At 42.6% G+C, this 140,832-nt stretch overlaps 12 protein-coding genes across 22 annotated transcripts in view; 5 read left to right on the forward strand and 7 right to left on the reverse strand.

Moving 5' to 3' along the window:
- The window catches only part of LOC306708090 (uncharacterized protein), a 38,730-nt gene extending 23,632 nt beyond the window's left edge, over positions 1 to 15,098 (reverse strand). For 6 of the 7 annotated variants that reach the window (XM_079175796.1, XM_079175793.1, XM_079175797.1 and 3 more), the window contains exon 1: positions 14,762 to 15,098. In XM_079175796.1, coding sequence (XP_079031922.1) covers positions 14,762 to 14,828 — 67 coding nt within the window. In that variant the 5' untranslated portion in view covers positions 14,829 to 15,098. The remainder of the gene's footprint in view (positions 1 to 14,761) is intronic. The other variant, XM_079175791.1, reaches the window with a different exon arrangement.
- Positions 15,099 to 20,874: 5,776 nt separating this feature from the next.
- Positions 20,875 to 24,023, reverse strand: stpg1 (sperm-tail PG-rich repeat containing 1; the record flags this gene model as incomplete). Its single annotated transcript, XM_079176227.1, has 8 exons — positions 20,875 to 20,948; positions 22,364 to 22,554; positions 22,648 to 22,816; positions 22,914 to 23,022; positions 23,108 to 23,287; positions 23,602 to 23,703; positions 23,785 to 23,909; positions 23,990 to 24,023. 8 exons carry the CDS (start codon positions 24,021 to 24,023, stop codon positions 20,875 to 20,877), a joined length of 984 nt encoding a protein of 327 aa, XP_079032353.1.
- Positions 24,024 to 24,434: 411 nt separating this feature from the next.
- Positions 24,435 to 31,174, forward strand: meaf6 (MYST/Esa1-associated factor 6). Of its 4 annotated transcripts, none has more exons than XM_079175983.1 (8): positions 24,435 to 24,528; positions 25,270 to 25,385; positions 26,523 to 26,610; positions 26,715 to 26,760; positions 26,872 to 27,064; positions 29,824 to 29,853; positions 30,333 to 30,366; positions 30,663 to 31,174. In XM_079175983.1, the coding sequence occupies exons 1-8, from the start codon at positions 24,439 to 24,441 to the stop codon at positions 30,666 to 30,668; spliced, it is 603 nt and encodes a 200-aa protein (XP_079032109.1). In that variant the 5' UTR covers positions 24,435 to 24,438; the 3' UTR covers positions 30,669 to 31,174. The 4 variants fall into 4 exon arrangements, with proteins under 4 accessions (XP_079032109.1, XP_079032108.1, XP_079032111.1 ...); XM_079175982.1 differs by having other exon boundaries at positions 30,730 to 31,174; XM_079175985.1 differs by lacking the exon at positions 29,824 to 29,853.
- A 5,697-nt stretch (positions 31,175 to 36,871) lies between these two features.
- fhl3b (four and a half LIM domains 3b) lies at positions 36,872 to 54,345 on the reverse strand. The gene is made up of 6 exons (XM_079175733.1): positions 54,209 to 54,345; positions 43,215 to 43,386; positions 40,655 to 40,829; positions 39,580 to 39,749; positions 38,504 to 38,690; positions 36,872 to 37,596 (listed from the first exon to the last, which is right to left on the reverse strand). The coding sequence occupies exons 2-6, from the start codon at positions 43,368 to 43,370 to the stop codon at positions 37,445 to 37,447; spliced, it is 840 nt and encodes a 279-aa protein (XP_079031859.1). The 5' UTR covers positions 43,371 to 43,386; positions 54,209 to 54,345; the 3' UTR covers positions 36,872 to 37,444.
- A 2,548-nt stretch (positions 54,346 to 56,893) lies between these two features.
- rragcb (Ras-related GTP binding Cb) lies at positions 56,894 to 61,420 on the reverse strand. Its single transcript, XM_079175817.1, has 7 exons — positions 60,886 to 61,420; positions 59,994 to 60,197; positions 59,692 to 59,891; positions 58,638 to 58,752; positions 58,396 to 58,538; positions 58,158 to 58,300; positions 56,894 to 57,924 (listed from the first exon to the last, which is right to left on the reverse strand). Exons 1-7 carry the CDS (start codon positions 61,063 to 61,065, stop codon positions 57,782 to 57,784), a joined length of 1,128 nt encoding a protein of 375 aa, XP_079031943.1. The 5' UTR covers positions 61,066 to 61,420; the 3' UTR covers positions 56,894 to 57,781.
- A 36-nt stretch (positions 61,421 to 61,456) lies between these two features.
- ppt1 (palmitoyl-protein thioesterase 1 (ceroid-lipofuscinosis, neuronal 1, infantile)) lies at positions 61,457 to 67,187 on the forward strand. The gene is made up of 10 exons (XM_079175818.1): positions 61,457 to 61,495; positions 62,354 to 62,474; positions 63,662 to 63,771; positions 64,547 to 64,674; positions 64,973 to 65,043; positions 65,550 to 65,652; positions 65,802 to 65,892; positions 66,203 to 66,301; positions 66,409 to 66,480; positions 66,723 to 67,187. The coding sequence occupies exons 2-10, from the start codon at positions 62,360 to 62,362 to the stop codon at positions 66,843 to 66,845; spliced, it is 912 nt and encodes a 303-aa protein (XP_079031944.1). The 5' UTR covers positions 61,457 to 61,495; positions 62,354 to 62,359; the 3' UTR covers positions 66,846 to 67,187.
- Positions 67,184 to 79,887, reverse strand: cap1 (CAP, adenylate cyclase-associated protein 1 (yeast)). The gene is made up of 13 exons (XM_079175816.1): positions 79,776 to 79,887; positions 75,152 to 75,256; positions 74,736 to 74,836; positions 73,822 to 73,899; positions 72,978 to 73,121; positions 72,445 to 72,530; positions 71,756 to 71,861; positions 70,595 to 70,775; positions 70,079 to 70,260; positions 69,782 to 69,905; positions 69,192 to 69,274; positions 68,709 to 68,852; positions 67,184 to 68,338 (listed from the first exon to the last, which is right to left on the reverse strand). Exons 2-13 carry the CDS (start codon positions 75,252 to 75,254, stop codon positions 68,255 to 68,257), a joined length of 1,416 nt encoding a protein of 471 aa, XP_079031942.1. The 5' UTR covers positions 75,255 to 75,256; positions 79,776 to 79,887; the 3' UTR covers positions 67,184 to 68,254.
- A 1,343-nt stretch (positions 79,888 to 81,230) lies between these two features.
- Positions 81,231 to 102,719, reverse strand: kiaa0319l (KIAA0319-like). The gene is made up of 25 exons (XM_079176756.1): positions 102,600 to 102,719; positions 100,801 to 101,436; positions 98,573 to 98,755; positions 97,728 to 97,834; positions 95,399 to 95,667; positions 95,192 to 95,281; positions 94,684 to 94,921; positions 93,252 to 93,344; positions 92,608 to 92,705; positions 92,346 to 92,433; positions 90,267 to 90,359; positions 89,789 to 89,921; positions 89,373 to 89,478; positions 89,057 to 89,179; positions 88,822 to 88,945; positions 87,199 to 87,331; positions 86,812 to 86,960; positions 86,371 to 86,522; positions 86,095 to 86,233; positions 85,479 to 85,638; positions 85,167 to 85,309; positions 84,797 to 84,919; positions 84,546 to 84,636; positions 83,934 to 84,025; positions 81,231 to 83,787 (listed from the first exon to the last, which is right to left on the reverse strand). The coding sequence occupies exons 4-25, from the start codon at positions 97,819 to 97,821 to the stop codon at positions 83,591 to 83,593; spliced, it is 2,928 nt and encodes a 975-aa protein (XP_079032882.1). The 5' UTR covers positions 97,822 to 97,834; positions 98,573 to 98,755; positions 100,801 to 101,436; positions 102,600 to 102,719; the 3' UTR covers positions 81,231 to 83,590.
- Positions 102,720 to 103,281: 562 nt separating this feature from the next.
- Positions 103,282 to 107,796, forward strand: ncdn (neurochondrin). Its single transcript, XM_079176731.1, has 8 exons — positions 103,282 to 103,322; positions 103,529 to 103,746; positions 103,993 to 105,058; positions 105,154 to 105,323; positions 105,825 to 106,063; positions 106,177 to 106,392; positions 106,517 to 106,659; positions 107,192 to 107,796. The coding sequence occupies exons 2-8, from the start codon at positions 103,543 to 103,545 to the stop codon at positions 107,608 to 107,610; spliced, it is 2,457 nt and encodes an 818-aa protein (XP_079032857.1). The 5' UTR covers positions 103,282 to 103,322; positions 103,529 to 103,542; the 3' UTR covers positions 107,611 to 107,796.
- Positions 107,797 to 109,128: 1,332 nt separating this feature from the next.
- Positions 109,129 to 120,782, forward strand: tfap2e (transcription factor AP-2 epsilon; the record flags this gene model as incomplete). 2 transcript variants are annotated; one of them, XM_079175798.1, is made up of 7 exons in its annotated part: positions 109,129 to 109,167; positions 111,439 to 111,879; positions 113,926 to 113,980; positions 116,851 to 117,082; positions 119,066 to 119,184; positions 119,668 to 119,806; positions 120,521 to 120,782. In XM_079175798.1, the coding sequence occupies 7 exons, from the start codon at positions 109,129 to 109,131 to the stop codon at positions 120,780 to 120,782; spliced, it is 1,287 nt and encodes a 428-aa protein (XP_079031924.1). The 2 variants fall into 2 exon arrangements, with proteins under 2 accessions (XP_079031924.1, XP_079031925.1); XM_079175799.1 differs by lacking the exon at positions 109,129 to 109,167 and adding an exon at positions 110,024 to 110,050.
- A 4,633-nt stretch (positions 120,783 to 125,415) lies between these two features.
- On the reverse strand, positions 125,416 to 135,459 carry psmb2 (proteasome 20S subunit beta 2). The gene is made up of 6 exons (XM_079175619.1): positions 135,269 to 135,459; positions 134,601 to 134,723; positions 134,391 to 134,461; positions 126,861 to 127,023; positions 126,334 to 126,383; positions 125,416 to 125,625 (listed from the first exon to the last, which is right to left on the reverse strand). Exons 1-6 carry the CDS (start codon positions 135,357 to 135,359, stop codon positions 125,512 to 125,514), a joined length of 612 nt encoding a protein of 203 aa, XP_079031745.1. The 5' UTR covers positions 135,360 to 135,459; the 3' UTR covers positions 125,416 to 125,511.
- Positions 135,460 to 135,558: 99 nt separating this feature from the next.
- On the forward strand, positions 135,559 to 137,197 carry cdca5 (cell division cycle associated 5). Its single transcript, XM_079175760.1, has one exon. It carries the CDS (start codon positions 135,627 to 135,629, stop codon positions 136,422 to 136,424), a length of 798 nt encoding a protein of 265 aa, XP_079031886.1. The 5' UTR covers positions 135,559 to 135,626; the 3' UTR covers positions 136,425 to 137,197.
- Positions 137,198 to 140,832: the final 3,635 nt, after the last annotated feature.

Below are 140,832 nucleotides of genomic sequence, written 5' to 3' on the forward strand. Positions count from 1 at the left end.
CAAACACATGGTGGTTTAAGCTTCTCAATTAATGATGTGTTGCTTTTCTCTGATAATTGGGGTGTTGGACTGTTGGTCGGACAAAACAAGCAATTTGAAGATGTTGACTTAGATTCTGGTACATTTTAATGAACATTTTATAATAATAGTGGTAAAAACGTGGCTGTGTGGTTCTCTGCATGACTTGAAAATTGACTTTGACATGTAAAGATGGTCGTGTCCCCCACCTACAGATTAATTGATAATGAAAATGGCCAGCACTTGCAGCTCTACTTTCAATACTATGTTTTATGTTTTATGTAACACAAAGGCCTCTGGGCCTCCTAACTATGAGCTCCATTGACGGCTCCACACAGATCCGGTCATGAGGCCAGACTTCCTGACCTCTGACCCTCACGGAGGGCGACAAAGAGGCAGCAAAAACAAAAAGCCACAAAACACATCCTGTCTTAATCCCGGCTGAGTTTGTTTTCACACTCCTGCCGGTACCGCCACTGAGATCGGCTGCTGCTTGCCGGACCCCCCCCCCCCCCCCCCCCCGCCCCCCCCATTGTCCCTCGCTGGCTGTCACACTGGAGAAGTTGGGGACAAACTGAGCAGAGCCGCTATGACGCATGGCGGAAGATGGGGTGTGGGGGGGTGGGGGGGGTGTAGCAGGAAGAAGAAGAAGGGACAATTTATGCACTTCTACAAGGACACACGGAGAGTGAGGAAAGAGATTCATAGAGAAAGGAGAGCTGGAGGACAATGAGAGAGTGGAAAAAATGGTGCGGCAGGCTGTTTTTATAACGACGGAGGAGGAAAAAGAAAGCACAGGATTTGAAAAGACAAAAAAGAGGAGGAGAGAGATAAAGACAGTAACAGCTAGGCCCAGAGCTGGGAAAATAATGAGACCGGAGCTCAGAGGTAGAAAGGTGAGAGGCTGCAGGCTCCAGGCCAGCTCTCCCCTCCAGTCAGCCAGCGACGGGCAGATGGTCCAAACGTTCACCGAACCACATAAATCACAGATTAACACTGGGCTCCAATCCAGCTACCCCCACTGTACTTCAGACACAGAGCTTAAATGCACAGGCTGCATTGTAGAATACTAATGGAGGAATGATAGGACGTGAAGTAGAGCCCCGCGTGTGTTTAGACAAGAGAGTGAGAAGGAAAAGATGCAGGATGGCACCGCTTCTACCTGATGCTGAAAAAAAAAGATTTGGCAAAAAAAGAGGATCGCAGTGCTCCTCCTCACTTGAGAAGATTACTTTTTGCATTTGAACAGTTTACCAGCCTTATATGGCTTTAGTCAAACTTGTTCAAAAAAGGATATAAGGCAACAAGTGGTGCTGATTATTCTGCCACCGTAACACTGTCAGCATGAAAAAACAGATATGTAGAATCAGAGATTTGAGCTGCTGTAAGTCAATCATAAAATTGTAAATTACTTAACTGTTATCTTAATTTCATTTTCACCCTAATTCGTTTTTGTGGGATGTTTTTCAGGACGTTGTTGTTTTTGTGTAGTTTTTATTGATGCTTTTTATTCTCTGGATTATTATTTCATGTTGTGTTAATCGGCTTCGAACCTTAGTTGTGTATGTACTAAACAAAAGCAGTGTGTGTGATTGCCAAATAAAAATGTAGGAAATAAACTTTATTTGACTGTGACTTGATTGCTGTGGATTATAAATACCTCTGATGATGATATGTATGTGTAAACCAGGTCTCACTGTGATGACATGCACAAAAAAAAACTACAAAGAAAGAGGGCGGGATCTCTCGTAAGACTCTAGTTTACGTTGCAGAGTTGACTTGAACTAGTTATTACCATAAGCACAGCATGGGTGTGGCTGTTGTGTGTTTTCTGACTGAAAAAGAGGAGTGATGGAGTGATGAGAGAAGAGTCATGTAAAAGCAAAACTACAGTATAAACCCATGAGCATAAAACACAGCTTTACAGTCTCACTTGGTCTGGTACGACCAGTAGCTCATGGTGGCGAGCTAATGTTGGACATCTTTCTTTATGAGTCACTTCTCTACTTGTGCTACTATTAAACTACACTATGTACATATTCGCATTTCGTAAAAGTGCCATTTTTGGCCACAGTGTCCGCGGTGGACAAAGGAGAACAGAAACAGGTTAACATTAGTGAACAACATTGAAAGAAAGATGACAGCAACTGACTGCGGCTGTTTCAAAGTTTCTGATAAAGGTTCATCAACGCAGCCAAAATGAAAATCCTTGGGATTCTTTTGACACATTTTCTGATTACATTTATTAATTCAGAGGTTTGCAGAGCTCATCGTGGCAGTTAGGGCACTTTAAAACACTTTTCCAGCAATTGGCATGAAAGAAATCTCACTCCTTCTCGGAGTAATAACTTGATCAAATGTGAACTCAAAGACATGCCACACATAACTATATTCAGCTTTACTTATGCTTTCCGTATATATATTACTGTCTTAGCCAATAAACATCCATAAATCCTCTCAGAAAACAAAGGCTTACAAATCCAGAACCTGCATGAGAATCATGGCGCTTTAAAGTTTGCTTCAGTATCAAAGCAATCCAATGATAGTTGTCTGTACATCCATGAGTGAATGAATAGCTAATTCTGCATACTTTTGGTGTCTTGGTAACTAAATACAGGATAAAAGAACGGGGCTCAAGATGTAGCAGCATGTAGCTTCCTAACACATGGCAACATCTTACTTCCTGTTTACATCCCCCCCAAAGAATTATGGGAAATGTACTTCCAAAAGTTATGAAATGAACCCCTAAAAAGAAGAAAGACCAAGAATAATAATGATAATAGTAACATAATCTATGAATATTAACTTTTCCCATGTTTGTCGGCACAGTTTTTTAAGAAAGCTCCTGGTCATTATCAGGGACATTAAATGGCAAAAATTCACAACTGCCTCCAATATAATAGTAGCTACTTCTTACTAGTGAAAACTAAAATTAAAATATGGGATAATACCGTAATATAAACATGCACCCATAATATTAAAACACATGGCTTCAGTGGTGTCCCTGTAACAACATGATAATACATACAGCCTTGCAGAAATACAGCCATTCATGTGACAAGCTCCATTTAACACAGAAACACAAATTCAGCATGATGTCGACCCGTCACTCCCCCTCCCTCCCTCAGAGCTCCTCGTCCCTCCACAGCCATCTCAGGTTTCTGTGCCACTGTGACAGACTCTGGGTTTATAAATAGCGATAAGCACCATACTGAGAATGTCGGCCATAAAAGGGGCTGGCTTCTGTCGAGGCACCTTGGGACGGCACGGCGACCACAAACTGCAGCATGTGGTGCACCAGATTTACCACACAGGCAGGTTCATTTTGTTTGTGTGCGGGCCACATTGGCTGGTAAAATCCTACTCCATCTGGCATTTAGAAAAAAACTGTTGTAACCAATAACAAAATAAAACAGAGGCAGACGTCCAAATGAAAGTTGGTAACCTGCCAGACTTGACTGAAATTTACCAGCAACCGTAAAAAACCTTTGACATTGTTTTCCCGGATGAGGGAGTGTGGATGCTTATAATTCTAGTTCTAGTGCACTGCATTTCCCAGAATTCCTTTTTGATGAAAGGCTTCTGAGAACATGTGAGACAGCTGTGGGTTGTATGTGCATGGGCTTTGAAAACAAACAGTACAATGGTTAAAAAACTTTAACACCCAGATAAGAGGTTGTGTTTTAAGAGAACTTACATTACAAGCAGATAAACGCGACGAGTTTGTAAGACGGGCATCCCTCACAATGAGCATGATGGAAATAAAGATGGGACATATAAGTGGGGCAGTAGGCCAGCCAATCACATATTCTCTCATTTTCTCTCTGCATTCAGTCTGTCTTTTATCGCTATAGCATGGACATTATTACAAGAGGAAACTTTGGGGGAAGTCATATTTTTGACTTGTTTGCACACAGTTTAAAAGTATTTCGGGTGGTCAAGATAAACCTCATTGATCCCCGTTTTTAGCGGCAACAGCTCTTCCAAAAAGGAAAAAAATGCACCGTAATTATCATTTCCTTTCAACACTCTACTGTCTACTTTTGAAAAAATGTCTCCAAAAAATACAGATAACATTAACAATGGCTCTGTTGTATTATAACAGCCACAATAAACGCCAAGTCATGGTTTGTCCATGACCTCGAAACCAAAGCAGCTAAATTCAATTCAGGGCCATCGATAAGTTTATGTGATGCATCAAATTGTCTTCTGGGAGAAAGGCTTATTATCACTCTTTTGGACTTGTGCTGTTCACATCAACACATGAGTTATTATTACCACCGGAAAAAAATGGGATCTTTCTGAAAGCTCCAATGCAGTTCGATAATTTTGTCCAACTCATTTATATCATTGAGGGTATAAGCTAAATTATATAATAACCTTTATAAACTGTTGTGGTTAGACTGCATTAGTTCAGTTTACTATACTATATTAAAGAGCTAGTATGAGTTTGTTCTGATTGTAGTGACAGTAAATATGAAAGATATTTAAAATGAAGCATCTCTTTAATCAGTCCTTTTTATAGGTGGAGGGGAGCTGAACCCATGTTGTGTGAAGCAGGTCAGACTCTATTGTTTGGAGTTATGTGCATGAGAGAGCCAGTATGTGAACACACGTGTTCGTGTGTGTGGGTCTTTGTGATGTGCGGTTCATGTTGGATCTGGGTCAGGCCAACCTCAGGAATCCGTGGCATCCACATTCCCCTTGCATGTGTTTCATGAAGCAAATGTGTGTCTTTCGTATGTGTCTGCATGTTCCAAAGACTCAACGGATTAAAATCATCCAAGAAAAGAGAAGAGATTAAATAGTGTATGTGTAATCAAAGCAACAGGACAATATCCGATTGATTTCTCTCCCACAAAATGCACAAACTCAGATTGAGTGACTCGAGGAATTTGTAATATTCCAACAAAAAACAGACATCTTGAGACATAAATTCTCATTTCACAACCTTCTGCAGGACATATCTGACCGCTTACACATTGTCAAAGAGCACATTTGGCCTTGATGCCTTGATGGATGCCTCCACAACCTCTTCCTCTGTGGATAGAAAAAAAAGAAGAAGACGGAAACGCTCTTGGGCAACAAGCATCCACGCCCCAGGGAAAAGCAGAGGAAGAACATTCCTGGGACATTGGTGGTGCTGAGAGCAACAACAGCCAAAACACACGCCTCCAGTTTGTATGTCTGTAGAGCTAAAACCATTGAGTGTGTGTGAAATGTTCATGTAATTAAATGACCAATAACATATTCAGGTATTACACCTTTTAAGCTAGAACAAATGTATCTATTGTCCATTGTAGTGAACTGAAAATCCCCCAGTTCCATCTCATGACAAACAAGCACCAAGTAAGCCAAAAGGTCACTGAGTCAAAACTCAAGCATCCATGATGTAAAAAAGCCCCCAAAACAACACCCAACTTCCTCTGAGGAGAAAAGAAAACTTCAGGAATCACAAAACAAATGCTGCACGAACCTTTGAAGCCCTCAGAGTCTCCCGTTGCGCTGTGAGAGGTCACCAGAACCAACAGCTGTGTTTGCAACGAGTTTCATGTCACAGCAATGAGCAACAACCACATGCACAGCTACTAATCACTGTCACAGAAGAAGAAATGTGGCTTTCTGTGCTGATGATAGAAGAGAAACCTTCATTTTTACGGCTAGGTTTAAATTACAGACCCCTGTGTGTCAGCTGTAATGCACAATGCTGTTTTCTCTTTGGAGTCTGGTTAGAAGTGAACATAGCTGACGGTTTCGCTAAGTCACGCCACCGTTCGCGACTGGGCTACGCCTGTCAAGTTTTCCCTTTTGTTCTTAAAAACTATGAGTCTTCAGATGAAGACAAAGTGAGGCTCCTCATTTCTACCCAACAAGGACTTAGTCACCTGAAATGATGACCGCTAGCTAGCATAAGCTAATGCTCAGGCTAAAACTCAGTGAGTTGGTCTCCAGCTGACTTTTTAACGTTTTCATTCAGCTTGTTTTAATACGGTCCTAAATAATTGCTCCATACATGATATGATGTCATAAGATTGCAGCTTACTGAGATAAACAGAAGTAAATCAGCTTGAGTAGACTTGTTAAGATGAAGCTTGAAAGCTAGTTTGTGTCTTACTGTGTTTTACAGTTGATTTATTTGGTTTCAGAGTAACATTTGTTGTTGCTCTAGCTTACAGGAGCTAACAGGCTAACTTTGGTAGCAGTTGTTGGCCTTGCGAGGCAGGAAGTGTGTGATTGGCTGACAGCTGACGGTCATGAAATGTCATGTTAAGAAATAAAACTTGACAGGAAATGTGTCATCAGGAAAAGCGTTGATGAATACAGTTCATAATAATGAGTTGAGTTTGAATAATTTCTTCAGTCATTTCACAAATTACAGTTGAATTTATGTATTATGTATGTATGTATGTAATGTTTATACATTTCATTCATGAGATTATTTAGAAGAAATTTCTTTTTTTATCAATATCAAACAGACATCTCAGAAACAAATATGTTAAAAACGTATGGAAATAAATCAAATATTATCTTAGATTTACATTAAAGGTAACTGTTTATTGTAATTTAACTGTCTCTTTAATACTGACCCATATGACTCTGCCTGACATTTGACATTTTCTGCCTCCAAACAACCAGAAATTGGACTAATCATGACAGAAGATGCTGGTGTATAATAGCAAACATCAGTGTGAAGGACCATTTTCTCGTTATCTCAACCCCTCCCCCGTCCCTGAATACGGTGCAAAAACATGACAACCTATTAAAAGTTAATAGTACTAAAAAAAGTACTACAGAGCCTATATTGGTCTGAACATGAGAGCTAAAATTGATTCAGTCAGAATGGCGAGGGGCAGGCGACAGGATGTTACTCCACTGCAAACACAAGGGATCTCCAGATGCTTTTAACCACAAAGAAGTGGGTTACCCAGTCACAAAGACGCACAACAGAGCCAGGCATGAATCATATATATAAAATCCATTATTCACTTCTTCTTCCTCCTTCTCTATTCACTAGCTCAGGGTTGATACTAAAACATAAGGTCAAAGGTGATGCAGCGAGAAAGGAAAGATTTCTAAACCATTTTAAATGGCGGTGTGCTGAGAAAAGCTTTTCTTCAGGACGTGGAGAAAATAGCTCAGGCGTGGTTTGTTGTAACTGAGGCTGTAGTCTAGGTTCCACTTCTTCAGCCATGACTTCATCATTCGGTCATCATCTTGAAGACATAGCAACAATAACCAAGACACATGATGTAAATAACCACATGGTTACCACATGGTCTTTATGGCACTTTAAAAGGCACAGGGAAGGACATTTTAACAATAAAGCAGCAACATATAGAGGTCGTAGGGTAACAAACAGACAGATGACAAAGAGGAAAGTATGTCAATATTTCATAAAAACTAAGTCTTGGTTGTTTTTTTTTGTGATGGAAACATCAGAATTGAGTGTATATAGCCCACAGCTGCCCCACCACACTCACCCACTTGTTTTGGACCCATATGGAGGGCATAACGTTATCTGGCTGACTAATGTTGACCTGGCAGCGTGGTGAGGTGCGATGACTGACTAAATTTAATCTCAGCTGAGGTCTGGTTTCAGTGCTGCGTCACGGCAGGTCGACAAACAACGCTGAGACAGCTGGAAAAAAAAGGTTTCTATCATGCTCTCTCTCCATTTGAGCTGAACCTTTGTAGTTTCACTGGGTAAAGTTTCTCAGGAAGAGGTTGATATTTTGTAAAATACTATACTTTTAATAGCAAGCTGAGAAGCTATTATGACGAACGGGGGGAAGGGAGAACAACAAAGATACATAGTGAATAGCTGGGAATCGTTTAAGGACATGTAAAATTGATTCAATCAATTAAAATTTTTGTTTCTGCAAGTGTAAAATATGTGTAAAAAAATTTGCTATTACAACATGCACAAAATAAAAGTGCATTTGAACTCTGTATGAATAATATACTGCTGTAAATATATTTCCCAAGCATGCATTTCTTTTGAATGTTATCATTCGATGCTATTGAATAAAAAAGTGTTTAATTTTTAAAGCACCTTTTGCTTCCAATATTGACAAGCAGACCCTTCCAATTCATGAGGCGACCGTAAAATATGAATCTTCTTTTATTACCTAAATGTCATGAGGACAAGGGTTCGATAACTAAATTCAACAGGACCAGGATGCTGCAGCATCAGCTCTGTAGTGTTTTGCTTCAAAGACGATGTTCAATTGTGTTGGAGAGAAAATTAACATGCCGGAGGACAAACGTGATCTGATGCAGCTCTGTCAATAGAAATCTGGCAACCAAGAAGGGTTTGTGATGGTCTGCTAGACTTGAGGAAAACCTCACCAGATGCAGCTAAAATGTGCCGGCATCTTGCTGCAGCCTGGTCTTCACCCGCCATCCTGGAGACGAGACTTTTCAAGGAGCATTTCAGGAGCATAAAAAGGGCACAGCGAGCTGCGTCACCGCGACTCAATTGACTGGCGCAGCATGGGCCACTGCATTTTTGAACTGGTTCGACGCTGCTCATCTGCTGTTCAAAAAATAGCTGTGCCGAGAGCAGAACAAACACATGGAGGCGGTTTGAAAAGGAGAGAAAACGTCTGACAACACCACGTGACGACGTATCCTTACACAACCAAAAGATTTCCTCGATGCAGCGCGTTTGGGCTCCATGCACCATTGTCACATCTGTCTCAAGTCAAGATGGCTGATCACATAGATATGTTCATTTGTTGGGTTATTATAAGGTTTGTTGTCCTGTCTTCTAGGTCATCAGCCATCATCAGCGCTGTAATATCAGAGCCTGTGGGTCCCGTGACTGTGAGATGGTGAGTGACATGTGTGTGTGTGTGTGTGGGTGAGTTTAAGTGGGCATAGACGTAGCTACATCAGGGCTGTTATCTACACACACACACACACACACACACTTAAGCACACATACACTTCAAAGCAGGAAGAAGGGTGGGGGGGGGGTACATCTGTTAGTGATTCCCCTGAGGTTTGAGTAAGACATCAACAAAAACATCCACTGCATACTGCATACTGCAAGGCATCATGGGTAACAGGAACCAAATGGATAGAGCCGCATTGCCGATACAAAAATCTTGCTATTAGAGGGTTGTTTTCTAAAAGAATCAACATGTTCATGTATCATCTCCTTCGAGGAAAGAAATTTGAGCTTACGAGGTCTCCTTTGCTGCTAGCACAGCAAAAACAAGCTCCTATTTAACACTATGAGATTAATTCAGCTGCATTAATATTGATCAATGACCCTTGAATTGAACAGCCCAACGCCAAGGGAAGTAAAATCTGAGTGTGCTGCAGAATTTTTTTAAAAAGGAGGGAGGGAGGGGAGTTCCTCCGGGTCACCTGGAAAGGCCCTGAGGACACAAGCAGTACTGTAGTACTATGTGTAATACATCATAGAGAATCGTCATCTTGAATATTCAAGCTACATTCAAGAGCAGAGTTGCTTGTAGCTTAAGAGTAGAGTGAAGCCTCTGACCGAAATGTGGCTGCAGCACCAGGTCAATCATTTTCAGTTTTTCTGCAAATTTTGGTTGATCACAATTTTTCCAGAATCCAATGTGACATCTTCAAATTACTAGTTCTATCAGACCAGCAGTCCAAAACCTAAACATATTCACATAATACATTTTTTATGTGTCTCAAAGCAAGGTATTGAAACAATTATCCCTGTTATTGGCGTTGAAAAATGTAAATAATATCCAGCTATCCAGCCCAATACCTGTAACCATAAATCAACAGATGTGCAAAAAATTAAAATAAACGATCACTCGAGGATAAGGCGTACAACGTTGTGTCATTTTAGAACACAAAGTTGTTTTTGAAAATTATGAAGGTAATGTATGCAAACATACAGTAGGTTGCGACAAAATATTTCGATGATTTTATTGTCTTTATTGAGTTTTGTTTTTTTATTTATCCCCTGGCTCTTTTTGTACCAAAACATGATTGTAAAGATGATAATCTGATAATCTGGTGATACAAAGTCATTGTTTTTGGACTGATAGCTGGAGAGCTGCCAGTTCACCTCCTGGGCACTGCCGAAGTGCCCTTGAGCAAAGCAACAAACCCCCCCAACTGCTAGGAGTGCCTGACCATTGCAGCCCCATTCCTCCGTCTCTCCACAACAATAATGCAAGTCTATAGGTCCTGTGTGTGTAATTTAATGAAGTGTACTGCTGTACTAAACACACATTTTTTTTATTGTCATTATTAAGTGCTTCAAGTCTTTTTTGATTTTGTCAAATCGAGTCTAAAGTCGAGTCAAAAGTCTAAAGTCATCCGACCGGTGACTCAAGTCCACGGTGACCTAAGTCTGAATCAGTCATAGAAGCTTTGACTGAGCAAAACTAAAACATCCTCTGGTGCACAATCAGGAAGTGATGCGTTTTGCTGACGCAGCAGCGGACCATGTGGAATAAACAGAGGAAGAAGCTCTAACAGCTACGAAGAGCACTAAAGTGGTATTTGGGAAGTGCACCGCAAAAACATTGAAAATTGGGTAATTTTGGCTTGACTGCGAAGCGTTTGGAGTACGTGTACATAGCGCTCTGATTTCTCTCATTACTGCCTCCACATTAGCTCTAAAATAGTCACAGGTGTGTAGGTGTTGCTACAATGACTCTAATCTATCAAATGTGATATGACAGTTCCTTTCATGACTAAGCTCTGCCTCACACCGTTCCCTAACAGGATTATGCAGCAAACAAGATCGACATCCTATTCATGAATTCAGATTTTTTTCCGAACATCCGATACAAAGGGAAACATGGGAAATATGTGCAGTGCTCAGGAGGCTGCGTCCTTCTCCCTCTTCATACTCGAATGGAGCACTTCCTCTCCTTTCCTGTGCGAGTGGTTGGCCTCACGGCTGTGATTTATAGCATCTGGTTACAGGGGCCGCTGACGTGGAGTGTACAGGGAGGGGGACGATCTGGTCTCTTCATCCTCCTCCCTTCTTCCTCGAGGATCAACTCAAACCTCGACTCCCCGTCCAGCTTCGCAGAGTCATTCTAGCCGATCCCCCCCCCCCCCATGTACAAGCATTCAATCCCCCTGGACTCAGACAACACACGGTTGGCAGAGCTGTGAGAACTTGAGCTCCATCGCACTGCAGGAGCTGACAGGAGCTTTAGCTTTAGTTCAAGTTTGGGCCCTCTGATGCTAAACAGAGACTGTATCAAAAAAACTGTGTTGATACAGGAATCTGGATTTAACAATCTAAAGTGTAACAATTAGTCACGTAGACGACCAAGAAACAGACTAATCTGCAACTATTTTGACGATTAGTCGATTGGCCGCTCACCCGTCTTTAGTTTTTCTCTTTTCATTCTAAGCTAGACACGCTAATGTTTGACTGTTTAATCCTTTCTTTACATTTTTGTTGTTGTATTTTGGGGTTTTAGAAATGCTATAACAGACACCAACCTCCAAACCATTTCTTTTTTTCACTCTGTTTCCAATCAGTTTTGGTTGTTAAACTATGAGTGAACGAACCCCCTCCTGCTGTTAGCTTGTTAGCTAACGGTCAAGTGAACATCTATCGAAGCACAAATGACAAACATCCTCTGGTTCTAGCTTCTCAAATGTGAAGGCTCGCTGCTTATATAGGTTTCTTAATTCAATATCTTTAAGGTTTTGGACTGTTGGTCAGACAAAAATAAGCAATTATAAGACAATTGTGAAAATAATTCTTAGCTGTAGCTCTACATGTCCGTAACTCAACTGTATTTACTCCCCGAGGTTACTTCTTCCCAGAGTTCAACTGTGGAGGACGACTGATGATAGCGGCAAATTAAAAGGCGGCGGAAGGAAGGTTTCTAGGCCAGAATCCACATTTCCAGCCTGGCTGTGTGTTGAGCGTGTGCCAAGAACATAACGTCAGCACGACTGGGAAGCTCGCGGAGCCAAAGGGAGGCCACGTCTCATGATCACTTCCACAGAGGAGCATTCAACTCCACACTGAGACTCTGACTGCAAGGCTGCTGGAAGAGCGGGCACGGTGACGAATGCAGAGAAATTAACAACTGTACAATTCAAACTCCTTTACAGACGAGTTGCAGGGTATTTTCTGTGTCACCAAAAGCCGGTGCCACTCCTATTGTGGGTCGTAAACAAAGACTCTTTGAACGTGTCGTGTCTTGGAGAGTCTTGGTTTGGCTCCAGCGCTCGCAGAGCTAGTAAGAAAGGCCGCGGCAAGCTGCGTTTCCTCTCAGAAAAAAAACTATTCTGCTTCTGTGACATCGACTCTGAAACACCAGCAGACGGGAAAACAGGCTCTGTTTGAGTGTCGCCGTAATGCTGCTGGCTGACTGGTTTCAGGGCGTGTGGGGGGATGACAGGAGATATATGAGGTCAGGAGAGATGAATGCATGCATCTATGGGTTAGGGATTTGGATGTTCTACATGCATTAAAGAGCTAAACCAAACGTCTGCCAACCTCAGACCTGAATAAATCACTTTGAAATGGGCTTATGATCCCCCTCTCACAGCTCTGCAGGCACACTATAGGCCGTAGAAAGCAAACAAACCCAGGTTGGATTTTCTTTCTTTCTATTCTTCTTTTTGAGAATGAGACTCATGGCTCTCAGAAAGACGTCAGAGAAAAAGAATGTTTCTGTTTATCTAACGCCACTGCCTTTTTCGGCATCCAGCATTCCGGATAACGTCACATGTTGAACAGCCCTGCTGCATGCTGCTGCTCTGACTGCAACCAAAACACGCTTTGTTTTCCACCTCAGATCACTTTTCCATGGGCGAACCTGCTCAAGAACAATACGAGCTCTTTGAGTATTTCAGTAAACGCACTTTGTTTCCAGCAGAAATTACCCCTCTGAAGAAGAATTAATACAAAAGTTACACGATCAAGCGCCTAAAAAGAGCTTCAAAGTTGAAAAGCATGCCTCAAACACACACACAGGATGTTATTTCCCTTCTTTTGACCACTGAACCAGCAGCCTCCAGTTCAATACTCAAAGTCGACAAACAAAGCATCACAATTCTACGACTGTAAACCATTTTAACGTCCCAATATCAATGCAGCAATAGGTGTATTTTTTTTAACACGAGTGGGGAAAAAACGGAAAGAAAAAGACAAATACCTTTAAATACCATCTTTGTGCCTTTGCTCAGGATCACTTTAGACTAATTCTGACTTTTTGATTGTGAACTCCATGAAGTTTCTTCTCAGAAGAGACCAGATTGTAACCAAAAGGAGACCTATGCTTGTTGATGTCTAATAGAGCTAGAAACGATAAATTAACCAGATTACTGCATATACATATATATATATCTGTATCGAGGTGTGTCGGCCGATAATTAACAAGAAATTGCACCACAGAAAATTCCAACCAGTGTCACCGTTACAAAGTTTGACTTCCATAGAGCCAGCGGTCTTGGTCCCAGTATTAAAAAAAAAAATTCAAGGGATCCATATCAAGATTGTTTGTTTATGTTATGTGTTTATGTAAGTAAAAAAACAGTTACGATGGCCCATATATCGTTATCGAACTCCCAAATATGAATCAGTATTGGCCCCAGAATTTCCAGTATCTGTTGCTATTCTTCGTCATGCAACAGCCGATGCACATGCAGCAGCCTATAGACACCCACACATGCAGGGAGCCAGCACCGTGACAGCCTGCCTTTGCGGTGATAAAAAGCTGCAGCAAACGTTTCTCCCTCCATCCAATGCTCTCCACATCCAGTGGAAATAGAGGGAGGGAGGGAGGGGGAGGGCTGCCAATGAACAGAAAGTCACCTTCTGCCAGCACACAGGTCAAGGGGAGATGTGTGAAGGATACAAGACACCACAAATGTATATAAACCAATATAAACGTATATATATATGTATATATATATATATATATTAATACTGGAATACTAGCCTAATTAAATTGTGCATATATCCTTCTTTTCCAGGCTTTTCAAATACTATGTCAGGGTTTTGCTGGTCTATTTCATGTAATATTAACATAATTAAATCATTATAGCATGTACAGTGTAAGAGGAAATGGGACTCACTAATATCAGCTTATCATTATGAGGATTTCACTGAAATGAAATCTTCACTGGGCTACTGGATCAGCCACAAAGATTCTGGGCAGTGTGAGGAACCATCACTTGGAGATGCAGATGTTAACATCAGCCGCTATTTGCGCTGCTGATGTGCTCTTGAGCAAGACACTGGCCGAGATTAAAGAGGAGTTTTCCCCGCATGGAATCTGTTTAGTATCTCACTAATACTGTGTGCTAAGAGTGATTTTATTTTATTTTTGCAGAGTGTCTTTAGCTGCGCCAGTTTGCCTCATATGTGTGGGCCATTTTTCACCCCTGTGCACCACTGACGTGTTTGGTAATGGAGACTACAGCTCAGTGCAGCATTTCCAGGATCTCTTGCTGGATAGGACCCGCCTGATAGAGAGAGGTGCAGACAGCCCGCTGTTTGAGTGTGGGGGGAATATTACAGCAGGACGGACAAACATCCCATCTTTTAAGATTTGAAGTGGGAGGAATCTGATGTGTTGCATCGCTGCAGCTGTTGAATCTTGAATGTTCAGTGCCCAGCAGGGCTGGAAAATACCGACACACTTTAATTATGATTGGTAGGATAAAAAGATTAAGGGGGAAAAAACACATAATAATCACAATCACAACCACCACCCTCTTTAATTCTACAGCGACGTTATAGGCTGTACCCTATGATACTCACATTTGTCTGTTAGCGTCAGCTTCTCTTCGAAATGATGTCCAAGCTCTTTATAATCCATTGTTTCCATTCAGGCGGACCGATTCCCGTTCGCTGTCATTCCTCAGAGTCGCACAAGTACAGGAGATGAAACTCCCGGTACAGATCGCCCCAAACACGCCCTTTGTAAATCCAACCGGAATAGAAAGAAAAAGTGACCAAAACAATAATGTGGAGATAAAAACAGGATCCAACAAAAAAAAGAAACGACTGGGAATGTCAGAAATGCTGAATTACAATAAACTGATGTCAGTGTCTTGTTCAAATTAGAGACTCGGTCCAATCCAGCGAGTCGTTAGTGGAAAATGTACAGTGTGAGAATAAAAAGCTTCAGCGAGTCCTGTGAGGACCAGAGTCAAGTTGCGATGACTGACAAAAACTACTTCCGGTCAGATTTTTTAGAATAAAATGATGCCATAGTATTTGAAGTTGCTGCGCACTGTTGGTGCGATGGGACGACCAGGTCGTTTTCACTTCTTATCAATATGTTATTTAGAAATATAACCCCTTGCCCCCAGGGCCATATCTGCTCACATGGGTTCGATGGGTTCTGAGATTTACTTTTTCAATTATTTCCAAAGTTAAGAATTAGGTAACTGTAAACTTATTTTTAAATATATTTTTCTGATTTTCACATCAAATACAAACAATGCATTTCAACAGAAATTAAAATAATAATCTTAGAAGACAGATTTGAAGAATTTCCAAAGTATGGTCATATATTCAAAAGGTCTGATAACTATTTTGTTGCAGCATGATATAGCTGTAGGATATCAAACACAAAAGCTTCCCTTCACTGTATTGTAGATTTAGCTGAAAGACAAATTTGGTTTGCAGTCCTTTGGTAGGTCACAATTATAAAATACAAACAATGATTTAGGCATACAACACTAAACAGACAGGACAAATAATACGAAATAGAAGTATTATATCCATGCAGCTGTTCCAGAATTGTTCTCACTGCAAAGTGGAACAGCCCCAATGTAATTGCATTGAAATGCATACTACTACTATGGTTGAAATTAATAATTCATTGAGAATTATTAACACATATCGATTTTGAACAATTACTTAAAATGTTTCAGTTACCGGAAAAACAACCGTGTTTTATTCTGAAAGCATCATTGCTCAATTTCCGGTATACGTCTCGTTCTCCCTCATGATATTTTGACGCCGCCGATCGCAACGAAAAACCGCATGCCGGACAACTAGACTGTACCAACCTTTTCGCAAGGGACACAACTGATTTACCAAATCATCAGCACAAATAATCCATCGAAGACCAATTAAAAACGCGAAACAATACATTTAATTGACCGTTAGAACTTTCTAATCGGTTTTGGCCGCAGTAACAGGACAGAAAGTGTCCCCTTGGACACCACGAATGGTTTGATCCATCAGATGATTTTCAGCAGCTGAAAACAGCCCTGCTGCCTGGAACGAGGTGAATTGACATAACACCGTATAACACGGACTGTATGTGTGATTAAAGTAATTAATGAACGGGTTGTAACAGTCAATAGTATTCTTTACGCTACGGACAAGATATATATTAGGAAAAATGTTTATATTATTGTCTTGCAATTGGCCTTGACCAGCACATGAAAACTAAAACCTCACTGGAATATTACTGGAATACTAATAAAGAAAGAATGACACAAAGTAACATCCAAATGTCTCTGTAAAACCTTCCAATGCATGGACGTACAATCCTATATACACTGCAGAAAAAAAAGCATATTTTGCCAAAATGACAGTCAATTTCATCTTCATAAGTGACTTCTACAGAGTTGAGGAGGAGCGTCATTCATTTTTAAAAGGAGGCATTTTATAAATAGTCTTACCAGAATCACACCCACTTTGGTCATTTGAATTAAGAAATTCAGATTAATTATAGATGAGGTCATCTGTGTACATTATGTTTTTTTTCTTCTTGAATCTGCAGGACATAAAGGATGGCCCGAGTACCAACATACGTTAAAGAATAAAATCTTTTCCCCAACAGCGAATTTTTAGACTCCTTAGAGCAAAGATACAACATGATGTTAGAGCTCTGCTTTATGCTAAAAAGCCAATGTATGTGGGTTTTACCAGAGAGATAAAATATGCATGACCCACTTAGCTTGGTGAAGACACTAAGGACTTCATAGACCTCCGGACTCCTTGATTATTGCGGCTGACGCTAGAGACTTCTTTCCTTTTCCTCATAGTTCAGCCTACAGTCTAATATTGCCTGTTAAAAACTCTTAATTTCACATGACCAAAAACTATCAATCCAAAAAAATCTTTAGCTGACTTATATAGCTTCTTTTATTTTGAAGTATTCCTATAAACATGGCAGGGATGCTAAAGATAGCCTGTGATGTGCTGAAAACACTGCTAATCAATCCACTGGCGACACATGAAGAGAAGCAGCTCCATCAGGACTAATGGAATCCGAACTGCCTGTGAAGGAGCAGACCGCTCTGTTGTTGAGTCTGGAGTCTCTGGTAAAAAAAAGAAAAAAGATCTGTTGATTCATTACTGGGATTTGCAAGTGCAGGAAATGCAATACAGCGGCAGAGGAATGGCAGGAAGTGCTCAATAAACCTTACATATCTTGTTCATCTGCATACGAATATGTCTCCTTCTGAGCGCACACATTGTTAGACACACTGGACCAATAGACCACCAGAAACATTCTACAGTATTTGTTGCCAAGTTTCCACATCTGCCAGAAAAATCCGACAGCAGACAGGTTGAGAGGCGCTGGATGACACCGGTCACACTGTAAACTTGTGTTGTTTATCTACTGTCATGTGTTCGATGGGAGAGGGGATGAGATGTTGTCATATTCAAGGCTATAACCTCAAAATAAATAAATTACCTAATTCATCCGAGCAAATCTTGGTCGTTGAAGGGATTCTTTGTTGCACTGGTGACCGTATTCAGACAAAGATTGCAGTGAAACGATGAACAGACTACAGCTAAACCTTTAAGTTCCCCTCAGGTCTCATCCTCCCTCCATTGCAGCAGTATGAATCAGTTGTTGATGTTTAGCCGGTAGAATGTTACTCTAGCGTGCTAGCATGCAAACACTTGCTAATTAGCTCTAAACATGACGTACAGCTGAGGCTGATGGGAATGTGATGGGAATTAGTTTTGCAGGTATTTCATCATAAACATTTTTGACCTTATGATGGTGATTGATCAAATATTCAGGGTTCACCAACGTCATTATTATTAATTGTCTCGGCACCATGAATATCTGTACCAAATGTCATCGTAATCCATCCAATAATGTCAATAAAAGCCCAAAATTGTCAATCTGTTGATGACTAGACTAAAAGTCAAGGGGTCACCAAAGTCATGAAGAGTACTCCTCTGGGGACCATGAATGCCTGTGCACATTTTCATGGCAATCTATCAGTTAGTCATTGAGTTCATTTGGTCCACATTGACATCCTCTTCGCCACAAGCATGGCTTGAAAATCAAATTGTGATGGACAAACATGACAGGAAAATGCTCAAGCGCTATACGTGGTTTTTACTCATACTTCTGATTCTCAAGGAATCCATAAATACACCGTTTCATGCAAGGCTCATAACATGATGGCAGAACAAATTGTGCCTGCAATCCACTGATGTGCTGCCAAGCAACACATGGCTGATGCAGGCAGCGTCACTTTAGCAAGTCAAATTAGTTTAATCGGATCTCTCAGACTATTATTGGTATAATTTAGAGCCAAATCTAAGCTAATATACCAGATGAGAGCACTTAAAGGCACAAAGAAAGTACGATTTTTAATCAGCGAAGATCCATGAGGAACTGATTTAATCCGCATGTATCCTTCAACTTTTCCTACAACAAAGTGCTTTCTCAATGAGACTCTCCATACACTCCTCTGAGGGAGTACATGTCCACACTCGCCCGCACCTGATTGAAACATAGGGAGGTTGAGAGCGCCTCCCATAAACCCAGAGAGGCATGTAGTTAATTGCCCCTCCTACACACTACCGCAAAGGCAACCCACTAGCCTAAAAAGCCTGCAGTTACACTTAAAACATTGGTCTGGATCCTCCCTGCGTGTTTGACCAGGCGGGGAGAAGACATTTCTGTCTGCAAAAGAGAGTTATAGAATGTGCCTCATTGTAAAAACCGCCACGTTCACAATGGTTTGGTTTTACAGGGGGAGCAGACATATTTGGAGAGCACACTGCTGAAGTCAGAGTCTGAATATAACTCCAGCTGCCACAGTGTGGGAGTCAAGCAAGTCTGCAGTTGCTGCGGTTATCGAGTGCAGAGCAGGAGACAAATGTCCAACTGATTTCCTCGCGAGCAGATGACACTGTGGTTTGAACCGGTTAGCATCCTCTGTCTTGGAGGCTTGAGGTATAAATAAACAACTCTTTGGCACCATGTTGTTGTTTAAATCTGTAATTTCCAGAGAGCAGATACCTCTCCCTGAGATTCATTTCATGTCAGCAGCTGCGTCTGATGAACACTGAAATGCCACGCCAATGTTTAGACATTTTCAGAGCTCTGGAAAGCTTTTTTGCTTTCCGGCAGAGAGTCGAGATGAGATACCACTTGAAGCTACAGCTAGCAGTTGGTTAGCTTAGCATAAATACTGGAACCCGCTAGCCTGGCTCAGTCTATAAATAACAAAAAAACACATAATAGCATCACCTGAAAGTCACTAATTAAAAAGGTTACACCTTGTTAGTTTATTACGTGCTAAAACTGAAGTTTAAAGGCATGCAGAGCCAAAGGGGGAAAAAACATACATTTGCCTCTGGTGGTGAAGCACTTTGCATCTTTACGTTAAACTGCATTTGGGCATGTGTGACCTGCCTTACTAATTACTATTGTGCGGTTGCCAGGCAACCTGCAACTGGGCCTGGTCAAGAAACAACCTTTTGCAAAAATAGTTTTTGTTCTTTTAACACAAAAAAGATGTTACATGTTAATGAGTGACCTTTTAGAGGGGCTGGTAGGCTTATTTATATTACTATATGTATTACTGTTGTGTCCAGCCTTTAAGCCAAGCTCAGCAAACCGGCTGCTGTTCAAACCTGCAATACTATACTCTTTCTGGGCCATTTGGGGAAAGTTGTGAACGCAACATTTATTTACACATCCAGCGGTTACAGAGTAATATTATTATTCACATTGTATTTGTGTACACCTGATGAATGTAACTCTTTTAGCTGTTTTTTTTTGTTGTCTCCACCATCTCCTGAGGGAAATATCTGTCTCTAGAGCTGCTAAATACTACAATATTCTCACCAACTAGTCTCTAACTGTGTCTGTCTGCTGTTTGCTGCTGAGCAGGTAGTATAGCAGTAGGAGTTTTAGAGCCTTTTTTCTATGAAAATGACGCCATCAGTGCTGTGAGAGTAAATCAAAACAGTAAAGTTGTGGGCCGAACAGCTAAACAATGAGCTACAACTCACAGCTAACTCATTGTGGGGTCAGAAAAGTGTTGTAGCCGCTGTTCCGACAATATAACATCCGATAAAGGCCGATGACTGATGTCTCCATTTGTTCTTCGGGGGTTAAACACCACCCTGCTGCCTCATGCCCGGTCAGTCACATTGCTCACATACAGTCGCCCTCCACCCCTCTGTCTGCCCTCTAGCAGTTGGCACAGTGGTGTCATCTCAAGCTCTCAGCTGTTACCATGGCGCACCACTGACCGGACCAGCAGCTGTCGGTTACCCAGCAACACCTACTTCTATGTCATCTACAGATAAGAGCATCAGGATATCGAGGTGAGGATAAAACATATGGCCTGTCAAAAGATTTGCCTTCCCTTATAACACTACTCTGGAGAAATCAAGTTCATGGTTCATCTTCCAAAATATCTCGTACATCTCATCGGCCTAACATTGAAATAGAGACTAAATGGTTACAAACATTTCATATTTACCCTTTCCCCCCCCCAACAACTATTAAAAAAGAAATGTCAACGATACATGAACCCCTGTACATTCTATCACAGAGACACATACCGTGCGTGGAAGCATTTTTTAATACAGATAGTTCATGTGTGTGAGTATTGTACATATCTGCAGTGCAGGTTTCCCTGAAAGCTTTATACGGGAAGCCAGACTCTGGAGTCATTGTAGAAGAAGGACTGCTTCTGTGGAATCTGTGGATCATAGAAACCTGGACAAAAAGAGAGAAAGCATAACTTAATGCCTAACTTAATCATATCAAACAGCTAAGACTACACACGTGTCTTTCACCAACAGCCAGAGAACGTGATGTCAGACAAATGGGCAACCTGAGCGACTCCCACCAAAGAAGAAATTGTGCATGATTTCTAATTTTGCCTGGAACTTTAAGATCAAGTTGACCTTTATATAATAGGACAGCGACCAGTTGCAGGGGAGTCGCTCTTCTCTCTTGCTCCAGGCGATAAGAGACAGAGATGAATGTTCAATGAGCGAGAGCTCTGGTCTCCTGCTAAAATCCCCTGAAGCCCATGAGGGGCATTCCTTCTTTAAATGTGTCACAGCTTGAAGTAGGTGGTGAAATTACCCATTCAGCTCCAGGCCAAAAAGAACGCATTTTTTAGTGCTGCTTGTGTCAATCTCCTTCTCTAGGTCCCGTCTTAGCTCAGAAAAATGTATGTATTGCACATTCTCTTTTTTGGGTGGATAACCATGGCTATTTAAAAAAAAAAACATTTGATGTGAATAGAACAGTAATCCAGTTTATCAGCGACATAATCTGTGAGGTTGTGGGCTTAACACATACACTGTAACACATCATCATAACCGATAAATAACAGGTGAAAGTGCGACAACAAAACCTACCTCCAGTCAACCCTCACTAAACTTTCTGACTGTATGTGTCGACTATTTACAAAAGCATCACAATAAATAAACAAAGGCAAACATTGGCATTTTTTCCAGAATCTCCCCTGACTTGATAAAGTTGACCTTAATAAGTGCATGTGTCTTAACCAACAAATAACAACAAAGTCTACATCTTAGCACGATAGATCATGTTGCTCATAATAAATTTAATAAAAAGGCAGCTTCGAGGAGTTACTTTATGGTAAAATCTTGTCATTCAAATTGTATCTGCTCCTACTTTTCCTCAACCTGCCTCATTTACATATACTTAAGTCAGCAGTTTCCTACATTTCCCACTAAATTTCAGCAGCTCTCAGAGTAGGGATGCAAATTGGATGCAAATTTAAAGCTGTACAAATTAGCATGTGACTACAAGGAGCAAATTAGTGCATGAAAATGATGGCATTTCACACCCCAACCACCTCACTGCAGAAGTCAGTATCTCAGCTTATGTAGCACATATAATTGTGTATGAAATGTATGTAATGATTAATCTACAAAGAAAGCTTTTCTTTGGATAGATACCACAACCTGGTGGTTATTGTTCACTGTGTTTTAGAGAGACAAAACTGCACAGGAAATATCCTGACAGCACATCCCCTGCATGTGTCTAGTTAATCACAGAAACAAGAATATACTTAAATGCCAACAGCCAATCATTTCTTGTAAAATACATAGAATTCATGTTTTATGTCGTGGACTTGCTTTTTTAGGCAATACCTGGATCTGGCATCATGTCGGCCTGTGAGTTTTGGGGTATCCTTTCAGATCTGGATGCAAATGAAGCTGTGGGCATGGGATGCTTAGACAGGCCATTAGAATCCGTGATGTCATAGTGCCCAGGGCCTGGCCAGGGGGGGTCCTTGGGCACAATCTTAGCAGGCGTTGATATTGCCAAATAGAATCCCCTCCTACAAACACAGGATTTACATTTTCAGACAATCGAAAAGGAATACCTGGGGGGAAAACATAACCAAAGCGATACATATTATGTGTTTACTTACGGCAGGACGGCCCTCTTCACCAGTGCAGGGGTCTGATGGGGACTGTAGGCTCCTGGGCCTGGTACGCGGTGGTCAATCAGAGGAGGGATTCTCTGAGTTTTTGATTTGAAGGGGAACGAGACTGCCTTGGAGTCGTTCTGCATAAAGTGGCCATTCACCTCATAGTGGCCTTTAACATATTTAGGATGCAAGATTAAGATACATCAAATTCATACATTACAATGACATTATACTTGACTTTTCATAGAGAACTTAGAGGTAATTACATGGCGATGGCACATCTTTGTTTGGGTGAAAAGTGTCGCGTCCAGTTTTTGACAGGAAATTTGATGTACCAACCACTGAGGAAAAGCTCTTTCTTCCATCACAACTGACCTGTCAATAAAAAAAAAGGCTGCACATTAACTACAGGATGCACAGCACAGTATTTAAAATGTACTTGCACAATCCACATACATACATCGTATTGATTCGGGGCTGGAGTTTCGTGCTTCGGACCATCCAGCTGCACAGCCACAGGCAACCTGAACACCCTGGAGACTCCAATGCTGAAGTCATTCTTCTTTATGAAGGTGCTCTGCAGGTTGTATGCATTTGGTCCTGGGAAGCCTCTCTGCGGGTCACTGGAAGCCCTGACAGTCTATTGGAGAGGATGATATTACAAATAATTCTCCATTTTGTAATAGCATATTTGGTGTATTGACAGGCAATCAGCTGAATCTAAACTTTAGTAGTCATGGAACACATTTTAGACCGTCATGTTGGGAAATAGGATTTATAGAAATTTACGTTAAATTAAGTTAACACTTAAATGAAGAACCTGTTTAGTAAAATATGAAGGGTTCAAATAAGTGTGACATTGTCTTTGACTTGACCTCCGTATCTTTATAATCCTGGCTACGGCCCTGCTGAGCATGCACCTGAAATCTGTGTGCCTGACTTGGGGAGCCTGACCTTGGATGCAACAAAACCTGTGGTGCCTTTCTTTGAGAAAGAAGGACTTTCGACTTCAGCGCTGGACATTAATCCATAGCTGCCTGGTCCTGGATTTTCATTCTGAAACAAACACACATCATCGTGTTTATATTGCGTTGTTTGTTGGCTAATACTTTATAGTGATGTTGGGTGAGTCCCTACCAGACAGACTTGTAAAGGGAATCTCCTAGTTTGAGATAAAAAACCCTTCTTTTCTTTATTTGATATCACCACACATTGGTATTTTGTTGGAATTGAGGGTGAAGCGGTGTAGGCCGGATCTCCATCTGCATTTAAATTAAAAAAAAGAATTATGAGAGAGTATTCCTTAGCTAAAAAATGAAATAAAGTTTTCACTTAGACTCACGTTCATTAACGTTGAATCCTCGGTTCTTGGCCATGCTTCAGTTGGTTATCACGTAGAAAGTCAGTAAATCTGTTCTTATTGAAGTTACCTAAAAACTCACATTTATCGTTGTTATGGATCTCCATCTGCATTTAAATAAAAAAAAGAATTATGAGAGAGTATTCCTTAGCTAAAAAATGAAATAAAGTTTTCACTTAGACTCACGTTCATTAACGTTGAATCCTCGGTTGTTGGCCATGCTTCAGTTGGTTATCACGTAGAAAGTCAGTAAATCTGTTCTTATTGAAGTTACCTAAAAACTCACATTTATCGTTGTTATGGAAACGTAAAACAGAGCGTGTTTTCCGCTGACGCGGTCTTTTGGCGCCATCTGTCGGTCATACGGTCGTCCAGCAGGCGCTTTATACCAACCCGCCTCTGTTTTGTTTCGACAGTTAGCTCTATCCATCATGGCGATGCATGCGAAGGCGACTCCACCACAGATCCCGGACACCCGCCGGGAGCTCGCAGAGCTGGTGAAGAGGAAACAAGAACTCGCTGTGAGTCCACGTTACCGCTATTCCCTCAAAGATGAATGCTGCTTTAAATGTGTTTTTTTACCATGTAGAAATACAGGTAACTCTTAACTTTAATCTCAGCGGTTGCTAGCTGAGGCCTTGCTAACTGCTAAGCTAATGCCATTAGCTATCTCTGGACCGTTCATCAGAGTAGTGCTAGTAGCTCTTGCTAACTTGGCTAGCTAGCTAACGTTACCGTTAAGACAATAATGTAGGGAGCGTAGCGTTACTAACTGTTGTCCACCCGTCACACGTGGACTATTGTGGGAATATTTAGTTACACTCAAGTGTTGCTATTTAAGAAAAAATACATTTTATTTGAAAATAATACCGTTTATACTGCAGCGAATATGCTAACTAGTTAGCATAGCTTCAATTTAGCCGCCGCCCGGTTGGCAAAGTTCTCGCGATACGTTAGTTTTATGGGCGCACTGTACACCTATAGTTACGTTAGGCTAGTGTTCATTTAACAACACAGGGAACATGCATGGTGACAACACAAGTCATGCAGAAACAAGAGTAGTGAGTAAACTACTAATTGTAGCAGTCAGACTTTTCTCACCCGGCATCTTTACTCTGCTTGCAGTTCAGATAACTCCCCTATGTCTGGATCCTTGATATAAAATCAAGAGTCTGACAAACATTCTAACACATTTTTCTGATCATCTGTGCACAGTACCTACTCATTTCTCACAGTTAATTAAAGTTTTCATCTATTTCTAGGAGACACTGGTGAACTTAGAAAGACAAATATATGCATTTGAAGGCAGTTATCTAGAAGACACTCAGATGTATGGCAACATCATCAGAGGATGGGACCGATACCTCACCAACCAAAAGTAAGTATATCAGATACATTACTGTCGCACTGTCTGCATAAGTCGTCATGAAGTGTATATGTAGAAGAAAATAAGAAGAAATTTGTGAATTTTACAGCAATCACAATAGCCTCAAAATACACAAGTGTTTGTGTAATCGCTTTTCATTACTTAACTGGAAACCACATACATTTTCTCTTCAGCTTTGTTATAAAATGATCACTGTCTAAATGTCACAGAATGAATGAGCAGGTGGGAGGTGGGAACGTAGTGTTATCCCACTACTTCAAGGTCTTGTTCATGACATTTGTATGTGGAGACTAATTAATATATTTATCAATTGGACATTATAATTATTACGTGTGTGTGTGTGTGTGTGTGTGTGTGTGTGTGTGTGGATTCCAGTGGTGGCTGCCTCAGATTGTTTCATACTTGTGTGATCTGAACGTTTCCAATATCTCCAGGGTGTTGTGAAGTCCAAAAGTAAAAATGTATTGGAAAAATATTTCCAAAATTCACAACAAGTTTTTATCTAATGAAATATTCTATTTTAATCTTCTTTTTTTTTTTTTTTAGCATCTAGCCTTTCAAAAACAACAACATCACTGCGGTTAAACAACTGTCCTCCCGCTTGCTGCTGTGCACAAAGGGAGACGAGTTATAGAGCAGCTACACATTCAGAAACAAGATTCATATGCAGAGGGATGTGTGCAAATTTAATTTTAGCCACATTCAAATTGTCTATCGCAATCTAATTCATATCATAATGTGTCCTTTTGTTTTTAGTAGAGTCAGTGTGTGTTTATTTTGCCAGATTTGCTTGTGGAAAAACTAGATTAAACAGACGAGGACATTTTATTCAGCAGATGGTGAGCCGGTCGAGGAGCTCTGCGTCGTGTGTGTGTGTGTGTGTGTGTGTGTGTGTGTGTGTGTGTGTGTGTGTGTGTGTGTGTGTGTGTGTTTACAGCTGAGTTCCTTTCAGAGTTATTAAAGGAGCAGGCAAATGAGTATTGAAAACATTTCCATTCAGAATCAATGAATTCTCTGATCGGCCTTCATAGAGACCAGCGATCAAACCGTTCAGAATGAATATTAGCATATTGATCGGAGCACCCTTAATCAAAAGCACCTTTAACCATATTTCTGATATTCTCACAGGAACTCCAATAGTAAGACTGATAGAAGGAATAGGAAATTCAAGGAAGCCGAGCGTTTATTCAGCAAGTCATCCGTCACATCAGTTGCAGTAAGTTACTCTCTCATTGGACTTTTTCGCACAATACTTTAGCTACTCATTTGTGGCAAGACAAGAACTACTAATGCACTGCTCTCTCTGTTTTGATTTTTCAGGCGGTTTGTGCACTCGGTGGGATACCCGATCACATGAATGAAAAACGTGAGTCGTTTTTTTAAAAATCATTTTCTCAAGCCAAGCAGCCCGTTCCTCCGTCGTAGTCTTTGGCGTCTTTCTGACACTGAGTTTGTGCTGCCGTTTGGGTCCCGTCAGGTGAGGCGGGCAGCGGCACGGAAAGCGACGCCTCTCCAGATCTCCAGAACCAAGAGAACGAGCCCAGCCAGGAGGACACAGAGGATGTGGACTCAACGCTGCAGGACCTAAAGCCTCAGAAAGCTGCCTCCTCTTCCTCCTCAGGCAGCCATCACGGGAGCCACAAGAAGAGGAAGAACAAAAACAGACACAGGTACACAATGAAGATCCAAGCGTGTCCTCGTGCCGTTTGATCTCTGCGTCTGTTGCCTTCTGATTAATTGACATCCAATTTCAGAATTTCTTGACTAAGAATCTGAGTCTGTTAATAACCGATCAGTTTGCTTACATGCACACAAGAAACCAGGTTACTGGGAGAAAGAGGTTGATGTAAATCCATGTTTACAATACAGCAGGCCTCGTTAGGAGTTTATCGTTAACACTACTATTAAGAAAATGTTGTTTGTAGAGCGTTAACAGTGATTTTTACACCTGAGTCCCAGTATACACTCACAATATCTCTCAACAAATATAAAATTGCAGTGAAATCAATCGTCTTCCCAAGTGAGGTTTGTGAAGAACGCTGGTACCCGTCGGTGTCTCTCTTTTTGCCTCTGCTGATGTGAGTCACTGGTAGAAAGAGGAGCGCTGCTCTGTCTCAGCCAGCAGACACGTATACAAGAACAAACAAAAGCTAAACAGCTTGACAGAATATAGGCCGCTCTGGTTTTAGTTTGTCTGTAGCAGCTCGCTATTAGCTGAGCGAGCACTCTGCTTGTGTAAACATCGCGGCGATGGATGAGAGACTGCTGACAGAGCAGATCGATATACCGCGTTCCTGCTTGTTGAGCGGGTGTTTTGATAAAGTATTTGTCTTTTTACTCGCAAAGATTTCATCGAGCTCACAGGATCGAGCGTCGTCGCCGTAGTTACCTTCACTTCACCGTCTTTACCGTGGCCTTTCTGCTTCGCTCCTTGTTAGCTTGTGTTGTTGTGTGTAGTTGAAACAAGTTACACCAAAATGTCGTAGCTTCAATACTGTGGTCTATAATAGTTTAGTTTGATACTGGGTTTCGGGACCCGTCCCTAAGCAGGCCGGGTAAGATTTCCTCCCTACCGGATCTTATTTTGTTAACGTGGCGTAGTCATTTTTAAACGTCCTTTTGATGCAAAATGTTTCTCTCTGATTCAAATTCAGAGTGAATGTTATGTAGAAAGAAATCCAATAATAACCCGGTGACTTTAAGGACCTCCTGAAATGAAGCTATGTCTACTTGTGACCAGGGTTAAGCTCGACTGTTTGAATGAGTTCTTCACAAGACATTGAAATTCTAAAGCAACATTTGGATTCTGCACAGCTTTGTCTATTCATTGTGTATGAGTCAGGCCACACTAATATTATCAGGATTAAACTGTGTCGAATAGTTTTGGCTGCGTAGGATTGTGTACGAGTGACTCGTGTGATCCAAACATTTCCAACAACTCCAGAGCTTTGTAAATTCCCAAATTTGTTTAATAATCATTTGCTGTGAGCAGATCTAACACAGATTTTTCCTTAAATGGTAACAAAAAAACGTATATCATTTTGTGTAAGAGAAATATACCGTAGTGGCCGGAATATATGCTTATAAGACACTTATAAGGTAAAGTTTCCCGGTGACACTGTTAGTCCATGGATGAGTAAAAGTAAAGGCAATATCTGCTGTTGTGAAGATTTAAATCTAAGGTCTTCAAATGTAATATTTGTTCAAATGTAATTTGTAGGGAAAACAATATTATTTTCAGGACACTGTGGTATTTTCTTCTATGTCCTAGCTTTTGATTTTGGGAAACTTTCCTATTATGTGGAATCCAACTCTTAATAACTCAATTAAGAATTGGATTTGGACAACTTAAGAGCATGTAAACACACTGGTTGTTTATTGGTAAGTCTAGTTTTATTGATTTAAGTCAATGTCGTCCGTTGAACAAACTGTTCACTGATAGGTTTGTTAAGCAGAATTGTTGTTTGAATGATTACGGTGGCTGTGTGTCACCAACCTGCTCACTAGTGGTGTAACAGATCATAAAACTCACGGATCGGATCGGCACAAAAGAAAAAAGGGAGCAAATATAACTTTTAGGGATCCTTGATCACGATTTTATTTACAAGGCTTATTTATTTACAGACTATTATTTTTTTTGTCACGTCCCAAAAATCATTTAAACTCCTCCAAATTCAGAGTAAAAGATTGTAATTTTCTTGATCAAAACAAATCCTGTCATTAGTAGTTTTAACGACAGCTTAGAGTTTGTGTAAACAGCTCATAATTCATCTCTAATATCTATTTATGTTGTTGTGAAAACGTCTCCTTCAAACCACTGGTTTCATTCAAGTTTCTCGCCAACACTACATTTTACGAGATCACATGTGAACACATCATGATAACGTTATAATTTACCTGAACTCATTTTCACCAAACAGAGCCTGAACGCATCGTAATGTAACTGAACGGAGCCTTTCGAGACCGTTGCCAGCTCTCCTCCTGTCAATTTAAACACGGTTGTTTATAATGTAACATTATCAGCGATCAGCGACTAGAGAAGCTTAAATGCTGATGTCCTGAAAGCATATTTTACTGAATATTGGCGGATAACAATCATCAGTAAAACCTTTTTTTTTTTTCACACACTGATGGTTAACGTTGAACTGTAATTAATCCATGATTCACATACGTGCTGATCCGTACGGATCGTCAAAGGTCCGTTACACCACGACCACTTAATGTCAACCGGTTTTCCCTGACTCAGGCCTCACTGTTCTAACCACACATTAACACAGCAGGTGCTCCACCTAACGCACTGTGACGGAGTGGTTCTCTCACTCTGTAAAGTCCGGACTGCAGTGTTATGTAGACTGTAGGGCTGTAGAGGTGGGTGAATTAACAGTTGCTGCTCTCTTCCTTTCCCTAATGCCGCCCCCCACCCCCCCAGTCCTTCTGCCATGTTTGATTATGACTTCGAGTAAGTCTGAATTTTACTTCCTGCTCCTGTGGTCTTTACATCCTGCCTGCTGTGAACCCCGTCCTCTGCTCTCTGTCTGCTTCTGTTGACCTACACTTTGAGTTTAAAGCCTGCTAGTTATTCAGTCATACTGCATGTCCAACACTTCCATCATCTGAATGCAAATCAACATCCAGCACTCTGATCTCCATTAGCTTTTCGTGCTTGTTATTGGGGTATTGTCATATCTTTCCGACCCCAGAGTGTGCTTCCCCAGCTCCAGCAATTGAAGAAAACATTGCTGGTTTTGTCAGATGTTTGGCTGGCTTCAGATTTGTGCACGAACAAGAACAAACACACGGTCATTTAGTGTTCTTGTTATAAGCTTGCCTTTGGGCTTCTTCGTGGTATAGTAGTGGTATCGCTTCTTACCATAATTCCCTTCAAAACCAGGTTTATGATCAATGTATAATGCAGCTTTTCTTCGTCTTTTGTTGCAGATTTGACATGAAGGTTAACAAGAAACCACGAGCTGTAAGTTGAGTTCTATTTGTTTTGTTTGTACAGTAATACTGTTATTTGGTCAGAAACTGATGATTGTATTTATTAGCCACGCAACTGGCGATTATTTTCTAGATGAATTGTTTTGTCTCTACAATGTCAGAAAATAGTGAAAACGGCCGTTATAATCTAAAGCAGACCAAGATGGCTTCTTCAACTGTTTCCATTTTTGCTTAAAAATCAACTGTTCTGACTTAAACCATTATTACGTAATCAGACTAGTTGCTGATCCATTTTCTGGCAATCAATTAATCTACTTATCATTGCAGCTGTGACGGGGCTCGCTGCCTTCATTTCAATAACCGTTGCCGTTATTCGTCTCCTGTCGTCCTGCAGGACTATTCGACTTAGCAAAGACGACTGGAACACCTGGACACACATGAGGAGGACACCTGTAGAGAAACTCAAGCATTCTGGACTTCATGAACTTTGTATACCTTTTTTTTATTTTTTCTGTTGTCATATTTCAGCCTGTACTGCGTGTATTGCTTGCCCCCCCCCCCCCGTTACCTACCTTTGGTCAAGGTTACGATTTTAACCTGCCAAGTAGAAATATGGTGTTGCATGTTACTTGAGGCCTGACGAGGCCCACCGCTTGTAACACACCATTTTGTATAGTGTTAAAAAAAAAAAAGATTGTATTTATTAAGTGGTTAATTTCCCATTGTAAGAAAGTTATGTTTTTTGTTTTTTTTAAGCATCATATCATAGACGTATAACTCCTGAATAACCCGGATTCTTTTATTACATGGTTGTTTTGCAAAAAATAAAATCAAATACAAGTAAAGAATATGTTTTGGCAGTTTGTATAAAGACACGCTCACTCATCACAGCAGTTAAAGAATTACTGGATGTCGTGAAGCGGCTGGTAAGTCCCGGCTGTAATAACCCTAAATCTTTGTTTCTTCTGTCAATCACTGGCAGATGCGTGCCTGTGAAAAATCTAAATTGACCAATTGTTGGATGGAGTTCCCACACATATGGTCCATAAAAAAGTTGTGTTATGGGATAGTTTAGTCCAAATATAATCCGTGTTTACTGAGCTAATGTGGAGAATAGCCAGCACATTCTCTTCTGTCGGTTCTCAGTTTGTTTTATGAAATAATTACAAAGGTAAACACAGAGCACCAACTGTCGACAGCATCATGCTGTCTACACACTGGTCCCTGGGTTCTGTCATTCATAAGTTTAAGAATACACTGCTGTTTTAACAAACACATGGAAGTTTTATTTTTATAGTGTTTGGTGAACAAAAGTTTGTAAAAGTTAAAGCTTTTAACATTCGTCCGCATGAAGTATCCACATTTTTCACTAGGCTGCGCCAAAACACATAGAAGGCTGTACATCTGTAAATACCAAGGAAATACACAGCCAGGGAGAGTTTAATACAGATACTACTTATGATCTTACCTGTAGTGCCACTTATAGATCTAGAATGTGTTAGTGTGTCGGTGATGTCGGCCTTCTCTTGAATGCAGTGGGACTAAATGGCGATCGGCTTCCAGCTCGCCGTTAGCGCTGTCTTTTCTCTGCTTGGATGTTTCACAGCTCCCTTAGAGTAGCACGAAACTTGGAAGTAGTTGAATCTTGCAGTGACTGGCACATTAGTCACAACCGGTCCCAACGTATCACCACATGGAGGCATGGAGAGGAACCAGAGCTGCTGACAAACACGTATGATGGAGGGGCTGACTGGGAAGACTCCATCCCTGGAATGCACTCGTCGGTTTCAGGCTCCGTCCCAGAGTCACATTTCATCTGGTATGAATGTCACAGTGACTGTTTTTACTCCTCTAGCAGGCAACAAGCATTATGATGTTTTTTTTCTAGCCATATTGCAACATCTGTCGGATGTGTTGCAGTCCCATTTAGTAAAGACGTTTGTGTTCCCCAGACGAATGAATCCTGATAACGCAGAAGATCTCATACATTATGTCATCTGTTGATGATCCCCGTGCTTCTCCATTAGTGCCGCTGAGGTTTACTTGATTGTTCTATTTCAACATCTACCAAATGGTTTGGCCTAACATTTTTTTTATAGACATGGCTGGTTTCAAGCCAATCTTAAATACTTCATTCCCTTTTCAGCATCACCAAGAAGTTGAACTATTTGGCTTGCCCCTGTTAGCATTGGCAATAGTGAGCATGTCAACAAAGTGCACATTAATACTGTATTTGACCCTTTTCTCTACTCTGTGTGAATGTGTTTTCCCCCTCATGTAGCCTTCCCTTCTTTAACGAGGCTGGTGATTCATAACTTATGACAGTGCATTGCACATTTACGCAGGTTTGGAGACGCGCTGCACGTTTATCTCCCAGCGGTGTTCTTTCCTCGTCTCCTCGCGTGTCTCCTTCAGCCTTCCAGATATACTGCAGAGTGGGATTGAGACCAGGTCTCCAGTCGGCCCGTGACTCACTCACAAGTCACATTCAACGTCGCCAACTACGTAATGCAATCTGGTTGGAAACTCGCGCTCACACCAGAATACATTCCACACGTTTAACCTTGGGGTGTGTGAGTAATGAGGCGTGCATGTTCACTGTGTGTTTTCCACTTAACAGAAAATCTTTATTTCATTTCCTGTCACGTCAGGACAGGGGCGGAATTTTAGATTTAGATTGCGGGGGGGGGGGGGGGGGGGGGCACACCGCTATTAGTACAGGCACAAATCCTCAAAAGGACTTTAGTTTTTCAGATCCCCCTACCTGAATTAGAACAAAACATGAACATGTCTTTTCTTAACTTTGATGATGATGCTCGTAAAAAAAAAAAAATGTATACAGCAAATGACATTAAAAAGTAATGAAATTGATCCATGTATTGACCTCCCTTACTTTGGAGATGTTGTTAATTTTCACAATCTCATGTAATCATTACTATATGATTTAATTTAGTTCACATTTGCACTAGTAGTGCCCTGATATCTGGCCTACACCTCAGAACAACTCCTATTAACTATAAAACCGGTGCCTGAAGGCTCTTAAATACTTGTCATAGGTAAAAGAAAGTTATCTTTACTTAAGGTAATGCACGGAGCCGTTTATACTCTATGCGCTGTTCATTGTACTTTTCTCCAAAACGCCAGAAGGCTTACAAACAAAATGAAGACGAGTATAAACCGTAGACTGTAGGTGTAACCGGCAAAAAGCCATAAACCAACCTCCACAATGCCGGGGAGGGAGTGTAAATGTCTGTAAACTCATATCTCTTATTCATGGACTACTTTATTGACTTTGTACAAGCCCTGTAAAGAAACACAATGAAGTACCACATGCATTATAAAGAAACAAAGGTTGAATGTCCTGTAAACTATTTGGTTTGGCTGGCTAAACAAATACTCAAATGCAGATTTATACAGACGACCTGTTTCTAAAGCATCCAAAAAAACAAATTGACCTTCTTTGTATAATCCCTAGACATGTAAATGGTGCTTTTATCAGTGAACTATTTGTCACGTGATCGCGCTGCAGGTGCCAAGACACAAGTGTGTGTTATAAGTGTTATATTTGAATGACAGTGAGTCTATAATGTTTTTTTGGGGTTTCTGTCCTCCAGAAAATGCTGGACTAGCAGCTAGAGAACCACAGGAAGACTCATGAGGTGCAGCTCAGCAAACCACGAGACTAGATCTAAGATAAGCAGAGGATGACGATCTAATGCAGAGCAATGAAACACCAGTAAAGCTAAATATTGTCTTGATACTTTGATTATTGTTGCAGTAAGTATAGTATGCCATAAAAAATGTGTGCCATAAAAGTCATACAAATGTCTCATATAAATCTCAAAGTAAATGATGTCATTAAAAATGTCATTGTATAACATCTCACAAAAAAAGAAAGAAAAGAATAGTATGCCATAAAAGAGTCACAAAAAGTCATATGTAAGTCAAAGTATGTCATCAAATAATTTCATGGTATAAGTAAGTCATAAAAATGTCAAGTAAAAACAAAAAGTCATTATATAGTGCATCGTAAAAGGTCACCGGATAATGTGTCGAAAAGAGTAAAATAAAGTCATAGTATAGTGTGTCGTCAAATGTCAAAAGACGTTTTAGTACAGTATGTCGAGAAGGTCATAGTATACTGTTGACATTTTTTATTTTCAGAATAAGAATCAGAATCAGAACCGTTTATTGCCATGGTATGTTGAACCTACAAGGAATTTGACATGACGGGAAGGTGCTTAACATTTAACAATCAACAACAACAACAACAATCAGTGCAAGTAGAAACAAAATAATATTAATATTGGGATATAAAATAAAGTAAGATATAAAATAAAGTGAAACATAGAATAAGGATGAAATATAAAATAAAGTGCACAAACGAACCGATAACAGGACTATAAACAACGAACAGATAACAGGACTATAAACAAGATGTGTAGTGTAAAAGTGTCAAGTGAAATACGGATCGAAGGGATGCAGGGGAGTGAACGGTTTAAAGTTGCAGTGTAGTATGTCATAAATGTAATTAAAAAGTCGTAGTATAGTGTGTCAAATACAGGCAGTATATGTCAGAAAAAGGAGAAAAAAGTCAGAATATGTCGAGTAAATTCTCCAATACTCCTGTCATGCTGAATATTGTCATTAATAATATCAGCTCTAGATCCAAATGGCCATTGGTGAGACTGTTTTTTAAAAGACAGAAATGTCTGTTTTTGACTGATCCAGTCAACTTATTACCTGATGAATAATAACAAAAATGTAATAAAGCAGTCCAGCTGCAGTTTCCAAGGTCAAGAATGAACTTTTTGTTACAATATAAAAATATGCGAACATTGATATTTAAAATGACATACGCCATTTTATATTGCAGTTTTCCTTTTGTGAGGATAACAGCTTTGAAAGAATAAAAAGGAGCGACCAGGTCAAAAAGACTATGATAAAGTTTTCATTTCAAACATCCAAACAAAGAGTCTCCATGTGAACTGTAAATGGTCCTCATCATTCAAAAGGTAGAACAGGGTGAATCCCTTTAGAAACAGAGAATGCATTGAGTGAATGCCGGTTGATGCTACACACAGTCATCTAAGGACTTCAGGAAATGTGCAGAAAACAATACTGTAGAAGCTGCAGGGTCTAAAGCTCTCGCTCTTCTGTGGTCAGTCAGTCAGAGTAATGTCGTCTAATTGCTTTAACAGCCTCCCCCAGCAGGATCCAGCTGAGCCCAAGTCCCTGGCCAGTGAGCGGGATGACGTGAAATCCTAAATATTCACTAAGGAGCTTCGACCCCATCCCTCCTCCTCCTCCTCCTCCTCCTCCTCCTCCTCCTGGGACCAAACGAGACTTGTTCGCCGACATCCCCGCAAACAAGGTCAAACATATTTCAGGAAGAGTCATGGGAAAAGCTCAAACAAACAACAGCACCACATGGCGCTTTTATTTTTCATCTGGAGTTGATCTTGGGATCAGATTTTAACGGGGCAATAAGAACATGCTTGTTGCACCAAGACGACACTTTTACACCGAGTCATAAAAGATGATCAGAAGCAGGAAGTAACAGGAGAGTACTTCTCTTCTTGACAGCTTTCACAGTTCATGAGGGAGCACCAGGAGCCTGGAGAGAGACGAGCAGCCGTATATTCACATCAGCACCTATCAGAGCCAAATCCATGTATTTCCATCTTTTTCATATGATTTTCTTACTAAAGTAATATAAATAGTATAAACGTCTTACTAACCTGAACTCTAATGTCCACATAGTAGCTTTGTCTGGTGTTGTGGAACTTCCTGGACTTTTTTTCTTTTTAATTGTCAAACTGTTTTCAAGGTTAAAAATGAACTTTTTTATTAATATGTTGTGCTCCTTTATTTTGGTTGAATTAAAATATTTTCAGGACACTTTTAAAGCAAGAAAGAAGCGAGTCCAAGGTATTCCCATTAGCACAGAGACCACAGGACCAAGAGTACCAAAGGCCAAAATCATTGTTATTGAAAAATGTGTCCTGTTCAACTAGTGTGTTCTAAACTATACAATCTTACCCCCTCCCCCTGGCACAGCCTCCATACAAACACAATGGGAGCAGATCAGCAAAGAGGTTGTGAACTGTAAATATTTATGTAGATTATGTGAGTAATATAAAGGAAAGTCTGCATGGGACTACCCACAGAAAACCATCTTTGGGAAACGGGATGAGGGTTTTTCAAGACATTGTGAACCGTTTCAGTTTTTATTGTATTATCAAAAGGAATATTTAGTTTCAGCTGCTCGATACGCCTCACAAGAGAAATTAAGACTTGTGTGTGGCTTGATATTTCGTGTCTAAGTGAGACGGGAAAGCAAATTTCTAAATCTTCCTTCTTCCTGTACAAAGAGCCACCTTTGAAGCATAATTCATCAGGAGGCTGCTTTTCTGCATTTTTTTTTTAGAAGCACAACTGTGTGAAGCAAGGAACCAATTTTATAGGCTAACTGACGCCTAATGTGCTTTATGAGTTGACTGTGCATGTCCACGTTCATAGAGAGACATACGTCATTCATTTATACAATACCCTTGATTTTATTACATTTATTATTATTGTAAGTACGCCAGTAAAGACTGTTTTAAGCTGACAAGAAAACTAAATATACAATACATTCTCGACAAATGAGTTTACATACAGGGAGTAGTGGGAGAACAGTTTTATATAAGTTGGAATATTAAGAAAACAATATAAATACTTTTGCCAAGCGTTTAATCATAACATTCAAATGTTGTTTCTGCCTAGCAGTGATGAAAAAAAGTGTTAAACAAACAGTTTAATTTAATGGTTTAGATACTGTATATATGTTGCATATTTCATTTAGTCTTTGGTGTGCAAAACATTAAAAATACAAAGAAAAACAAAGTCATACACATACATCACAGGACATTTCTGCAGAATTTATACAAACATTTCAATGTGCTAAAGGCTGACGAGAGTCTCGGGTTGTAAATACTGAGCTTTGCATCAGATTTACACTGTGAGTGAATTAGTAATATCGCAGTGTTCGTGTTGAAGGCCGAGGGTTTAGAATAATGTTTTTTCTGCTGGTGTCTGATCGGTGCTGCCGGTGTGGTTCGTGGCGGTCACTCATCGTTGTTGCAGTCTCGACACAGAATCTGGTCGCGGTCGGGGAAGAAGCCGGAGCCCACCAGCGACACCGAGCAGCGCGAACACTTGAAGCACGGCTGGTGCCACTGCTTCTCCTCAAAAGACACGTACTTCCCGTCTCCAAACCCTGCGAGGCACAAATACAAAACATGAGCAACTAATGAAGGAATGATTTACGAGGGTCGGAACATGTAATGAGAGCCTTGCAGCGTTGCGGAAATAACATCTAATTAAAGCTCTCATTTAACTCTGGCATAGTTTCTTTGCCACTACGAGAGTCGGTAGGTGGTTTAAAGAGACAGGCCCTAAAACGGAGCGTTTCAGTCAGAGGGTGAGTACAGGAATCATCAGACAGACTGTATGAGAGAAATGATGTGTTTCAACATTAAAGCAGGTAAACACGTTCTAGTAGAAATCCCAAATATGAAAAGTATGCACCTGAAAATGTGCATGATATGTCCCCTTTAACTTTCTTGTTTCCCTGTGTTCATCTAAATCTAACGTGTACAGTTTGCACGTGATCAGAACATCACGTTTTTGTTCGTAGGAAAATTAGACAATCCTGGTTAAAAACCGGTTCAGTCACAGGTTTGCTTTCAGGAAGCCTGTCGACACACAGCGGCTTTAAAGCCGCTATGGAGCTTCATAGTGACATGTAATACAGTATCAGAACTGTATTCATTTACTGTTGTTAACAAAAAAACATTTTCTACTGCTGCGAGTTCACACTGCAAGCTTGACAACACGGCGCGGCTTTTATTGTGAAGTCCTTTCTTTAGGAAATAGGAGGAAACATGCAAATCACAAACTAAAGATCCGAGTCGATGTTTAAAGCCTGACTCACCTTACTGCCCACACCTGTTTGTCGAAGATAATTGTTTTGACTTTGTATTGATAGTAGACAGTTGAGACAGACAGGAATCACAAGGAGGAAATGGAAGGAGATAAGCAACCCCAGACAGAATTGAAACTGGGATATTGTGCCGTAAACCAACAGAAAACAACAACCCGTTGGTCCTCTACTGACCACTGACCTGTGATGGCTGTATTGCAGCCGGCACACTTTTTGGCATACAGGCTGCTGAAACACTTGACACAGTACGGACTCTCCCCCTGCGAGGTGAAAGGTTGGCCAGCCAGCGGAGCCTTGCAGCCCGTGCAGAGAAAACACTCTTTGTGCCACACCTCGTCCTTGTAGGTCACGCCCCCTTTAGTCAGAGCCTGCAGAACACAAACACAAACTGTATCAGTAAAACGTGACAAATTACACTTCTTTTAGTGAAACACTTTGGCACAAAGTTGTTACTGATGTGACGTCTCTGATGGGGCTCTTTTACTTTTACTGTTCATGCTTACTACTCAGTTCTACACGTTTATCCTCCAATCGAACACCTGCATGTTTAAAACATGTTTACTTTTATCAACTCAGAATTAGTTCAAATGAAATGGAAAATTTGAAAATAAAACCACACGTGGCCAGTATTCCCTGACATATTATGGTGTGGACTGCCAGCTAAAATATTGTAAAAAGAAATTAAATGAAAAATGTAATTATATCTAATGTATAATGTCTAATCAATACAACTCTGTCCTCTGATGGTCTGATTTTTCTGAGATGCTTTTTCATTTAAGTCATTAACTTTTATGATCATTCATTTGATCGATTTATGTTTGTCTATATTATGGCATCTTGACCTGTCCTTTCACATTTCTTTATCTTATTTTGAATTTTCTTACTGTTTTTATGCTGTTTATCTGTATTTGCCAAAGACAAAAGGGAGAAAGACAAAAATAAGTAGTGGATGATGACTTTTAACCACTCGTTGGGATAGTGCTGAAAGGATTAGTTGACTATTCAATTAGTCGATTGACATAATTGATTGTTAAAGTCATTTAGTCACTAAACAGTCTCTGGTTCTGGTTGCTGCTTTTCTGGGATTTATAGCGTTTAAAATGGAACGTCTATATCTTTCATCCATATCTTTGAACTGATAAACAAGACATTTGAAGACGTCACCGTGGGCTCTGGGAAACAGCGACGGATGGATTTGATCGACTAAATGATGAATTCGGAAATGTTCTCTACAGATGAATCAAGATCCTGGTTCACCTTTTTGCAGTGGCTGCACTGAGGAGCGACCCTGCCCTCGTAGCACGGCACACAGTAGTAGTTGTTGTTGTCCGGGATGAAGGCCGCGGCACTCATCGGCTTCTCGCAGCCGTGACACGCAAAACAGTCCTCGTGCCACGTGGAGCCGCCGTACTCCAACGTCTTTGATCCTGTCAGAGGGCGGAAAAAAGAAAAAGGCACAGATGAGGATGTAAACTGAGATGTCTGTGATTGTTTGTTGTCTTCCCTGACATTTGCAAACTTGCGTGTCACTTGAAACATTCCTCTGATCTCTGCCCTACTGGGCTGTAACCAATGAGCAGGAATGAAATGTGATAGCGTTTCACACAGCGAAACACAGAGAAGACCAAAAGTGATAATTCAGTGTGACGGCTAAACCTGTTGTTACACAGACTTCCTGCTCCGTACAATTACTTCAGCTTGCCTTGCATCAAAACAATTTGATCTCGCTGGCTTTTTATTTATTTTACAGTTTTAACCATTTCAAATTTTCTCTGCTAAGAAACACACGCTTCACTGCGGACGTTTAAATAAAAGGTTAGGCGGTCGGTCATGCCTCTGAGCTCCTTTAATCATTGGCTCTGTTTTATGACTTGAGGGACCTGAACTGCAGACCAAATGCATGACGGCGTTTTGAACTTGAACTTGGCCTGAGCTTTTAAAGACATTCCAGGCTGAGCGGAAACCGAAGAAAAAGACTGCTCGGTTCAGAAAAGAACTGGTGAGTTATGAGATCCCACACTACCCACAGGCCCGGGTCATTTGAAGTCATCCGACACCGCTGCTGCACTCGCGTCGTCACAGCGGGCCGGGGGCCGAAAAAACCCACTGCTGGGAGATATTTTCAGCAGGGCAAGGAACACGATCATCCTGTCACATCTAAGCTGTCACACCCCGGAACACAAAACCTCATTAGCCTGTTTATCCGTGCAGGGACAGGGTGTGAACTTTCAAACTATTTGAGCGATTACTCAATGATCTGTCCCAGGGGGGAGGTTTGTGAACTTGGTGCTGGAGGAATGAAAGTGATGCAGCCGGTCTTTGTCGTCCCTACCTGGCATGACCGTCTTGTCGCAGGACACGCACTTGGAGGAATACTCGCTGCAGTAGCAGTCGCTGCACACCAGCGCGTCCTCCTGGCTGGTGAAGGGCTCGCCAGCCAGAGAGCGGTCGCAGCGGAAACAGCGGAAACAGTGCGCGTGGTAATGTCTGTTCTCATAGAAGAGCTCCTGGAGGAAGAGGAGGAGAAGGATGTAAATGACTGATCATGCACCATGTAATCATGTTAACTTCCCCTTATGTTTGAACATGCTCAATCCTGAACAATGTGACCTCTGACTGAATGAATCCTGTCTAAACTAAGGCATTGTTGTCCACCTGGATGTCATCAGAAGATGATCAGAAGGCTAATGAACCCTTTGTCCTTTGAACAAAGACATGCAAGATACTAACTGAAAGAAGCAACCAGAGGGGGATGACCAAGCCAAGGGACAAAGAGAGAGAACAGCTTCCCATCGGGGTGAAACTTCCACACTCGCCCCTTTACATTTTGGTACAAAGTTGTTACTGATGTGAAAGTCTCTGATGGCTCTTTGTGATAACCTTAAGTGGGAGGTACTCTGTTATATCCCCGTTCATGCTTACTGCTCAGTTCATCTTAACACATTTAACCTATAATCTGACACCTGGATGTTTAAAACGTGTTCAATTTGATCAACTCAGAATAAGTTCATATGAAGAATTAGTTGAAAATAAAACCACACATGGCCAGTATTCCCTGACATATTATGCAAAAAAAAATTAATATTAATAATTAATAATAATAATGAGGGGGTGAACAAGCCATGGTACAAAGAGAGAGAACAGCTTCCCTTTGGGGTAAAATTTACAAATTTAAAGTGAGACTTTGTAGCATTTAAAGACAAAATAACAGAATTGTCCTAAAATTCATAAGTAGTTAAATATATCCTCGCTTAATCAAATATACGATAAGGGTTTGCAGCTACTGTGTTAGTTGGTCTGGTATGACCAGTAGTTCATGGTGGTGTTAGTAAATGGGCACTGTCAGTCTCACATACATCCTGCTGCCATAAATTGCCATCAAATGTGTGTTAATCCGCACCAGAAAATAGTAATAATATTGCATTGTTGGTCCTCTTACAGGATTTGTTGATGATGTTGAAGACAAACAGTTTAATCCTTCAACAAACTTTCAATCATTTTACCCTAAACTAAGTTAATAAAAACACTTGATATGTTGTTGTTCCTCACAGGGAGATTCTCTTTTCGCTGCTCCCCTATCCGCTTGGAGGTCAGAGGTCACAGTTGACCACAGGACTCAGTTCCCTGTATTTTGGATGTTTACTGACATGATAGCCTCAGTCAACCCGAAAGTTTCCTACTTTCCACGACATCCCGCTGTCCTCCAAACAGTGGAGTTGAGCATGAGAGAAGTGTTTTTTTTTAACTTATAAAATCTAGATAACCCACTTTTTGTGTCTTTGTGTTTTTCTTCCAACAGCTGCTTTGTGTTCCAGTTCATCTGCAGTTCAGGCGAGCTCTGTGATAAATGGCCTCATTGAACGGTGGGGGAAAAACTTATCTTTGAGGCGTGGAGTTTCACAGTAATAGAAACAACTAACGCAGAGGAACGGAGAAGGAAGAAAGATGACTGTTGTTATGTCTTGTAGCAAAGGGAACGACGGCCAAAGCAAGCAGGAGCGTAATTTACTGCAGCTCCTTCACAGGGAGGCCGTAATTCACAGCACACCGGTGGACTCATGTGTGTGTGTTTTCTTCAGGACGGTGTTTTCAATTTTCACTAACTAAGGTTTTCACCTAATTTAAAGTGGATTACAGACAATTTGACGAGTTTTCCAGGAACGCCAGCTGGTTTGCAAAAGAAGTTAGAAAATGTATCATAATGCAGTCAGACTTAAGCAGGGGAAGAAGTACTCAGCTTTCAAAGTGTTATTATTATTTAAATGTACTCAAAGTATCAAAAACAAAAAGTAGTTGTTGAGGCAGTATGGTCCCAGATAATGTCATGATGTTCTTAAATATAATGAGATTATTATTAGTGATGCGTTATCATCTAGCAGCACTTTAGTGGTGTAGCTGGTTGAGTTAATTTGAACTATTTCATATACTCGTCTGGAGTTATATGATATTGATGATAGAGCTGAAACGATTACTTGATCAACAGAAAATGAATTGACAACTATTTTGATGGAGGATTTATCATTATTTTTCAATGAAATGGAAACTACTCCATGTTTCAGCTGCTTTTCTCTGTTTAAAGGCATTTTAAAATGAATATCTTTGGGTTTTGGACTTGAACAAAAGCAGACATTTGAAGACATCCGCTTGGACTTTGGGGAACTGTGTTGGGCATTCTTCACTATTACAGAAGTTTAAGATTCATCAATTCATTAATAAAATGATTGTCAGATTAATCGACAAGGAAACATTTTCTAAATCTCAATCTCAAAATCTCACTATTTACCTCTGAACTGTGGTGGAGTAGAAGTACAAAATAGAAGCAAAACAAGTACAAATATGTCATGATTAAGTACAGCAGTTGAGTAGATGTACTTTGTACTAGTAGAGCTTACCTTGGCATTATGGCCGATGATTTCTTTACATTCCTGGCAGGTGTTGGCGTGCAAGCGGTCGTAGCAGGGGATGCAGTGAGGGTTGTCCTCCACCTGGATGTATTTGCGTCCGCACAGGGACTCGTTGCAGTTCTTGCAGTCGACCCGCTCACTCATGATGTCGTTCTTCTGGCTGAGAGAATTCACAGGCACAGTTTAGCATTCGCTATCAGCGGGAAGACAGCGCAGGAAGGAGGAGTACGATTAGTAAGACAGAGAGAGAGAGAGAGAGAGAGAGAGAAAGCAGGAAGAAGGGAGGGAGACAGTCTTTGGATATACAGCTGGGAAATAAAGACCAACAGCCATGACAAAAAGTGGGAGTAAAATAAACAAACATTTTAGAGCACTATAGAGAGTGCTTAAAGACACTCAACCCACCAGCTAAAAAGATGATAGAACTAAAAAAACTAAAGGCAAAGTGTACTACAGGACATTAAATCAAACATTAAAAGCAACGTACAATAAAAAGGAGAGTTTTGAGTGTTGAACATAAACAATTATGGATGTACTGAAGTTAATTCAGGACTTTGGAAGATGCATCATCAATAATGCTCTGGCAGTAGTCGAGTCTGGATGTGATGGAAACATGAATCCAACGTTCCAGGAGGGGGGGGAATAAAACTATATGTTTTGAAGTGTAAAAAAAGCTTTTTTGGTTAATGATATTCGCATGGTGGTCAAAAAGAGTCTGCTTTCAAAAATCAGTTAAGTATGCCAGAGTTGGCCTGCATCCACGGTTTTGGCCGCGCAGTTGGTCAGGGTGGAGTGAGATGCAGTGACTGTGTATTTAGTGGAGATGTGGAGTTGGACATCATCGGCGCAGCAGTGGAAGTGGAGACCGAGACGGATGACGTTAACAAAGGGGAGCATTGTAGGGCAATGAACGGAGGAGGACCAGGCATTGAACCCTGGGGGACGCCGGAGGTGGATATTTTGGATATCTGTTCATTGATATTCTATACTTTCCCACCTTCCTACTTTGTTAACGTAGGAAGGTGATATAGTAGGAAGGTATTAAAGCTTTTGAGAAAGAATGTTGATGATGGTGACAAAAGCAGCAGTGGGGTTTGAGGAGGATGGAACATGTTGAGATGACTAGAGCCTGAGAGGAGACTTTAAGTCAGTGACTTTAAAAACGAATCAGATGAACCTTCAACATGCAAAACAGGTTAATATTGTTAAAACATGTTTCACATCTGAAAGACATTTCCTGCAAGCAGAGAAAGGGTTGAATGAACACTAACTCAGATTTGATTTATTGTAAATCAGGCCTGTATGTAACCGCTTCTCCTGTTTCATCATTACTCTCTAATAAGTGAAAGCTTATGGCTCTTCCTTTCCCCCCATTCTTGCACGAAACCCCCTGCGGCGGTTTGGCATCGAGAAAGAACAACTAAACAATATTAATTGTTGGGAGCTGAATTGAAGCGGCGCTCTCTATTTCAGAGGCTCTCTCGAGGGCTTTTTCATCTGTTTGGCCTGTTTAAAGGGCAACACCACTCGTTCATCAAGTTACTCCTTTTAGTAACTCATTTTACTCGACTCCCTTTGTCCACAACTCTCTCTCAAAAGCTGAACTTTCTCTTGTTGTCAACAACAAAATAACAAACTTGTAGATGTTTTATTGCCGCAACTTTAGCTTTCTGTTATGTCCAAACGAATTATTGTGATCTTGGCAATGTGCTGTATTCTATGACAGCTGTGAACATTTCAATGGAGTGATAGGGCTCTAGTTCCCCACTAGACAAACTGGGGAAATAGGGTTGATTGCCAAAATTGAAGTCCAATTTCACTCCAAAAAAGGGTTTTTTTCATCATATTGACCCTGAAGATGCTGCGTAAAACTTTACAAATGTACAGACATGCTTTTAAACAGATTGTAAGATAAATGTAACTCAAAGGAGATGCTTTTGGTTGTTTTTGCTGAAGAAATAAGAAAGAGAAAATACAGGATCCAAAATGACAACACTCAGTTTTATCATAATTTGAGGATCAACAGATGTTGATGGGTCTAGTTTAGTTACATTTGTAAAGTTTGTCTATATTTTGAAGTGTAGCCAAGCCCTGCATCACACTGATATATAGTCATTTATGCTTTTGAAGAAAAAAAAATAGCTTTATGTAACCTAGACTTCTATGTTTTAACCTGCATGTCTGGACAACTTTAGACTGACAGTAGTTGGTCAAATGTACTCAGTTGTCTGGAGCCTCTTAAAAACAAGATGATGCATCTGAAGAGTCAGTTTACCTTTGAGAAGTAGCCTCCTTATACTTAACTCAAATAAACGACTTGATCTGGCGCTCTTGGGGCAGAGGAGGGACAGGTGGAAATAAGGCCCGGGCACACTGACAGTAGCATCATCCCACCATTATTACTGAACACAGTGAGGCATTAGCAGTGTATGTGACCCCCATGTTCTGCAGCAGCGAGGGGAAATGAGCGAGGAAATGAAGTGTGGGAGGTTAAAATACCCTCCTGTGGAACAGTTAAGTCCGGGCAGGCATGGCTCAGAAAAGATATATACAGTGTGGATGAAGATTATGGATAAGGAGAGGTCTCTCTGGGTATATGTTCATGCTCAGGATCACAACGTCTGGAACATTTACAAAGGCAGACACTTAAATATTTCACTTGGAAACGGTAATTGTTTATAATCCCCCCCCCCCCCCTATTTTGGTCACAGGGGGGCTTTGACATGTTTTTATAGTGTCAAAAAATGGGAGGTGGGTTCAACAAAGTGCAGCCGAGAAACCGTGTGGCTTTGAAATCTCCCTGAGGGATCGAGGAATGAGCCCCCCCCCCCCCACATACACACACACACACACACACACACACACACCACCCCTGGAAGACGTCACCAGCTCGGTCTAAACGATGAGAGAGGACCCAGGGCTCGGTGCAAACTCATGAAGGCCACTTGTTTAACCAGAAACACATATTTTTTTTGTGGTTTTGTTATGAAGCTGGTTAGAATTAAATCACATCGCTCATGGTGATGGTTTCCCGCTTCACACATTTACATTTACAGGTACCGCGCTTCACGGTCGGCGACCTCCAAGTATTTTCATCTGGCCCGCTGAAGGAGTCGTCGCGAAAGTGCAGTTTACATTCCTCGTGTCCGACTGCTATCAAACATTTTGTTTCTAATAACCAATGATGCAGCAATGTCAGATAAACACAAAAAGGATAAACACAGTCTGCTCTCGGTCGTGTCCTGAAGCCGATGCCAGAAGCAGAAACTCCCTCTCTCCCGATGCTCGTCTGGAGGCTTTTTCTCCCAATGCCATGTTAGCGCAACACAGAGGACATCCCTGATGCGTCCCTGCCTGCAGATAACAGCACCGCTTCCTCTTGCAGGGCATCAAGCTGGGTCAACAAAACAACGAGGAGCATACCGAACTGAGAGAAGACATCACATCCTATGTCTGTTTTCTGTCAGATTGCTGTCTGGACGGGGAAAATCAGCCCAACTTCCCTCCCAAAATGTCCAAAGAGGTTCGGTTTCTATTCTCGTCCGTCCATGTCAACGATGAATGCAGTGACAAAACAATGGCTTTCCTTCCGGACATAGTCTTCCCAGTTTTGAGCTTTATGTTTCTCTTCCTGAGCCACAACATCTGCGAACACATTCTGTGGTCTCCAGCTGTTGTCTGTCATCAAATTGTCCTTTAGGCATTCAACAGAGAATTCTTATGGGACTTGAGCCAAAACACAAAGGCATCTAATTAAAGATCCATCGATGTTTCCTAAAGGGCAGTCCATTATTACTTTATAGTCAGCTATAAAATAGGGAAATATGGTGGGACTCTTACTGTAGAAACTGAGCATTAGGCATGGAGCAGCATTAGCTTAGCTTAGCATAAAGACTGAAAGCTTTGCCCAAAGTATAAAGACTAAAGCTTCTTTTTTTAACATGTTGTATCTTTAATCCAAACAGACAGGCGTGTTGTTTCATTTCTGCATGCGTTAATTAGTGAGCTTTTTGAGGGCGGTGGCAGGATGAATCTATACTTTCATGTTGTTCACATCAAATTCAGACACTGTCGTCTGAATGTCGCAGCAGAATTCGAGACCCGTCAGACAAAGCAACGTTTTTTCCAAATCTTCTATTGTTCAATTTTGGAGAGCCCGCGCCAATTGTAGCCTCAGTTTCCTGTTGTTATCTGGCACTCGGTGAGTTCTTCTGCTGCTCGAGCACATCTGCTTCAAGGTCCGACGTTGGTACGAGATGCTCTTCTGTAGACCGCCGTTGTTTTCTCATTCATTTGGGAGGGTGGTCCTCAGAATTTATTTAAGAATTTATCAGAAGTGGGCCGAGCCTTAAGTTACAAAAAAGTTGAGAACCTGCCTAAATGCATTGACTTGCTGCCACGTGACGTGTTGATTTGACATTTGGGTTTAAAGAGCTGCTGAACCAGTGGACCTAAAACAGTGGCAGGTGAGTGTGTATAAAGTCTTTTAAATTGCACCGTATACAAATCGATTATCTCGCTTTAAGGTCACAACTGACTGCGTATCTGTTAACAATCTGCTCATTTCACACCCTCAACACTGTCTGACACTAACTGTCTGGATGACTGACTCATAGTCGGCGCCCTGTTTAAGAGGCGTTCACGTTACTGAACAGGTGTCCTCTTGGATCACACCCAAGACTACTCGTCTCCCCTGTTCTTCTTCTCCTCAGAGCGTGACATCGAACCAAACACTCATCCATCCTGTCTAAGTACTCTCTCGCTAGTAGCACAGCTGCTGGAACGATTTAAGCCCACAATTCACCTTGATGAGTGGACATGTTGAATTCCTTAACCGATACACTGACCGTCCCGGTGAGAGATTTACAGGAGCGCTTTGTAGTGGCAGCCAAATGGCAACTGTCTCCCAGGATCAGGCCTCCTGTCTCATGTCCCTTCATGGCTCGCTGCTGTTATTTTACACCTCAACAACCTGGACAGTTTCTTACGACTGCAGCCAGAAGCTCTCTGCAGGCCATGGGAGCTGCTGCCGCTGGGTGTTACTGTTTATTTTCCCCCCGGGGAGGAATTTAGACTTCATGTCTGAGGTTTACAAACCAGATTATTCCATGATGAAAACCTCTGTCACACGTAATGAAGTACAGTGGAACAAAATGTGTAAGTACGTGTTAAATCTGTCAGACACACAAAATACTAATTCATGCAATATACAACAGCCTCGGTGCCTTTTTGGGAGGGAAAATGGCATTCCCTGTACACGCTGCTGTTCTTTTTGAGACTTTTTGGCTGTTTTCATATATTATTAAATGTACAAAAACACTGTGTTCTCCTTTAATGTAGCACCTACTACAGATCTGAGACTTTATGGGCAGTTAAAACAGGGATGCAGCTAAAAGAGTGACATTTTAGCCGTGCTCTATGCATGGCAATGTCAGTCCATCTGTCTGTCCGCGGCTTAAGTCCAGACTGAAATATCTCGACGACTATTGGATTGATTGTCATGAAATATTTTAAAGACATTCATGGTCTCCAGATGATGTATCAGAATGACTTTGGAGATCCTCTGACTTCTCTTCTAGCACCACCATGAGATTGAAATACATTTAGCTTATTAGCGTTAAACCGAAAGTAAAGCTGAGGTTGATCAGAATGTCCGTTTCTCAGGTATTTGGCCAGACAAGGCATTCAGAAAGTATCCCGACCCCTTTGCTTCAGCTTTTTATTATGTTGCAGCCTTATGGTAAACTAAATGTATGTCCCCTCATATCTACACTGAGTACCCCGCTATGCATAGCTGAAATAGCACATTGACATAACTATTCGGACCCTTTGCTGTGACAGTACAGCTTTAGTTACTTATATTTGTGAAATCAGATAGAAACTATGTAGAGCTTCTTTTTTTTATTATTATTCTCAATATCTCTGACTGGGAAATACCACTCTGAGGCAAACGTGTTTTGCTCAGTTGCTCGTAAACGATAAGTGCAGCCTTGCAGGCTCTTAATCCTGTTTTTTTTTCAATGCCTTAACTTACAATCACTGCTTTCTTTTTTGCCGTTAAACTCATTAAATGACCAAACTGTGCGTGCATTCGGTTAAAACAGGAAAGCGTGTAACAAAGTTGGCTTTTTAATTACCACCCCACTTTACTGTTTACTCCCCCTGAAATGGATTAGGGGACTTTAACGGCCTCTGAAGCTCAGAACAGTCCTCATATTGTGCGACTTCCCTGGGTTGCATAATATGGATTTCGGGAAGGTGAATGGGAATATTGACAGCGGCACAATACTGTGTGGAACATGGCAACAACAGAGGAGCCCTGCGGCATCGGAGGGAAAGGGACACTCTCATGGCTGCAGCTGTAAAACTGTCGCAGAAAAAAGAAAAGAAAAGAAAAGAAAAACAAGGCTGGTCTCTTATGGCTGTCAGATGACTGCGCTCCCTTTCATCCCCAGTACAAAGACACTCAATGTGGTTTCGGCTTCCTGCGGATCACAAGGCTAATTTCAGCTGAACGACGCACACAAATCAACATGAACAGGCATTGTACAGTTTGTTGTCGCTGATTAAAAGTCTCATCAGGATAATTTGCTCCTTCTTGCCGTTTTCAAACAATGACGACGTTCTGATGTGTAACATATTTCGCTCACTTGAACATGAAAAATCGCTTCCTTATAAGGTCAAATTAGTGTCAAAGACTCAATTGTTTAACAATGAGGCTGTGCTTCATTGTACACGATCATGTCGTTGATTAATCTTAATTGCACGAAACCACAACATGATCAGTATCCCTGGATATTAATGACACATAACCACCACCATTAAGCCTATAACATTAGGGAATAAAGCACCTTTAGAGACGGAATACGTGTCTGGTTTTGTTTTATGAGTCTCCAGGCGGCTGCTTGTTTATCCAGTGAAACAATGTAGGCTGCAGCTGCAGTTTCTCCTCTGATGCTGTCGAGAGAACTGACAAACAGATCTCAGCCAGTCAACAAGTAAACAAGTCACCACCACGCCAAGTCTTCAGCACACAGGGACCTGACACTGGAGGTCCTTGGGAGGGGGGTCGCGGGATGATTACTGAGGTACAAAATAGGGAATAACTAAGCTCGTGGAACTTTTCTCAAATTTATTTTTTAACACCGTATAGTTTTGCTTCCTCTGACTTCTAAAATGTTTTATTTTATGGTTCTATAATGTCATAATCATATACTTGGAAAGAAGTATGTACTATGGGTACACATGTTTGCCCCAATTTGAATTTCCTCGACAGAAAAACACCAACTGAACGAAAAGATTCCTTATTTTTTATAAGAAATCTTTTCTTCATTTCACAAAGAAATTAAACATAAAAGTATTGAGTCTAATAGCAAATTTGGTTACTTGCTATTGCGCTTTCAGCGACCACTTCTCAATCTCTATCCACAGAGGAAGACTATGAGATGTGGTTAAAAGCTCTGGGATAAAGCTAGAAAGTGGACTCATGGATCCTTTTTGTCAAACTTCTATTTCAGAGGTCAAGACGAAACTTTCATGCCCATTATGTTTTCGGTATTTGACTACTTTTTGCATGTTGCAGCTGAAAATTAACTGTAATTGATTCATTGATCCACTTCCCCTATAACTAGTACCATATTAGATCAGGACATTTAGAACAAATTATTCAGCATTTACAGACTTTTTAACAGGGGATAAAAAGTTTACTTGGAGTTACAAGCAACAACGTTTTGGGAATCACTGACTTAAAGGACACACGAACAACACATCTACATCCATGCTGACTGCTCTGTCAGGCTGTACTTTGAGCTAAATGCTACTGTAAGCATGCTAACAAGCTCACCATGAAAAAACATACTTACTGTGTTCAACATCAATGATCAGCCTTTAGTAAGTAGCACAAAACACGAAGAACAGCTGGGGCTGATGGGTATTTGGTCATAATCAAAAGCGTGGACACATTTTGACCCGGTGTTGGCGCTAGAGGGAAAGCCCAGGATCACTAGAATTCATCCTCTGGGGAACATGAATGTATTTTTTTCAAAATGTCATATCAATGCAAAGTGGTGGACCGACTGATATTGCCATCCAGGGCCGAGTGTGGCTAAAAATATATGTGAAACGTCTTAATGTTTATGAGAATAACGAAAGAATAAAAGTAGAGAGGCAGATATAAAAGATAGTGATCGAGTGTGGTCATGAGTTCTCTTAAAAGTACCTTTAGTTGAAGTTACTTTTGGCAGCATAGTTGTTGCCCTTGGATTATGCTTGCAGGCAAACGCTGACCGAAGCAAATAAACAGTCGGCCTGGTCTTTAAAAAACGGCAACTATCATCCAAAACAAGCACACGGGTAAACATATTTTCCAATCAGCTGCCAGCTGGCACTGGACAGTTGAAGTGGTGGGTGTTAAAGGTAACAGACGTTTGTTTTCTGAGAGACTGGGCCGGTTGTCTCTGTTTCATGTCTGCTGCTGGATTTATTTGAGTTTGGAAAGGCAGAGGATTGGTTTCAAACTCTTACACTTGCAGAAAATACGGACAGATGATGGTTTTGAGCAACTGGAGGTGTAAATATAAAAGCAGACTTTAAAAAGGACATTTACTCCAAACTGAAGTGGAAACTGTACTTCAGTTAAATTTGGGATCTTTTCTCTGACTCATTAAAGGAGCCGTTAGACATTTGAGGAAATGGCTCATCTGCTTTCTTGCCCCGAGTTATAGGAGAAGATGAACACGTCTCTCTTAAGTCTGTATGGTACAAATCAAGCCAAGGCCAACAGCCAGTTAGCTTAGCTTAGCATGGAGACTGGATACAGGGGGAAACAGCTAGCCTGGCTCTGAACCAAGGCAACAAAATCCGCCGATCAGAATCTCTAAAGCTCAGTAAATGAAACGCATCTCCTTTGTTTAATCAGAACGAAAACAGAAATGTGAAAACGACAATTTTCCGTTTTTCAAGGGAGTTGAGGAGATGTGGGAAGTCACTGGTCCTAGCTGTTGTTCGCCAAAAATAGTTTCAGCATGTAACACAACAATTGCTATTTTTACATTTCTGTGTGTGTATGGATTAAACATACAAGATAGAATGCCTTAATTAATAAGCTTTAAGCATATTTTTGGGGCACTTTGCTTTCAGTCTTTGTAGCTGAGCTGCTCTACAGCTCCGTTTTCATTCTAAGGAAATGTTCCCGCCATTAAATAGTCCATCCCTAAAACGAAATGTCTTTTTCACACTTAAAAACTCTTTTAATGTTGGCCAGTGTGCTATAGTGGTGCTGCCTTTGGACAGACCCAGGCTAGCTGTTTCCCCCTGCTTCCAGTCTTTATGCTAAGCTAACTGACTGCTAGCTGTAGCTTCATATTTAGTGTACAGACATGAGAGTGGTAACAATCTTTTCATCTCACTCTGAGCAAGACAGCAAATCAACGCATTTCCAACCCTTGCCATGCTGTGCCACAGAAACGGGAAATGGAAAAGGCTGAGACGTGAGTGGGACTGACTCATGATGAGACTCTCTGTCGGATTTTTATGACCAACTGTCGCTTTGATAATCCCAAAAAGAAATCATCTCCCTTCAACTGTTTTATTTTGTGTCTGGCTCGTCTCCACTGATTGTGCACAAGCAGGCCGAACCTTCACCCAACACAAGAATCTCAGAGGAATGTGACTGTGGTAGAAACGTGGCAAAATCTCGTGGTTGAGAAGAAGAAGAAGAAAAAAGCAAACAAGGAAAGCATTTTTTCTTTCGCCCTCTGTTTTAAACAAAAAAGACAAAAATCAAGAATTCCTTTCTGTGGGAAACAAAAAAAATCCCCCCCCCCCCCTCCCAAACACATTCACATGCAACCAGAGCTGCATTGTTTCAATGAATGTATTAATTTCATCCAAATGGATTGGAACATTATGGTGGTATGTATGGGGATGGCGTGCGGTGATGGAAACTATGAGCGGTGCTAGAGCAGGGGGTGAGTGTGTGTGTGTGTGTGTGTGTGTGTGTGTGTGTGTGTGTGTGTGTGTGGGGGGGGGGGGGGGGGGGGGGGGGGGGGGGATTGCTGAGTCTCCAGAAGAAAATTTGTAATCTGAAGGAAACGTGACATCACTCTAACTCAACAAGACTAAATGCCGTGGTAACATGCCTTCAAAATGAATAAAAGCAACGATTGCTTGACGTATTGCGCCCTCATTGTACAGGCGTGGAGCCGTATTTTGTGCATCCGAGTCAATTTAAGAAACATTAAAGCAAGGGATTGTTTCCTCAAAGGTCTCCTTGCTCTTCTCCTCGTGAATCCTTCTAGAAAAACGGGGGCCGCAGCACTTATTCACAGTATCAGTTACTCACTTTGGACCCCGTTCAAGCCCCCGATAACATCCACTGTTTCCGCACTAAAGAAAGGACTTCCTTTCTGGTCCATCCTGGATGTGGGGGGTTAAATATTTGGCTTAGAATTACGCACTACTATGTCATCCTTTATGTCTTTATTGGTAAGGAATCATTTACTGATGCTTTAGAGATCAATTATTTATCATAAATAATAGAACATTCTGGGTTGCCAGGTTGGGAAAAAATGCCACTGGATACGTATTTGTCCTTTCGATTCGGTAATGATGTAATGATACATGTTGGTAATATTAATAAATGCTCAAGATAATCAGTTTCTAATTATCAATCAAGTCAATAAACGTTATTAACTCATTAATACAATGATTTTCGATTCTGTGCAGAGCACTTTTCTACCTGTTAAAACGTGGAATAGAGATTCTAAATGTTCTGATGCGTCATTAACGCATCTTTTTTTGCGCCAGGTGAGGTCTGGTGAGGGTCTGTGCGCGCCTCCGCGGAGCAGACGTCAACGCATCAGGAGATTACAACAATGCAAACTCACCATAACACACTTTAAATGTACGTATCACGTACGGATCTATACGCTACAAAGCTGTAAGCAGCACAGGTATATAAAGAGCCCACATATAAAACGTACCTCTCTTTGCGCACCGGCAGCCTCTGGAGATGCTCACGGGAATCTCTGTAGGATCGGAGCCGATGATCCGCTCGCGCTGCTCTGGAGAATATAATGACAGATAATTAAATCCTCCGTGAAACTCCCGCGAGCTGAAAAATGACGGGTTTCCACTGACTGAAGCATCTGGTGCGTAAAAACCAAACCATTCCCTCAAACACCGCCCCTTTCTTCTCTCCACTCCCTCCTGTCTGTCTTTCACCTTGTGGGGAGTTGGAGCCGAAAGAAGGTAGACTCCGTGTGTTTTTTGGATGTAATTGAATATTTTAAATACACAGTAGACTTTTGGCATGGAAAATCCTTATAATAATCTCATTTTAGGAGCTATGTAATGTGTTCTACAGCGAATATCACAATAAAGGTAATTTGGGGACTTTGAAATTTATATACGTTTTAAATGGTTTCCTTCACTTAACTAGCACAACACCACCACACCAATGTATTATTCCTAAGCAGTACACTCAATACATGGGTTAAAACACACTATACTGTAATGTAGTTGTAACTAAGACATTATAACGTGCTTATTAATGTATTCATCAACAAATAAAACGTATGTGTATAGACAGTTGATGAATGATTGATAACACAACATGGCCCCTTAAACACAGGATCAAAATGTTATACAGTGTTATAAACACTTACCAAGTGTATACGTGTTATAAATGATTTACAGACTGTCTATAGATGTTATAAACATTATCTAACTGTTTATACACATATCAAATCTTGAAAATAGAAGTGACACAAGATGATAATATAATAAATGAATACATAAATACTCCAAGTTTTGTATTCTTAAAAATATGTTATGCCTGTTTACAACTACATTATAACATATAAAGGTTATAAACAATGCATTAGTTGCTTATATACTGCTTATGAAGGCTGGATAGGGGCTTCAAACACATTTCTACCATACTATCCAATCATGAATGAGGATACTGTGTAGCAGCTTTAAACCCTCCACACTTTCTCTATTGTCTTTCACTCTCAAGGATAAGTTTTCTCGGCTCCATGACATTTTCTGTGGTGAGGAGCAAACTGCAGGGTCCCGGAAAAAAAAAGAAAAACCGAGATATAATTTTCTCTCTCATTGACCTCTATTTTCCACAGCGGTGAGCAGGAGGTCTGGGGACGATTAGAGGCTTCAGCTGTGGCTCCATCTGCCACTACCCATTAAGTCAGGATGTCCACACATGAAGTGATGAAGCCTTTTCATTCACGTGAGGCTCTTGTTGAGCTTATTAACAGGACAACTTGATGGGCTGTTAGATCTCAGAGTTCATTGGGAAGGGACTTGTTGAAAATATTGATTTATTTGAACTATAACACAATCTGAGAGTAGGTGAAACTTTTTCTACCTCATCCTGAAATGTCAAACATTTAAATGTAAATATGCTGCCACCTGCTGGTCAAACCTGTTAGTGGCAACAATTCACCTGAGTGGATGCTAAAACACAGAGATAGATTTAACAGACATGAAGCTAAAAGTCTATGAAATTACTTTTATTATCACAATATTAAACAAAATATATAAGGTGATTACTTTTTGACTCGTTAAACCTGTCCATACTATGGACGGCCAGTAACTCTACTATTAAGAGTTTTGTCATAATTATGAGACAATTATAAGGAAATTAAGTAATGCCTTAATATTAGGGCTAGAATCTCAAAATTATTATAGTTGTTAATATGTCATAATTATGCTATTTTGACATAATATGGCATATAATGCGAGAATAAAACACTTCATAATGTAACAGCTTTGTATAGCTATAGTAATAATGAGGCTATTTGTTTCTCATGACATATTTAGTCATGAGAAAATATTTCATAAGGAAAGAGTAAGGTAATGGATTTTTAACTAATAATTATGAGGAACCAAATATTATAGCTATTAGGAACGTTTTGGTAGTTTTGTACTTATCAGAAGGGTTTGCATCATTGTGATAAAAAACACGTAATTGACTTTTATAACCTCGTAATTATGACCTCCGTACCTTATGAGAAGCTGTCTCAGAACTATGAGACACTTCATGATAAAATGTGTAGATTTGTAATGATTTTGTATCTCAGAATTGTGAGATAGAGCCTTACAATATGACTTTATCTCATATATATATAAGATACTTCCACAAAATAAATAAAATAAATGATGACAGTTATGAGATAATACATTATAATTGCCAGAAATAAAGCAATAATAATTAATAAAACGTTCATATTTAACTACCATATCTAATATGTATGATAACGTATCTCATAGCTATGATGTACACATTACATTACAGTCATTTAGCTGACGCTTTTGTCCAAAGCGACATACAATTCAGATGCTATCATACCGTAGGCACAGCTACGGGAGCAATTTTGGGGTTAAGAGTCTTGCTCAAGGACAAATCGACATGCAAGTGGCACCAGAGCCGGGGTTTGAACCGCCAACCCTCTGGTTGAAAGACGGCTCTCAGCCACTCAGCCACAGTTGCCCCACATACCTAAATATTCAAAATCTTGAAAAAACTCTCAAAACTATGACATCTTATTTGGTTTACATTTATCTTATTATATTAACAACTTTCTTAACTTGTGAGAAACTAATAATGAGCAAAAAAAAAGTTCATAACTGTGACTCAGAAAAAATAGGAAACATATTTTATTAAAGAAATATGTACAATAATTACAAATCTCTGAAAAAAGCAAAAAGCAAAACAAACCGCTGCAAACAGAATCCCTGTGGAGTAAAATTTGGTCAAAACTTTCATCACAAGCTACAAAAGAAAGTCGGGCGTCATCAGACGCGGCAGGTTCGTCAGAGTGAAAAGCATCATCCGTTATTCCCAGACTCCATTAGGACCAACATGCTGTGACTAAACCAAGGCTCTAATGGTGGAGCTGGCACAGTGCTGGTCTGACGGGGATCCTGAGCAGAGCTCCGGCCGCTGGTCACATGATTCATTATCAACAGAAAACACGGTAGAACAAACACTGAGCTTTCGTTTTCATACTGGCGTTTAGATCCACTTACAGAACTCAACATTTTAAAGTTAAATGAGCAGGACCATGAAAGAAGTGCATTCTGTTAATTTTAGTTTGAGCTTCAGTCAACGGAGCTCTTTGTTCATATTGACGATAAGTGCTTATATTGGATCAGATAGGCGTATATTTAAATGTTGCAGAGTACACACAAGTAACTGGCCAAGAAGGTAAACACAGCTGACATTTCAATACCGATAAATGTGCAGAAAGAAAGAACCACTATTTTTATTTTTTTGGCGTAAGCTCAGTTCATCAGTTCTAACTGATTCACATTCAGCTGCACACAGTAAGGCAACATGTGTTTGACAGGAGGCATGTGTGCTCTCATGTGATCTCTCCACGTCGCGCAGCCTCGCTGCTCTTAAGGTAAACTGAAGAATCACACACACACACACACACACACACACACACGCACACGCACGCGCGCAGACACGCAGACACGCAGACACACACACACACAGACACGCAGACACAGACACAGACACCTCCTGCCCTTTAAACAGCACTGCCATTCATCCCGACGTACTTCAGGCCCATCCGGTGGTTTGTGGAGGAGCGGACGTCTTGTGGCGGGGAGCCAACTTCAAACACTTCGTGGATGGCTTTTCGGAAACAATGGAAGTTGTACTCGATCAAACCTGCGAAGAGGACAAGGAAGAAATCTAAAGCATTTCATTTCAAATGTGAGAGGAGATCTTGCTACGTAAAAAATAGCTGCTATTAAAGTTCTGCCAGCTTAGAATGGATGTTAAAACTGCAGCTTTAGAGTTGGCAGCTTCCCGCTTTAATCCCACATTGAGGACATCCTGTGTATTTAAACCCCGGTCTACTGGTGCCAACTCAACTGTTTATAAAAACAAAAACTACCCACCTTTCCTCTCAAAGCTCTCCTCTCTGAGGATGCAGACGAGCGCGAGGAACTTTGTGACCTCTTTCAAATAGAGCACTGTGGTGTTGTTGAGCTTGATGATAGCCATAGACTCCTTGTCATAGGCACTGCCGTCCTCCATCAGCCTGTCACGGAGGAGAAGACGGAGAGCCACCTTCAAACCTTTCAACCAAAGGATGCGACCACTGCCAACACTTAGAACAAATATAACTCTTCTCACCCGTAAATGCAGGAGACATCGATGACAACGTCGATCATATCGCAGCAGAGCTCGTAGGACTGCATGTCCACAGGAGAGCTGTCTGTGGCGATGTAAATCTTGCTAACGACGTCAAACAGGAAGGCTTTCTCGATCCCAGAGTGCTGCAAAACACGAAGGACGTTCATAAGAGACGGTACAAAAAAAAAGGACACGCCGTAGAGACTATTTTGTTTCTGTTATTAAACGTAACATGAACATACCGATATGAAAATGTTCAAAAGGTTCTCCAACGTCGGTAACTGAGGAAGGAGCTTCTGGACGACTTTACTGAAGGCCTCGAATATGGAGTGGTCGTAGATGCTGGTCAGGTAGAAGCTGAGGAGGGAAAGTAGGAGAGGAGAGTTATAGCACACTGCAAAAAATACCGTGTCCACAAACGAGTCTCGGCTATAACACTGCAAGACCAAACAATATACTAATCCGACCGTTTCACGCTGATAGAAGAGGAACTTAACGCTATCCCTGAAATGTCTGACCTCACCAATAGACTTCTATAATAAGTTGGACTCAAAACAACAACGACAAGAAACAGCTTGATTTGTAAGTTATACAATATCGAGTTTTCACACACACGATATTTAACATTAAAAGTGCAGCTTTGAATATCATATAGAGAAATATGATATTCAGAGCATTAATATAGCATCAAATAGCTATCATTTATGTAAAGATGAAGTGGAGTAATTTCTACCCGAGTAGAGAAGGAAGTTGCTCTCCCTCTGAGTGCGATGTAATCTGAGCTTCTCTGTGCTTTGTTGACATATTGTGGCCGGCTGCGCGTGCCGTTAAGTGCATGTGAGCGTGCCACACAGGTTAGCTCACGGCCGCCGCTCTGCACCGCACTCATACCGGCGGTTACAGCTGATGACGCTGCACCGACCTACCGCTTCGTCACGAAAGCGTAGCGCCCACCTTTCAATTCACCCTCTGGTAAACACCGTTAGCTCCGTCAACGCTGTTGACGTTGCCGTTATTTGCACTGTTAGCACTGTTAGCCGCCAGCTCGGTCGTCGCCATGTTGAGAGCCGAGTGGAGGCAATAGATATGCTTTGAATGTCAAATTTAGCACCTTTAAAATGGTACAGTAAGCCACACGCTGATAGCAAAATCACCATGTCTCTAGTGTTTTAGTGGAGCACCTACAACTCCTATCCTGTTAGACTACAATCATAAAACGTAATGTTTCTAGGAGTGATCTGCCTCTAAATCTTGCAGCTTGAGTATCTAACCTGTGCAGACGTGTCAGAGACTCACCTGAGGTGAAGCTTCTCCAGGCTGGCGTCTGCCAGATCGTCGTTGGCCCTCTGATGAATGTCCCGTTGTGTCTCTATTTTGTGGTCGTCTGACAGACCGTCTACTTTGTGGATGAACACCTCAAAGTTGATGTCTGGATTCACCTTGTAGGCTCTGGATACGGTGAGGTGTAACCGCCCGAGGGCCTCCACGTAGTCATCCTAACAAGAAGGCAAAGGTCACGTGTTACTTCAGCTCACACAGGAAAGCCTTTTTAAAACTACCGTCGTCTTCTTCTTGAGTGTTAACTGATGTCATCCTACCTGAGCATCGATGACAAAGATCAAAGCGCCGGCCCCGTTGAAGATCATCTCACTGTCAAACGAGGGGTCGAAGAAGTCCACCTGGCCAGGAAAGTCCCAGATCTGGAAGTTGACGAAGGAGGTGGCGGAGATGTCGTCCTTGTAGATTTTGTTGGTGCTCTCGAGAAACAGCGTTTCATTGGGCGACATCTTGTGGAAAACAACCTGGTCGGAGGAGCAGGAGGATTATCGTTACACCTGCTTCATGTCCATCCATGCTGTTCCCCCCATTTTGTATCTGTTTCTTTAACGGAACAGTTCTTCCCAAAATACAAAAAAGCTTTCCTCTTGCCTGCAGTGCTGTTTATCAATCTACATTGTTGCAGAGCATCGGAGATATCAACCATCGGGATGCCTTCTCTCCGATACAATGGAACTATATAAGGCACTCGGCTTGTGGAGCTCAAAGCACCAAAAAGAAAAAAATCATTTGAAAATCACAACAGTAATGTCTCTTTCCAGAAATCATGAAGCGGTTACTGGAGATAATCCACAGACCTCGTTGTGAGCAGTTTCATGTAGGAAGTGGAAAGAGACATTGCTGTTCACAGATCATAAAGAAGAAAAGTATTTTAGTCACGGTTACAGTCAGTTGCCAGCTTATCGAGTCCGGCTAAGCAACAACTAATGCAACAGTCCTGCAATAAATCCTGACTTAAGGTTATCAAGCTCAGCTGTAGAGGGGATTCAATGTTACTGTCATCATTACACATAATGCAAATGTCTCTTCTCAGCAACACAACTACAGTCTCCAAAAAGACAGGCAGGTTAACCTAATAAACAGACAGCTATGCATTGATATATCTCCCAGTCCTGTGGTTTAAGAGGTGTGATTGTGTTTTAGGTAGTTTACCTTCTGAATGGAAGACTTGCCACTCCGCCTCAGTCCCATCAGCAGTATCCTCGGTTTGTCAGCTGAAGTGGAGCTCTCCTCCATGTCTGCCTCCTCCACCCCGTAGCCGAAACTTTTAGGAAATGACCCCACAGCATCGTAACTCCCCGGTGACGCAGGCTCCTCGTACTGAATTGACATCCTGTACTTTACTACCACACCTGCTGTCTCTGTTACTTAGTTACACTCTCCTTTAAAACCGTCCGTTTCTGTGTTTTAATCTTTTCTCTAAGTGGCTGAACAATCCCTACAGGAATGTTGTTGATCTTCACAACGAGCTAGCATGGCTAGCTAATTAGCTAGCGGCTGTAAGCGCGGTGTTTATACGTTAAAATGCCACGTCAGGCCGTAACGTTACCGCTCGCGATTCAAGATACAAGTTAGCAAGAGGTTAAATAACCATAATATCTGAAAAGATATAATTAATTCAGACTAGAAAACCGACAGGATTACTACAACAAGACGACTCACAAGTTAGACATTTCCGCCTCTGAAATCTGATTGGCTGTTCGCTCAAAGCAAAGTCACGTGATAAACCGAAAACACAACAGAAGCAGGAAGAACACTAACAGTGAGTAATGTTTTTGGACATTCAACGTTGCCGATATCCTGTTTTTGAACATTAATTAGGCTCTATAAGCTTTTTTAAATATTAGTTTGATTGTACCATTATCCATAGTATAAACCTGCAACTGCATGTTTCAGAATGCATCTATTAATTGATTAATTTCATGTGAACCTCCTTCATTAGTTAACGTTAGTTAGCTTGTTTGAGCTAACTTCCCCCCTGACTGCACTGATTAAAAGTATATTTGTGTGAGCAGTGTTTTTGGGGTAATTCATTTTGTTCAGCCTTGTTGTTTTGCTGATACATCTGAGACAGTCTCTGTACAGTCGCCCTGATTTGAAGCCATTGTAGAATGCAGGAAGTGCAGCTTCGTCTGTTTTTCACGTGACTGTTTCTGACGCAGCGCAGTCTGACTATTGTTATTGTATTTATGCGTCTAACTTCATATTAATCTATATTATTAGGACAAACAGAGACCCATACAAGTGACACGGTTGACAAAAACTGAATACACCAGCCTATTTCAGGCGAATGCTTAATAAAAAGTATGAAGCATTAAACTAAAATCGGCAAACAATATTGATTTTGATCGAATACTGATTGATAGGATCTTTTAACAATACAATAAGTTAAACTTTGATCCCCACGAGGAGAATTTGGTTGTTGCAGCACAAGGACAGCAATACAGATAAATAGAAAAATAATTAAATAATAAATGTATATTAAATAACTTAAATAAGAATAGAAACTATGCAGAGCATATGAATTTGCAAGGTGAAGTGGTGTGGTTAATAGCACTGCTACACCACACTGATACATTGATTAAATAATGGTGCTTTGTGTTTGTCTGTATTATTATAGAGCATTATGACAGCGGCCCTCCTGTGTTTCCTCCTGGCTGGTCCAGTGCTGCTGGTCGCTGGCAGCCCAGTTTATAACTCCAACAACGGGACCGTACCACTGGTGATGTGGCATGGGATGGGTGAGTGACAGTGTGGCCTGTCCTACTGGGAGAAAAAAAAGCCATTACATTTACCTCTAGGGAGTCATCTAATGGAAATTATGAACAAACCCGTTTTTGAGGACTAGAACTATTTATTACTTTAACATCGTTAACTGTGATGACATTTCCTGCACTATATAATACACACGTTACACTTATAACTGGAAGGATGCTCATTTTTGTTGCATACTGATTGGGGAAATACAGTCAGGGGAAGTGAAAAAAAAAACCCGAAGCACTTTCTCTTCTCCTTGTTTTAAATGTTTAGCAGATGTTATTGTAAGCCATACATTTCAGAAAAACAGCTCGTGTTTATGCACATCCTCCTTTGATTAGACTGCTGTTCTATGTATTTTATTCCTGTCAATAAAGCCAATGAAAAGACAAACGCAAACAATTATTCAAACAGGAATAAATAGTGCGTTTTGGGGGGGGGGGGACTATTTTCAGCGGTGTATAAATACATTTGTTGCTCTTGTGACGACAGCAGAAGGATGCATGTACATGGTAATGACACGTCACCCAGTGCAGCAGTGTGGCTCATTCTATATGTTTTGTAAAGATTACAAATACTTGAACCCAAAAGCACAACTCAGACAAAATACAAGTTTAGTTCTTTTACTTGAGTTCAGGCAGGGTCAAAACCGGGAGGTCAGTCAAACAGGCGAACAAATCCAATAAGGGGCAGGCAAGAATCCAAGGTCGAAAACAGGCAGATCAGGAACAATATAAAGATACGCTGGAGAACTCGGCAATAACACACAAGACAATCTGGCAGGGAACAAGTGCAAGTGAGGGGACCTAAATACTGAGGGCTAATGAGGGAATGGGCTGCAGGTGAGATGGGTGTGGAGGACCAGGTGAGGGGAACGAGAGGTGATCGGGTGTGAATGGAAGGATCTGAAATGACAGGAGAGTTAATAAAACAAGCAGACAGGATGAAAACAAACTAACATGAAGGGGAATTCGTGACACGTTTAGTGTATTTCTGGACACGTGGAGCGTTAAGGCACAGATGAAACCACTGTATCAGGCTTTGGCTACACAGACGGTACTTGGTTTTAACATAGGCCACATGTTCTACACACATCAGCATTGTAAAGTGAGCCAAGTTCTAGCAAAATGGTTTCAATGAAAACAAAGTCAATGTTCATGTGTCCACCTAGGCGACAGCTGTTGTAACCCGATCAGCATGGGGGCGATAAAGAAGATGATTGAGGAGGAGATCTCTGGCATTTACGTGCTCTCGCTGGAGATCGGGAAGACTATCATTGAGGTACTTTTACAGAGAAAGACTTAAATGTTTCCCAGCCAGTGCCAAACCTCTTATGAAGGAAACTGTTATTTTGTCTCTAGTTACTTTTCAATCTGCTCTATTGTTTTTATTGTGCTTTTCAACGCATTAGACAAAGCTTCAACAACGCCAACAATACACAGGGGCCACAAGAACTCAACCTCTGACTTGGATCCATGCCATACAGAGCACATGATATCCTCTGACATAATTGCACCCTCGCGCACAGTCACGGTGATGCAACAAATAAAAAAAAGGAAAAATAAATAATGATTTAAAAATGTTTATTAATTATGAGAATAAATAAATGTATTTTGTAATGTCAAACTCCAGAGCTCCATTTTATATATGCACCATCCATATGTTTTTAATGTTGTTTCTACTTCAAGTTCCGTAACTCCAAACGTAACCAATTATGTCAGTTCTGTAAAGGTACATACATTAGTTTCCTGTTGACATGTTAACCACACAGTCATACAGCAGCTGCGATTGATACATCCACATGACGTGCAAGGATTCCTATTCTGTGATATTTGCAGTGCCGGTGGCACGAGTTGCATCAGGGGAGTAGCTCTTTTACAACTCCACTATGTCATTTCCCAGTGTTAATATTCATAGCAAACCAGCGCGACTCCGCTTTGATCCCTCGTAACACCGTGACTTTATCTCTCCGCTCTTCTCCTTGAAGACGGTGCTCGTTTTACTCCTTTTAATCTGCCGGTCATGCTTTGAGCTTTTCATGTTTCTCCTCCTGCAGGACACAAAAAATGGCTTTTTCATGGATGTGAATGAGCAGGTGTCCATGGTGTGCAGTCAGCTGGCCCAGGACCCAAAGTTGAAGGGAGGATACAATGCCATGGGCTTCTCCCAGGGGGCACAATTTCTGTATGTAACTACTGTTCTGGACGCTGAATGGTTTTGTTATGTGTATGTGGTAGAAATTGGACAAATTCTGTGCTTGTGTAGTTTCCCTTCTTGCCTGATTTTCCTGCAGCGTGAATGAAATACTTTTTTTTTTTTTTTTTTTAAATACCAATGTCTCAGAGATTAGTGTGATATGAACTGTTGAGCTGCAAGTCCTGGGCTTCATTCTCAGGTGGCGGCCTCTGTTTGAGCATGTTTATCGTCTCCTGACAAGAATGAGTAAGCATGCGTTGATTCTTTCTGCTTCCTCTCTCCACAGAAGAGCTGTGGCTCAGCGCTGTCCCTCTCCACCAATGAAAAACCTGATCTCCGTTGGGGGCCAGCACCAAGGTAACATTATGGAACACCGAAACGCCGCGATTAAAAACGCATCAATGAGCCTCACTGTTGCACTGGATGACATGTTCCTTCATCATCATGAATGCGGGCACTGTAGTTTATTTTTAATTCCACATACACCGTCCAGCTGCCGTAAATACTCTCTAGAGCACCACAATGTGTATTATTCCGCAGTTGAAAGTAGTCCCCGGCAAATGCACTATTTACTCTAATTTTAATAACGTTTGTGGAGAAACTGCAGCGCCCAACTGTTTAAGGAATGTTTTTGTGCCTTTTTTAGAAATTAAACTGTATATCTGACTAGTTTTTAAAAGAGTTTCATCTTCACTTGTAACAAATGGGCTTGGTTTTGAGGGACACAGACACAAAGCATTGTCATGAAGAGATGGTTTTGATCTTTTCGTGGGACTTGTTGGCAATAACGCTTATAAGATTATGAATCATCATTACAAACTGTCTTTACAAGTACTGTGTGTGTGTGTTTTTTAAATCCTCAGGAGTGTACGGGCTGCCCAAGTGTCCCGGAGAGAGCTCCCACATCTGTGACATGATACGCCATGCTCTGAACAGTGGCGCTTACACCGACTTGGTTCAAAAACAGTGTGTTGCTTCCCTTCCCTCTCTGAACGAATGTTGATCGCCCTGTGATGCCGATGTGTTCAGTAGCCTTGGTATTGTGTGACTAGTCTCACCGCTGCACAGACTGTTATTCTGCAGCACTGACTGGATCTTGTGTCTGTGGTTATCAGCCTGGTGCAGGCCCAGTACTGGCACGACCCCTTAAACGACGACCTGTACAAGAAGCACAGCCTCTTCCTGGCCGACATCAACCAGGAGAGGGTCAGTATGCACTTCAGAAAGTCAGAGCAAATACAGTTTGCATTGATGCACAATTCATTACAGTTAGCTTGCTATTGTGAGGGGATAATAGGTGTAGTTTGACAAAATAAGCGCCTGTTTAAATCCATTTACTGGCTTTTTGTGGGTTATTTAAAGGGGACATAACATGCTCATTTTCAGGTTCATACATTACGTTGTACAAACTCCCTGTAAAGGTTGCTGCACGATCATATTTCTATTTTTGTAATCTGAATCTAGTTGGCCATGATCAGATTTCTCATATTCTAAAATATTTTTATTTTTTTCAAAGGCTGTAAATGAGACATACAGGAAGAATCTTCAGTTGCTGGACAAGTTCGTCATGGTCAAGTTCCTGCAGGACACGGTAGTGGATCCCGTCGATACAGAGGTACCGAACACGAACACACACACACTCACTCTCTAAATGATCTACTCTATTTGACTGTTTCACTGAATATGAAAAAGCTGCATCACAAAGCGTCTTATTTGCTGCAGTGGTTCGGCTTCCTGAAAACTGGCCAGGCCAAAGAGACTGAAACTCTGCAGGAGAGCGCTCTCTACAAAGAGGTAACAGTGTTTATACTCTCACATTTCTTAGATTATAGAAGATTTATAATTGATGCATTAAAGTGCATCACTGTAATGTTACAGTTGGTAAAGGTGGGGTTAATTTAACTACTGTATATACACTCATTTATCTTTCAGTTAAAAGGTCTTAAAGTGAGCTAACAATGTGTGTGGTGTAAACGGTTGAGTTTCTGAGGATGTAAACCTTAATGTCGTGTCTCCACACACACACACACACACAGGACCGTCTGGGCCTGGCAGCGATGGACAAAGCTGGAAAGCTAGCTTTTCTGGAATGCGATGGAGATCACCTGCAGTTCGGTAGAGAGTGGTTCCAGGCAAACCTGCTGCCTTATTTGCACTAAAGCAGTTCAGTCAGTCATCTCGGAGTAAATATAATAAGACTACAATAACTATTTTATTTCAGGAGCAAAATAATGCCAGTCAATAATAAAAGCTTGATAACTTCTGCTGGGATGCAGAAAGCACAGAATTCATTCCTTTCGCACTGATCACTTGTAGCATGTGGATGTGTGGTGATGGCAACTTTAGCAGCTAATTTGTTGAACTGCATTGCTAACAGCTATTTCCACTGTGAGGCGTTATGAGGGCAAATTGTTTTAAATAAATGTTTCTGTTCTAATGTAAATCATTTAAATGCCTCTGTACACACAGTTTTAATTCAATAAAGGCAAACAAAGACTTTATTTTTATTGCAACATTTTTTAATGTCTCCAGTACTAATGAGCAGAATTCAGATTTTTGGACCCAAAAAGAATTAAGAGGTAAAAAGAAAAAGAAGACAACAGAAAATTCAGCGAAGAGCTTCGAGAGCTGAAGGTAACCAGAGTGTCGACGTGAGCAGTGAGCGAGTGGAGAGACGCCGATGGCTAATATTTTAAGACTATTCGACTACTCTTTGCTCTTTATCGCAAATATTTTCTTACATGCCTCCTTTTACATGGAATGTTTTTTAATACTCGGGAATGTCCTATGTGCGGGTTAAAGGGAAAGCACATGGAATGAACATCTTCCTGCTACTCTAACTGTTCCAACGTCATCTAGATGGAGTTTCATGATGTGCACACAACTTGTTTTTACTCCTATTTATGTGCAGAGTGCTGACTTTTCTTAATTCCTTTTCATATTATCCACTATGAATGTTAATATTATAGTCAACATCAGCGGAGGTGATATGGATGCTATTATCCTCTTTGTTTGACAAGTGCTTCCCCAGTGGATTGCATATAATGGAACAGAAACCTACCAGCCCCTCCTGACCAGGAAGAGGAGCAACGATAGCCTGAAGCCTCCTGATCGTAGCGCCTGATTGGCTTGCAGAGGAATCAATATGCCTGTTCTCATGTTGGCTATTCTACGTGTTCAATTTAGCTTAGCATTATCCAGACAGATACTTAACATTGTACAGAGCATCGCAGCTATTGTCAAAACTCGTGAATGTTTTGGAAAAGTGCTCTCTGGCTCACAGGAAAAAAACTATTTGAATGACAAGCCGCTCCCTGCTGATTGGCTGGAGGATTTTGCTCCAGATAAAAGTGAGCAGTCCTCTCATTGGCTGATGGAAGGCGACAGCTTAAGATGTGATTGGCTGATTAAAAAGGAGGGAGGGGAGGTATAACGCACGAGGTCCAAATCTCAAGTCTACAGTGTGAGAGTTAGCTGGTGGGGCGGTCGATCAGTCAGGAAGGCGTTTGCAAAAAAGGGGTGGGGATGGTACCGAGGACGGGGCGGCCATTTTATTTGCTGCCCGCGTCTATCCGGAGACCTCCGTTGACGTGGTAACGAGCTTTTTGCCGTCCCAGACGGTCTTGAACTGCTCAGGAACAGGGAGCTCCGTCTAAGAGATGGGAGAGAAGTCACGTTTAAAGCCATGTTATACATTTCCTTCAGCTACACCAAGGATACGGCCGGAGACAGAGTCTACAAGAATCATAAGAACGGCTGTAAAACTATTTCAGAGTGTCACAAACACCCGAAATTACTTTAAAAACATCAGAACGTGATCCTTTCAATACAATTTGTCTACAAAAGACGTTCGATTAGATATTTTTAAGCCTTGAAGACGATGTGCATACAAGAACGAAAGGCTTTGGATACGAAGTCGATCAATTCATTGTTGGTTTTGGTCTTTTCATGGGATTTGTAGACGATCACCAGACTTATCCTTTTAATTATTAGTCTAATTTCCATCCTGATAGGATACTCACAAAATCTCCGTCTCCTTTGGGCACCAGGACGTTCATCTCTGAGCTCTTGGCGCTGACGATCTCGCAGCTCAGTGAGTCTTTGCTCAGGTAGACATGGCAGCCGTCAGTCTTGTTGATGGAGATAGTGGGGACCTTACCCATGACCTGGATACAAAACGGCAACAGAGATTCATGTCATAGCTGCTGATTAACGGCATGTTGGTAAGAGAAGTAGTATTCAGTTCTGCTGTATCTGACAAAGCAGGGCGCTCATGGTGAAAATGCATCGATGCTGAGCAAAAAACACAAACAGCTGAAGACTGACAGGAAAAATAGAAACGATGTGAAATGCAACAAAACCAGCAGGCAGAACTCAAATATCCACATCACACTACAGTCTGCTGAGCGAGTTTGCCAAAGAGGATTCCTTGTGCCCGTTATAGGCTGTTTTTTTATATAAATAAATACATACATACAGCACTTTGCTATTACACTGCAACACACCTGGATCTTGACATCCCTGCAGTTGATGATCTCTACGATGCCCACGACATCATCAAACACCAGGCCCAGTTTCTTACAGTTGTCTGATGGAGAGAAACATTCAGAGGTCAGACGTCCGCATGTCATAGAACTGATCAAAGTCTGTTTTTGGTAAATAAATATGACTCGTTCTACCAACCATCACACTGGCCTTATTACCTACATTTGACTATTTTTGGCATTTTCGAGCTAAATGAGCAGGTTGACAAATGTTTATGAAGAAACAAAGCCATTCAAAGATGTGCGATTGGTTAAACCTTTGTTTTTTTACCGTTATTATTGAGAGTGTTCCTATCATTGTCTAAATTAAATAAACTGTCTTGAGAAATTTACTTTTAGGATTCATCTTAAACGATTACACGCAGATTAAAGTATTTATAAAAAAATATATATTCTGCATTACACAAAATATCATTTCATAATCCAAATCAGCTGAATTTATATTCTATCATTTCCAACGCAGTACAAATATCTCTCTCTCTCTGGCTGAGAAGATTCTGACCAGTGAGGTCAACCAGCTCTAAACCTCCAACACACCGTTGTGTTCTCACCTATAGTGATGGAGTTGATTTTGTTCTTGACCTGCAGGCAGGTCTTGTTACACTTGTAAGCATAAACCACTTGTTTCAGCTCAGTGTCGCTGATCACCAGGTCCTGCGCTCCCTCTTGGTTCTCCTGCAGACAGCAAGAAGAGAAAAAGAGTTGATACGAGATGAAGTTACTATAAAAGGCTAGCTATTAAAAAACAAAGCTAATTCTGGATCAGTGACTCATTCTGGTAGTCTGACAGCCTGCTGCATAAACAAATCTATCCATTCCTTTAGAGTGAGAGTGAACCAACAACTTACCACTTTCCACTTCTTCCCGTCCAGCTCAAACACAGGGGGCTGCTTAGGGGTCGGGGTGGCAAACGCGGCAGGTCGGGGAGGGGGGGAGGCGAAGGGTTTTGGTCCAGTACGTACTGGAGCATTGGTACTCCTCAGCGTAGGATTCTTGTGGGTCTTCTCGTTGTCGCTCACATGCTTCAGGCCTTGATAAGTCAAGAAAAGAGGGGAAACGTATCGTAAGTCCTGCAGTACGACACGTCTCGACATCCTCAGTTATGAATTTGTCTGTAACATTTAGTTTCTGAGCCACTGAGTGCATTTCAGTTCAATTTTATTTGTACGTCACTAAAATTCAAAAAGGAAATGTATCTCCTCCAACTCCACTTCAATTACTTAACACCTTTAAAGAAATGGAAATTGAACACAAATTTGATATGAATTGCTAAAGACTAAACTAAAATCTAGTGCTTTAAAACTATGAACAGACAGAAAACAAAGAATAAAAAAGCAGCACCTCCTCCGATGCTCGTCACCTACCGCTGGTGATGTCCGACCCCTTGTTGATGGAGTTGAACAAAGCGTTACGGTTGTCATCGCCACCGCCGCTAGACGATCCGCTCAAGTCCATGGGGGGAGGAGGAGGTCCAGGGGGAGGTGGGGCAGGACATCCACCAGCAGGAGCCCTGGGAGGAGCTGCAGAGGCGGAGGCTATGGGACCCTGAGGTGGACAGAACATCAGAAACGCTGCAACTGAGGCCCTCTAATGTCGCAGCATACGATTCAACAGACATGTTTTGTGCTTAGAAAAAGTAACAATTAAAAGAAATCATAACCAGATATCATGAAATAAGTACAAACTATCCACTTGTTCCCCTTGGAAACATAAGAATAAATGATTTTAATAGTTATACGACTTAAAAATACTCTTAGTTGGTTACGAGTAGATCCTGGATGTCTGCAGCAAATAGAGGTTAGGAGCAAACCTAAATATTACACGTAATAACTTCAAAATAAAACTTCTCACTGATAGTACGTTAGCTGATTTACAACTCAGAATAGTGTAGATTTAGCCCACGGATTGAATTTAACATTTGATCGGGGGGCAAAAATTGAAATATAGAGCTGGCTTTGATTATTACTTAATAATAAGATTTATATTTATAGAGCGCTTTTCATTGTCTGCATTTTCCGTGCTATTCTGCTGAGATGATTTCTCTGTCGTAGCTCCTCTACTAGCATCCGGTCCTGCTGCAGTACAATTTGTTCTGTTTTTTTTTAAAGTGACTCAGAAACACTACCGCTTTTTGTCCACAGGGACCGCCAAAATCAACACAAAGTAGCTGTGACCATACACACTGTAATGAGACGATTGTGGAACCATAATGTGACTTCCATTGCAACGTTACCTTCGAACAGACGTAGCATATCCAAGTATAACAGGAAAGGGGAAAGTTGACCGAGGTTCTGACAAGTTTCAAGCTTGCTCAACTCTTACTGGAGCAGAGAGCGAAGAGGGGCGGGACTTAAAAAGGGTCAACTGGTTCTTCATGCCAAGAGCATATTTGAGCACTTTAGAGCGGCTTTTAAAAAGGTTACTCTTACACTGTAAGTGGGAGTAAGAGGCTCGATACATTTGTTCTCCTTGACCAAACTTTTCTTTACGTTGGCTCTTTAGAGGATTTATCTTATGAGACTCACGCTCTTGCTCCAGATCAGCCCGGTGGTGTGATGCTGTTTGATGTAGTTTTGCAGCTCAGTCCAGATGCAGACGTAGGCCTTCACCCAGTCCAAATGTGTCTTGTCCCTGTGAGGAAGAGATGAAAACAGTCTATTCAGATCTCAGCATTTTGTTTCTTTCTCCTCCTCTAGCAATGTACTGTTCCTTTTCACTGTTCTGTGCCTCACAGGAAAACAATGCATGAGAACCTCAACACACAGAAACAAAACCAGAGATTAACTACTCAAAATATAACATTTTCTAACCCACATTAACCACAAAGTCCAGGTCTCACACGGTATAAACTGTGGATCTCATGCCTTGTATTTGTATACAGCATTAGAATCATTTGAATAAAAGCCGTTTCTGTGTAACTGATTTTAGTCTCATTAACTTCTAACTTGACTGTAACTCCAACTCTGCTCATCAACACGAGAGCTTGGATTTCAGGTCAAAATACAGGAAGTCTGGCAGTAGCGTGCGTCAGCGTGTCACTGCTGACTCCATAGAACTTAACAGAGAAAAAAAGAAGAAAAAAGGAGCCTGGGAGGAAGGCAAGATGGAAGACAGATGGGTTGAGCATGTTGCTTGGCAGCATAAGAAAATCCATCCGACCATTTTAATGCTACATAAAGAAATGAACTGCAGAAGATAATATAGCTCTACTTACTTTTCCTTGTAATCCTTGAGCACACGGTTGGTGTAGAACATGGCAGCTTCCTGCATGTCTTTAACATAGGGGCCTGGTTTAGGAGCCTGGGACACAAAGGAAAAAAGGTAAACACAATGTCACCATGTCTAAACTGAGATTAAATGAAACGTTTGACTTTTTGGGAAATACAAAAAGAGAGTGAGATGAGTATCTAGTAGTGAGAGCCCGTTTCCCTCTGTATGCAGTCTTTATGCTAAGCTAAGCGAACCAGCTGCTGTCTCGAGCTTCATATTTAGCATACAAACATGAGTAGTATTGTATCTTCTCAACTCCAAAGAATGAACGCTCTGTTGCTGAATGCCATGTTTCAGCCAACAAACTGTCGCTCACCAGACAGTGATGACAGAATCAAAGAGCGGCTTGTTTCCGGCCATTATACACTCATTTACCCCACCCCCACACACACACACAGTCACTCTCTGTAACACACAAACAGCAGTTCCAAACAGCTTTCCTTCCTGCCCGTGAACCACTACCATCCCCAGTCTCACCATGGCGACCCATCCGAGGGCAGGCACGCTCTCGCTCACAGCAGAAAGGTGGTTGAACAGCGGCGACCTGCGGTTCTGCTCGCGGAACTCCTGCACCTGCTGGATGGCTTTGGACACCGGCTGCATGAGAGTCGCCAAAACTGCCTGAACAAGGAGACAGACGACACACAAGATGTACATTTGAGTTCTTCTTATTTTTAATGAGTTTAGTTACTCATGCGTCCCTGAGTGCTGTTACTCAGGGATGGAAAGTAATTACGCTAAACAAATAGACCTGTGCCTCCACTGCGCCTATGCAACAGTGGATGAAAGAATGTATTACCATAGAGGACATCATTTAAACACAAGTACAATACATCCATCTAGTGTTGCTACCAACGGAACAAGTCCACATATCTGTGGCAGGGCTCCTGTTAACCCTTTGCACGAATCTAGCTGGAATATTCAACAGTAAGTGGGCAGAATTTTAAATGTAAATAAAGCCCCAAGCGGCAATTGCGAGTTCAAACCCTATTTTCGCCCTGAGAAGGAAGCAGCGCAACTGCCAAAATCAAAGCCGCAGGCAGCAAAAGGCGAGTTTCGGGCTCTACAAAGATAAGCAAAATCCCCTCTGTCTGTTTTAATACTGTTTAAAGAAAGACAATCAAACTGTTCAGTGACTATGGACCATTTAGGGTTCTGAAGAAACAACACCACGACAGACACAAGAGTGAAGGGGCCGCAGGCTAAAAGACAAGAAATGAGCATAATGAATTATTCAAATTGTTGAAATTGATTAATTAATGCTGTTTAGGCAATTACGACAATTAAGCGACCGAGCAATTACCAAGTGTGTTTAACTCACCTCAGAGGGCTTCTGGGAGGAGGAGGCGGTTGCGAGGAGCTGTCTCTGACTGGAGAATGCCTGCTTCATCATGTCCGCCTGGAAGAGAAGACAGAGTTCATAACGTCAGAACTGAAAATAAGAACAAACAGTCAACCTGGTGCATGCTTTTGACTGTTTAGTCACAAAGTATGCAAAAAACAAACAAATGACAGACATTCAAAGTGCACTCAAGATTTTATCATTTAAAAAATAATAAACAGTCAGCAGTAATCTAAGATACGTGTCATTTGTGACTGACTGATCTTTTTGGTGCCGAGTGTCAGAGTGAGATAACTTGATGTGCAGTGATAACTGTATTTAATGCCCTGTTCAGGCCGGGCGTTAACGTGCGTTACTCACCGCTGATCCACAACAGTTTATGTAGCAGAGGTTAACATCGCCGAAACTACATGAAGGTAATAAAATACCTGCAAAAACTTTTATTACTACCACATTGTCCACAGCAGCGCATAACAGCTTCACTCAATCATTTCTATGGCTTCATAGTGTGTAGGTGTCTGATTTTGTTCCGGTGTTCTGCCCAGATTATATACCTGCCCGCCCGCCCTCATCCCCGGCTCTGTGAAGTGCTCTACTAGGGCGGTCCTCTGGGACTGTACCCAATATTACCACTGCTATCAGCCACCGGGGATGGAACAACAACGCATTTGGTCTTGGCAAATGGAAATTATGTACGTGTTTATTTGCATTTAGAGCAGGAGAATTGAAATCTGATAACAAGCGGATGCTTGAAACGCACGTGGAGACGTATTCTAATGCCAGCTATGAACGGAAGGGTCGGAGCTGCCCGCCAATGAGAGAATCACCCAGCACGCTGATGTTAATGCCATGTCTAAATAAGGCCTCACGGTCACTTTTAAACTGTAACTTACATGTGTCTTGACATCGCCCCCGATCTTCTGGCTGAGGGAGACGTACTGAGCCACGGGGCCGCTGATAATCTCATCATAGGCCTCCACGAACGCCGACACAGCTACAGAGAAAAGAAAAGCACTTTAACACATTGAAAGACCATGATACTGTAAAATAAATGGGTTCAAATGAAATAAAAATAGTTTGAGGAGAATGTGGCTGCACTAATGTGAGAGTTGCATGAACAAGTTTATCTGATTTCTGAACTTTGTGAAAAGAAAAGACAAAAAGACTAAAAGCTCCCTTTAGGCTCAGCTTTAGTACCTACATGTAAATACCTGATTTATCGGACTAATGCATCCTTAAAGTACTCCATCATATCTCCCTCATAGACACAAGTGAAATAATCATATAATAACGATAGTTGATCATTTACCTCCCCCAGCACAATCTCCACCGCTGCCTCCGGGTCCTGAGATGGACTCCAGGCGACCCACCGCCACCTCCAGCCGCTGCACCAGACTCGCCATCTCAGCCATACCTGTGAAGGGGGGCAGGGCAATAAATATTCTAAAGTCAAATATGTATTCAGTAAAAAAGAGATATTTGAACAGGAAAATGAATATTCGATTGTGAATGAAGAACTACAGAGTCTTCGGTAAAGGTCTCTGCCCTTCATGTCAGCTGCTTGCTAACCTGCCCTAACCAGGCTGACTGGCAGACATTTACTGAACCAAAAATAGTTCTCATGTCGGCTCCATGGGAGGAAATAAACAGGGTTAACAGGCCCATGTATTGATTTTACTTCCCCGGCGCGAGGGCCATTAGTAAATGAGAGTTCAGAGACAGACTGGGAGCCTTGATCGATATATAGAAACAGTGAATAAGTTAAAAACATATTTTATATCATATTTATTATGTAAACAGCTGTCTATGCAGATCAGTCAGGTAAGAAGTGTAAAAATGGGTTTATATTTAAATCATCATCAAGACACAGTAGTACTTTCTGTCCCAGTAGTCCTCTAATTGGAGAGAATTGCTCGTGGGACACACGGTGAAGGCAAATACTGCAATTAACAATGAGCTGCTTTGGTAGGATAACTAACAGCTGTGCTCTGGATCCTGGCTTTTTGTTGATTTATGAGGCGTGGTTGAAATACCTGCAATACAGTGTCAGGCTGTTTCAGATAAACACTGGACATTTTTGAGAGAAAGCTGGTGAAGCATTGGGTCATCATCACTCCAAAATAGTGATCTTACATCAATAGATACATCCAATGATGACAGATTGAGATTTTATTCTTCCCAGTTACAGCACACCGTTATTGATCGCTCGACTAATCATTGCAGCGGAATCGGTCGCACAGCTTTTCACCAGATATCTAAAGACAGTAAGTCCTACAGAAATGCTTCTCTCTGCTTTTTTAACCCGTTCATCTTGAGATGTGTAAGAAACTACACACAGTGGAACTCACTTTAACGGTCTGTTTATAACGGAAGTTATTATCCAGCATTGCCCGCACAGACCAAGTCCTCCAGAATATTAATAAGATCCACAAAACGTTAACATATGAATTTGCAATTTTGCAGAACTTTGTGTATGTCATGGAACCATTGTTGCATGTAACCTCTATTTCTCTCCCACATTCCTACACAGTCATCCGTCAAATAAAAAGGACTAAAAATGCCAGAAAAATAGTCACACTCCACCTTTAGAGTGGTTGAGTAACAGAAAGAAGACGAAAGGGTGTGTTGGTAAGCAGGTCAGGACTTGCTGAGGTATGTAGATCATTACAAGTCACTGCTGACTCTCTGCAGAGTGCAGTCCTGGCCTGTTTCCCCAACTATGTCATCTGCAGATGCTTTTATGTTTCATAACACAATCATTTTAAACGTTCAGGCCAGCAGCTGAAGTCTAAACTTAGGAGGCACTTACAGAACGAAAAGAAAGACGGCAACCTTTGTGATAAACACAACAGTGGGACTGTGTGCCAACATGGAACCTGATCATTCCAACCCCTTTGAGTACATGATTAACCAACTTCAATCCAGGTCCAGCATAATCCTACACTTACACACCTAATGAGAGAAGCTAGCATTACATAAGACGGCCGTAACCTGACGCTGCCTTCACCAGTGTGGCCTTAAACCCTACTTAAACCTGGCTGGCAGTGAATCGAGGCACACAGACCACTCTCACTAATGAGTCCATACTTTCACTACAGAGGGACTGAACTAAATCTTTAGAGATCTAATGACCGAAAGAGCACTTATCGTTTTTGGCTGTGATCGATGATGAAGCTGGAGACTCTTTCCTGGTTGCAATACAAGAGAGTAGTTCTAGAAACGAGTTGCTACTTACTTTGGATACATTAAACGTAGGGCTGGGTATCAAACGTCAATATTCTTTTGGTGGCGAAATGTCTGGTCAAACTAATAATTTTGTTTTCATACTCTATCAGATAGTTCCTGCTTTAAAATCAGAACAATTACAGTTTTACTTGGTTATATTTGTATGTTCTCAAATATGGTTATTAAAAAAAACTAATACTATCAGACGTTCAATGCAAGCTTCTGGTACCAAAAATCTGAATCTTGTTTATTTATTGTTGGATCACATGGCTTCGGATTTGAATGGAGAATTATTCGATGGTGTGTTCGGGAAAACAAAGTTCTCTTTCTCAGAATAGGTTTATAAACAAACAAAAAGAAAGTATGGTGAGCAAATATCAGGTATTAAAATAGCACTAGTATCAAACAGTTTGAACACTACAGGGCTTTATTAAAGTTAATCAAGTTCATGATCCATGTTTGCGATGGCAGGTTAAAGTGGTTAGGAGAGCAAAACGTTATCATATGACTCAGATGCATTAATCATGTTGTAAGCAGTGTAAGGGTGCCCTAAAGCGTCACTGGTCGTAGCAGGTTATAGATTAAATCAGCCCTAAAGCCATATCAACAGCATTATATTATTATAAGCCAAAACGTTGACTGGAGCTAGAGCAGGAGAGGCTCGTCAAATTTAAAAACAAGAGGAGCAAATCACTCATGATGGCCAGCAAAGTACGACTCTTACAGCACGAGTCAGTTAGTTTCCAAATGTCTCAACTTCCCCTTTTCTGCCACATTCATTCAGACAACGCTGTATATTAACTTCTCCACAAGGCATAGAGATAAAATTAGATCATAGGACACATAACATTACTACCCTTGACCTAATTGTTCAGGGCCACTACAGCCTAAACGGTATACCTGCAGGTATCAGAGTTATACTTCCTGTATTCAGCTTATGACTCATAAGCAATACAGGAAGGGAGTGGCCCCTGAAGGTGTAGGCTATGGGGGAGTAAAAACAAGCACCTAAATGCACACGCTGCTTAACAAAATGTACTGCATGTGACAAACTGTTTATAATGACACTAACAAACTTTACCCGGTTCAGTTTAGAAGCTAGAAAACATTTTCTAAAGTGCTCTTCAGTAAAGTGACTGCATATGTTCCAGCAAAGTGCTGACCATCGAGGAAATGCCACTGTCAAGAAAGAAGAAACAACTTTCAGAGACGCGGGGGCAGAGATAGTAACGATTTAAGCCAGGGAATCATGCCTTTCATAACATGACGTAAGCACTATAAAAAAGGCAAAACTGAGGCTTAACGGCAACTTCAGAGGAAAAGGAGCACGAAAGTAAGGCAGCCTTTTAAAGTAGAATTTAAGAAAATGGGATGAATGTGCATAAGCTAACAAAGCAATAATAGATATGCAAAGTAAAGATCCGTAGTTTGTTTTGCAAGAGGGTGTGTGCTCCCGTTTGCGTTTTGACATCTAGAGTTACTTATTCTGCATTATAGCTCTTGCTGGTCTTCCTCCAACATGTAAAACCCTGTCAACTGTATTCATAGACCTACTTTTGTAGCCATATGGCACAAATGTTCTGAATAAAGCACCATCCGCATGCGGGGACAGTGAAGTAGGTTAGGCATGTGTGAGGGTTTCTCTGCCTGGGGGCCAGATGTTCAGACATAAAGAAGGGAGTGTGCGTATAGCCTGTCTGTCCATTTGCATGTTATAAAGCAAAACCACACAGTTCATGTCTTCTTTTGTCGCAGAGAAGAAGAGCAATGCAACGCTGGTGAGCTCCAACATTCCTTCGGTGGACTCAGGGCTTCAACAAATCAAGTTCAAAGCCCCTGATGTTAATGAGATCACTGGGTTTCTCAATCAGACGGCCTCGGATGCTAACTCGGCTAAAGCTAGCTGAGCAGAGCCGGGTGGGTGTTGTGCAGGATTCTGTGACCCGGGTAAATGTAGTCCACCACTAATAGACAAACCGTCAAACCTACAAGTCAAGCCTTTATCAAAAAAGGAGAGGCCGAGGAGACCGTTTGACAGCTTGAGTAAACACATGTTTCCCTAAATAACGCTATCTTGTGCTAGACGGTCGCTTCCTCGGTGAGGAAGCAGTCTGCGGGACTTACACAATGTGTCAAAACACCATCGGCGACAACGAGAGAGAGCTAACAAACGACCGAACTCCTGAGATACGTTACGGTTTATGTTCGACCAAGACATTAAGTCAGACTTAAACATGTAACAGTTATAGATATTAGTTAGGATCAGTTATTTCACCCTCACTGTTGTAGAGTGTCTGCCGTCGTTTTTCGGTATTTCCTGGATTTCTTTTTCCTCACACACACACACACGTACACACACCCCTCCCTGTGTCAGCTATTGTAAGTCTGCAGAAGAAAAAAAAGAAGTTTCCACATTTCAGCGAGCCGACGTCTGTTATCACAGAAAGAAGAAGTTAACGGAACGGAAGCATGTAAATATATGTCAGTCAACGGTTAAGCGTCGTATTTTGCGGCTAACAGCGAAGCAGCCTCGGCTAGCCGGGTGTGTTAGCATCACACCGATTTCAATAAATAATGTCTGAATGGTTCAATGCAGCGGTAACAAGGAAGCGTCGGCGCGCTGTCTTCTATTTCGCTTATTTTTCACGCTTCAGCGAAACCTGTTAATGCGCACTAAAACCCCACATCAACAACTGCATGACACTTACCTGCTACACTGGTCAAGCAGTGATTTGGTCGTTTATGTCACCGTGGGAGTGTGCGGGCTTGCAGAGCAGACGACTGGGCTTCGTCTTTTTCTTCCTGTATGTCGGTAAATTTACCCAGCTGTCACCGCGCCGCGTTTCCGCCCTTGTTCGCGCAACTAATTCCTTTCCCATATAAGGAGTGTGAGAGGCAGAGGGCAGCTATATGATAGAAAAAAAGACGAAACTACTGCGTTCCTTCCTCGTGATATGACAGAAGGCTATGCAGCAGATATATGTCTTTGAGGTATCCATTTTCCTTTAAAAAAGTACATTAAAAGAAAATAATATCACATAAATACCGTACATCCATCTACAGGCATGTGCTGTTTGCATAATTACTAGAGAGAGCCTCTTCGTGTCATGTTTGCACATGTTTGCTGGGCGGTTCTGGCCCCTGGTTTAAGGATGCTTATGCCTAAAGTCCTAAGTAGTTTCAGGCACTGCATCTTTTTTGTACAGGAATGTTATGTTAAAAAAACCTGTCCCACATACAGAACATATGCATTTAAGAGTGCAAACCTGCAAGCATGATTAATGGGGCTTTCCATGCCAAAAATGCATTTATTCTGCACTGAATTATTACTATTACAATCAAAACTGTCAATATATTCCAATAATCAAATTATCATTTATTCTGTAAAAATGTCACAATTCCCCAGAGCCCAAGTTGACATCTTCATAATTCGTCTTTTCTCAAACCAACAATCTGAAACATAAATATACTCAATTAACAATCATAAGGATCAGAGAATAATTTTGAAATAACTTATACGATAAGTCATTTATCAAAATTGTTGACAATTGTTTTTTCTGTCATTCAACTAATCAACTAGCAGCTTTGTTTCACATTAAAAGGACTAAAGGAGCATTCTTCCACATTATAAACACCATCATCTCACAAATGGTGTTAATGGAGCAGCGAAGGAAAACCATCCAGGTTCATGGGCTCATACAAAGTCTGAGAAAAACTACAAAAGGAGAATTTATCTCAGGGTCAATGGGTGGCATCAGCTAGCAGGTTGTTAGTCGGTGTGTAGTGTGCATCTGACGAAGTTTGTTTCGTACACTACAATGCCCTGAAAGTACGAGAAGGATGGAGAAAATATAGGAGGTGGTGCACCTGCATTGAGGCGCAGTAACACACAGCATCGTAGACAGTCGAGGCCTGGAGACAAGTCATTTACATCAATAGAGGAAGAAAACTAAGCTTCAAAATGATGATCTCAGCTGCATATGTTTCAGGCTTCTACTGTAACTTAAAACAAACATTACAGGACTATTATAAAAAGCCTTTGGTGAACATATGAAATTCAAAGGAAAATCTGCCACATCACATGGTCCTTTTAGTAGTGGAAAGTAAGGACAAACAGGAAATAGTAAGAAATGGGGGGAAAACCTTTTGTTTTGTCCGAAAACTCAAGAACAAACTGAAACATTTTATTTTGATTTACAGATTATCCATTTGCATCAGGTCTGGTCACAGAGAAGGAAAGAGGAGGGGTAATCCTTCATTACACGTTTATCGAAACATCTTAAATTAAACTCCCTTCACACTTAACAGTTGCTCCCCATTTTCTCTGCCTGCCTTCACAGTGGACTCCGTCAGAGTCAAGGTCGATTCACTAATTTATAAATCCCCAAAGGGACTGGCTAATGTGGTACGTGTAACAGAAGACATGCTGAATTTGGTCAAATAGGTTAAGAATTATCTTCGGAATGAGAGTCAAAACTTGGCAATTACTCCAAAAGTCATCCCCTATGATGTGCAAAAACATAAGAATATGACATTAATGGGTGCACTTGACTTTAGTTTGCCTCACACAAATTGGCAAAAAAAGATTTTTTTAAATATCTCTGCCCTGGCCTGATGTGCACCAAACTAGTGCAGCAGAGCAAACAGCATGAGAGGACTTAACAGTACAAAAGAAGACAGTTTTTGCAAATAAATCGAACAGACTGCTAATCCACACAGAGCACAAGTTAAAGTGAATCAACAGCCCTTTAACATTCAGCAGGAAAAAAAACCAAAAGATAAAAGTGACTCAACATGTAGAATTACAAGTCAGTTTCAAAAGCAATGGAAGAGTCATTTAAAGTTCTCACTGAGTGCTGACTCACAGGAGAGAGATGCTCGTCTGTGTTCCTCCTCACATTAACCTTCTGCTCTTATCATATTTGTGGGAAGTTTGTTTACACAATTTCAGGTCATTTCGGACGCACAACTCACTAATTAAAGTTTAGCGCTGCTTGTTTTAATGTCAAATTTTTCATGCATATTTCCGTGAAATTTTGTAATCCCCAAATTGAACAAACGGAATATTTGCCAAAAAGGGAGGCAAGGACAAATGTGCTGGTCCTATTTTAGAGCCAAACAGAATTGGTTGCTGAAATTCTCACAGGATCAAAAAGTTTAATTCCCACTTTGTGACACAGCCTACAGGTAGGTTTAAATTACTGAGGCGCCTCTGGACTTGAACTGCATTCATGTTGGCTCAAGTATATCCTTTCATCTTTAAAGCCAAGGAAACTAAATATTTGATACATTTTGAATGCAGTCAAGTTGTTTTTTCCCCCCCGAATTCTAACCATCACAGATCTCCCTTTTTCAACCAACAAGACAGAAAATAAGACTGAAACTCACAGACATGAAATCAAAGTGCATCGACATCTAATCACAGCCTTAAGGTTGTTTAAAACAAAACAAAACAAAACAAAAAAACCTAAGCGGTCTTCATGGTTCAAGGAGTCGTTACATTAATGAAGACTGAGGTGAGTGAGGAAGCAGTCCCGTTTGTTGTGAACATCTCGTCATCTTCTCCGTCCGTCGAGACCGAACTCATTAACGTTGTGTATTCCAGTGTTTGTCCCAGCGACCTCATCCACAGAGAAACCTTCAGAATAAAAGCACAGTGTTGTTTTTTTTAAAGGATCTTCTGCCTCTGACCGCCCACATTGCGACTCTTCCGTGTGTTAATAGAAATAAAAGCATACAAACTGCTCTGAAGAAACATCTTTTGACACATCAGCCAGAATAAATCCACACATACAAACATGCAGGCCATCTCTTCATGCACATGTTTTTTTCATATTTGTAGGAGGGTCCATTGCTGTCCTTTGCTCTTGTTTTGGTTGTGTTTTTTTCTTTCCGACGAGTCACCATGTTGGCTACTAACAAAAACAATCAGTGCAGAGTTAGCCGTGGGCTTTTACATGGCAGTTTGGTAGCATCAAGTCGACCTGGAGCAGAGTGAATAGGACATCTTTGTGTGCATACATGCATGTCTATGAGGCAAGGTGTGAGCGTGTCAAGTGGCTGGTTTTCGTGTCATCGAAGCAGTTTTGTTTTTTATCAATCAAGATAGTCAGGTATCACTCAGGCTACTTCGTGAGCCATCAGTTAGAGGGGTGACAATACATTCTCTATGTCTCCGTGTTAAATAACAGGGGTTTAATGTTATATCTTTACACTATTCAAAAGACAGTGCTCACCCCTATTTCTCAGTGAAATGGTAGCTTGTTTTCCTTCCATAGTGGCTCAGTGTGGGAGCAGGGAAATGTCAGTACAGTGGTGGGTTTTTTGTTTTTCTTCTGTGACAGTAGGACAACATGTTGCTCCTCTCTTTCCCTTCCTTAATCCAGGTATCACACAGTCGGTCTTCATGGATGAGAGGTGTGAGGTTTCTGTGTTGACGAACAACAAAAGCGAAACAGGAAGAGTGAGGAACAGCGGGGCGGGGGACCGCTGGACGAGGGGTGTTCTCCCCCCTCCTCTCTTGCTATAGCAGCTCTTCTCTTTGCTTCTTGCCCCTCACCGGCCCCTGGCCGTTCCTCAGGGAGCCGTTCTGGGGGCGCAGAAGATGCCCGCGCTCCTGCTCCGTCCACGGGACCCCGCCCTGCCCGTCCTCACTGTCCAGGTCAGAGTCTGAGTGCATGAGGGCGGAGGAGGTGGGAGCGGGCACCGGCTTCATGCGGGCTTGCAGGAGGCAGGTGGTGGAGGGGAAGGAGGACAGAAGGAAACGAAAGGATGTGAAATTGAGGCTGTACCAAAGCAGAATATTTCATTTAGTGAACTACATGAGTGGTGGTGATAGTGTGTGTGTGTGTGTGTGTGTGTCTTACCAGCTCTAGGTGGTTGTAGCTCCAGACTGTCTCGCTCATCAGCTTCTAGCATTTTATACCTGCTTTTGCTTCTGCGCACTTTGCTCTTACGCCTTTCAGGAAATAAAAAAACACCATTAGATTAGATAAAATAAAACTATTTTGAACATGCAACAAATAATAAGAAAACAAATAGAAACAGTAAAACTATACAGAAAATTCTAAATAAATAAATAATGTTCGAAAAAGAGTCAGAAGGTCCTGCCCCTTTCTATAACTTAATGATGAACTCAAAGTTTCACATAAATAAGGTTCTTATTTTATAAAACACAAAAAAGCAATAACGACAGCAACATCAACAAGCGTCTCAGTCCTGAGAGTGACAACCTCAGGACTGAGACCTTCTAGGTTTTAACCTCCGTCTGTCTGAGAACATGTTCTGTATGTTGCCAGGAAGTAACTCATTTCTTGCTTCCTCGTACGTCATTTGTGTCATGACAGCATGTGACTTTAAATGCAGCGCGTTATTGTGTTCCTACGTTGTTTACCTCCCCATAAGAAGTGGGTAAAACACAGTCCCAAGAGAACGGAAATGATGCATTTACTGTATGCGTCCTAAGACGTTTAGCTCACCTGTTGCAGCAACACACCATCCCCCATACAACTGTTGCTATAGCAACCACAATCATGAAGGATGCTATAGTCACGTAGAGGACGCTCCACTCTGAAAAATAAACATTTGTTTGACTCAAAAGCAAAGTTTGTTATTGCTAAGTCACAGAATACATAGAACATGAAGGAGATTAAAGCCTTATGAGCTCAATCGCAGTGTTTGTCTGATGCACCAAGGGAAAAATATTCAACTAAGATTCATCTCATCTCACCGCAGTTGCTCTCTGCATCTCCAAGCTGAGCTCTGATGAAGTTCTCCATCCAGAACGGGTGGCAGACACAGCGCCGTGTGAACGAGTCACACTCGCCGTGACTCGAGCAGTTCATCTGGCAGACTGAGGAAGGAGAGTGTACAGTCAAATAAACTAAAGCTTTAACATCCCAAGAGTGGTAGATTATCTTACAGAAAGGAAACAGAGACAACTAAGGAGCAACAGCATAACTCACGCGTATCATAGAACATAAACAGGGGCATTGGATGAGAGAACGGTGAACATATAGCGTACAACATACAATCGCAACTCTCAATACTCCTTTTCTTTGTTGTGCGTTTCTTACAAACTATATTTGCCAAGTACTCACTGACTGTATCCACTCGTTGGGCCTTGTAGATCAGAAAGTCATTCTTCTGTTTGCGCAGTTTGTTGCCGAGGCTCAGTGCAACGCTGCGGCCTGACAGAGGAGGACGCCCCGGACCGCCCGACACCAGGAAGACCAGACGAGTACTGAGGAGGGAGGAAATAGAGAAAAACGCTTTCTTACCTACATAGTGATGTCCACTAATCGAGCCAAAGTCTTAATCCAGCTTCATTACCATTTTTTTTTTTTACAAAAATCGAGGGATTTCAGGCCAGAAATCAAACTTAAAATCAAGCATCAAAAAAGGTTCAGTACCTGTGCTCATTAAACGCACTGATCTCTCGCACGGTGATGTCGCTGTCGAGCACGCCCAGTAAAACGCCCACCTGGCGCAGCAGCATGTCGCGCTGACGGTGGGACACGTGGGAGACAGAGACCTCCAGCACCAACTCCACCAGGTCACGCTCCCATACGTCTGATAAACAGAGAGCGAGAGAGAGAGAGAAAAAGAGAAGGTGAGATTGAAGATTAAAGCAAAGAAGAGTGAAAGAAAGCGTTAGTAAAGAGGAGGAAAAACAGGAGACTGATTGCAGGACCCGTCTGACACTCTGCAGTCTGGGAAAGAGGCCAGAGCCCCAAGTGACGGATTAGTTTCTGGCTGCGTTTGTGTCCGTGCACCGTATGCTGCACACTGACCTGCTCAACCTTCTGATGCTGGTTGTTGAGTCTCTTGCTGTGTGGAAAACATTTGCATGCCTGGACTTGGTCGAAGGGAAAAAATGAACTCCAAATCCTCCTTAGAGGGCGGTGATGAAATGCTGTAATTTACCTTATGATGTACCCACTTTGAAAATGTTCAGTATGTGTCAGTGGATAGAGCAAACACAATAATATAGAAAGAGTAATAGAACATTTTTTTTTCCCACTTCACCTGGTTTGACCTCCACTGTGCCGCTGTCAGTGCTGGTCTGTCCCTTACTGTCCGTTACAGTCAGGGTGAAGCTGTACTTCCCCTCCACCAGGTTTCCCAGAAACAGCACCGCCTGGTGGTCAGAGTTGTTCAGTACTTCCTATTGGAACAAAGAGACAAAGAAGTGTTACAATGTTTCTGTTCGAATGTGTTGTAAGGTCTTCTAAAAGGTGGAATTTTCTCTAGTTTTATATTCCGTCCACTCATTTGTAAAATTCAGTCAAAGGCCAGTCTCACCCCCGCAGCAGGACTGCTGTCATCTCTGGTCCACAGGTAGCTGACTCCACCTTTGTCGTCAGTGGAGTGAGATCCATCGAGAGTGCCGGTCCTGAGAGGCAGAGCGATGGGTGGACTCGACACAACGTGAGCCACTGGCGGCTGGTCCAGTTCTACCGGCAAAAGATATTATGCAAGAATTCAGACACAATAACGGGATTACGACATGAACAATAGATGGATTTAAGACTTCTTATTGTGGCTGTTGACAGGCTTTGAATTATTATCAGCGAGTTTGCATTAGAATAGATATAGACAGATGTGTGTGTATGTAACTATGTGTGATAATGGACATCTGATCGTGTGTGTAAGTGTTTATAATCATGTGTCTATAGGATCAGTATGTGTGTTCTCACCAGTCCGACTGGAAGCTCAGCTAACTATGCATTTAAATCTCCTGACCTTCTCTGACGATGACCGTCACAGCGTGGCTACTCTGCAGCTTCCTCTCATCAGCTACGGTCAGGGTGAACTCGTACGTGCCGACCTCAAGACCAGTCACCGTGGCAACGGCGGTGTCTGCATTCTCTATCTTCACACCATCAGGACCCCTGATGGAGGGACAGACGGACAGAAACAGAAAGGAAGAGTGAGGAAGAGCACGTACCGCAGAAGGACGGATAAGCCGTGATGACACTGCAGCAGAGTTTGTTTTGAAATCAGCTTCTTTTGTACATTTGGATACATAAACACATTGGAATGACTAGGTTTCAGTTATTGCATCGACTCGGAGCCTGCAGCCGATGCAAACTGCCTGCGCAATTATGTGCATAAGTGTGTCTGACTCACTTGGATTGCTTCCAGTGGTAGGAGGCTATCTTCTGGTCGTCGCTGCTCTTACTGCCATCCAGCGTGGTTCGATCAACCGGCAGCGTCAGCTCTTTCTCCGGTCCTGCATCTGCTACTGGTGGCTTATTGTTTTCTGGAGGACGGAGAGTGAGATGAAACTAAAAACACATCTCCATTGTACAACCCACATGACAGATACAGTAGTAAGTGGGATAATGGCTGTCAAAAGTGTCTGGTTGTCCTTAAATGAAAACCAATAACGTACTTCTTCCATGACCAACGCAAGCCTAAGCACATCCTCCTTCATCAATAGTGCAAACCAATGGTTTTACATATGGACCAATGTTAACGATGATGTATTAAGGCCATTGTGGGTAAAATCAATAGTAATTACAGAGTCAAATGAGTAGGCTAATATTCCAAGAAAATACTCAGAATTTCCAAGATTAACATCGTAAATTTACAGATATTCCCTGGATTAAAGTGGCAAATTTACGAGAAAAAAGCCTCACTAACTCACGATAAATCAATTAAATATTTTCTGAGGTTATAAATTTGCAAGAAAAACTCTTAGAAGAGTGTACTTATGGTAAATTGACCACTGGCAGGTCCTAAAAGATACATATACGCATTTCCTTTCCTGTTCCTTTGGTGTTCTTTGATGAAGGTAACTAAATACTGATATTATTCATATATTTTGCACTCAGCCGCTCATGTTACTGCAGTGTTTAATGTTGGCGACTGTGGTGTGAAGACGTTTATCCAACCTTGCAAAGTGACGCGATGCGGTTCCTTGACAGACGCCTACAGAGGCTCTAATACGCCTTCGTAAATATTTCAATCAAAAGTGAGAATGTATTATTGAAAAAGATAATTCTATCTTAAAAAAAACAATTAGTAACAAATAACATCTCAGAAAAAACAGATAAATAATATAAAAACATAAAAGGTCAACGTGTTTCTTTCACAGATCATTACTCAAATGGTTGACAGTCTGACCTTACAGGTGGATGCGAGTTCACGTAACGGTTCCTGTTCAAACTCTACAAGAGCACCACGCCAGTGTGTGTGTTTGCATTATACAGTTCACACCAGGTGCTTATCAGGTCGACCGTGCACGTGCACACACATGCACACACGTGTACCTCCTATTCACCGGGGCAAAATCCTTTTGACCAAAGCTTAAGCAAATAGAATTCCCTAGCAGCAGCTTAGAGTACTGACCTCAGCTTCACACATTATATGGGCCATGTATAAAGCTACATTATGTACTGTTGCTTAGTATGCTCTTCACACTTGATGTGTATATTTGTATAGAACCTGTGGAAGAGAGGGAGAGCAAACAGGAGCTGGTACAGAGGGCATATTGAGTGCAGGAGGAATGTTGAGATAAGGAGTCGAGTCTGTCTTTACGCAGAGCTTAACTGCACACAGCTGAACAAATAGGCTTAAAAAAAAAAAGAGTTAATGACTATCAAATTAAGTAAGAAAAGAGTAACAGTTGTAGGGAACTGTAATTAATGTCCTCAGCAGCTGAATAACCAAATATTCCTCTCAACGTTTCAATGAAGACAATACTGATGGCATAAACAGGAGCTCTTTGCTTGCTCTCCAGCTGTTCACCTGGCTGCACAATGACGGTGACCTGCGCCGTTTCCTGCTGTCCGGCGGAGTCCGTCACAGTCAGCTGGAAGGTGTAGTCTCCCTCCTGCATAGCCGACAGCTGCAAGATCGGCGTCCGTACGCCCTGAAAGAGCACAAAAAAGATGCCGCTGTCAGCCACGATTCTCTTATCCAGGGAACATAAAACTGAAGTAACATGAGAGATAATAGTATGCGTCCTCCGCCAGTATCTCACCTGCATCTCCACCACCTTGTCTTTGCTCTCAGGGGTGAGGGACCACTCGTAGGACAGGGAGTCATGGTCGTCGGTGCTTTGGTTGCCAGACAGAGTGATGGAGTTGCGTGGCAACTGGATGACCTGGATGAAGTAAGAGGAAAGACCAACAATTGGTTACCGGGATGGTACTGGTTTGGTTGAAAAGAATGCATTTTGACATCTTTACATTTTTCAAGTTTAAGTAAGCTACTTCGCATTCATATGAGCACAAAAAAAAACGTTGGTTTGGTGCTTTTAAAAAGACAGATCCACGACGATGGAAAGAACTTCTGACCTGGTTCGGGCCGGCGTTGGCCACAGGCCGGTAGTCCTTGGCTTTGTTGACCAAGAGGGTGGCCTGCGTCGAGTTTGTGGCTCCGTCTGAGTCGGTCACTGTCAAACTGAGAAAGGACATCCATTAGATTAAATAGTAACACTGTATGGCAAACAAAAATCTAATAATTACACACGTGACTTAAATAAAAACACACGTCTATAAAATCATAGCCGGCTGTGCTTCTGCTTTTAAAGATATACTTATGACAGACACATAGAGAAAGAAAAAAAAAGAGGCCAATTTCTTCTTACTATTATTATTATTATCTACTTATTTTTTACTTTGTAAAGTCTTGAGTGGGATGTTTATCTAAAAAAACACATGAGAAACCTTTGGACCTCGTAAAGTTTAAACAATGTCAAGGCCGTCTGTACATGAATGCGTAGTTCCCGGGCACCAGGTTGGTGAGGGTGAGGACGGGGGAGTCAGTAGAGACTTTCGCCCCCCACAGGGGACCTTTACCGTCTTCCCAGTGCCAAGCCACCACCTTGTCATCGTCTGTGCTCTCTGTGAGGAGGAGAAAAAGGTAGGAGGACACAGGAGGAGGAGGACACAGGAGGAGGAGGCGTATGTATTAAATGTTGCAAAGGGAAAGACTTTCTACCTGCTCTCTCTCTCTCTCTCTCTCTCTCTCTCTCTCTCTCTCTCTCTCTCTCTCTCTCTCTCTCTCTCTCTCTCTCTCTCTCTCTCTCTCTCTCTCTCTCTCTCTCTCTCTCTCTCTCTCTCTCTCTCTCTCTCTCTCTCTCTCTCTCTCTCTCTCTCTCTCTCTCTCTCTCTCTCTCTCTCTCTCTCTCTCTCTCTCTCTCTCTCTCTCTCTCTCTGCTGGTTAATATGTTTGTGTGGGTCACTCACGGCTGCCGTCGATGACCGTGGAGCTGGTTGGCAGGGAGATCTCCTGGAACTTTGGGGAAACTACGGCAACAGGAGGCTTGTTTACCCGCGGCTCTGTCAGGTGGAAAGCAAGAAATGGGACTGAGGCAGTCTGCAGTAACCTTTAATTAATCAACATGAGGCAGACCTGTGGACTGATTCCTGATCATTCACATCCGACACTTAGGGAAGACAACACCATCCCACGTTAGTCATGCCCTTCTGGACGCCTACTGCAGCAGAGGAGCCACACACTATAATATTAATGATCTTATTAGAATCAGCATGTGGACTATTGGACACCGTTATTACCAATCTGCAAATTTCCATAAAAGAAAGCACCGCACAGATAACTACATGCAGGCACTGGTTAAAATAAGAACCATGTCACATTTCAACAGTTCTGTCCTCAGACCTTTTTTATAAAGCTTTTAAAAATAAAATTTTAGAATCGTTTTGTTTTATCAAATATAAGAAGAAACTTAGCAAAACATGACGGCGTCAATATCAAAACCTCACTGAACACAGCAGTAACGTAATGATTTTTTGAGGCTGTAATATCTCATGAAGTGTCTTTCAGTCAGTGTTACTGTGAGCCACTTGTGACGGTTTTGCTTTGCATATGCTTTGCCATGTTTGTCTTATGTCATTGTGATTTTTGTAAATCACAAATTTGCCTCAAGGGGCTTTACAATCTGTACAGCATATGACTCTCTATCCTTCAGCCCTCGAGTCAGATAAGGAAAAAAAATCATAAAGACAAAAATGGAAGAAAAAGAAAATTACAGTATGGACAATCAGGATGACACAATTATAGCTAGATTGCATGAATAGATAGTCGGAGCCACACAACCTCCTATCCACCATAATATTACAATGTGTTTAGCAGCATCAAAGGCTACGTTCACATTACAGGGCTTAATGCTCAATTCAGATTTGCTCCCCAGATCCAATCATTCAGCCTGGACTGTTTGAAGTGACTCATATCTGAACGGACTTCTGCCCTAAAACGCCTCACATGCAACCATTAATGTAACACACATGGGGGACTGTCGCTCGACCGGCTCATTGGTCCGATAATACACACTGGAGCGGTTGGAGTCCAGACACTGCTCAATTTAACAGATCTAAAGTTCCCCCGTCTTTTATAACTGCTGATGTTTCAAATCTGAGTTCTACTGAGCGAAACATGACACCCAATGTAGCCGAAGAACTCGGTAATATAGAAAAAGTATTTTTTTGGTCAGTAAAACATTATCAGTGTCTGATAACCAATCACGCACTGCCGTTCAGTTCAGTGGAGAGAGAGAGAGATATGTCTTCTGTAGAACGGCTCCAACACTGTATGGTGAGTGATCTGCGCCTGCATAGTTAAGTTTAATGTGGTGTTAAAGTCAAAATCTAAATGACTAATTATAATGTGGGCTTACAAGGTCTGGTGTCATTTTTATGGGACCCTGTCCTCGTGTGAACTTCCTCTGACATTAAGCACCACAGCTGTTTAGTCTATCCGAAAGAACACTCAGCACTGCTTGTAATGGTAAATGAAGTTGTAGACAGCGTCAATACTTCATGGCGTCTTCCGATTATAAAAGTGACCTTTGTACTAGAACGAATTGTTAAAGTGTCCCGATACTTAGAATATGCTGTATGAAGGCAATTCGTGTGTGTGTTCTTTCGTGACGTAGATTGCCTGCGACACTGATGTTTACTTGGTATAAATCTCCGAGCAGCCTTGATCCATGTATACTGTATGTGAATCAACTCTGTCTCCTTCTTGCAAGAATAAATGTCCTGTTTAATGATTGTTACCACGGCTCGAGTGAAATATTCCTAACATGTGGACAGACACATACATTCATTTCGATAGGACCGCTGTGAGAACGGTCCTATGGCCAGTGATCGGACATGTATCGGATTTAGGACCACATATGAAAGTGGCCCAGATCTTGGGACCAACCTTGGTTTGTTTTGAAATGGGACACATAAACACTCTCTTCCCCCCCCAACAACTGCTGAGACTGCCACAATATGAACGAGGTTTGACATGTTGGACCTCACCTGGCTTGACTGTGACATTGACGTAACCTTCTCCACGAGCCCCCTCCCCCTCCGCCATCACCTCAAACTCATACAGGCCCACAGTCAGCTGGGGGGGGAGAGAGAGAGAGAGAGAGGAATTCAAGCAAGCAGGAAGAGGAAGTGATCTTTTTTGAGACGACCCGTGTCCTTTACACAGAACTGAAACCTTCTGTTTATACATTCAACAGAGCTCCAGCTGCATGTTATTTTTAGCAGGACATGAATATGTTGTGCTCTGTACCTTGCTGAGTTTTAGTGTCTGGCTGTGCTTCCCTTCCATCTCCCCACTGTAATCTTTGGGATGAGTTATCAGACGCCAGTCAAATTCATAGTTGGTCCCTGTGAAGAAACAGCAACGACAAACAAAGCTTGTGCGTTTAATTACAATCCATCAGATAAGGATCATTTCCAGATGAGAGATTTTTGGGATCGTCTGAGCGTGTCGAGAAGGGATCAAGAGATTAACAAAACGATGACGTGCATCCCTTTTGGTAACCGTGTAATCTTCCTTTTTCCAGTCTGGATTTTGAATACTCCGGCGAGTGTTCAGTGTGAAGGACAGAGCGCTGATGGCAACTCAGTAATGCAACCCTCAAGCAGGTTTTACTTCATTGCTGAACAACACAAATATCACAACCTGCTAAACCACACCCAGTCTGCAATTAGAATACATTGAAGTCAAATTCCCTTGAAGTCAAATTTATAGCTTATATTTCCATGAAAGATCTATACTCTGGAAAATAATTAGATGAAAAAATAAAATTCAACCTACATGTGTAATACAATTATGCTACATATCAATGACATTTCTGCAGAAAACTGCCAAAATAACAAGTTTCCCGGTGATGAACTTCAATAGTTTATGGAATATCTCCATGGTTTTACCTGGCGTTGAGACCACGAAGGCGTTGAGCTCGACCTCGTTGCTGGGCAACGTGACCTCCACACTCTCTCCTGCTGACACCACCAGCTCCCTCACTGTCATGGAAAAAACAGGATCAGATGGTTTAAAAGTACAAGCGACAGACACAAACATCTCGGAGAGCAGAGTATTCAACAGGAGAGGAATAAATAACACCCCCTGGGGGCCGCTTGCACATAAAGTGTATAGTAACCGATGAAATGATCACTTCATTATGATCTATTGGGTAGACGAATTAAAACAGGTCTCACAGATGCATGTACTTGGGGGTCTAAGTGGGTGAGGGGGATGCGGTAGGAGAAACGATGTGCATCAGTATTTACAGCGAGATGTAATACAGTCTCTGTTCATCCGTACGTGGCATATTCACTTTTACCGCTATGCATCTAGAAAAAAGAAAACAATGCAAACAAAAAATGTATGCAGCAGAGGCCGACGTACCCTTACTTGCAGTCCTTAGTATGGATCAAGCTGCAAAAATGCTACATGATGCAACTCCTTGCGTTTTTTTATTCACTAAACCCTCCCTTCCCTGTAAACAGCAACCGTATGTCATCCAGTCCACTTATTGCATCGTCGGGGTTATTTTCTCACGACTTGACAAAACTCCCTTCAGAGCCATAAGAGATGTAATGACTGTTCACACAGGCAGAGTACTCCACCACATGACTAGTAAACCGATCACAATGTGTATAAATCGCGTTCCCTTTCAATCTAACTGGGAATGAGAGATGTTCCCCTTTGGAATAGTGGGCTCCTGCTGATTGTACTCTAAGCTTCTCATACAATGCAGCTGGCCTTCGTTCAGCTTTCCAGTCAAACCAGCTCATCTTGTTTTGCTCTTGTAACAATATTGCTAGTTGAAAGGGCTAAAAATATTGAGTCTGTAATGACATGGAATGCTTTGTCTTTTGGTGAATGATTGTCAGTTTAATGGCTGTATTGTCCTTCAGGAAGGAGAAACGGATCATTCCTGTTTGTAGACACCCGGCATGACTCGGCACATTCCTATCGCTTATTGGTTGTCACACCCGCAGCACATATTGCTTTCATTTGGAAAAATAACATCTGGGCAGTCTGCCAGTAAATTTGTGGGCAAAGTAAATCTTCATTTCATCGAACATTGGCTCAAGCTAAAACAAAGACCGCCTATTTGCAAATGTTGTGGGTGTGACAGAAAAATGCACGCTTAAAAAATGGACAAGGACGTAATGAACCAATTTTAGCGAAGACGGGACTTGAGAGTCGTGTGAAATCTCCCTCCGAGGCTGCAAAACCCACAGTGCTGCTACATTATTTATTCAGCAGTTCGTAATTAATAAATGAAGACAAGACGTATTACTGAACAGGCTGAAAATAGGCGACACCGACTGCTGCAGACAGCAGCTTTCTTACCGGCCTGTGTTGGCGTCGTGATGATTGCAGTTGCAGGCGTCGTGGCTGCGCTGACATCGCTGCTGTTGGAAGACGCGGCAGAATCGACGGTGTCCGTTGAGTTCTGCTTTGATGGAGCTGGAGCGACGTCTGCAATCCTGTTGGCTAGCTGGCTCTGGTTCTTTTGGGCTGTTTGAAGCAGCGTGACGGTGTTGGGTGCTGTCGGAGTTAGGCGAGCCGTTTCCACTTTGGGGTTTTCCTGTAGAAACAGTTAAAAGATTGAAGGTTTGAATGATCCGAAAAGCAAAGAGCAGATTTGAGATTTGTTAAATAAACCTTCATACTTCCAGGTTTATTTATTTGCACACTCTCTGAATCGATCACTGATTAGTGTGATTGCAAGAACTAATTGCAATCACATTTAAGGAAGAACGACAAAGAAAGGGGAATACAATTGGCTGCTTCAGCTGCTCCATGAAAACAAGATCAATATAAAGTTTAAAAAATGAGCAACATCCTGTCAATTTACCGTGCTGGTTAGTTTTCCCGCCTGCGGCTTGTGGCTTCCTGCAAGCTGTGCGGAACGAGCTCTTCTACGTCTTGCTGTGATGACGGGACTCTTAAAGTAAAGTAACAGGAAAAATATTGTATACATTAGTGTACACACAAACAAACACACACACACACACACACACACAACTCTGCCGATGCCATCCAATGCAAGTGCTCTCTATACCTTTGACAGCAGCTGAAGGAGGCCGATGGACTGCTGGTGGGGCTGGGGCAGGGAGGTGATGGGGCAGCCCGTACTCTGCGTGCAGCGCAGGAGCACACATTGCCCACCGAGGCTCCACACGGCGTTGCAGCTCGGAATCAGGCAGCAGGACTCCCAACATGTCGCCCCGCCTCTCCCCTTGGCCAGAGAGTTCCAACCCAGGGTGATGACGCTGCTCCAGTGGATCCCCAGCAACCCGCCGGTCACCCGGCAGAGATTTGCTGACACACCTGGAATGGAGACAGAGGGAAAGAGAAAACAATCGTGTACTGTGCTGATGTTGAAAACTTCAAAGTCGCTGCGAAAGACCTTTCGCAACATGGACATAGTTAAAAGAAAGGGATGGAAGTTGGTCATGAAATAGGTGGTGAAGGGGAGGAGAACAGTTGGTTTCCTGGAAGAGACATTCTAGAAAGAGTTTTGTTTATCGTGTAGTTTGATCAAAAGGATCTGCCAATCCAATGGATATGTCGCCGGGCAGCGCTTCACAGGCTTTTTCAAGATTTCACTTGTTGATATCAATCAGGGCATTGTTGGGTACTCTTGGCATTGTCGCAGGCAAACGGGCAAAGTGAAACCCACAGTGAGACTTCTCTGGGATCAGGCTTTGACTGGACATTTTCTCAGAAAGGCAGACATGCAGGCGCAAATTGAGCAGTCAGCCAAGTCAGCAGCAGAGAGAGGAAGTGAGGCTGTTCCCTGACAAAACAAGATACTGATTAAAACCCAAAGCACAGTGTGCAGTACGCACGAAACTCCACCCTCTGAGCCAGACCACATCAGACCCATATCAGCAGTGCGGTGAGCTGGTACAGTTTGCTGCACCTATGTATGTGCGTGTTACTCTCCAAGAGCATTGCTCTGGGTGATAAAACTATATTCTTATTCAAGCTTTTGCAGTGTTGAAAAAGCTCAATTCAATCCATTCATTCATTGCACAACACAAGAAAGTCAGTGTGTAGCCAGTTACAATAAACAGCACAGGCTATTAAACACAGACTGTAAAAGTAACAACAGGGAGAAATGGGAGGTTATATTTCACGCTACTTAAATGTCCACACAGACACAGAAGCCAAACTAGCCTTGAATAACAGTCCAGGTCAGAGGAAAACTGCCGAGTCACTCTGTCAATTACGAAAACTATGGGACAACAATGAGAAAGAACTTAACACTGTTTGTTTTTTTGTCGGGCCATTCTGAATGGTTGACACAGGGAAGCAGATCAAATAGTTCGTCCACGCGTACAAACCCAAGATTATAATCGTACACCTCAAATACTGATCGCTTATGAAAGCGTGACCTGTGTTTCACCAGTAATGTGAACTAGCAGTAAGTAAACTAAATACAGCTCTGTAGGGCAGTGAACGGTGAACGGCTGATATCAGTGAGGTGAAATCACAGACTAACACAGGATTACGTGCGTGCACAGCGAATCCCTCGTGAGCAGCTCAGCAACGTGAATCCTGCGCAGGAAAGGCGGACTCTGCCACGAACGATGAAAACTACGACATAGAGAGGTAATACAGAATGTAAATACATTGAATGGCTATAATCTGAAAAATGCCAGCAGTAAATAATGTGGGAAAAAAAGAGCTTAAATTTATGAAAATCTAAAAGAACAAAAAAATGTAATACCTGCATTTCGACACTGGTAGAACCGAGTAGCAACAATATTCTAGAGATCTTTTAAGGACACGATCGAGCCGACAGTGGTCGCAAAAGAAAAACTGAAATACACAGTTCATCGTCTCAGACAGTGCTGTATCCGTCGCTGTTGCTACCATGGCAACAATGTTGACTTTATGGGGTATTAGTGTAACTCAAGTCTGGAGAAAAAACAGGTCTTCCAAAAACACACTAACAAAAGCGCTGTAGTCTGTTTGAGGACCGGACCCCTCGGCCTCGGTTTAGTCATCCCGCCCCTTGTCCAATCTCCTTCTGTCCTCCACCGCTCAACACACAAACACATACACAATGTCCACTCACAGAGCCCCTATTGTCCTGCTTCACATTGTAACCCACTGAGCAGGGTGGCATCAGAAAGAAGGCACACATACAAACACACAGTGGGGGTGCCAGCTGTCCTCTTATCACTCCGCCTCGGATCAGTAAACACCACCCGAGCATCATACGATACTAAGGAGGATGAAGACCGGCCCTGAGTAATCAAAGGCGTGTGAATTTACAGTGCAGATGAGTGCTGAGACGAGGCACAGTTGTGAGATGTCTTATCAGTTCTCTGTCAGCAGCTGTGGTTTTGCCGGTTGTGCAGGGTGAGGGTTTGTTTTACCTGTGGGAGATGCCAAGAGCAAGAGGTAGGTCAGCGGCAGAAGGAGGAGGTGAGGTAAGCTCCAGGTGAGCAGCTTGTGGCGTGCATAGGACATTTTACACAAGGACCTAGAAAAAAGGAAATAGAACTAGGTTAGTGTGCTTTAATATTATCTCTATATTCATTCAACACACGCATAGCACAAGAAGTGGAAACAAAGGTAAACAGCCAGCCTGTTTACAGAGGTAACAGAAGTCATGGCCATGACATAGTCCGCCCAACCGACCTGTAAAACCACGTTGTTTCTTCCGTTTTTGTACAGATTTAACAAACTAGATCAACACGTGCAAATCAGTGCGCGTTAGAGGTGCTGGAAGGTACATTTTGTTATCTTTGGACAGATCCAGGCTAGCTGTTTCCCCACTGTTTCCAGTCTTTATGCTAAGCTAAGCTAACTGTAGCCATTCATTTATGGGAGTGGAGTCAATCTTCTCATCCAACTCTTAGCCACAAAGCAAATAAACGCGTTTTCCAAAAATGTGGAACTATTCCTTTAAAATTGCAAGGTGTACAAGAACCCATACTGAGATGCTGACAGAAGTACCATGAAGTGAACTAATTGAAAATATTTGAGGAATTTGAGGAGCATTCATTCTTTCAGTTTCGTAATGAGAGGAGCAAGAGGAAATGAAGATTTGCAGGTTATTATTCACAGCATCACATCGACCCTGGTTTGCCTCACATCCCTCTCACAGGAAAAACAACAACTGAATCTACGGATGTTTTTTTTTCTTTTTTTCCAAATATTTGCCAAAAAGTAAATCAAGCACAATAAAAACACATCCTGCAAAACACGCCATGTTTACCTTTCTCCCGGCCAGGCGTTGGAAGAAAGAGATGCGTGAAGAGAGAGAGGGAGCGAGGAGTTAGGTTGGCAGCCAGGTGCCGTGAGGCGACGGGCGAAGACGGGTCAACACCAGCACTCTGAGGAAGAGATGGAACATGGCCGCCTCCGGGGCCTTCACAGGCTCAGCTGCTCAAACGCCTCACTACAGAGCGCAAGGATGAAGAGAGGACGTGAGTTAACAAGCGGATCAATGATGCTCATATTGTGTTATCGTTTTGCAAGATTCTGTCGTGTAAATGAATGATTACACACAAACTGTCATTACAAATTAACTACAATTGTTAGATGTTTCACACATGAAGAGTTTTTTTTACACTTTTTAATGTAAAGAGTGATTGAAGCCATACCGCCCCTCTGATTACTCGGGCTTTTCCTCCGTCTCTACCTTGATTACAGACAAATGTGCTTCAGCTCTTTAGAGAAGCACTCCAAAAGAATTTGAACAAACAATAACACGTCGACTTGATAACAAAAGGTTCATGCAAATGAAATGAAACCGCTTCAACTGGACTTACTCCGCACACATTAATAATAACACACATGTAACATATTGGATCCAGACATCACAACATGGTGATGACAAACAGAAAGAACAAACAGAGGAAGAAGGGAAAAATAAATAAATAAAATGATCGAGTTTGGTGGTCTGCGGGAAACAAACCCGTGACATCTTCTACCTCACATATGAAGGAAGCAAAGTCCCCTGATTGAGCGGAGTTGATCAAGTGCAACAAGTCTGTTTCATTACGCAACAATTCTGCTGCTATCCTGTTGACAGAGGCTTCAATGGAGGTAGATCATGACTCACGGTCCTGTGAGCTCCCTCCTTCCCACTATAAGTTCAAGTGACACAGAAGTGGAAGCAGAGATGCATGAGATAAGGACATTTACATGCTTCGATGACAGGTGTCCAGTCCCTCTCCGCCAAAGGCATTTTGCAACACACTATACAAAAATCATAGCTGTGCACTCTTATCTGTCATTTGCATCTTGTCTTGCAGCATTGCAACCTATTACCCAGTCTGTATGTTCATAACAAACGTGAAAATGAGTAGTGGTTACTACACATTAGATGCTGTACGCAGAAAAGCTCTTATCTCTTTCCTGTGCAACCATCACAGCCATGACTCTATACACAGCAGTTGTATCTCACTGTTCCTCCGTACTATTCTGTGAGTGCTTTGAAGCACTTGTTTTAAGTCACTCTGGGTGAAAAAAAAAAAAAAAGAGGATCGGGTCAGCCCCACTGGGATACACGGGTTTAACCTTAACCCCCATTGATGTATGCGCCACATGCAAAGTTACTTTATCCAATTTGACAGCACTGCTGAAAATGTAAAACAGGTTAAATTGTGCTCAAGACACAGTCACAGGTCATCCAGACCCCTGTGGTAACTTCCCGACGCTTAACGTCCCTTCCTACAGGAAGTGTGAAGAGGAAGTTTCTCATTTCAAAGTAATTAGTCATGATAATGAAGTCATGCTGGAGAATAATTACCTTGCCGAATGAGTCAAAAAAAAAGAAAAAAGAAAGACGCAGATTGTTGTCCAGCACTCGTTCACACAATGTTCTTCCGCTTATGGTAATCTGTTGTCTTGAGGTGCAAAAGTAAATTGTCCTTTTCAAGTAAAGAAACACTTCAGGAAGGCAGACTCATGATTTGATGAGAAACACATGGAGTTGTTTGGAGTAAAAGAGCCATACTGCACTTTTCCCCCCCTTGCAAATGATCATGCATGTTATTCCAGCAGAATGGGCTAAAAAAAATAAAAAAGAGGAGGAGTGAACAGTACAAGTCCCGGGACACTGTGTTCAAGACGTGAGCGAGCCTCTTCCACCACAACGTCCCAGCAGGAGAATACTATAGAGCAGTATGGCAATGAATCAAGCAGCTCTCTCTCAAGCATCTGCTGTGCAGACAGTCTGTAGATGATAGCTGGACGCTATGTTTCCATATGGTTGGAAATGATATTAGTCAAATCGGTCAGTTCTTAAAGACATGCAGATGGAGGTACTTTTACTTCTTTGTGGTAAAGATTTTAAGAAAGTTAAAATACAGTTATTTCATGCTAGCAGATCATTATGTTTAACCTGAAAACACACGCACATCTGTTACAACTATATTCCATATGATCACCAGGCACTCTCACACACACACTCTTGTAACATGAACTTCTAGCACCAACCTGTATGGTCTGCCTCCATATGTGGCTCTGCATTCCTGCACATGGACGCTCGAGCCCCAGCAGCCTCCCTCCGTGCCGTAATGAACGGCTCAGTAAATCCCAAATTCACAAACAGTCATTAGTCCTCCTGCGCTTGTTTTTTTCTCTCCAAGGTTAGCCACCAAAGCAGGGGGAAAAAGCTCCAGGTATAGATAATCCAGACAAAAAACTCAAATGTGTTGGATTCGTTGACGTTCTTTCCTCCTCGATCTACAACACGGTAGATTTACTGCGCAGCAAAAGCCCACAGGCAGGTGGTGACTGAGTGTTTGCCGCACCAGTAACGCTCAGGTGCACCTGGTCACCTGGGCTGATGACAGCTCAGCCATTATAGACATTTCAATGGCTACTTTTCCCTTGAGAAGTTTCTGCAAAACAATGATCTCTGTGACCAAAAACCCTCCTCATATCCAGAGAGGACAAGCTCTCTCTCTCTCTCTCTCTGTCTCTATTTGGCTGTTTCTTCCTCCTCTTCCTCTCTCTTGGTCACAGCAGTCAATAGCGCGCTTGTTAGCTCTGTGTTGGTTTCTAGGCAGACAGGATGGTGGAGCTTTCTCTGTAATAAATCCAAGTCCCACGCATTGTTTCTTCTTGTTGCTGCAGGGAAGGAAAATTAAGTTTTAAATTCTGTATATAATACAATAATAATAATAATAAAACCCATTTTTCTGTGACAACTACAGAAACATCTTTACAGCAAAAACTATCCTGATCCGAGAACAATATTTAAATGGATGCAATGCAAGTATCACAGAAATACCATAAACCCCTGTGCATAGGCATATCAAAATAAAAAGGTACGAGAACACAACGAGGCCACTACGTCTGAGTAAAACCTCAGATTGTATACAAACACACGCCATCAGTCTCTAACTTCTTATAGATGTTTTCCCCTTTTTGCCTGCTTATCTCATTCATTTAGTCACTTTTCTGATGCATTGTATTTATTTTGACTTGAGGAAAAGCAACAACAGTATGAGCTGTTTTTGTTCTGTATTTCTTTGTCACTTATTGTTGACACTTTTTTTTTCCTAATTGATGGTTTTCGTTATGTGAACTGATGGAAGAGTCCATAACTACTCTCACTTCATCAAGTAAATGATGAATTGATCAAACAATGTAACAAAATAAGCATGAAAACAATTGTTAGGTAAGCTTTACTCAATAAGAACGATTCATTCTTGCAGAGCGGGCATTGATTGACTGATTAAAGCGCAAATAAGTGCGTGACTGACAGTGTGAATGGAGGTCCGTCACTCAAATGAAACGCATGAGTAAACCCACTGCTGGGATAATATCTCCGAGACATTTCATCCAAAATGGAGGGCTCGTGCATTATGCATTTTACCAGACTGACAACAGTCAGGGTTTTTTAACTCAAGACGTAAATGCCTCTGCTGTCAGATAATTCAATAAAAGGAGAGCGACGTGTATAGTCCACTGCACTATCACACTCAATCACAAGCGAGGGACGTTTCTGAGTCAACGATACGACACTTCGTCCGTATATGTTGTCTTAATGTCGTTGTCTCAAGTCACGCCGACGTGTTGGTACAAACATAGAGGTTGAGGTAGAACACCATGAGGTGTTTCACCTGCGCAAACCCGGGATCACTCCTGTTTAAGGCACCTTGAGGCGAACAGCTGCTGGCATCTCCTTCACTACACACCGTGCGGGACTACAGAGTCCTCCTGAGCGTGTTCAATGGCAATTAGCGCGACACGATTTAAGACCCAAAGGAAACTGTTCAAGGACTTACAGTAAAGTGACATTCACTCCGGTCGCTGCGGTGTGTCGTCGTCGTTGTTGTTGTCGTCCCTTGTAGAGTTAATTAGGTCAGCATTCCCCTCGTACATCTGATGTGCCTGTGGAACCGCTGTCAAGCCAGTATAAGTGATAAGTCACATTTCCGTTGGCTGGGGTTTCAAAATAAAATACTTAGCGACACAGCCGCTGCAACGTTTTGCGGCCGAAGCACAGTGGTTCAAAACAGTGATATTTCTGGGACGGAATATGTATTAAATCAAACTAGGCAAGACTTATATTACACAGACACCTAGCTACTCCGATATATCAGTGGTGCATGTGCTGCTGCGTCTTAAACTGAAGACGGTTGACATGAAGCTTCCGCTGTGCGCCACCTGCCGACCGGCTGTGAATGGTTAACGTTCGGATCAACGTGAACCGTTAACCTGCGGAGCTTCAGTAATGTTCTTGGTTGCTTACTGCTAGAAACCAAAAATATATATTTTAAATGAAATAGAAATGTCTTCCGTGACCTTAGAAAAAGTAACGCCGCGTCGCTTCTCCGACGTTGCAGCACGGGCCAAAATGGCGTCTCCGCCTTCCAACTATCCCTCCTGTGATTGGTTCTTCGACATTCTTAGACCGTTTTCATTGGTCTCTCGTAGCTCTATTGACATTTCACTTCCGGAGAGTGCTCACGAGCTGCTGCCGCGCGCGTGATAGATCTGTCAACTAAGTAAGTTGTTTTGTAAACGTTTACAATTATATGTTGCATTGTTGCCAACCGTAACTTACAATGACTCGGCAAACCAACTGAATATCATTAAATTAGGCTGCTGTTGTTGCCCTCAACGGTGTAGTGCCAATGATCCTATTTTCAGTTATATTTTCTATCACTTTGCTTACTTACTTACTTTTTTTATTCCTCTCTTGGTTCCGCAGTTGCTGAGGTCATAATGGCTGACGGCGCCGACGTTGCACTTGCCGTGATCACCCAGTCTCCCGTAAAACAGGAGCAGGGAGCAGGAGAAGATGGAGGAGGCTCAGAGACGGATGCAGGAGGTGGTCTGACTGATGCCCAGATGGAGGTGTTAGAGAAATGTCTTCATGCACTCAGACAGGCTCAAAATGACAGCCACACACTGGCTGCTCTTCTGCTGGTAAGTGTCTCCCTGCTGAAATAAGAATACTCTGTACTCACTATTTCACTGGTCCTTGGCATTGATATGGTACTGTTTGCCTAATACATTGGCATCTAGAAAAATACCTGCATTCATATTATTTATGAATCCACGCTTATTTTTTTCTATAGCTAGGTGTAACTAAGTGTAAATATATATGGGTATGTACAAAGAGTCCACGTATCAGACCTCAGCATTGACGGGTGGGTGTTTTTCTGTCCTCAGATAACTCGCTTGTGCCCAGCAAGCCAGCTAGACAAACCCACCTTGAGGCGCATCTTCGAGGCCGTTGGCCTGAACCTTCCGGCTCGGCTTCTAGTGACGGCGGTCAAAGGGAGCGAGAACTCCGCCTTGCCCCCGCAGGAGCTCCTCTCGCTGGGCACGGCTCTGTTGGCTGCCCTGAGCACGGACCCAGACATGGCCTGCCATCCCCAGCTCCTCACCACCATCCCGCTCCTGCTGGGCATATTGTCAAACGGTCCTGTGCAGAAGCAGGAAACCCAGGACCAGAGCCAAGACGGAGAGGTGGGGCGGGCTCCAGAGAGCAAAGTCCAGTCAGAGGAGAGTTCAAACACGGAAAGTGTTGCTGCCAATGTGGCAAAATCCTCAGGAGAGGGCCAGACCAGCAAGCAGAAGGCTGATGACGGCAGTGAAGCAAACGGATCTTCAACGTCTGAAGAAACCTCCCCGTCCTCCAAGCTGGATGAGGCCGTGGCTTCTGACTGCTACCAGGTTCTCACAGCCGTGTGTACCTTATCCAGAGGTCCCGACCAGCTGCTGAGCAGGGGTGCCGTTCCTGCCCTGTGCCAGGCAGTGGAACAAAACCAGACTTTCAGCCGCGAGAGGGGGCTTGCCCTGCTGGGTCGCCTCCTCTCGGGTAAAACCAAGGACAAAGTGTGGAGTAAAAACCCTGCAGAACTCCTCACTCTGTTGGTCGGGCTCTCCAAAGACTTCTGCCAAGCCACCGGCCAGACCAAGCTGGACATGTGCACCCAGTTGACTCAGTTTCTCCCCCCGGTGGGAGTGTCCGTAGAGAGTGAGGAGCTGAAGGGAGCCGTGGTCCGCGTATGGGAGGCATTGAGACCCATGTTGCAGGCTAAGCTGACGCCGAGACAGATCGGGCCGATCCTGGTCCTCAGTGCCTGCCTGCTGGATTTGCACGGCTGGGAGCCGGTGGGGCCGCCAAAGTTCTGCTGCTTGCTGGTGAACCGGGCCTGCGTGGAGGTCAGAATGGGTTTGGAGGAACCGCCTGGTAACGAACTGATCCCGGAGCTGCAGCACACACTCACAGGTGGGGACATCGCATCCATCGTGGGGGGGCTGAGATTCGATTAAACGTGATTAACTGCCCTCGTTCCTTAAACCCGGTGGTGTTCTTCTTCACAGGCTGCTACCGAATCATGGAGGCCGCCATAGAGCAGGCCTGCTGTATGGAACTGTCCCAGACCACTGAAGCTCCCCAGAGCTCCATCCCCTCAATCAGTCTGCAGCAGAGCAGGCAGGTCCTCGGGGTGTTGGAGGAGGCCTTCGCCGCTTTAATGTATCACCTGCAGCAGGTGAGAGGCTGACGTTTAAGCTTCTGTTGGCGGTACTCTCAATAAGCTACTTGTAGACTATTGATTAAAAGAATAATCTTTTTAAGAAGTCATTTATTTCTAAATATTATTGCCAGCAATTCCCTGCTACAGTCTCTCAGATGTGAGGTCTCTTCGATTGTAACTTTTGGGCTATTAATTGGGGAAAACGTGATATTTCATGACATGGCGATTGGGCGCAATGCTATTGTATTGTGTGTGTGTGTGTGTGTGTGTGTGTGTGTGTGTGAATTGTGTTTTCTGATGCTTCATAGACTTCTCACTTAATCCAGGAATTACTCTGCAGATTCATTGATAATAAGTCATTGTTAGTTTCAGCTCCACTTACTAACGAGCATGGTGTCTGATCACTAATGGGTAGTGTTATGATGGGATTCATATTCTCTTCAGTCCTACCACAGTTTATATGTTGTTGTTGTTATTGCCACGCCCTTTTCTAAAAGTCTCTTCCTGCTCTCGTAGGTGGACCCAAGTCGCTATGGCGACCCTTTTATCTTCGCCACGTTCCGCTCTCTGTGCTCATGGCTGGCCGAGGAGACTTCCTGTCTGAAGGAGGAGGTGACCGGGCTGCTGCCGTTCCTGATCGGCTACTCCCGGAGCCACCTGCAGGGAGAGAGCCCGGAGCAGGGCCTCTCCGAATGGATGGCCGAGGTGTCCGTCAGAGAGGAGAGGGAGGCGTGGACGGGCAGAGAAGCTCTGAGGTAAAGATGACGATGCATTTCGGAGGGAATCAATATGCTGAATCCCTCAAGATTCTGCAGTCATCTGACAGCACGTGCTCTTTATTCCCTCACCTCCTCCCCCCTCTCCCCAGGTACCTCCTCCCAGCTCTGTGTCACCTGTCGGCCGAGGAAGGTCCCAGGAAGGTGCTGCTCACCCTCGACACTCCGGCCCTGCTGGTGGACTTCCTGTCGCGGTGCTGGACTGGTCTCAAGGGGAAAAGTGGGGGGGCATCGGCCAGGGATCCCAGCATGGAGACAGCCTGCTCAGCGCTCCTCAACTTCACCGTCACGGAGCCAGAGAGAGTCAGGTAGCTGGTTTACAAGAGAGAAAAGTCACCCTGAAGCCTGCTGATTAATGATCTGGTTGTTTAATTTGATCAATACTGAGATATCACCGCTCATACTCGTACTTGTTTTTTTGTTGTTGTCCAGGAAGGACCCGTGTTTCAGAACGCTGGAGGCCCTTCTGAGTGAAGCACTTCCTGTTCTGGTGCACAAGCCCCGCCTGCTGGTCCTAGCAGCAAATTACTGCACGTTGGGACTGATGATCGGCAGACTCAAAGCGGCTCCTTCAGGTGAAAATGTTTTCTTTTACTATTTTTTTTGGTTGATCACACACTTGGCACCACTTTGTTTTCCAGTTGTGTTCGGCATTAACTCCAGCGATCCATTACGTGCAAATACATTGCAGTTCGACCCCCAACTTAGTTTTTCGCGCTTGCGTTTTTATTCAGCGTCGTCGACACAGTTTCTAGTTCCGGTGCTTGTAAAGACGCCGTTCTCACAGCAGACATTCTGACGTCTCACAGCAGGAAAACTCACAAGACGTTGCTAATAACAATGGCTACGTTCTCTTCAAAATGTCCCAGCAAGCCTTGTGACAGTGAGCTAACATTCACGAAAAGGGTCAGGGCTGTGGAACTGGCAAACCTAAGTGCAATGCATTCTTTGCTAATGTTATTAGTTTCCCTTGCGTTTCCTTCTGTAACTGCTTTAAAATGGGAATGCAGGCTCTTTGGAGAGAGAGGCTGCTGTACACAAGATGCTGATTGGAACTGTTAACAGCCTGTAAAAGGCTCTACTAACGACGCATACTTGATTTTCCAGGCTCGGTTGAAGCCGGCCAGAAGCGTCTCTTCTCCGCAGCTCTCCGGTTCCTCCGCGGCGCCCTGGACTCCGGCTCCAGCCCCGGCCCGGTCAAGGTGAGCCCCGGCTGGGAGGAGAGCTGGGACGAGGCGGCGGAGCTCTGGAGGTTGTGTCTGCAGGCTCTGGGAGGCTGCGTCCGCGCTCAGCCCTGGATCGCCGCCCTGGTCAGAGAGGAGGGCTGGCTCAAGCACACGCTCGCCATGCTGAGTCAGTGCAGCGCTCTGCCCGACCGGCACACGCAGGAGGTTCTTGAGGAAGCTCTTTGCGCCATGGCTGACCAGTGCCCGGTCTGTAAAAAGGAGATTGGAGACGTGATGAGAACTGATAAAGGAGCTCTGATGTCTATGAGGAACCTGAAGAAGTCAGTGGGAGTGAAGTGAAATTGTTGCCAACAGACAACGTGCTCTTCAGTGGGAGTGCTAAAAATGAAATAATAAAGGAGAGCCGTTACTGAAGCCAAACATGTGTTTATTACTTATACCAAACCGACATGTATTATGCGTAACCTGTCTCTTACGTGTCAAGTGTGAAATGTCTTTAATAAAGAACTATTTTGTTAGAAAACCGACCACAGCCTCTTGTTGCTCATGTTTTCATGCATCGTCTTTATATTTCTTCCCCACAAACTATGACGTTTATTTTTGACAGTTTATTTTAAGGGTTTACATCTTCAGTAAGAACAAAGGGGCTGACAGAAGCAGTCAAAGAGGCCGATTGTTGTGTGGGACAAAAAATCAAATATTGCCAGTCCTTTAACTCACAAGGCTTCAACTTGTCAGTCAAGATGTGAGTTTTCAAGGTCTTTCTATGCTGACCGTTTCTGTCAATAGAGTTTTTGTTACATAGCTGAGACTTCGTCCTATCAGGTCATAGGCACAATCATTTAATATTCAAGCTGAGTAGCAATGCCGGAAATGCCTGTATGCAGTTGCCTTATTTTTTAGTTTTCTGGGATTTGATCATGTCACAACTTAAGATGTTTTGTTTTATACTGTAAGTCTCAAGTTATTACAGTCCAAGTATCAAGTCAGAGGTTTTTACCAAGTTTTGTATAAATGTAATCAATATAAAACATGTTGAAGTCTATTAGACGTCTCAGCAGGCTTCTGTTAAGGTGGATAACTGGGCCTGTGGTTAAAAGCACCAGTCCTCTTCTACATGAGCCGCCACAAGGTGGCGCAGTGAGACTTGTTTGGATCTAATGTGCCTTGAAGTTTTAGACACTCTATCCTATCTACATGTCTGTATAGTTACATGTAAACTTTCTCTCTTGTTTGATGTTTTCTTCCTAATTCTGCTTTCTGGTTCAAATTCAGGAGAGTAACTAGTTTGGTCATGTTGTGCTTTGAAACTTTGGAGAAAGTAGATGATAAAGGAATTAAAAATAAAAGAAGTTAGTAGATGTTCCAGTTATTAATACAGTGCTTTCGTTAAAGGGTGATAAGAAGTTTTAGAAAAGTGACTCATCTCAATAAAACATTTGATATTGCTTCATATTTATTCTACAAATATTTGGATAAATAGATTATTTTCTCCGTTTAGAATGATTTAAACTGACATACATTTCAAAGGAAGAAAATCACGTTTTTGTTCATATCGGTAATCCTTTTTGTCATTATCTTCCTTGTTCGCCACTTCGTCCCCGATCCTACAGTCTACGCACAAAAAAGTTTTGTTACCCGCCTCGCGACTCCTGTCACCTCCCGCCCTCTTTCTCTTTGTGCCCGCCACCCGCCACCCCCCTTCCCCAACATCCATCCATACAAACTCCTGCATCATCTCTCAAACTAACTCACTCCTCTCCGCACCTTCAGCCCGTCTCCTCTCCATCCACCGCGTCACATTAACCCCTCAGCTGCAGCGTGACAGCCACACTGAGAGCCACCGGCACCACCACCATGCTCTGGAAATCCCGAAATAAGACCGACCTTCTGCAGGTAAAAGAAACCGCGCAGAGTTTTTTTTCCTTCTGTTTTCAGTGGTGCATTATTATCTCTCAGCAGTGTTAGGCCTGTTTATGTAGAAGTCCATAATCATCGCGCAAAAGGCTGCACGTTGTGGGCCTGTTGGCTTCTTTTTTAAGGGAAGCTGAATCCAGAAAATTCACTTGTCGTGTGGACGATTCAGTCCGGGTGAAATGTGAGGAGGAACAACGCATTATTGAATATAATATTTCAGACTAGAGCGACCTGGAGACCCGTGCGTAAAAGCGAATGGTTTAGACGTTAAAAGTGTGAAAATATGATTTTATTGTTAAAATATGATTTTTATTAAGCTTCTTCTTAAATAAACATATGAAAACTCTGATATTTGATAGTCCTTTCTCGCTGCGTAAAATCCCAAAAATATGACTCGCTGCCATTTCTTAAAACGAAAAAAACAAAACAATAAATGTAAAAGTACGTGTGTGTGTGTGTGTGTGTTTGAATCAACGGAGGCTAATTGAATGAAAATATCTCTTTAAGAGAAGTGGACCCTGTCGACCCCTCCCCTCATTCTGCCGAGTGCGCGCAAAGCCTATAAGTAGTGCGCTCATGGAGAGTCTGGAGGACTTCGTGTGTGTTATGCGCGCGTGTGTGTGTGTGTGTATCTGACAGCAGCGTTTCATCCGTGCGCAAAGAGCTCCGTCAAACGCAGAGAGAGAGAAGGGAAAAGTAAATAACGCCTTTGAATTTAATGGACCGGTGAAAACAGCCTGGATTACATCTCGGAGCATTTGGTGGCATCTTTCAATCGTTGGACGCTCGCGCATCCTGTTGAATATTACATTTGGGGTTAGCCAGAGTGGTCCAGATGTTAATCCACACATATTCGGCTATGGTGAGTTTGAAAGAGACATCGTTTTTTAAGTTTTTCTTTTTTTTTTTTTTTACTGTTGATGTCTGTTCGTTACTAACTCAATTTTAGGAAATAGTTTCTTTTCTGTGCCAAGTGTCGGACTGAGCCTGAACGATTTACACGCAAAATGTGTTTTCACTTAAAAACAGCTCAGTTAGTGTAAAAAATGTCCAGAAAAAAAAGACGTTATGATTCAATCGATATGTTGCATTGTGTCAGCTTGCAGAGTATAACGGCCCATGTCAATTTTTTTATATAATATGTTGGCTGGTTAATTAAATACATTTGGGATAAACGTGTTGTGTTCTTTGCTCTCCAGTAGAATCAAGTGTCCGTGCGTCCCAATGAGCCTCTCTGACACACAGTTTAGCGCCGCGGCTCCGTGCATCTGTCCGCGGAGATGGTCTTTGTCTGCACGGTGTCACAGCAAGTGAGACCGGCTGACAGTAAACTGTCATCTCGCCGCACAAACTGTGACGTGCCGAGACACAGCAGCGGCCCGTCTTTCTGGAGGAGTGTTATCAGGTTCAACAGCCTCCAACATTAACTGCGTTCGACTGAAAGGACCAACACACCATCCTGCACGCGCTGATGGATGACAGCTATGTGTGCTTTTAAAGCTGGGCTGCCTGGCACATAATGGACATTGTTCCACAACAGCGGCATTGATCTGGCTGACCCAAAAAAAAAGAAAAATCCAATTTGACCAGGATGTGTGTGAGCAGAAATGTAGGCTAGTGGACTACATCTGTTTTGGCGCGTGCTGGCATCTCGTTTGGCGCGATGGGGTGAAACTTGTAAAGTCAAGTATAAAATCACATTTGTTTTGCTGCGCCTCAGCGGCCGGAATTAAAGCCTCCTTTATATTCAGTTGTGGGGTCAGTGTGGTTTTGGTGACACGATGACGGATTGTTTACAGATGTCGTCGTCGTCGTCGTCCCCCCCCCTCCCCTGTCCCCCCGTCCCCCCGGAGCAACGTGTTGTTGTGCATTACCTGTCCTTTGTGCAGCTTCTTGGTGGCCGTGACCTTTCTGACACTGTTCAGCAGCGATGCCAAGGGGGTCTTCTGCCAGTGCGCATCACTTCAAGCGCTGCTGCTGTTTCCAGCTATCTAATAAAAACGGAGATACATTTATTTACGGGTTTCCGCTGTTTTGCTTTAATTTTAAAATTGTCTTTATATATTTTTTTAAGTTTGCCTCAGTTAAAAAAAATAAAGAAAAAACACACACATTTCCCGGAGCTGATCACTTTTGGAATGTGACATTTGGTATAATAGTCAGTGTCGTGTTGCACCTTTGGGAGAACAGTGTGATGAGGAGGACTTGGAGCTGCTGCTGTGAAGCAAACTTTGTTTTAATTTTCCACAGGACCGCGCAGACGGACTAAGCGGCTCTTCGCCGAGTGGGCGCCTCTCCCAGCTTTCCTCCCTGAACCAGGCCGCCTACTCCTCGGCTCCCCCGCTCTGTCACACTCCGGCCTCTGACTTCCAGCCTCCGTACTTTCCTCCCCCTTACCCCCAGTCCTCCCTGCCGTACTCCCAGAGCCAGGACTCGTATCCCCACCTGTCAGACCCCTACACTTCCATCAACTCCCTCCATCAGCATCAGCAAGTGGCATGGCACTCGCAGAGGTCGCGCTCCGACGACGGGGGACTCCTTTCACAGTCGCACCGGGCTCTGAGCCTCGACCCCCGGCGGGAGTATGCAGCTGTCCCCCGGCTGCTGCACGGTCTCGGAGAAGGCGCTGCCGCTCTCGGGGACGGTCCTCTAGGGATGCACATGGGACATCACGGCCTGGACGATCTTCAGGTGACTTTTTTAAATTTATTTACACGTTTTGGCTTTCCATCCTGTGGTTGCGTTGGCGTTGCGCACGGGGAAGACCGTGCGTAAAAGTTCCAAACCGGTGCGCATAGACATTAACTCTTTGTGAACGAAATCTACACTGGGCCTCATTGATGTTTTATTTTTCTGTATTACAAATGGCGTTATTATTATTCTACATATACTTAGAATATATCATTTATCATCCATTTCCTTCAATCGATAATTCATGAAAAACAGCTCACATCATCAAATAGATCTTTCAGTAAACACCTTTAATTAACGGATACTATTAATCATTTTCATTCATTTTGGATGTTTAACCTGTTATTTGACTTTTATTTTAAATTAAAACTCCTGCAGACCCTCAGCGTATTTTACATGAATTAATTTCCTACAAAAAAAAAATCACACGAGCAGTTTTGGTGTGTGATATGAAAATAAACAGTTCTGCGTCGCAGACTAAAAAACTCAGCTCAGGCTGCTGTGGGAGTGAAATAAAATATACATTCCTTCAACAATATTAGCCGAAATGGTTTATTTTCTCTGCAAAATTCGTTCATAGATGAATAAATAATACTATATTAGATAACTGTCCTCCATTTTGTCAAGTGTGAATTTTAGATGGCCTGTTGAGTACGGGGGATGATTTGTCATTTTAAGAGTTTTTGAGACAGAGATGTGTTTCGAGTTAATCTGAAAATGTACGCTGAACTTGATCTTAATAGTTTACAGTAGATATAAAGTAGGGAGAATGTTAATATGTATATAGCCTCTATGAACAAATATGTAATGTTTTTCTGAAATTGTAACTCCAGAAAAAAAGCGATTTCTTGTCATATCTGTCCGTCTTATTATTAGTCAGGACATTCAGTATCACCCGATGTCTCGCACAAAGACAAAGTAATTCTGCAGCCTTTTGCCTTCTGCATGTTTTTTTTTTTTTATGGGGGGGGGGGGGGGGGGGGGGGGGAGAAGAAGAATAGTTGCTATGGTTTATTGAGCAGTCAGCTTCCCTGCAGCAGGTGCAGCTGCAGACGCTGTTTGTTGCCTCCTCGCAGAAAAAAAAAAGAAACACACCGAGACCAATTGATGTGCGCGGTCATTAATAGAAAAGAAACGTTTGAGAGGAGCGCCACGCAGGCAAGGAGTCAACCCGGGCATGTTGCTGTTAAACGCTCCCACTTGACAAGGACCTTTATTTGATTAATGGATTATATCCTTCGCGTTTGAATCCTCTTATAAATTCACCACAAAGGAGACATCCGAGAATCGCCCTGCAAGACTATTTCATCCTCAGTGAATGAAAAGATCAAACAATCTGCAAAGACTTTAATTTATTATTTCAATGTGTGCACCGACGTGGCTGTTTTTGATGATTATTCAATCATTTCTTATTCACATATCACCTTTTCCTTTAATGTGCCGAAAGTCAAAGAAACATAAGATGGTTTTTTTTATCTTTACATGTTGGAAATTATTACATTTATATGCAAAAAAAAAAAAGAATATATGAAAACAAACTGCTCTTTAGTTATTTGAAACAGTGATGGTGACAGTATTTAATTCATTTAGTGGTATTTATTTTGTAAATAAGTAGATTTGTTGCACTGAAAAATTAAGAGGCAACTTTTCTAGTCTCCCCAAAATATGTTGAAACCAAACTTAGTTACTCATAACATAAAGAATATACATTTATACGACAAAAAACATCCTTTTGTTTTAAGCTGTGTGGAAATATGCATGAATTGTTTAAAAACATCCACCATAACTTCCATGATTTACCGTCTCTCCTGCTCTCCATCCACAAAGAAACAGAATCCAATAAGTACCAGATTTCATTATTTACTCGGGATAGTTGTTCATATGTGTGCTGCGAGGGAAAACCTAGACCACTGGACCGTCCATCTTGCTTTGGCCTGAGAGAAAAAAAGCTATGTGTGTGTGTCTATAACTGTGTGTTTATATGTGTGTGTGTTGGCTGTGAGGCCGGTGGATAAATGATAGTGACTGTCTGTCTGTCTGACACAGGGAATGGAGGAAGGATCAGCCCTGGGCATCCTCGACCACTCTGTCATTAAAAAAGGTAAGAGGTGGGAGAGAGCTCTGTGTGTGTGTGTGTGTGTGTGTGTGTGTGGTGTGTGTGTGTGTGTGTGTGTGGAGAAAAGCGAAAGATTGAGTGTGTGTGTGCACATTTGTGTCTAAGTGTGCACCTATATAATTGTGCTATACATGCTGAAGGGGGTTTTGTGTTTAGGGGCACTCCAACACCAGTCTCTCTCTCTCTCTCTCTCTCTCTCTCTCTCACTATCACACACACACACACACACACACACACACACACACACACACACACACACTATAAATAATTCTGTTTTGCTATTTCATTTGAAGTCAAGAAGTCCTCTAATACTCAGCTGCAGACTTCACCCCAAAGGCACACATTCTTAATGAACTGTTCATGGTCATATGAGAGAGAGAGAGAGAGAGAGAGAGAGAGAGAGAGAGAGAGAGAGAGTGTGTGTGTGTGTGTGTGTGTGTGTGTGTGTGTGTGTGAGAGAGAGAGAGAAAAAGAGAGAGAGAGAGAGAGAGAGAGAAAAGAGAGAGGGATTAGAGTGAAGAGGAGAGGAGAAGTGGGGCAAAGAAGAAAAGGGAGGGGAACATGATAAAAGAGGAGTTGTGGGGGAATTTGCAGAGTGTGATCACTGTAATATTACCGACTCTGAGTTTCAGGAGACACAGGGGCACGATTAGAAAACTCAAGTTGGATTTGTCGCTGGCGGAGTGTGATACTGGGAAAACCTTGCTCCGTCCAAAAAAAAAAAAATAACTGATATGATAGACAGGCCTGTTAGGGTGTGTAGTGCTGCAGCAAAGAAATATATATTTATATATATAGAGAGAGAGATAGATGACACTCAGTGTGTTATATAAAACCTAACATACATTGTGGATGCTTTGTATTTTAGAGAATTTCCTTTTAAATTTCAAATATATTTTGCCCTCCTAATTCTAAACATCCAAAGCCTCACTGGCCTCCATCTCTTCACGCCATAAAGTTTTCACAAAATCAAGGATTTCATTCCCCAAATCAAGTCCCCCGAAGAAGAGGAGGAGGCTCCCACTGTGGGTTTCCAGCTCGATTCAAGCAGTTGCAAACCAGCCGTGATTTGATGAAGTGACAGCGATTCCACTTGTTTGCCAAACGCTTCGAATTGATCAATTACCACAGCGAGACTCTCCCCGGCAAGCACTTACAGCAGATAGCAGAGCAAACCTAAAGCCCTCATGAATAAGAAAATCCAACAGGGAGACGGGAACGACACAGAATATGGGAGAGAAAGAGGGGGAAGATGAAGAGTGGGAGGCACAAGAAAGAGTCAAAGATGATAAGAGAAAGAGAAAGAAGGAGGGAGGGAGGGGCAGAGAGATGGGAGAGAGAGAGAGAGAGAGAGAGAGAGAGAGAGAGAGTAGGAGCTTTAGAGGAGGCTCTGCTGCTCCGCGGCCTCGCCGGCTGGCTGATCGGCTGCTAGTGAATGAGAGGGTTTTAAGAGATTTCTTCTCTTTCAGTCGTAGAGAGGCCACCCGCCGCCCACAGAGTGCGAGGGGAGAGCCTGCGTCCCACTGTACAGTAGAACAGATGACATTTAGAGAGAGAGAGAGAAAGAGAGAGAGAGAGAGAGAGAGAGAGAGAGAGAGAACCATCAGGACTGAAGAGACCAATGAAGGAGAGGGGAGGGGAGGGGGGGTGTAGGCACATGTTACATCTTCTTGTAAACACCTAAAGGACTGGTTCTCCCAAATTAAAAGAGACAACATTCAGCAATAAAGGTATAGAATTCCCCTTTAATAAAACATATATTCTTTCTTATTCCAACCTTTTTTCCTTTGGTGGTGTCCAGTCCTGCTGATGGTTTAAGCAGGTTGTCTAGATTTGTTTTCCAAATACAGTTTCCCAGTTAACTCTGGACAACAGTTAATATCAGCACTGTTCTTCAGCAGACAGCTGTTCCAACAAACACTATTTACAGAGAAAGTTGGTGGATTGTTTCAAAAGACACATTTAGTGTCTTTTTTTTTTTTCAAAACTCTTGTCAATTTTGTGAGCAAAACAAATAAGATTCAGGGCAGAAATGTAAGATATGTGCATCTCAAAACCTGCGCACATAAACCAACCCCCCCCCCCCCCCCCCATAAACAATGAGGTGGAGCTCTACTTTCTCTTTGTCTCCTTGTGAATGAACGTGGTCCTCATGGAAGTAGATCCGCAGACACACAAAGGAGGTGATTCCTTTCAATCCTCTCAATTCAGAGGATTTCTGCCCACACAACCGCAGATTTAGTGGATTTGGGATTTAAGATTAAGACTCCAAAGCTAATTTCATCGACACCAATTAGCACCTTAAAAAGATGACAAAGCGAAGATTGAAGAGCCAAACAGGCGTTGGTCTCAATGCCAACACTTAAATCAGTCACCTTGCAAATCAAGGAGACGCTTCTCCTAAAGGCCAGGCTACACTGCCCAAATCCTGAACTCCTAAAGTGGTTGGCTTTGATGAACCTCCTTCTCCTCCTCCAAAGCAAGAGGGAAGAACTCACAGTAAAAGTTCACCACGGTGCAGAAAAGTGAGTGCGAACGGAGCTCTTCAAGGTGCGAAACAGAGCTATTTGAGAATGCGCCGTCAAAACGTGACCACCTGCAGTTTGAACGGGAGAATCAACAAGCAGCGCTCCAGAATTAGAGCTGTCGACCCGAGGGGGAACGTTACACTGAATAAATTCATCGGGATCATTCACACAACACCGTTGTGCCCGCAGAAGACATGTGTTTTTAGACTGATGATCTTTGGTCTCTTGCATCCAGATTTTTTTGTCAGAGCTAAATAAGACAAATATCCACAAAGCATGTAAACTCTCCTGATCCTTCCTTTTCTACCTCCCTCGTTTCTCCACCAGTTCCCATCCCGTCCAAGCTGAACGGGTCGTCCCTGTCCATCCTGTCCCTGGGTAAGGACGGCCTGGGGATGGGCTGCGTGTCCAACCCAGCCGAGGTGTTCTGTTCGGTCCCGGGTCGCCTCTCGCTGCTCAGCTCCACCTCCAAGTACAAGGTGACGGTCGGGGAGGTGCAGCGACGCCTCTCCCCGCCCGAGTGCCTCAACGCCTCCCTGCTGGGCGGAGTCCTCCGCAGGTGAGAGGGAGATGGGGAAGGTGGAGGGTGTGGTGTCATTTTAGACTGTTTTAGGGGGGGGGGGGGATTGAAGGACAAAGAGAAAGACAACCATGTCTGACTTTTCTTAAATCTTTGCTTTTATATTGGAGTTTGACCTCATTAAACCTGTAAAAAAAGTCAAAATGCAACAGTTTGACAATGGAAAACCTGTCCTTGGTTGAGCTGTCACAGCTTGTAGACTTATGCAACATAAGCAATGATCACCTACGCCAAACAGCTGTTGGACTTGCAAGCCCATTTTAATATTTGGTGGTGCATCTCTCTTATTCCTGAGGCAAATTTGTGATTTGTGATTCTGGGGTATACAAAATAAATTGAATTGAATTGAATAAGAGGCAGAACATATGTTGTATTTGATTTATTTACCATCTAGCAAGTCTTCAGTGGCTCTTTGGCCCCAGTGTCCACAAAAGTAAAAGAAGAAATTCACCACAGAAGAAGAAAAAGAGCAGCCTCACAATCAATGTGTCGCCTAAAAAATACAGTTTGAGGAAGAAACCCAACTGAGGCATTTTCTAGTGTCACCAAACTAGCTCATGCATTCAGAGCAGCGTCTGTGACGCTGCTCTGAATGTTGTTGAAAGTCACTCTGGGAAATGTAGGTAATCAGTGACTGTGACAAAACCTCAATGTGAGCCTCATAAGTTAAGCAAAGTGCGTGATGTGATTCAGATCCAAAGACTCGCTGACCTGCAGCTATTGCGATTCCAAACTTTCCCATTCAAATAAAAAACAAAACAAAAAGAAGCTTTTCAAGATTGTAATGCTCTTTGGTCAAGTGACAGAGGAACAAGAATCAGCATTCATTAAAAATATAATGTTAACAACCTTAACAAATCTGCTGTCACATTAGGACACATTGCACCTTTATATATATATAGGACACAGGCTACTCCCTCATATTGAATTTGTGAGTCTAGGTTGTAGTTGTTAGTTTAAAGAAAATGCTTTAAACACAAGTCAGGGCCTCTTGGTGCAAACGACCAACACCAACCGGCATCTTCCTAAAGCTTTTCAGAACAAGAGCACTTTAACTCAACCATGGGGCCGGAGCTGAGGACCCTAAATGGGTCATGGGACAAAATCACAAGAGAGGCAATGTGGTTCAATGAAGCACAGCCTCGGGGGCCAGAGAACAACTTTATGGTCGTGGTTACAGGCTGAGATACTTTAAGAGGACATGATTAAAAGATCTAAAGGGTAGTAAACATCCAGAACCTCCTCATCAGAGAGGTACAGCGACCCCACTGATATTACATCACTGCCTGTCATTGTGACGTACTCGTGCTTTTGAGTATTTCTGTTTTACTTTGTACGTATAGATTAACCACCCAGTATGTAAAGTAGAGGAACAATGTGCTCCTCCTCAACCAACTACAACAGCGAAGTGATGCTTTCACATTAACACAATAAAATCCCTATAATCCATTCCTATAATAAATAACACTCGCAGGGGCCATTTCCTACTTAATAGGTGCTTTTATTTTTGATAGTTAAAGTAAATCTTTCTGTTAATGCTGTAATGTTTTGAATGCAGGACATATTTTGACACTACTGTTACTTTTACTTCAGTACATTCTCTGAATACTTCTTTTGCCAGCTCTGCCAAATACCTGAAACTATTTCCGTGCTGGTATTTATTAAAATGTCTTTAAATGTAAATATTGAAGGGTAAAATAAAAGGGGTGAGAACAGGCAAAGGAAAGTAAGGCAACAACTAAAAACAGTGAAAAAACAATTCAAGACACTATCAGTGTTGACAGGGAACATACTGTAGGGAGATTTCAGCCTCACATTCACTTACATAAACGCACGCATACACACACACACACACTCAGCCATAGACACAGGCACACAGAAACACACTGCTACAGAACTCATAAACACACACAAGGACCATCTCCTAAAAACTGCTCTCTCTGTCTCCCTGTCCCCCCTCAGGGCGAAGTCAAAGAATGGTGGCCGCTGTCTGAGAGAGCGTCTGGAGAAGATTGGCCTCAACCTGCCCGCCGGGCGACGCAAGGCAGCCAACGTCACTCTCCTAACATCTCTAGTGGAGGGTAGGGAAAACACACACACACACACACACACATACATACAGTGACCTGCATACATCCTGACAGATAGAGACACATATTCACATAGAAACATCCTCGCATGAGCAGGCATGAATAAACAAGTCATAGCACGGGGGGGGGGGGGCTGCATGCGTGGATGGTGTCATTTGAAAAAAGCTGCGGTTGCTTCGCAAAAGCCAAAGAGCAGTGAACTGTTTGAGCGCTGAAAGTGAGAAAAAGGGCTGCAGAGCTCGTCTCCTGACCCGACCCGACCCCGAGCCGCTGCAGCGCTCTTTTAAATGTGTGCCGTTTAAAAGCATATATACGTGGATAATTATCTGATCTGAAATCTAAACTGAAGCAATGACCTTTTGCTGAACGAATACATAAGACCTTTCCCTTTTTGTACTAGTTAAGACTCAGATTTAACAGACTCTCCTCATCCCCCTCCTCCTCCTCCTCCTCCTCCTCCTCCTCCTCCTGCAGGTGAGGCCGTCCATCTGGCGCGGGACTTTGGTTATGTGTGTGAGACAGAGTTTCCAGCCAGAGCCACAGCCGAGTATCTGTGCAGGCAGAGCGAGCCGGACCAGCTCCCAACACGCCGCAGCATGCTGCTCGCCACCAAGTGAGTGCTTCATCCCCCGCTGCACATTTTTAAAGGAACACCCCGCCGGGTTTTTTGGGGAGTTGCTACTCAGAGTTTTGTCGTGTCACATCGCTTGGGTCATTTCATCGAGGGCTTGGAGACTGTAAACGTATGAGAGAATAACAAATGTGTTGCAAGCGTTACGAGCGTTCAACAAAGAGGGTCTGAGAAAGGGTGCTATTAAGCTGCATTATGGGTAGTGTAGGATCCAGTGTTTTGGCAACTTTTAACCCCACTAGGGAGTAGAGGTCAGGAGATTTTGACCTTTCATGAAATACAAACTGAATTTGTTTTAGAAGTATGTAATGAAGGTTCACGTGAACAAACAGTAGTGGAAAATATATAAGTGTGCTATTTTTTTGTTTTATTTACCAACAAAAAAACTACATTTTGGCTCTCATCCCAACACAGCGGGTTTGATTTCCAAAACCATGCAAGGCCACAAAGTTGTAAACAGTATGCACTTGAATATTATACCAGGTGTGATGGATAAAAACAATATCATCAAAAAGGCCTAGTTGGACCCCTAGTTGGCCACTCCAGTGGCTGTTCTGTTGAGGGTGTAAAAATCTTACTTTGGCACATATATCTGGTCTTAATCACGGTAAAGGCCCAAAGTATTGCATGTGAAGGTGTGTTCCATCTCAGAGCGCCACAATATAAAACCATCGTCTTGTCTTTTTTTCTTCTCAGGGAGATCTGCAAGGAGTTTGTGGACATGATGTCCCAGGACCGCTCTCCGCTGGGCGGCAGTCGACCCACGCCCTGCCTGGAGCCCGGCGTCCAGGGGAGCCTCACCCACTTCAGCATGCTCACCCACGGCTTCGGCACTCCCGCCATCTGCGCCGCGCTCTCCGCCTTCCAGAGCTACCTAATGGAGGCGATCAAAATGCTGGACAAGGGAGAGGGTGGAGGGAAGAGCCACCACGACAAGGAGATGAAGCACCGCAAATAGAGGGGAGGACTGACGAGCTCACGGATGGATGGATGGATGGATGGATGAGAGGCGTAGAGGAGGAGAGAAAGAGGTGGGGGGAGGGAAAAGTGACTGAGTGCTGCCCCTCCGCGTCTTCACCTTCGCCCTCAGGACAAAAACTGAGACTTTTACCTCCCGGAAAAACCTCTGCGGCCCCTCTCGTCGAGGAGGCGGGGGGCCGTGATGATATCTGTACTGTAATGTGTGTCCACAACCACCTCACTCAACATGACGCATGGACCTCTCTTCTCAGTAGCTGGTTTGTGTCATGATGGCGTCGACAAAACACCTCTTCAGGATGAGTTCCCACATGTGGCTGTATTTATTTATTCCCCCCCCCCCCCCTTTTTTTTGTTTTTTAAATTATTTTGGTAAACATGTCACCTTTATCTGTGTTTTACAAACCCCTGCCTCCAACAGTCACTCTCTCTCACACACACACACACACACACACTTGTACACATTGTTTTGGACTGAACTCATCTGGGAAGTGTCGTAAAGCCATATCCGAGACAACGACCTGCTCTTTGCTCCTCTTGAACTTTGGGAGACTATAAACTCCACCTGATTGGACAAGCACAGCCTCCACATGTAGTTCTTCTTAGTGGGTGGTCATGGGAAATTGAGTTCTCGAACAGGGGGGTAAGGAGGAGTCAAAGGCAGCTAAAGGAGATTTGGTTTCTTTTATTTTGAAGTACTGCGTGTTGGTAACTTAAGGAAATAATACAAATCATTTTGTACTTTCTGTGTATGTTTATTATTAATGTTATTACTGTTGTTATTATTATTGTATTACGGCATAAATGTAATATATTATTAAAGAATTAACTGATCGGTTTAGTTTCATGGCTGTGTTTTTATCTTTTCATCTGGGATATTAGAACAATAAAAAGTAATGGCACCTTCAGGTACCTTTAAATTACAACTGCCCACTTCAACTTACTTTTAAATCCAAAGGTGACGATGTGCTTTTATTGTGCTCCCATTGTAAATGCTTCCTCTTTCCATTTGTCCCAATAATGATATTTTTTATTGATCCCTGTAGGCCTGAGTCTATTGTGACTTCAACAGGAAGGTCACAGCGAGGACTGCAACTAACACTTCATTTCGTTATTGATTGATGTGTCGATTGTTTTTAGGTCAATTGCTTCGTCTATAAAATTACTTAAAATGGTGAATAAATGTTAAAGCTTCCCAGAGCCCAACGCAATGTCTTCAATTTGCTTGTGTTATCTGACCAACAGTCCGAAACCAAACGATATAAAATGTAAAATGATTTTAAAGAAGAAAAAAAAGCTATAAAAAAAAGTACATGTAAACGTGGCATTTCATTTTCAGGGATGGAAATGTTTGTCAGTCCACTACTTTGGTCCAGACTAAAATATACATAACTATTACACGGATATTGTGAACTATGAGACATTCATGTTCCCCAGAGCATGAATCCCACTGACTTTATTGGTGCTCTGACTTCAGAGCCATCAGCAGGTCAATGTGTTGACAGACATTCAACAGACATTCATGCTCCCTGGATGATGTACCCTCATAACTTGGGTGATTTTTCCTCTAGCGCCACCATAAGCTTGACATTTGTGGTTTTGAGAGAAATATCTCCACAACTTTTGAATGGATTGCCATGACATTTGGTTACAGACATTCATGCCCCCCTCAGGATGAATTGTAATAGCTTTTAATTGACTGCCATCATTAGGTCAAACTAATAATACTTTGGTTTATGACCAAAAACCTGCAAAACTCAGCTGTACTTTGTGTTTTGTGCTAATTAGCAAAATGTTAGCATGCTGACACGCTAACTGAACGTGGTAAACCTGCTAATTGTCATTTTAGCATTGTCATTGTGAGCATGTTAGCACGTTGACGTTAGCATTTAGCTCAACGCCTACAGCCTCAGAGCCGCTAGCATGGCTGTAAACTCTTAAGTCGTGTTGATAAATGACTTTAATTCAATGCCAAACATGCTGATAAATCTCCTCTCAATCAACTTAACAGTGAATCGACAAATTGTTTTAGTACCTGAGTAGCTCAGGGCTGTGGCATGCTAACACAAGAGCCTGAATTAGTGGGCATACATGCATCATGCTTAGGACAATTGTTCTGTGTGCACCCCAAGGGGCCACTCAAACAAAAAAACAAAAAAAAAGTCAGGGCCCTTCTATTCGCGAAGAGCTCCAGCAGGGGCCCCGGTGAGACGGAGGCGTCGCAGCTGCAGCCCTGAACGCTGTACCTGGGAGAGCGGAGGCAACGGTGTGAACCCCAGCGCCCAACAAGCCACACACACACACACACACACACACACACACACACACAAACACACACACACACACACACACACACACACACACACCTTGGTTTCCCCCTCAAACCATCTGTTCCACATTTCTCCCACCGACCACCACTCGCCTCCCCTCCACAGTCCTTCACTTTATTTAACCAGGACGAGATACTCAACGCAATTACTGCTTTCCAGGGACTGCACACGTACACGTGTTGTCTGCTCGTTCACTCTCAAACATCACTCACTTCTACCTGCCTGTGTCTCCCTTTCTCTCCTCCCATCTCATTACCCTCCTGTGTCAACCCCCCCCCCCCCCTCATCCCTTCATCTCCCACTCTGTAACCTAACTCCCCCTCCTCTCCCCATCCCCATCCTCCTCACCCACCCTCCCTCCCCCCCTTCCCCCTATCCTCTCCCTCTATCTGACACTCAGCGGGGCCGCTCTCCATCTCTCCCTGTGCCTGCAGGCAAAACATATGCTGCTCTTCCCGTCAGATTCCGGTGTGTTTGAGAGAGGAGGGATTGTTTAATGTTTATTAATCACCTGTCTGTGGTGGAGACGGTGATAGCGCCACACACACACACACACACACACACACACACACACACACACTCGTGTACACACGGGCTGTCTTGCTCACACACACACACACACACACATGCTGTGATGCTACCAACGCAGCCTGGTTGTTCCATTTACAGCTGTATATGAGTACTTGTTTACTGTAACACTCGCTGTATACAGTCAAAATCTATTTCAGCAGCTACTTTTTTTCAAGCAAATCATTAAAATTGATGTTTGTCTCCCTATAGATGATCCTACAGGCCCATTCTTGATCTTTCAAAGTCAATAACAGAATCAAATACATTTAAAATACAGTGTTGAGCTGCTGCACACTGTCTTTAGCGTCAGGATGTTGTCGTTTCACATTGTGAATTTGATGCCTGACAAAATTCTTCAACTAAAAAGTAGTGCTGACAGTGTGAGTTCAATGCTTTCTTTAGAATTATTTCATTGTCATATCTACCAGGACAAAATGTAGCAACACCGACATTTAACATTTGGTTTATCTTTGATACAATAGCACCCTGATGGTACATTTAAATTCTTTAACAGCCTGATTACTGACACTTCACCCTGTTAAATAAAGATGCACTGAAATAATGTGAAATGGCTTTCATGAAGACATCAACTTGGCAGGCTTTGTTTTTCACCCGAGTTGTTACCGTTATATTCGGAGCAAAGTGTCTGAGAGGGCAAAAGTGCAGCTAACAATCGAAGTTAACAATCGAAGACGAAAATGTTCCTTCTTTATATCAACCCACCTCCTGTACAAACTGTGACAGTCTGAGCGCCAAAGGGTCATTGGTGACTTAGGGAATGGTAGCTATATTACTAAAATCCACAATTAAATATATAATCCGAGTAGCTTTTTCCAGAGCTGTCAACTGCGTGTGGAACGTCAGTACGGTTACAGGTGATGGTGTATGAACAGCACATTTAATCACACTATCATACTCGTCGGAAGACTAAAAATGAGCCACAACAACAGAGACTAAACTCCGTCTTCTGATGAAGACTGTGAGATGCGATTGAAATTGAAACACGTAGGACACAGTTATCCATCTGCATCTGTCACAATGTGTTGTGTATTGTTGGTGGTGAATTAAACACTCAACCACCATCAGAACACCTGGTCACTATCAACCCATAATCAGTGACAATTTTGTGCAGGTTATATTTATTCATCTACTGTCACAGAGGTGTTAATAAAGCTCTACGGTCATGTTTTCAGATGTTTTGATTGACTACATGATATATTGCTATTATTAACTTCAGGGTTCAATGCTGGTGAGTCAGAAAGCAGCTAGCTTGTATTAAATGTACAGCGGCTAGCATCTACTCAGTCGTATGCTAAATTAAATTTGTAATTTCCCCGTGAGGGATTCATAAAGTATGCTATCTTCTTCTCCTTTTTATTGCTTGAAAATTATACAGTAAATATAAGAGTTTTAAAACACCATTTAAACTAAACATGATTGTTTTTACTTCTGACTTCAATGCTACTAATATAGTTTTGTCATTCAGGGAACAAAACTCGATGAGAAAACTACTTTTCCTATTTCTAAGTTAAACCATGTGCATGCGTGTTTTATTACACGTGTACAAGCATGAGCAAGTGTACATTACCCACACGCACACTCAGTACAAGTGCAAAAGTACACAGCCAGGAGGCTGTTCTCTTTCTATGTGCAGATGAGTAGACTAGAGAGCAACGAGAAAGCACCACAGGGACAGAGAGCTTGTATCTCAACTGTGTGTCACTTTTTATTGGAACAGAAAGAGCAAGGAGGTCAATGGTACAAAAAAAAAAAAGGGAAAGAGAGAAACGAGGGCGTGAGGGTTGGTAGTTAAGCAGCCTTAATATTTTTGCCGGAGGTGAGCGTCTCCAGGTCATGGATGCCCTCCTTGTCAATCACTCGGACGGTGAAGGAGGGGAGGTTCAGGATGAAGCGCTTGTTCAGCTGGAGGAGAGAGAGAAGAGACAAGAAGTATTAAGATAAAGACACGAATAAGCAGACTGGATGTAGAATCAAATAAAGCAGAGAAATAAGGAAGCCGCAGAGTGATAAAAACTAAACAAAGTGGGGTGCTGACTATTTAAGGCTAATTGCCTGTGACTGGAAACAAACACACTTCCATTTTATCAAATGCATCAACCCACATCGACGACAATCCACAGGACCGCAAGTTTAGTTTCTTTTCCTCTGGCGTGCTTAGTGAAGCGTCCGCAAACAGCTGTTTAGAAATCACACAAATCTCCTGCTGGTTATGTGTTGTGAACTTATTAGCTTCATCTGTAATCATTGATTGAGGCTCCGCTGTGCGGCTTTAAGCTCGACGGTTTCACTGTGAGAAAGGAGTCCTACAGATTCACGTAAAATAATAACGTTAACGATTTCTCTCCCGCGGAGCCGACGGGAAAAAACTACTTTTGTTCAGTACATTTCAGCCCGGTGAAGACTCCCCGAGCTAAGGTCGCCGTGGATTGAGCGGTTGTGCTGCTTTTGACGTGGACTCCCAGTGATAAGAGTCTAATCCTTGTGAGGGTGAATCGTACACTGAGGCCACGTTGCTATCCCGAGCGACATAATTAACAATTAAATAAGATGCTTATTGTTCTTATTCATACTGGTGAAAAAACTGAATGAGTAAAAACTTCTCTAACTCACTTCCTCAATGCACTTCTTCAGCAGATCCACGGCCTCGTCTCGGGTCAGATCTAGAACAAAACAACAACAAAAACAGAAGAAAATGAGAATGGTGAAAAGGAAGAAGAGGGGGAATGACTGAGACACAAATTAGATTATTATGAAGAGGGAAAACAGCCTTTATTAACGGGGAAATTAAGTGGACTTTGCGGTGTGGTGTTGGGGCGAAAGGAGGGACCGAGACGCCATGTGAGGAAAGATAACGAGTTCAAATTGCTAAAAGCACTTGATGCTAGTTTGTCAGATTTATCAGGGATATTTTCACTGCAAACCACCGTGGAATAAACACAAATTGTTGTCAAACCACCGTTCGGGGAAAATCCTTTTATGCGACAGTGACAAGAGTCTGTCCCATGACCAAAGTGTGCATCAACTGCATAGTCTCTGCAGTGAACGCTCTACACACCTGCCGTCTTTCCAGTCAGTCTCACTGGAACAATAAAGAGAAGGAAAAAAAAAACATGCACGAGGCATTTCTCTGCACCGACCTGGTCTGTAGTGCTGGTCGAGAATGGAGAGCGTGAGGAAGGCTCCGTAGCCGTGGGCGGCGAAGGGGGCCTTGGCCAGAGAAGACAGGTAGTCCATGTAGTAGAGGCCGGGCCCGTCTGTGTCGTCGTAGCCCGCCAGCAACAGGTTCACGTGGTACGGAGTCTGGAGCCAGAGGGAGGGGAAAGATCCACATCAGAGATGTACGCTAACAGAGTTCAATGCTGCTGTAGGAAAGCTCCTCCAGAACCACAGAGGGCAATGTGAGACTGTTTACGCAGGGTTTCTTTGTGACAAGTCAAATTCAATCGGGAAGTTTGTGTGCGCTGAAATGCTATTTGGGAACTATTTGGGATTGTTAGTTGATTATTGACCTTCCATTTTAGCAGAGACGTGCAGCGATGCACACAGCATAACCATCAGAGGGGAGGGAAGAAGGGGGTGTAGCTGGAGAGGGAGGGAGGGAGGGAGGGAGAGGGGAAAGGGCATCACAGGACAGAGCAGGTGAGTGTGCTCGAGGAGGAGGGGGGGGGAAATCAGGGTGTCACTGGCAGTGTGACATCTGCTGGGAGTCGGCACCCCATGTTGCTCCCTCCCTCTTCATCCTTCTTTACCTCCCTCCCCCCCTCTCCCCACCCCCCCGCCTTCACCCTGTGCCCTGGAGTAGCGCCAGGGCTCATTAAAAACTTCTAAAGTCGTTTCTCTTGCCCCTTCCCCCCTCCTCCCCCTACTTCTCTTTTTAAATTACATCTTTTACGCTTCCAGCCTCTTCTCCCTTCTCTTCCTCCAAAACACTAATTTTCTCTCCTCGTTGTTGCAAGCCACCGTTCCTCATTTAAAAAAAAAAGAAAAAAAGAATTCCCTTTAAAGCTCGACTTTACAAACTTGTGGCCTAAATTCTTGACGGAGATAGAAGCAGTGCAGTGTTTTCAGGGTTCAAATGCAACGGTAATAATGCCGCGATCACGGTCGCGCAGTGCGACAAACGTGACTCACGTGTCGCCAGGCGAGTTTGCGATCCGCACACCTGCCCTCTCGTTTCAATTCACCTCTGAGCCAACCTGCTCATATCTGTGACTTGTGTGTTAGCTCCGTGTTTGCCACCAGGGCAATGATGATCGCTGTGCTCCCTGTGGAGCGGACTCCAGTCTGTGTGCTAACGATGGTTTTGAATCCACACACGTGTGTGTGTGTGTGTGTGTGTGTGTGTGTGTGTGTGTGTGTGTGTACACAACAGGCGTGAATCTCAGGTTGAATATCTTAGTGTGTGTGTGTGTGTGTGTGTGTGTGTGTGTGTGTGTGTTTATGTGTGCTTTAACTCCTCCGTGAGCCTGCGAAAGCCCCAGTGGCGTCACCCCCCACAACCCACACCCCACACCCACCCACCCACCCACTAGACACCTGTCTCGTTGGTTACAATGTAACAATAATATGGACTTGGCATCAAAATAACCTTCCCATGTCACCTCGAAGGGAAGCCGGCACCTTGTTAACCCAGCCACCTGAACTCACACCCAAGTTCACATACAAGCAATACACATATGTTTTATACCTCCCTCCCTCCCTCCCGCTGTGACGCTTGCTCTCAGCCAAGCAAGGCGACCGTTGTGCCACGAAACAAAAGCTTCACGTGTGCGTTGCTACCGTCACCTTCATCAGACACGAACCTGCAACACCTGTTTGTTTGTTTGTTTGTTTGTTTTTCAAGGGAATAGTTTGTGGAAAGATATTCTGGAAATAAAAAAAGTTTATTTGCATTCTTGCCAAGAATTAGTTGTGAAGACTGATACCACTCTATTGTATGTACGGTGAAAAGAATTAGCTCGAGGTAGGCCGGTTTCGTTAGCATTGGACAGAGCCATGCTAGTGGTTTTCCCTCAGTTTCCAGTCTTTGTGCTAAGCTAAGCCAACGGGCTTCTAGCGGTAGCTACATACTTTGTGTACAGACTTGAGAGTGGTACCCATCTTCTCATCGAACTCTCTGCAAAACGACGAATAAGCAAATTTCCCAAAATGTTGCACCGTCCCTTTAAGACATCGGCAGTGTAGGATAAGAGCAAAAAAACGCTTTAGTGGTGGCACAAATTAAGGTCAGGCTTCTAACAATCATCCCAAACTTGTCCCCCAAACTCCCCTCTTCCACGTTCCAGCACTCCCCCCTCCCCTCCCCTCCTTTTTCCTACCTCCCACCTCCTCCTCTCTCCCTCCCTCCCCCTTATTTTTGCACCCTGCCCCGGGGTGTGTTCTCTTTATTGGCATTTCTCCTCAATCTGCTGTATTAATTGTTCATCTGTGCAGGAGCAGGGGAGCCGCGTGCAATATGGTGGCAGTAATTATTTGTACCCATTGTGTGCCCGCGCTACAAAATATTTTACAAACCCATATGGGGCTGTAGATCACTGACGCGCACAGGCTAACTGTTGCTGCGGCCTCACGGAAAAGTCGGAAAACAGCTCGAACTTTACGGGGTCGACAATAATCTTACTGGTTCGGCACTCTGCAGAGCAAACACCTAAATATATACAAAAACTAATGACTGCAAGGCATTAAGACGGGATCTAAAAATGTGATATTTATAAACCATCTGTTTTGCTGCATCTAACCTCACGTCTCCTCCTAAACCTGTTTATTCAATATCAAATGAATCTCTATTTGTCTTCCACACACGTTTTCTTTGCAAATATTGCAGTACATCAGACAGGAAGCTCAAACAAACAGAGGCAGAGCAGAAGCCGAGCTTCTATGTCCCTAAAACTTTGTTTTGCTCTGTGGTGAATTTCATGCGTATCATTACCGATATGATGCATGCAGCAGAGTCCAGGCCTCAGGTGATTATGCTCACCGCTAGTGTTCTTTGTCTCCTCTCCAAAGCTTGAGTGAAGGCAGTACTCCAGAGGTTAGCAGAGTTGTTTTTCTGGACGGCAGGCTGGTATAAGGAAGCGCACGGTCGTATGCGAACGGGGGGTTTCGCTCGCTCGGCGCCGACATGCTCCGCTGGCTTTAGCTAACTACACCTCCCGGAGGTCTGCAGCCACCGGGGTATGACGTCTCTCAGACTAAAGGACTCATCCGTAATTTATCCTGCAGGAATACGGCCATCAGAATTAACAATATACCACTGATTCATGTATTAGCCAGTGTGTGTTGTTTTTTTTTAACCTGAGGGTCTGGATGTGCCAGTGGGATCACATGGTGATTTCTTTTTTTTCTTGGGGGGGGGTCAGAAGATGATTTAAGGATGGTAGGAAAAAAAACAAAGATTTGATATACAAAAGCAGATCATTATCTTTCCTTTCTGTCTGGGCTGAACCTTAATCTGCCATGATTTAATCAGATTAATTAAAATAGATTCCATGCAGCCCGTTCCCCAGACAAGAGCCGAGCGTGGTGTTGGACTACAGGCGGTTTTCAGCTACATACATCTACATCCAAATTGGTTTCAGTCAACGAATGGGCTTAATCCATGTTCCATGTTGTTGGAAATGTTTGGTTTCCAAAACTTGCAACATAGCAATCGTTTAATCATTTTCTAAATGTATTGGTTTGTCCTTATAGCATACTGCATTACTTAAGAGTTTATTTAATGAGAGTAGAAGTGTTGATAGATGTAGGCAGTTCAGTAGAATACACGTTTGTTCTTATTAACCTGTTATAGCACAATGACTGTTATTGTGTGAGATGAAATGATTCGTCAAAAAAATGTATCTTGGCGTTATTAATCGTTCAATCAATAGAAATGTGAGGATTTGATGCTGTTGATTGAATATCTTTCTGATGTAAAACAAAATAAGAACTTTAAAGAAGTTACCTGGGGCTCTGTGAAATTTGAATGCGCATTTTGCAAATATTTTGTGGCACTTTGTAAACCAAATGACTAATCTATTGATGCATCTGTTGATTACAATGTAAATAACAAACCATTACTTAAAGTGGGAATGGAACAACTGTACTAAACTGTTAACGCTTCAGACACCTCTTCAGACAGAATCCTTTCTGACCCAAATAAGACACAAAAACAGCTCAGATTGCATCTCCCGCATGTCGGTGAAAGCAACGTTACTTCTCGTTGATAATAAACACACATTCCATATTCTACATACTCAATATGGTCTGGGGCGGAAAAAAGAAAAAAAAAAAGCCCTGTTTATACAACATAATTTGCAAATGTCCATGCACTCTGGAGGTTGATGAATGTGAGAGGAGCGTAGCTGGAGGAAGGTGTGGGATGCAGAGGAGAAACTGCTATTGCTTCAGTTTCTGAGCACTCCTGAGAACGCGGCATTAGTAAATCCTGCACTCATAAAACCAAATTCATCACCGTGAGGCACGGAAAAAATAACGATACACTCGCCGCTCGTGGCAAGACATGAATATAAATGTCATCCTCTACAACATGTGCAACCTTGACAGAAGTGGATAAAAAAAAAAAAGAAAAAAAAACACATCCCCATCCTATAGGTCCCTCCCGTGCGTTGTGTCTGTGCGTTGTGTTGTTGACTCCTACTCGCTCTCACACTAAGTCTGCGCGGTGTTGTCTACTGGGCCTGGTTGCCTCCCCATGGGACCCCCACCCCCCCCTGCTCTGCCCCTATCCCCCGTTCGATGTGTCCCACATTCCCTCCTCTGCCACACTAATTGTTTTTTGTAATTATTTTCACCCTTCTGCTATTGTGACAGGCAGCGGCTGCACTGCTCTTAACAAATTAGTGCGAGCGATGCTCAACGGGCGGGTTGGGAGCAGCAGAGCCGACTTGAGCGGAGCGCGTCCGCACATACAGAGAGACAGACACAGACACACACACAGACAGACACACAGACACACACACACACACACACACACACACAGACACACACACACACACACACACACACACACACACACACACACACACACACACACACACACACACACACACACACACACACACACACACACACACACACACACACACACACACACACACACACACTACACGGTGGAACAAGTGTAAAATGTATGCAGGGCTGAAACAATTAGTCGATCAACGGAAAATGATCACGTCACTGTTTCGGTAATGGATTTATGTCATTTTTAAGCGACGATGTGAAACACCATGTTGTTCTTAGCGTCTCAAATGTGGGGATTTGTTCGGCCCACCATTTTCTGAACCAAAGAGAAAAGATAGAAATATGATTGGCAGATTGATAATGACAGTAGTTGTTAGCTGCGGCCGTACAAATATGTTTCCAAAAAGGCACACACGGTATGCACTTAGTCAGCAGATGCTCAGATTTTGGGGCTGGCGGGGGCAAAGAGTCTGCATGATGGGCTTCATTGGGGCTGGGAATCAAACAAGTATTGAAAAGTATCCAAAGTTGGTCAGATTCTTAGACGCACCTATATTTCCTGTTCAGGACACTTCTCTCACTTCAGATTACACGTTAATTAAGCATTGAGCAGTTTGGGGGTTCTGTGTGTTCGAGGCACTTTAGTGAGTTTAGGCGACATAAATAAAATTGATTTTGTCTCTTAACCAAGTTACCAAACCGACACTGATTGCTACATACTGAATTTGGTCTTGTCCTGCAAATTGGGGGTGTAACTGAAACTCCAGTGACCTTTAATTAAAACATCACCTATTAACATTCAAGTGTAGATTAAGTAGAGTATAATACTAAAATAGCTAAACAGGGATTGAATTCAGAGAGTGAGTGTCCATGCTTGTTTTACAGTATAAATGCATGTAAATCTAGTTCTTGCTTGTGTGCCTTTCCCTGTACTGCCTGCTTTAAAGTGTATTTTGCTTCTGCAGGGCTCCCAGGTCTCTGCAAGGCCTTCAGGAAACACATAATAATTACTAAAAGCACTGCACTTTTTAAAGACGTGTTTGGCATAAATAACACGGCCAACTCACAAACATGCAAACTGATAAATTAGCTGGTTAAGGTGCCCGGTTGCGCTCAGAAATGAGGAAAGAATCTGAACCTTCATATATTTTTGTTTGGTCAGATTTTGGTATTGAAGTGTCTGAATGGCTCGAGCTGATAGAAGCACAAACACAGGTGTAATTACAGGTGAGTTTTAATTCCCACCAGAACATCACAGGAGAGTGACGTCATCAAGACAATTGGGTTTGAGCGTTGTTAATTTAATTAAAACACATAATTTAAAGCAGGAATTATAAGTAAACATATTCCTGACAAGGGCGAGTAAACCACATATGGTTACCGTCCCCGCCATTTGAAGCGAGTATTGCTTTAGATTAATTAATTAGTGATTCTATCATTCGTTCCCTACAGCCAAATGAGATTGTAAATGCTAACAGAGGAAGGTAATTAAGTTAAAATAGAAATTAAAATATTTATAGGCATGTTCACTCATTACTCCAAGATGAATATGCTTAATTCAGAGGGTGACCACTGGTACCGGGGATTAATTAGCTACTGTTGGGTTAACTGAGGGAATATACTCAGATACAGGTGGGTTTGAAAAGGTTTGTTTAAGTGCACAGAAAAAAACACACACGTGTACACCAGAAGCATAAAAGAAGGAGCAGGTCAGAGGATACGCGGCAACTCAAAGTGCAGCAGACGGTGCAAGTTGAATTGATACCACGAGGCCGTTCAGTTTGTTTTCTGTGAATATTCAATGTGTGTTCTTGTTTTCAAAGACAATTTTCTAATTTCACACGACCCTATCTGACAGTGCAGTAAAAGTAATTTTTTAATTTTTCCTTCAAAATATTGAAGGAAAAAAGAAAAACAGGTGACTTAACTATATTCAGTTAAAAGGTGTGGAGCTAAATAAACAAATAGGTGCATATCAACTGACTGGTCACCAAAGAGCTTTTTGTTCTTGATCAGAAGCACAATGCTATAAATTCATTGTCTCCTGTGAGGAGCCAAAGTGGAGCAAACGTTACCTCACAAAAATACATCATCTCTTATGTGATTGTGTGCAGCTATGAAGTTCAAATAAGAAAATGTTCCCCATCAACCCAAACAATTACTTGATTATAGTCATATCTCTCAAACAGACTAAATCACACAACATAAACATTGCTACCTCTGCTTTATGGGAAGCTGAGATAGCTTAAGATAAGACCGGTGCCGACAGGAACAGATGATTTCAAACAAAAACAAATAAACGTGGACTAAGATAAATACATAGCTTTCTACACTTTGCAATAAGGTAATTTCATGCTTTGGCAAGCTTGATCGTTCAATGGTTTTTTAAAGCCACTGTTTGTTTACTTGATAAGTGAAAATGGATCACATCAGTGTCGGGTCTGAACCTCACACGAACCAAGACGGCTAAACACAGTTTGAGTGAACATGAGCAACTGATCTGAATTCATAAACGTTTAGTTTGACCCATTATATTCTAACTCAATGTAATTGTATCACTAACCGTTTTGGTGTAGTGGATAGTCTGCTGGTTTGCCACTCAGTTAATTGTGACACAAAATACAAAGACAGCTTAAAGCTCAGAGATTTGTGTGACATATGTTCTCTTATAGACTCTGTTGATCGTTTTGTGTTGTGATAGTTACCCTGCTCCGGAGGTAATCTGCAAGATTCTTTCTTGTGAAGTTTGCTGCTGCTGCCGGACTGAGCTCATAACCTAGAACAAAAATAAGAGGCAAAGAAACGTCATCGAGACACAGAGTTGTATCTGTGTGGTTCTAAATATTATTACTATACAGTTTGGAGTTCATGTGGAGACCTCCGAGGAGGAGAACGGACACAGTCATCATCCCTACCGTTCCTCATCTTGTAGAGCTGAACATTCTTCTGGATGTACTCTGCAAACTGGGCTGTGTCCCCCGCTTCTCCAACACACAGCAACAAGATCTTCTCACTCAGTTTGAACATCTTGTCATAGTCTGAAAAACAAAAACAAGGAACATAATTTAAACGAATTATGAGTGTTCATTTGCTGTTTGCCTGAGGTAGCAACGTTAAATCAGTAACGTGAATCTCTTTCACTTTCACTGTCAGCTTGAACAGCTCATGCTAACCGTGCTAACGGTAGCTTGACATTCAAATGCATCAAATGGCATTAACTCAGGCTGGTACGTGACAATAATTGAATGCATACTTGTGTGTGTTAAGAGTTATCTAAAGAAAAGTACACAAACTGCTAAAACACAATGAGAAAGATGTATCCGGGTCTTAAACTTATTGTAGCTAACATTGCTGTTAGCTTTGCTAGCTCAAGTCACATTCGGAATATGTGGTTACGTTTCGACAATAGCAACGTTTCACATTATACATCAATTTGCAATAAGAATAAAGAACTTTACGCATTATTTATCAGTACAACAGGCTGGTTTTAATGTGAACAAGAGCTATGACTACAGGTCTTGTTAGCAGGTTTAGCTAAAGCAACCGGCTGAGTGGCTAAAGCTAAGCTAACGCGTTGTCATACCGTGTTTCATCTGAATGATGCTGTTGGCTGCAACATTATCGGCGGCGACGAGGACGAAATCTGGTCCCTGTATGCCAATTAAATACTCCATTCTGTCAAACAGGTATGAGCTGAACGATTTCTACAATAATCAGAGATAGCAGGCGTCTCTTAACCTCGGCTGTACAGATTACACAGCAAAAGTTTGAGATTGGTGGCGCGGGCTGTTGTCGTCACCGGAAAACGACGTTTCGTGCTTTCTACGCGACTCGGGCGGGCAATTTGAGATTTGAGCGGACTGCTGTGTGGCGATACTACCCCCTCCGATTGTCGAGGAACTCCAAGGATAGTCGTTTATTTCACCAGGAAAAGGGTCAGTATGAACGAAGGGACGCTCCACAACATAATGGCGGAATCTAATAATCTGAACAGCTCACAGAGGAGACGGTCGCCGCGTCTGAGCTCAGCTCCTCAGGCTAGCGTTAAAACTGACAACAAAATGGCGCTGACCTCGGTTGCTGTTAAACGCTCCATCACTGTGAGGAAAATAGCTCCCAGGAAAACAGTGGCACCGTCGGAGCACAACAAGGAGAACACGCCGAGACGGGCGGTGTTAGAAAGAAGCCAGCAGAAGAATCCGCAGGGCTCCTCCTCGGGTCCTGTCCCGGGCCGCGGGGGCTCCTCCTCGGCCAAGAAGAAGAAGAAGGCCGCTGTTCTGTCACCGATCCTCCCTTCCACGCCGCCGGCCCGACCTCACCCCCAACAGCCGGCAGCGGATCCAGAGGACGCGGTGTGGTCACAGAAGGTGCGCCGCTCCTACAGCAGGCTCAGCGACAAGTCCTTCAGCAGCCCGGACTCCCGGGATAACCTGTTCGGCTTTGAGAAGATGAACACACCCGAGGTGGGCCCGAGAGTGCTGCGATCCAAGACGGGTCTGGGGGTTTCTTGTGTATCCCTATCTGGTCTGAGCTTATTCACCTCGTTGCTTGAGGCGGACGACTGTGGTTCCGCTTCCCTGGAGCCGGACCAAAACATCCCCGGGGTGGTTTTGGTGAAGGAGAAGAGGAGCAGGAGGAAGAAGGTCCCGCCGATCGGCACCACAGAGCTGGACGCACTGGCCGCCGAGATGAACGCAGAGTTTGAGGAGGCGGAGGACTTTGAGTTGCTTGTGGAGTAAATAATGTGAATCAAAGACTGAAGGAATCTCTGACAGCATGTTGTTTATATGTCTCTGACATGCTGGAAAACACTGACTCTGGAAGGACAACACGCACCTGTGTGCCTCCAACTCAAAACACTCACGTGTCTGTATATTTCCTGCTCTAGATGTTGTACATTTTTGATGCTTTGGAGTTTCGTGGTTCATTTAAAGGCTCTTCATGTGGTTGTTTGGGACAGTATTATGTAGACGAGTAAAATCTAAAGCATGTTCTTTGTTTTTGGTCATTATTGACACATTATACAGAGTTTGTTTATTGTGATCAAATATCTTATGTTTGTCCAACTTGGAAAAATTTAATTTTGCAAGTATGTTTTCAAATGGGCTCTGACTGTTTCAATAGATTGTTCTGTCTCAATGGGAGATTGGGCACACGATACATAGAGGGAAATTATTTGGCAGTTTAATCTATAACATAATCACATGTGGAAGCTGGAGTTTGTAAACTTCGAAACATTATTTGCAGGATATCGGGAGATAAAATAAATAGGCTGACTTGGCATTTTGTATATTTATATCACTGGAGACCACAGAGATGTAGCAGCAGTTCAGTGGTCTGTAACCAGGATACTACCCGTTGTATAATGTTTTATGTACATTAATTGACACAGTATTTCAGCGTAAGACTAAGATGGCACCGGTCAATGTTGTACACTCTTTTTATGCTTCATCTGTCCATGATTAAACACAACTTTTTTTATTTTTGGTTGCCTGTTAATGTAAATACATATTTAACCAATGAAATCACCAGAACTGACTTGAGACATAGAGGTGTATTCAGTCACAGTAAACAGCACATTTTGAGAGTTCGTCAGTGATGGTTTTAGTAACGTCGTCAATCTTAATACAACCACAACACAAATATTTGCAGTATTTCAAATTCCACACAGTCTTTGTAAAAAGAAAAAGAGGAGTTGGTTATCCTCTCAATCTGGCCTCAATAACAATCTATTGTTTGTTTTGACATGTAAGCAAAATCTAGAGTAATATCCAAACCATATAACACCCGTTAAGAGACGATGCCACAAAGAAATCGGCTCATATAATCATCCAAAAGAGTTCTGAGCTATGAGATGTGACCGTTGGACAGCTGAGAGTTTGGGGGAGACGGCGGCCCTAGTTACTGATCATGTAAACCTGCACGGGGCCCTAATAAGGTCCTCGCAGAGCACGCTGACTAGCAACACATTCCCATACACAGCGTCGGTCTCCAGTGACTCTGATGAGGCGGACTGAATGAGTGAGTGGGCGATCTGTCTGGATTTAATGAGAATGGTGGACAGGTAAAACGTTTTCCTCTAGAGTCTCTTAAAGGTGTAAGTGGATGTGTTGCATAATTTGCACTAACGAGGGGAGAAGGGGGGCGGGGGGGGGGGGGGGTTGTTAACTGTCATGTCTGCCTCTGACTGTGCAACCTTCTCTCTTAGATTAACTGTGAGTCTTACACGTCCTACCTGGTAGTTTAAATGACTCTGCATCACAGTTATTTGGAGGGATTGCAAGATTACAGTGAATATCTTGTCTATGTTCATAGATCATATGGATTATTACGGGATAGAAGCAACTGTCGTAAAAGACCTAAATCGTAAATGTGCCAAATGCAAAGATTTGTAACATTCTAAAAATGTCATTTTGCCACTATTTAGACTCACATGTCCTGTGGAAAAGTTCTGTTGTTAAATATTAAAAAGGTTTTTGTAGCAAAACATTTGAAAGAAGGTGATATTCCACAAAGTAAGCTATCAACTAAAAGTATAGTTTGGGTAAAAACTCCCTGCCCGATTCCATTTACTGTCAATCGATGAAATGTAGGGATTTTATTCTCTTTCCACCAATAATGGAGTCACAGCTGTCTTGTTGCCAGGTTTGGGCGCCACTTGATCCAAGCTGTTAAGTTTACTTGCCAGATGCTCTGTGCTCAAGTTATTAGTGCATAATCCTTGCTGTTTTTATAATGCCTAATTAAAAATACCGCCACAGCAATAAAAATATCAGGGTGGAATAAATAAACCCCGAAGATCTGTATTCGAATTTAAAGAAGTGATCCACAGCCGCTGCATGCAGAGGACGCTGACAAGTACATCTTCATCTCTGAATAGGCCTACACGATGAAGCTGGTTGTTTACACCTGCTGAGAGCGCGTGCACTGGTAGTATTTGTGAGCGTGTGTGTGTGTGTGTGCGAGGAAGAGAGCGACATAGCGGGATAATGAATGTGTGGCAGCGAGCGAGTAAATCCACAATTTGCTCACGCATTTTAGGGGGTGCAGAGCGTGCTCTGTTTTTCTTCCTCAGGTGCCAGCTCATGTTCATTTGGCATCTCAGCTCCCTGGGAGAGGAGACATGTTTTAACTTTTTTTTTTTTGCAGAGCACAACACATGGCTTGCCTTTTTGTATATTTTTAACAAGGTATTCATGTCTGTCTTGTCACTTCGACTGGAGTTTCCAAACAGAGTGAAGCAGGAGTGTTTTTGTGAGCTGCCACTGCCAGAAACACTTATTGATTTACAGCACTGCTGCTGCTGCTTTTGAGTCTGTTCATGCTGAATTTTTTTTGGAAGGTTGGATATTTTACACTCATATTCATGTGTTTTTTTTTTACTTCTTCTTACCCCCCCCCCTTTCTCTCTCTCTCTCTCTCTCTCTCTCTCTCTCTCTCTCCCTCTCACCCCTCTCCCTCCCCTACATTTCACTCACGGCAGTTGTCGCTGGTTCAGCTTGACTGCTTCGTTAGGGCTCATCATTTGCATTCAGATTAATTATCTAATTACCGACAAATGTCCGGCGGCCACCCCACACTCCGGCTCGTCAGCTCTCAGCCTGTAATTATTTTAATCATTTACTTTCATCTGGAGCGTTCTTGCCATTCTCCTGTGTTTAGAGGCCATTCTTAATTACCCTGCCAAGACACTCTTTTCATGAGAGGGAGGGGGGAGAGGGGTTGGTTTGAGGGAGAAAGGGGAGCAATTGGGTGAGGGAACGCGTGTGTGTGTGTGTGTGTGTGTGTGTGTGTGTGTGTGTGTGTGTGTGTGTGTGTGTGTGTGTGTGTGTGAGAGAGAGACCAATGGGGACATGATCCAGAGGCTTTGACAGCACAGAGGAAGCTCCCTGCTCTGCTGGATGCTCTTACCTCTCCCTTCTTTTCTTTTTTTTTTAACTCTCTATCTCTCTCACTCTCTGCATATCCCCCCCCCCCCCCCCCCCCCCCCCAACCAACTTCCTCATCTCTCCTCTCTCCCACCCCTCACCCTTCCCCCCACGCCCCGCTTCCCCCACGTTATACTTCCTCCCTTCCTTTTTTTTTTTTCTCCCTTTATCGCAAGCACACACAGGAATCGCCCGTGGGCCTCAGTGCTCTGACTGCTAATACACTGACACACACACACACACACACACACACACACACATACACAGAGAAACAGGCAGACAAGAGAGAGTCATGCGCCCTGTTTGTGGCACTCATCAGGATGCACACATCTCTCCACTATCTGCTTGGAAAATCTATATACCGCTCTGCTTCTGTCTCTTTGTCTGTCTCCCACCGTCCCTCCGTTGGTCAGACCTGCACGGCTGCTACGTGTCTGTCTGTCTGCCTGTCTGTCTGCCTGCCTGCCTGCCTGCCTGCCTGTCTGTCTGTCTGTCTGCCTGCCTGTCTGCCTGCCTGCCTGTCTGCTTGTCTGCCTGTCTGCCTGTCTGCCTGCCTGCCTGTCTGTTTGCCTGTCTGTCTGCCTGCCTGCCTGTCTGTCTGTCTGCCTGCCTGCCTGCCTGTCTGCCTGCCTGTCTGTCTGTCTGCCTGCCTGTCTCTACATCCTCCTCTTCTTCTCTGGACAGGCCTGCTGCTCCCCGTCCTCGTTGAGGGACGACGGGTCATCTCTTTCTCTCCCCCCTATACGTGTGACCGCTCCATAATGATGCTCTCACTCACCCCTTAAGCCACTCAACCCCCCCCCCCCCCCACACACACACACACACACACACACACTGCTCTTGTTAAGAGCAGCGAGAAGAGGGAGAGGGAGATACAAGCTCTGTAATTGGGCTCTTGAATATTTAAGTCACTGGGGATGAAAGTTTAATGAAAAGATGATTATCTACCAGTTTATCACACCACTGTTTCATATTTCATTTTCAAATCCTCGTCACGAGCTGCAGCGTCCGTCTTGGCACCCGTGGATGCCGAGAACCTGTGATCCAGGATATATGTTTGGAAAGTGGAGGAGAGGGTGTGAGGGGGAGACATGCTAAGATCACGATACACAGGAGACACTTTAAGGAGGCCTAGATGGGATGTTTTGTCAACGCTTAAGTCCAAGAGCTCTTTATTTCTGACTGTTTTATGGGGTTTTGTCACACTGACAACAGATTT

Source organism: Pholis gunnellus (assembly GCF_910591455.1).
Source record: "Pholis gunnellus genome assembly, chromosome: 16".
In the NCBI taxonomy this organism is placed as follows: domain Eukaryota; kingdom Metazoa; phylum Chordata; class Actinopteri; order Perciformes; family Pholidae; genus Pholis; species Pholis gunnellus.

Excerpts from the sequence above, each read along its gene's own strand:
- cap1 (XM_079175816.1), bottom strand. The coding sequence starts at position 75,254 with ATGGCTGAGATGGCGAGTCTGGTGCAGCGGCTGGAGGTGGCGGTGGGT. Across the intron at positions 72,531-72,977 it reads CCCTCGGATGGGTCGCCATG|GCTCCTAAACCAGGCCCCTA; the intron begins GTGAGACTGGGG and ends TTTGTGTCCCAG. Across the intron at positions 68,339-68,708 it reads CCAAAGGAGACGGAGATTTT|ACGGAGCTCCCTGTTCCTGA; the intron begins GTGAGTATCCTA and ends CCCATCTCTTAG.
- fhl3b (XM_079175733.1), bottom strand. The coding sequence starts at position 43,370 with ATGAGTGAGCGGGTCGACTGCAAGAACTGCAACGAGTCCCTGTGCGGA. Across the intron at positions 39,750-40,654 it reads CGACAAGACGGTCATGCCAG|GATCAAAGACGTTGGAGTAC; the intron begins GTAGGGACGACA and ends GCCCTCTGACAG. Across the intron at positions 38,691-39,579 it reads AGTGCAGCCACTGCAAAAAG|GCTCTGACTAAAGGGGGCGT; the intron begins GTGAACCAGGAT and ends TGTGTTCTGCAG.
- ppt1 (XM_079175818.1), top strand. The coding sequence starts at position 62,360 with ATGACAGCGGCCCTCCTGTGTTTCCTCCTGGCTGGTCCAGTGCTGCTG. Across the intron at positions 63,772-64,546 it reads TCGGGAAGACTATCATTGAG|GACACAAAAAATGGCTTTTT; the intron begins GTACTTTTACAG and ends CTCCTCCTGCAG. Across the intron at positions 64,675-64,972 it reads TCCCAGGGGGCACAATTTCT|AAGAGCTGTGGCTCAGCGCT; the intron begins GTATGTAACTAC and ends CTCTCTCCACAG.
- psmb2 (XM_079175619.1), bottom strand. The coding sequence starts at position 135,359 with ATGGAGTATTTAATTGGCATACAGGGACCAGATTTCGTCCTCGTCGCC. Across the intron at positions 127,024-134,390 it reads CAGATTACCTCCGGAGCAGG|ACTCCGTACCACGTGAACCT; the intron begins GTAACTATCACA and ends CTCTGGCTCCAG. Across the intron at positions 125,626-126,333 it reads TGAAGAAGTGCATTGAGGAA|CTGAACAAGCGCTTCATCCT; the intron begins GTGAGTTAGAGA and ends TCTCTCCTCCAG.
- ncdn (XM_079176731.1), top strand. The coding sequence starts at position 103,543 with ATGGCTGACGGCGCCGACGTTGCACTTGCCGTGATCACCCAGTCTCCC. Across the intron at positions 106,064-106,176 it reads ACGGGCAGAGAAGCTCTGAG|GTACCTCCTCCCAGCTCTGT; the intron begins GTAAAGATGACG and ends CCCTCTCCCCAG. Across the intron at positions 106,660-107,191 it reads ACTCAAAGCGGCTCCTTCAG|GCTCGGTTGAAGCCGGCCAG; the intron begins GTGAAAATGTTT and ends TTGATTTTCCAG.
- rragcb (XM_079175817.1), bottom strand. The coding sequence starts at position 61,065 with ATGTCAATTCAGTACGAGGAGCCTGCGTCACCGGGGAGTTACGATGCT. Across the intron at positions 58,753-59,691 it reads CTGGAGAAGCTTCACCTCAG|CTTCTACCTGACCAGCATCT; the intron begins GTGAGTCTCTGA and ends TTCCCTCCTCAG. Across the intron at positions 57,925-58,157 it reads GGAGAGCTTTGAGAGGAAAG|GTTTGATCGAGTACAACTTC; the intron begins GTGGGTAGTTTT and ends TCCTCTTCGCAG.
- kiaa0319l (XM_079176756.1), bottom strand. The coding sequence starts at position 97,821 with ATGTCCTATGCACGCCACAAGCTGCTCACCTGGAGCTTACCTCACCTC. Across the intron at positions 89,922-90,266 it reads CACGGTCATCGACGGCAGCC|AGAGCACAGACGATGACAAG; the intron begins GTGAGTGACCCA and ends TCCTCCTCACAG. Across the intron at positions 84,026-84,545 it reads ATGGTGTGTTGCTGCAACAG|GCGTAAGAGCAAAGTGCGCA; the intron begins GTGAGCTAAACG and ends ATTTCCTGAAAG.
- meaf6 (XM_079175982.1), top strand. The coding sequence starts at position 24,439 with ATGGCGATGCATGCGAAGGCGACTCCACCACAGATCCCGGACACCCGC. Across the intron at positions 25,386-26,522 it reads CGATACCTCACCAACCAAAA|GAACTCCAATAGTAAGACTG; the intron begins GTAAGTATATCA and ends ATATTCTCACAG. Across the intron at positions 26,611-26,714 it reads CATCCGTCACATCAGTTGCA|GCGGTTTGTGCACTCGGTGG; the intron begins GTAAGTTACTCT and ends TTGATTTTTCAG.
- cdca5 (XM_079175760.1), top strand. The coding sequence starts at position 135,627 with ATGAACGAAGGGACGCTCCACAACATAATGGCGGAATCTAATAATCTG.